The sequence below is a fragment of the Rutilus rutilus genome (genome assembly GCF_951802725.1).
Source record: "Rutilus rutilus genome assembly, chromosome: 24".
NCBI classification, from domain to species: Eukaryota; Metazoa; Chordata; class Actinopteri; order Cypriniformes; family Leuciscidae; genus Rutilus; species Rutilus rutilus.
This window is the reverse complement of record NC_140228.1, coordinates 24,288,592-24,415,544: the sequence shown is the minus strand read 5'-3', so window position 1 is coordinate 24,415,544 and position 126,953 is coordinate 24,288,592. Positions and strand designations below refer to the sequence as shown.

The 126,953-nt window shown below is 37.2% G+C and overlaps 1 protein-coding gene and 1 pseudogene across 3 annotated transcripts; one reads left to right on the top strand and one right to left on the bottom strand.

Annotated features, from left to right (window-relative positions):
- Positions 1 to 22,121: 22,121 nt before the first annotated feature.
- Positions 22,122 to 120,266, bottom strand: LOC311283898 (NACHT, LRR and PYD domains-containing protein 12-like). Of its 2 annotated transcripts, none has more exons than XM_084398659.1 (12): positions 65,396 to 65,592; positions 65,168 to 65,258; positions 64,853 to 64,966; positions 63,540 to 63,647; positions 61,565 to 63,358; positions 60,231 to 60,404; positions 50,025 to 50,195; positions 45,374 to 45,544; positions 38,997 to 39,167; positions 33,522 to 33,692; positions 26,493 to 26,668; positions 22,122 to 25,359 (listed from the first exon to the last, which is right to left on the bottom strand). In XM_084398659.1, the coding sequence occupies exons 2-12, from the start codon at positions 65,215 to 65,217 to the stop codon at positions 25,355 to 25,357; spliced, it is 3,105 nt and encodes a 1,034-aa protein (XP_084254785.1). In that variant the 5' UTR covers positions 65,218 to 65,258; positions 65,396 to 65,592; the 3' UTR covers positions 22,122 to 25,354. The 2 variants fall into 2 exon arrangements, with proteins under 2 accessions (XP_084254785.1, XP_084254784.1); XM_084398658.1 differs by lacking the exons at positions 22,122 to 25,359; positions 26,493 to 26,668; positions 33,522 to 33,692; ... (7 more) ...; positions 65,168 to 65,258; positions 65,396 to 65,592 and adding exons at positions 98,255 to 98,581; positions 99,432 to 99,607; positions 100,158 to 100,328; ... (7 more) ...; positions 119,780 to 119,893; positions 120,081 to 120,266.
- On the top strand, positions 73,410 to 89,783 carry LOC311283986 (macrophage mannose receptor 1-like; annotated as a pseudogene). The gene is made up of 10 exons: positions 73,410 to 73,728; positions 75,821 to 76,188; positions 76,307 to 76,681; positions 76,980 to 77,353; positions 77,502 to 77,783; positions 77,856 to 78,233; positions 79,075 to 79,212; positions 88,603 to 88,853; positions 89,367 to 89,543; positions 89,628 to 89,783. The product of its transcript is annotated as a macrophage mannose receptor 1-like (transcript).
- Positions 120,267 to 126,953: the final 6,687 nt, after the last annotated feature.

Here is a 126,953-nt window from a genome sequence, read left to right as displayed (position 1 = left end):
ATTATGACATTCCATTAGCAATGATGATATAGCATATTTGCAATACATATAATCTGATTAGGTGCATAGTACAAAGTATTTACATATTTTAGTCTGGTGTGAATGCAAGCATATTAAACAACAAAATAATTAAAGATGTGTGTCCTAATGTCACGCCAAGAACTTGTTTGGCGGTCAGTTCCTCAGTCCAACTACAAAAACCCGTCAATTAGCTCTATCTGTCTTCAAGATCATTGTTGACTGCGCTTTTTCAGCATTGCTGTCATCAGTTCTGACATGAGTTCGCCACCTGGGGGCGCTGTTTGTAGAGGTGTAGTTCTCTTTGGTGGAGCTGGAGGCATTTTTCTGACGGAGCCGGCGGATGGGTTGGCAGCCGGTGCAGGAGCTGGTGGTGGAGGCGGGGGTGGAGGTGGTGGTGGAGCTCCACCTGCAGATGCAAAGTTTTGGGGACCAGGAGGAGGAGGAGGTGGAAGGGAGGTAATGGGGTCTGGAGGTGGTGGGGGGAGCGAGTCTTTTAAGCTGGACTGTGATGTTGTTTTCTTCTGGAAACAAACTTTTTTGCATTATTTTCCAGTTATCTCTTTAAAGCTGCTTTGAAACAATCTGTATAAAAAGCGCTTTATAAATGAATGTGACTTGACTAATTGGTTAGGTGCGATAGTTCTAAATAATAATTATCCTACTGTAAACAACAACAATAAAAACTTTATATAGTATAAACATTATTACACTACATCATTGGCTATATATATAGCCAATGATGTAGTGTAATAATTTGTATATAAAGTTTTTATTGTTGTTGTTTATATATATATATATATATATATTGTTGTTGTTATATAGTAATTTGCCAATAGTTGTCACTACAGTTGTTATTCATTCTTCTTCGTTGTTTTTCCTGCTTTGTTGGATATAATAAAAAGCACGTGAATATTCAATAGGTTATGGGCCCAGATCTTTGCTAAAGCAAAGCACTGTTTATTGAAAAGCTGAGTGGGCCAGAGAACAGGGCAACGTGGAAATTTCAAATGGAACATTTGATGAAAGCTGAAGGACTATGGGGCATGGTGATGGAGACTGACAACATGGCAGAAGGAGCAAATGCACAGGCAAGAGCAGAATTTGAAAAACGGAAAGAAAAAGCGTTTTCTGTGTTGGTGCTGAATGTGAGTACGCCCCAGTTGTACCTGATAATAAGCTGTAAGACCCCTAAGGAAGCGTGGGACACGCTAAAAGGACATTTTGAGAGAGACACTCTTGCAAACAAGCTGTTTCTGAAGAAAAAATACTTCAGATGTGAAAGGAAGGAAGGAGGAAACATAACTGAACATTTTGAAACGAATGAAGCAGTTAACTGACCAGCTAGGGGCAATAGGTGCGGTGATTGAAGACAGACATCCCAAGTCTCCCGGAAGTTCCGGGAGTCTCCCGCATGTTGATAGCGGCTCCCTGATGCCCGCAAATTAGTTAAAATCTCTCTGAATCTAGAGTGAGCGAGCAAGAGCGCGCATATGTAGCGCGCGCACGGAAGAGAGCGAGAGACCTTGCGTGTGTGTGCTAGTGTGCGTGTGTGTGCTAGTGTGCATGTGTGCCTCACGAAGCGCATGTAAGGACCCAACCAATCAATTGTCAGTGCGGGCGGGCTTTAATCTATACTCCCGAACCGAATTAATCAGAACCGAACCGATGAATGGTGACCTTCCTGCAGAGAAAGAAGTTCCCTTCTGTGAAGCATGTGTGGAAGGCAAGCTGTCTAGGAAGCCACATACCTGTAAGCCAGTGGGAGAGATCCGTTCCAAATGTAAACTAGAGTTGGTTCATAGTGACGTCTGTGGTCCCATGCAGACTGAATCGGTAGATGGATCCAAGTACTTTGTGACTTTTATTGATGACTATTCTAGATTTTGCAAGGTATACTTTATGAAACAGAAGAGTGAAGTTCTTTGCAAATTCAAGGAATTTGAGAAAATATTATCCAATGAGTGTGGACAGAAAATAGCAAGACTAAGAGCGGATAATGGTGGGGAATACACATCCAAAGAATTTCAAGAGTACTTGAAGGCTCAAGGTATCCACCATGAGACAACTGTACCTCACACACCTCAGCAAAATGGTGTCGCAGAAAGAAAAAATAGGACATTAATTGAAGCAGTGAGAACCATGCTCTCTCACGCTAAATTACCAAAGTCGTACTGGGCAGAGGCTGTAGCGACCGCAGCTTACATACAGAACAGACTCCACACATCTGTACTGAAACAAGTGACGCCCTACCAGAGATGGTGCGACAAACAGCTAAATGTGAGTCACATGAAAGTGTTTGGTTGTGTAGCTTATGCACATGTCCCAGACACTGAAAGAGGCAATGAAGAGTCCTAATGCAAAGGAATGGCAGGAGGCAGCTGACTTGGAATATGAATCACTGCTGGAAAATAAGACGTGGGATTTAGTGAAATTACCAAAGGATCGGAAGGCCATAGGATCGAGATGGGTGTTTAAAGTCAAGCATCATAGTGACGGACGAGTGGAGAGATACAAGTGCAGACTTGTTGCTAAGGGTTACTCACAGAAGTATGGTGCCGACTACGATGAAACTTTTTCACCCGTGGTACGTTTTAGCTCAATTCGTACGTTGCTGTCCTTCGCCGTCCAGAATAACATGCATGTGCATTAGATGGATGTGGTTGCATTTCTAAATGGACACATGGATGAGGAAATATATATGGAGCAACCAGAGGGATACATCAGACCAGGGGAGGAAAGTTTGGTGTGCAAGCTGAAGAAGTCAATATATGGACTGAAGCAGTCCCCTCACTGCTGGAGTAAAACTTTCACAGAGTTCATGAAGAACATTGGCTTCAAACAGAGTACATCAGACCCGTGTGTGTTCGTGAGATCTCGACAGGAGCTGGAGATATTAGCTGTGTATGTTGATGATCTAATTCTGATCACAGAGTCGATGGAAAGCATGGAAGAGCTGAAACTCGCTCTTAAGAAGCGCTACAAGATGAAGGACATGAGAGAACTGTCCTATATCTTGGAGATCTCTGTCATCCAAGACAAAGAAAAAAACTATGTGTTCCTTCATCAGAAGCATTACATTGAAGCCATTCTTCAAAAATATGGAATGCATGAGGCAAATCCTGTTGCAACTCCAGCTGATGTAAATGTAAAGCTAAAAAGGAACGATGGTGTCAGCAAGCCTGTGAACCCAGTACTTACCAGTCTATGGTAGGTAGCCTACTGTATGCTGCGATGGCCATACGACCTGACATAGGACAAGCAGTGAGCGTTGTGTCAAAGTTCAATGCCAATCCAAGTGTTGCACATCTGACTGCGGGGAAGATAATTCTACAGTACTTGAAGGGAACACTGAAACTCACTCTCAAGTATGAGCGGTCAGAGTCTGGAACTTTGGTCGGTTTCTCAGATGCTGACTGGGCTGGAGACCAGGACGAACGTCGCTCTACAACCGGTAATGTGTTCTTACTGGGTGGAGGAGCGGTGAGTTGGCTCAGCAAGACACAGTCAACTGTTGCTCTTTCAACAGCAGAGGCTGAGTATGTTGCACTTAGCCAAGCAGCTCAGGAATGTGCTTGGCTAAGACGACTACTAAGTGATCTTGGAATGGATGCTACTCCTGTGGTAATCCTGGAGGACAACCAAGGACCTATTGCAATCGCAAAGAATCCCAAGCACATTGACATTTGCTATACCATTACATTCGTGAATGTGTGCAGAATGGACAAATACAACTGCAATACTGTCCCACAGCTGACATGAAGGCAGATATCTTGACCAAACCATTGGTGAGACAGAAGTTTGAGTATCTTAGTGAGACTGGACTCTGTTTCATTTAATTCTTAGTCTGATTTTAAATGGCTAAACTGTGTTTAGTGTTAAATATGTTATTGGTGTAAAACAATTAACATGGAAAAAAGACTAAGACATTTTTTTTTTGTGTGTTAATATAATTTACTAAGAAATGGCTTAGTCCTATTGTAAAATTAAGTGGGAGTGTTGTTATATAGTAATTTGCCAATAGGTGTCACTGTTGTATTGCCATCTAGTGTGTCACTACAGTTGTTATTCATTCTTCTTCGTTGTTTTTCCTGCTTTGTTGGATATAATAAAAAGCATGTGAATCATCAATATATATACATAAATGAAATGAGTACTTATACTTTTACTGGAGATTCCGTATTCTTATATATACATCAATAAAAAGGAGTAGGCCTACTTATACTTTTACTGGAGAAAACTACTGGATTCTGTCTTCTTTCTGAACCAGCAGACATCTCTCACAGCTAAAAACAGAAACCACCTCCAAAGTCCATTATCTGTTCATCGAACAGCAGTCCAGGTGAAAGCTACAGGACATTATGAGGTACATAGTCGTTCTTTTTTATTCAACTAAATACATTTAGCAATATATAGGCCAAAAAAAAAAGACTCACTATAGAATACACAGGAGGCCACAGAAGATCTAGCTGGATTAATGACAAGTATTCACAAGTAGGCGCTACAAAATTATTAATTAAACTCCCTTTTTTTTTTTACTTCTATACAACTATAGTTGTTTTTGCTTTTGTCAGAGATGTGTGGTGTTTTGCGTGTTATGTGCATGTTTTGTGGGTTTCTGTTTTAAAGGGCACCTATTATGACCCTTTTCACAAGATGTAAAATAAGTCTCTGATGTCCCCAGAGTATGTATGTGAAGTTTTAGCTCAAAATACCCAACAGATATTTTTTTTACAGCATGTTTAAATTGTCATTTTTGGGGCTCAGAAAAACGTGCTGTTTTAGTCTGTATCCCTTTACACTTATACTTTACACAAAGTATAAAGTTATACACAAAGTTATACTTTACAAGAATAACTCCATAATGTTAGGCCTGTCGCTCCAGAGAGTGTAGCAGCTAAGCTGGATCACGAACAGTTGGTGAGATCCATCCTCAAGTAACAACGAGAGTAAATGAAGACTGATTATGTTAATTCTTACATCCAAAAACAAAACACCTCAATCGCTTAGGAGACATTCTTGTCTACAGCTGCTCAAGCGTCGAAACAATGGAGGACTGTGTCCCACTCCCTCAGGGCAGGTCTATGCTCAAACTGCAGTGTCAATCAACAGTCGTGGGAGGGGCCTGTGCAATTCTACATCACATTGCATAGAATCTGAGAACAGCTAATTTTTTATCATTCTAGGGTGGTTTTGCTCACACACTGCCAACACACATTTATGTTCAAACACAATGTAAAAGTGAATTTTGCATAATAGGTGCCCTTTAAAGAAATGTAGCCGTAGTTTCAGAAATTGTGTTTAAACAATTTTGAAAAACTATAGTAAATACTAGTGATATATAATTTATATTATTATTATTACACACTTTAAAAGTACATAATGTCTCTTCACATATGTTTCAACTGCTTATGTTTACAGTCAGATAATGTAAGCCAAACATTTCAATAAATGTTAGCATGTTAGTTGCCAAAGATTGTTTTTTAAATATATATTATTAACATTTAGAAAATACAATTATTGTTTACACTGACAAACAAAATGTGTGATAACTGTAACAACAGGGGAATGTTTCTGAGATGAACATTAAAGATTTATTGACTGCTTATGATCTGTTAGTAATAAAGGTAAAGTAATAATGGGCACTGAACAAATCATAAAGAAGTACAACATGTAACCGTTGCTATGTTTATGCATATTGGAAAATAATTTATTCTTTTTCTTCAGTCTGAAAGTACAGCATGTATGCACATCTGATATGGCAACTATGTGGTCAGACAGGTTTTATAATGTCATGGGTGTTACAGACATGATCCCACCCATTCTGTAAATCACTATAAATATGAAGACGATAAACTACCACCAAAACAGCAAATCAAGAGAAAAGACAAGAGCAGACAACCAAAGGTAAACTGTTGAACAACTGCTGAAAATGGACATTCATTCTGGCATTTAAAACCTTACAGTAATAAATCATGCAAATAACAAAAAAAAAGTATATATTCATAATTTAAAATGTATTGCACATTTTAAAGTGCATAATGTTTCTGCATACAGTAAACATGTTTACCCTGCTTCTGTTATCAGGTAAGCCAAACATTTCCATTAAATATTTTATCATCACAGAAGTTGCAAAAAAATTTTTTTTGACTTTGTCAGGCTTCTGGTATTACAGTTATTTATTTTGATTATTTATAAAATTAAATTATTGATCTATACTTACTCATTTTGCGTATCAATTCCCAACTAATCTTATGTCTTTTATAGGTTTTATCACCTTCAGCTTCAGTGTTCCTCGTCATTATGTCTTTGTGAAAGAATCCAAGACTTGGGCAGAAGCTCAGAGATACTGTAGAGATAAATACACTGATTTGGCCACCATTGAAAATGATCAGCAAACAAACCAGTTAATCAACACATTCAAAGATGATTCCATTGATTTGGCCTGGATTGGACTCTATGATGATCTGAACAGTTGGAAATGGACTCTAGAGGACAGTGATTTCTTCAAAGTGGGAGAGAAAGACTTCAGGAACTGGTTTAAATTGGACCAAGTGAATTATGGAGGACAATACATGTAATGTGTTTATGAACAGTGGGACGTGGTATAAAACAGGCTGGTATATAGTGAATTACCATTTCTCTGCTATGACGGTGAGCAATTTCATTATATAGGACAATGTTATATATAGACCACGTTTAATCATTCTGAAATAACCAACCAGTCTCAACCACTGATGGTGAAAACTGCTGTTGGGCTTTTCAAGTAATTACAACAACATGCTTATGATACTAAAATATAATGTATTGTTACGGACCCTGGTCTAGGTCAGGGAAGTAACATAAACAACAACACAATGCTTCTCAGTTAGTCTTTTTATTTGACTTTTCTTGCTCTCTTGATTGTTTTTAGAATATGGTATCTCAGAGTTTACAAAGTGTCTTGAATAAATCAAACAAAGCAATATATGAAGCAAAATCTTCAGGGGTGAGCTGATGCCAAAATAACAAACAAACAGAAACTAACTTTACCACAAGAAAGCTAACTTCCCTATTGATCACAAATAAAAGAAACAAAATATACAAAAAAGTACCCGATCTCCTTAACTATCCAGTAAACAGGAGAAAAGTGAAGGCCTTTTGGCCTACAAAGAAAACGAGGCACTCACCCCCTACGGCTTCTCAAAGTCATGTACTGTAGCTGGTATGTAACAGATGTAATCAAAACCATTGAGGTTTCTAAAAACATATCACCAAGAATTAGGTGGCTAACAGCACTCTGTTAACTCTACACAGGAAGAGCACAGCAGACATTGTGTTACACTTTCACAGGTCAAACACACAGTACAACAAAGTGCAAGCAAAAAAAAACAGAGCTCCCTCCAGAGGAATTCCAGGGGATTTTATAGTCCAGGCCTCTTTCTCTGGTCCAACCACCAACGGCTTCTCAAGTCCAGGACCAATCCTAAAGGAGGAGAAGGAGACAGCAGGAACAACAACAACAACAAAAGCATCACAACCGTAACACCCCCACACTTAAAATTACAAATCATTATTTGTAATCACAAAACAATTCTTAATCCTCATGGTTACATGGTGCACGTGACAAGGCATCAGCAAGCACATTCTCACATGCCTTGTGCCGAATTTCCAAATTAAAACCTTGTATCAAAAGAGACCAGCGCATCAGTCTTTGATTTGAATTCGACATTCGAAACAGAAAAACCAGGGGATTATGATCCGTATACACCAGGATGGGTATTACAAGCATCAAGATAAATTTCGAAATGCTGGAGTGCAAGCAACAGCGCAAGAGCCTCTTTTTCGATTGTGCTATAATGTTGCTGCGATTTTGTAAATTTCCTTGAAAAATAAGATACTGGGTGATCAATTCCTGTATCATCCTCCTGAATAAGGACTGCTCCTGCTCCCACCTCACTCGCATCCACTTCCAATTTAAATGGTCGCGAGAAATCCGGAGCTGATAGAACTGGGGCACTACACAACAACGTTTTAACAGCATCAAATGCTGACTGACACTCTGAAGTCCACACGAAAACCTTAGATTGACTAAGTATGTTAGTAAGGGGTGATGCAACTTCAGCAAAGTTCTTGCAAAAAGCACGGTAATATCCCGTCATTCCCAAGAAACGACGCAACTCTCGTTTTGTTTTGGGAGCTGGAAAATCAATTATGCATTCAATTTTGACATTAACAGGACGCACCTGTCCTTGACCCACACTTTTCCCGAGATGTCACCACAGCTTTACCGAACTCTCATTTTGCAAGGTTCAATGTAAGAGATGCATCACTTAATCGATGAAAAACTGCATGTAGACTTGTTAGATGCTGTTCCCAGTCAGATGAATAAACGACAATGTCATCCAGGTATGCCTCACAATTTTCTACCCCAGCCACCACTATTCTCATTAGGCGTTGGAAAGTGGCGGGTGCATTTCGCATCCCGAAAGCCATCCTCTTGTACTGCAGGAAATGTGTCAGGCGTAACAAAGGCAGAGATTTCTGAAGCCCTGGCCATCAAAGGAACCTGCCAGTAACCTTTTAACAGGTCAAGCTTAGTTACAAACTTTGCAGCGCCAACCCGGTCAATACAATCATCCATCCTTGGTAAAGGACAGGAATCAGGTTTCGTGATGGAATTTACCTTGCGGTAATCTGTGCAGAATCGAAATTTCCCACCTGATTTAGGCACCAACAGACAGGGTGAGCTCCATGGACTGGAACTTGGCACAGCAAAACCATGTTCTAACAAGTATGCAGACTCTTCTTGCATAATTTCTCTCTTGATGAGGTTTACACGATAGGAATTTTGCTTGATAGGCGAGCTATCACCCACATCAATATCATGCTCCAATACTGTGGTTTGACTAGGCACATCGGAAAAAAGAGCAGGGAACTTTTCAATAAGCGTAACAACATCACTTTGACACGCTTCACTCAAGTAACACAAATGGGACTTTAAGTCTACTAAAAGCTTTGAATTGTCCAACAGAGCACATGATACCTCTCGCATTCTAAGCCCATCCTCCTCAGGACAATACACAGCTGCCATAGCAGCAGAGATGGAATCAGTGGCTTTTGGCACACTCTGAGCTACATCCTTCTGAATTACATCTCTCATAACATAGGCTTTAAGCATATTAATGTGACACACTCTGGTCTTTTGCTTTCTGTCAGGAGTATTAATGACATAATCTGTGTCACTTAATTTCTGCTTGATAGTATAGGGACCCGAGAACTTTGCCTGCAATGGGGACCCTGGAAGAGGAAGGAAGACAAGCACCAAATCACCTTCCTGAAAACTTCGATCAACACTCTTTTTATCAAAGCGGGTCTTCATTTTAATTTGAGTACGGCCCAACTCTGAAAGTGCCACTTCACGAGCTCGATGTAGGCGTTCTCTGAAGGAATTCACAAACTTGAGTACGCTCGTTTGGGGGGTGGTCTCTGCCAGCAACTGTTCACGAAACAGTTTTAACGGGCCCCGCACAGTGTGCCCGAACACTAATTCGGCAGGACTAAAACCTAAGGATTCCTGAACGGTCTCTCGTACAGCAAACATGACCAAGGGAACGCCCTCATCCCAATCTTTCCCAATTTCAAAACAGTACGTACGCAACATGCTTTTCAAGGTCTGATGAAAGCGTTCTAGTGCTCCCTGTGACTCTGGGTGATAGGCACTAGAAAGTTTAGAACCTGAGAAAACAGTTTGGAGGTAAAATTTGTACCTTGATCTGACTGTATAACTCTGGGAATACCAAATGTGGAAAAAAGATTTGACCAGTTCTTTAGTCACATTCTTAGCTCTAATGGTACGCATAGGAATCGCCTCGGGGTACCGAGTAGCAGCACACATTAGAGTCAGCAAATACTGATAACCAGACTTAGTCTTGTGTAATGGACCGACACAATCAATAATAATTCTCTCAAATGGATCCAACACAATTGGAATAGGATGAAGAGGAGCACTAGGAATTCCCTGATTAGGTTTACCAACTAGCTGGCACACATGACACGATCGACAGTACTCTGAAACCGCTTTTTTCAAGCCCGGCCAAAAAAAAAATAGCGAAGGATGCGACTGAAAGTCTTGTTTACTCCGAGATGACCAGAGAGAGCATGATCATGAGCTAAACACAAAATCTGTCCACGATAATTATGAGGGACCACTACTTGAAACACAGTCTTCCAGCTCAGATCCTTCTCTGATGGGGACCACTTAATCCTCCACATAAGCACTCCATCCTCCCAAACATAAGGCACATCTTTATCTACTACTTCATCTTTTTGTACAGCCTCAGCAAGACACTTGACTAGAGACGGGTCAGCTTTCTGTGCAGCTGCCAGCTGTTCTTTTCCAACCCCAAGCATAGACTCCAACTGGACTGCAACATCCTGGTCAGAAACACACATTAGGAGAAACATCCTGCATACATTCATTTCTATCAACTTTATCAGTCATAAATGTTTCAGACACATCTAAAACATCAAACTTTTTAGTCTGAGCACGGGTTACCGCACAGGCAGTAAAAACAGAAGGAAACTGTTGTTGACCCACATCAACCTCTTCACAAAGGCCAGATTTGTCTGGGTTTATCCACAACAATGGGCTGAGGAAACACCTTACCACCAGCAATATCATTGCCTAATATCAGACCGACTCCTATCGGAAGCTGAGCACGTACTCCCAAACTTACAACTCCTGTGAACAAATCAGATTGGAGGTAAACGGAGTGCAAAAGGGAACTTTAACACAGCCAAGCTCAATGCAACGGATTAACACGCTTGATCCGCAGTACAACTGTTCTGAGAAATCTAGTGCGCTTTCCACAATAAAAGATTGAACCGAACCAGTATCTCGCAAGATCGTAATCGGCTTCAAATTTCCCTGCTTTCCTGAGAGAGATACTGAACCATCCATAATAAATGGGCAGTATAAGTTTGTATGCAGATTACTAGAATTAAACACAGAGGGAGCAGTATGAACCAGAGCAACTCCCTTTGGTTTCTCAGGAGGTTTACTCTGATTCCAGCTAGAGCCCTGCACGGGCCTCAAATCTAGGCCCGAGCCCGGCCCTGGCCTGAGACGCTCAGGCCCTAGCCCGACCCGTGTCCGACAGCTCATCAGAATTATCAGCCCGAGTCCGAGCCCGGGGTTTTTTTAATTTTTTAATTTGTATTTTTTTTACACAGCGGCAGCCTGCCCTATTTGCAGCCATTAATATAGGTCCGTTTTGTTAGTTATGTTTCTTTTCATTTCTTTATTAATTTAATTTAGACAAATGTTTGGAGCCTTTTTTTTTTTTTTAATGACGACCAAGCAGCCGAGCCGACAGCGAGTAAAACGTGATCAGTTTAGCCTCTCAAATCAACGCTAATACTTTACTTGGCTACAATAAAATCCATAGATATAGCCTAAAACACTTAAAGCATATCACACAGACAGTAAGTTTAATAAACCACAGTGAGTAAAACAACATTTTTGAAATACTGAGGCAGGCTCAGGCTGCTCGCAAACGAAATGAGCAACAGCCTACAATCTAAACAAATTAAATTAAATTAAATTAATTAAAAACAAACTTGCCGGTTATCTTACCTCAAAAATGCACCACAGAACATATGGCCATTATTTTTTTCCAGTAGTTTCCAACAGTTAAACGAAAATAAAGTCCAATCAAACGAAAAACATCAGTAGCCTAGTTTCCAACAGTTAAACGAAAATAAAGCCCAATCAAGCGAAAAGTTAGAACCGTCTCTTAGAGAGCATCGTGGAAAAAGAATAGCATCCACAGGAGATTTTAACCCAGTCCTCCTCTCTTCTATCACTCTTCCCGCTGCGTTTTAAGTTGGCCATATCTGCGATTTTTCTCTTAATATTCTCCATTATTTGCACATGAGGTGAATCGTGGGTCGCGCTGATGGGAAACCTTCTGTGTGCGTGTGCGTGCGTGCGACTTCGATGTCAGTCATATGTCAGTGTAAGATTATGAAAGTTATGAGGTTATGAAATGTCTTTCTATGTTTGTTTTTCTATCGTCGACGTCAACTTCTCATATTTTTTTTAAATGTCTAAAAATATAAAAAGAAGGATAACCCAAAAAAAGCCCGAGGCCCGGCCCGCATGTGAACTATGACGTGAAAATTGGCCCGAAGCCCGGCCCTAGGAGCGTAAATAAGTCGGGGCCCGTCGGGCTCGGGCTGAAATGCAGGGCTCTAATTCCAGCGCTTACAATCCGCAATCAAATCTCCTGGCTCACGACAGAAAAAACACACACGCCTCTCTCCCTCACGAGCCACATTGGTATTACGAAACGCATTCGAAGCTGCTTCTCTATTCTCTTCTTTTCCTTTACCCTTAAAAAAAAACCTTGAGCTGTTTCTCACAGGAAACTCAACAGATGAACCGTGTTTCTCTCTACACACAGACGGAGTAAAAACAGTTTTGTGCGTGAGCACAAATTCATCTGCCAAAATGACAAGACCTTCTGCCATTAGTCACAGACAAGACCTTCTGTTCGTTCAGATATACAACAATGTTCTCTGAAACACAACTTTTAAAATCCTCTAACAACAAGAGTTCACGTAATTGCTCAAATGTTGTAACTCTGCTAGCTGCACACCATTTATCAAACAACACCGTTTTCTCACGAGCAAACTCGCCGAATGTTTGACTGGTAATTTTCTGATGGTTCCTGAATTTCTGGCGATAAGCTTCAGGTACTAATTCGTACGCTCTCAAAACAGCAGCTTTAACTGTATCGTAATTCAAACTTTGCTCAATAGGTAAAGCTGTACACACTTCCTGAGCTTTACCCACTAATTTACACTGCAATAGCAGCGACCACAACTCTTTTGGCCAATGTAATGTAGCTGCTATGCGTTCGAAAGCGACGAAATAGGAGTCTACCTCCGTCTCGAGGAGGTACCGAGGAGATGGTGGTCTAGACCTGGGCACAGGCACAGGCACATTAGGTGACAATCTAGCTTGCAATTCCAAACTGCATAATTTAAATTTATTATCAGCCTCTAACTCAAGAGTCAGAAAATGAAGAAGCTGCGCGTCATAATCCTGTTTCTTTAACTGCAGGTCCAACTCCTTCAGTTTAATAGCTAGCATAGGATCAAATCGAGAATGACTAGGATCTATGCTAGAAAAAGAAAAGGTATCTCCATCTACTGCTACTTCAGCACCCTTCCCAGTTACTCCTTCCACAGATTCATCTGGCAAAATTCTAGCCTCCACCAGTTTGCTATGCAATTCTTCTTTAACCAATCATTTTGGCCCCTCCCTATGAACAACAATATTAAAGAAATCTGCAATTTGTAACAAATCAGCCTTGTGACACTTATTAAATTCCTTCGTGGTAGGAGACAATGTAAACGACGTTAAATCAAATTCCATGCTTATACTCCTCAAATTCATCAAGCAACAAAGAAAAATTACCAGGCAACAAATGCTTGTATAACTAATATCAACTACCCTCATTGATATCCCAGATGAGCCCCCAATTTATGTTACGGACCCTGGTCTAGGTCAGGGAAGTAACAAACAACAACACAATGCTTCTCAGTTAGTCTTTTTATTTGACTTTTCTTGCTCTCTTGATTGTTTTCAGAATATGGTATCTCAGAGTTTACAAAGTGTCTTGAATAAATCAAATAAATCAAACAAAGCAATATATGAAGCAAAATCTTCAGGGGTGAGCTAATGCCAAAATAACAAACAAACAGAAACTAAAAGTGAAGGCCTTTTGGCCTACAAAGAAAACGAGGCACTCACCCCCTACGGCTTCTCAAAGTCATGTAGCTGGTATGTAACAGATGTAATCAAAAGCATTGAGGTTTCTAAAAACATATCACCAAGAATTAGGTGGCTAACAGCACTCTGTTAACTCTACACAGGAAGAGCACAGCAGACATTGTGTTACACTTTCACAGGTCAAACACACAGTACAACAAAGTGCAAGCAAAAAAAAAAACAGAGCTCTCTCCAGAGGAATTCCAGGGGATTTTATAGTCCAGGCCTCTTTCTCTGGTCCAACCACCAACGGCTTCTCATTAAGTCCAGGACCAATCCTAAAGGAGGAGAAGGAGACAGCAGGAACAACAACAAAAGCATCACAACCGTAACAGTATAATAAAAATGTTTTAGATATATATTTTTTTTACAGGAAGAATGAATGCTAGTGCAAAGTTATGTGCCTAGTTTTTATACAAAAACTGGCCTGAAGCTCAGAGTTACTGCAGAGAACATCACACAGACCTCGTCAGTATCAGGAATGAGACTGAAAACTACAGGGTTCAGTCATTAGTTCCATATGATTATTATTACTCTGTTTGGATTGGACTGTACAGAACCAGATCTTGGTCAGATCAGAGCAACTCTTCATTCAGTAACTGGAGGACAGGACAGCCAGATAGTCCTGGATCCTGCACTGTAGTCTCATTTAGTAACTCTGGAAAATGGACTGATGAATTCTGCTTTTCTAGATTTCCTTTCATCTGCTACAGTGGTATGTATACTTCTCTCAGCCTGGACTGTAATCAATTAAATTGCATTCATTACAATGATACAAGTCTTAGCTTATCCTTAGCTTCAGCAGTGAAAAGATGCCATGTAAATAAACTAAAATGTCATTTTTTTTACCAGCAACCATATCACCATATAGCCCAAAGCCCTATTTGGACACAATTAGTTTTACAAGGGTAGATGGAGTAACGTAATTTTACCACAGGATGTCTGTAATAATAATGGCCAATTTGCAAGGAATAAAAATTCTCAGTAAAAAGTGGGAGGGATATCCAATCCATCGACTTGGATTTACCGTCATGTTTAACTTTTACACAACTGACTGTTGTGTAAAACTTAACTGTTGACACAATTCCCTGAGGTCTTTATAAGACAGCTGTGACATTTTTTGGTGAAATATTGTTCTGTGCTCGAACTTTTGGCATTGCGTTAGAACTGGTTAAACTGCTGTCGTGGGTGTTCAGCGGCGCCGTGGGTGGAAACGTGCAAATTAAGGGGCCGTAATCAAATTCCCTTCTTACGTCAGAAGGGGAGTGAAATCTGATCTGCTTATTTTTTACATGCTTGCAGAGAAATTCTTACCAAAACAAAGTTACTGGGTTATTACTTTTCATATTCTCTGGGTTGGTGGATGCACCGGGGACTAGATTATAGCACTTAAACACGAAAAAAGACAGATTTTCATGATATGTCCCCTTTAAACTAATCCCTTCCGAATAGGGCTCAAGACTGGTTGCCCACTGAAGCTAATCAGGGTTGAGCCTGGTCAGTACCTGGATTAGAGACCTCCTGAGAAAACTAGGTTTCGGCTGGAGGAGATGTTAGTGAGGCCAGCAGGGGGCGCTCACCCTGTGGTCTGTGTGGGTCTGATGGGGACACTATACTGTCACAGAGCACCGTCCTTCAGATGAGGCGTTAAACCGAGGTCCTGACCCTCTGTGGTCACAAAAAAGTCTTTCAAAAGAGTATATATATAAAAAAAATGCTATTATTATTATTATTATTATTATTAATAAAGCACATTTAACCTTGGATGGCCAAAGTGCTGGACATAAAATAGAGTACTCAGATTTTAACATAACATTTTAATGTTCATGGTTTTCTGACGTTGGGAACGGTCACATGAGGAATGCAGGTAACCAGATTAAATAATTATTTTTATTTATTTATTATTGTTTAATTTTATTTGGTTTTATTTTAATATAGGGCTGCGAGTATAGAGTATTTGCTAGGCCTAATTATCAGCAAAATAATTATTTGATTTTACGCTACAAGTTACAATACTAATATTCATGTCTAAAATTCTTCACTTTCAAACGTTCAGATGTTCGAGCTTATTCTTTGGAGAATTCTGGGGAAAGCTGCAAACTTCTTTCCACAGAAATGCAGGAATAAATTGTGCGAAATAAAGTAAACCCATAGTGCATTTTGCGTTCCCTAAATACTTGTTAAACTCACTGCGCTTACAGAGATGGAGTTGATGAGAAGCAGAGTTTTCTGTGAACCGAGGTGCTCTGAGACACTGAAAACACCTGAACGCGTGTAACTCAGTGTTGCTCTTCACTCTGAAACATGCAGCGCAACAGACTTTTAAATCACAGATAGCCTGTCAGAATTAGATTTTTATTATGATTACTTCTGCAGCCACATTTATTTTCATTTTACATTCCGTTTAATTTTTAGCTTTTCAGCGACTCACAAACTACTATAGGTTACTATACTATAATAGAATGGGTTTTAATACTGTATAGTATCTACTTTTTTATATCATTCATCATTTGGAGGTAGCTTTGTATAAAAGAATCTGGTAGATGAATATATTTAAAAGTACATTGTCACATGTCAAGTCAACATGTCAAGTCAAGTCACCTTTATTTATAGTGCTTTAAAAAAAAGTCACATTTGAGCTGTTTGAAGGTCTCCAGAGACCCCAGGCAACAAAATGTAATTTTGTAACAAAATATATTTAATTTTTTTTAATTTTAATCCGTTTATTTATGTTTTTACTCCACATTTGTGCAGTTTTTGGAGGATTTATTATATATTTTTTATAAATAAATAAAAAAATAGCTTTTTATGTAAAATTCACTTTATAAAGACCCACATTTCTAACTTTTTTTCATGGGGATAACATGAATAATTTATTATGGTTTAAAGGGATACTCCACTTTTTTCGGAAATATGCTCATTTTACATCTCCCCCAGAGTTAAACAGTTGAGTTTTACCGTTTTAGAATCCATTCAGCCGAACTCCGGGTCTGACGGTACCACTTTTAGCATAGCTTAGCACAGATCATTGATTCTGATTAGTCCAGTAGCATTTCTTTCAAAATGACCAAAGAGTTTCAATATTTTTCCTATTTAAAACTTGACTCTTCTGTAGTTAAACCGTGTACTAAGATCGACGGAAAATGAAAAGTTGCGATTTTCTAAGCCTATATGACTAGGAACTACTCTCATTCCGGCGTAATAATCAAGGAACTGTGCGGCTGTACCATGAGTGCAGCAGGCGTAATGATATGACGCAGCGCCTGAAAATAGGTCTAATAGGTTAGACAAACTTAGTCCCGGTCACGTTGGAAGAAGTTACCGAGCTGGGGACTATTTTCAGGCGCTGCGTCATATCATTACGCCTGCTGCACCCATGGTACAGCCGCACAGTTCCTTGATTATTACGCTGGAATGAGAGTATAGTTCCTAGCCATATAGGCTTAGAAAATCGCAACTTTTCATTTTCCGTCGATCTTAGTACACGGTTTAACTACAGAAGAGTCAAGTTTTAAATAGGAAAAATATTGAAACTCTTTGGTCATTTTGAAAGAAATGCTACTGGACTAATCAGAATCAATGATCTGTGCTAAGCTATGCTAAAAGTGGTACCGTCAGACCCGGAGTTCGGCTGAATGGATTCTAAAACGGTAAAACTCAACTGTTTAACTCTGGGGGAGATGTAAAATGAGCTTATTTCCGAAAAAAGTGGAGTATCCCTTTAAATTGGTGTACATTTTTTGCCTCTTTAATAAATATATAAATAAATAAATAAATAAATTTACACAGTTTAAATTTGTAGAATTATATGAAAAACAGATGTTTGAAATAAATGATAAACTCTAAGGGCCCTATTTTAACGATCTGAAACGCAAGTATCAAGCGTGAAACACAAGTAACTTTGTGGGCGGGTCTTGGGCGCTGTTGCTCAGCTGGATAAATGACTCTTGCGCCCGATGCAAATCTAAAATGGGTTGGTCTGAAGTAGCTTCGTAGCAACTAAAATTTTAGTTGATGGACCCCATTGACTTCCATAGTAGGAAAAAAAAAAATACTATGGAAGTCAATGGGGTCCATCAACTGTTTGGTTACCGACATTTTTCAAAATATCTTCTTTTGTGTTCAGCAGAAAAAAGAAATTCATACAGGTTTGAAACAACTTGAGGGTGAGTAAATGATGACAGAATTTTCATTTTTGGGCGAACTATCCCTTTAAGTGCGTATCATATGCACGCGAAAACTGCGTTTCATAAGAACTACAAATAGCCTACAATTCGTGGTATTCGCACTTTCATGACACATTTACGTTGTGGCAACGTCTGCGCGAAATTCAACAACTGAGAGACGACATTCTGACAATACATTTTTTATGCTAGATATCCCCCGCATGTTATGTTTTGAGGTTAATTTTTAATTAGTCAGATGTTCGATAATTATAGCCTACTTTTTAAATATTGTTTATCCTTATTATTATTTAATGGGCCTAACCATAAATTAGAAACAAAACACCTAAGTGTACACTTAGAAGAGTAAAAATGACAGAAGGTTACGTTAATTCAACTTTATTAAAACTGCATGGCAATCAGTTTGCACTTCCAAAAGTCATACATTTGTGAAAAGAAAAACGAAATAAACGAATATACAAATTTATTTTAAGTATAATAAAATAAAACATAAAAAGCAAAGGCAGATCAGAACATTTAATGAACAAAACCGGGTTCAGTAGGCTACATGGCAGACAGGGGAGCGTAGTCGAAAGCCGGGCGATAAAGGTCGGTAAACGGATTAACGGAATCAGTCAGGAGGATCCATCCACAAATCCAGAGTAGGCAAACTAAATAGCAGACAAATCAAAGGAAAAACTAAACGTGTGCAAGCGGTTACCAAACATTTTTTTATCTGTGAGTTTTCAAAAAAAGGAAAAAAACATTAACGTGCACCAAAGCTGCGTCCGAAGTCTATAACCATTGGAAGAGTGATTCATACAAGTGTGCCAATTTTAATAATTATACAATGTCCAGTCCATAGGGCTGCCATAGACCCCCATAAATAAGAATAATAAGAAGAAGAAAAACTTAAAATTACAATAGGTGCTTGGCTCCTAATAAACATTCTTTAATATTGTTTTTATTTTAAATAAAAAAATAAAAATTTAAATATTGCAATGCAGGATGGGTTTAAAAAGGAGGTCAATAGTTTAAATGTGATTTCCTTGGCTGTCATTTTCCGATTATGTGACTGTCTTAATATTTACAATGGTTTGCAAGTATAGGGGTGGAACACATACAGCAATGAAAAGGATTTCTATTTTTATCTATGCAGTTGCCTACGTCAAACTATGCGACTTACACACATAAATGTATTGTGATCATTAGCGTTTGTGGTTGCGCAATAAAGACGATATATGCGGTACAAAGAAATCTCTCACAATAGGCCAATGTCTGGGTATCTGAGAGAAAAACCTGGGCTGCGTTTAAAGGGATAGTTCACTTTGAAATTAATTTTTGATATGTTTTAGCTTACCTCAAGGGCATCCAAGATGGTGTCTTTGTTTCCGCAGTAGTTTCAATTTTGATATTTTTAGGTCAAACCGTTCTTGTCTGTCATATAATGCAGGTCTATGGTCACTGTCTCAAAACACAAGCACAGAGTCCAAATTAAAACAATTCCCCACGTCCAAATGAAACAATTCCCCATCATAAGTACACATTGATGGCCTAAGACACGAAACGAGCGGTTTGTGTGAGAAAACGAACAGTATTTATATCGTTGTTATCTCTTGAAAACAGCACACGTCCAAATGATCTGACGGCGTGGGCGGGTATAGATATATACATAGATGTCGCCTTGGCTACGGTTTCGTTCCAATGAACTGCAGTAGCCAAGGCGACATCTATGTATATATCTATACCCGCCCGCGCCGTCGGATCATTTGGACGTGTGCTGTTTTCAAGAGATAACAACGATATAAATACTGTTCGTTTTCTCACACAAACCGCTCGCTTCGTGTCTTAGGCCATCAATGTGTACTTATGATGGGGAATTGTTTCATTTGGACGATGGGGAATTGTTTTAATTTGGACTCTGTGCTTGTGTTTTGAGCCAGTGACCATCGACATGCATTATATGACTGACAGACAAGAACGGTTTGACCTAAAAATATCAAAATTGAAACTACTGCGGAAACAAAGACACCTACATCTTGGATGCCCTTGAGGTAAGCTAAAACATATCAAAAATTAATTTCAAAGTGAACTATCCCTTTAAGTTGATCGTAGAGGACATTGGTGGCAAATGGTCTTCACGATCAACTTCACAATGCTTTTGGGAAACGCAGCCCTGGACTGGAGCTCAGAGCCACTGCAGAGAGAAGTACACAGAGCTGGCCAGTGAAATGAGACAACAGATACTTACTGTCACACATGCCTGGTATTATTATGGTTACAGTTATAATGCATGGATTGATTTGCACAGAAACAGAGTTTGATCAGATCAGAGCAACTCTTCCTTCACATATTCAAGGTAATGTTCCACAATGGTTTAAGTGTCCCAGGACAGCAGTGAGCTCAACACTGCACAGCTGTGTCTTTAAAACACTTTGGCCAGTGGACAAATGAGAGCTACTTTTGACAGTTTGCATTTCTTCTATTACAGTGGTGAGCTATTATACCTTCTATAATAAAAATAAGTGAATAAACATCATGTTACACACAAAAACAAGCAAACTGTAAATTCAATAATCTTTTATGCTCTGTCTTCTGTTTGCTTTCTTGTGAACATGATGATCATCATTTTGACCCATCATTTCAGATGAATATGATCATTTTGTGTAGGCTATAAGTCTTCATCCAAAATGAACGTTATCTTATTACATTCAAATTATGTGAATACACTGTACAAAAAACATTTTCACAGTTTTGTTTTGTTTTTTACTGATTGGTGATGGGACCGAGAGTGAAACTTACAAGCGTAGAATAGGTTAAAGAAAAACAATGTCACAATGTGAAACCATCATGAAGTTTAAGTAATTAAGATACAAAACAAATTTTCAGTTCAGGAAGAATTTCTTAGATGACTTCCGAGCAACTTCACCATGCATTTGAGAAATGTAAAACCAGTTCTACCAGAAAGACTCGGGAGAATAAATACTGCAACAATTATACATTTATTAACAGCCCAGCAAGCAATATTATGATATAATGAGAGAACTGTGAGTGTATATGCAATTAAGTGTAAATTGTGAGTGTAAATTAAATTACAATTTTGCTACAGCTTTTGGCTTGAACATGTTAAACATGTCTAATCATTTCTGTAATACATTTTAATTTTGCAACTTATAAAGCGTTAAAATATGTATTCAATTTACATATTAAAACTAGTGTATGAAATGGCAAATGTAAATTATATAATTTAATTTTCATTTTCATTTTGCACCAAACGTTGCACAAATGTATGGGAAAATTTAATTTTAAATACAGAAATGCATTGCCATTTTACATATTGCATTGTGATTTTGCATATTACATTTCAATTTGAAAATTGCTACCCATAAGCTTCCATAGTCTATGACCATTCAAACGCCATATGACACTAAAAAGAACTCAATTCAGTGCTGTAAAGTGTTTTAATTCTACAATATATGGTGTAAAAACGTCTGAGTGCTGCCCTCTTCAGGTTGAGCGGTGGCTACTGCAGTTGAATTTTCCTATTGGATGTTTGCGTTACTGCATGACGTAAGCAGGCTCCAGCCCTTGGCAGTATAAAAACCATCATGTTTCGTCAAAACCACTGTAGTGAGTCACGAGTTGGAATTGCGAGTTAGGATAGCTTCAAGTTAGTGTAGATTTATCTTTATAGTACAGTGGTCAGGTTGGTACGTAGGTGTAGTGTTGCTGGTTGCAACAGCACTGCTGGACTGCATAGCTTTCCTTTCCTTTAACGATGTGAAATTTCTTCTGTCCCTCACAACAAGATATGAAATGGCTTTATACCACTTCAATCATTATATTAGAATTTGTGAAGGATTGAGTAACACAGATATATATTTCTGATTATTTAATTATCGCTACAGGCTTAATCTGACAGAGGAGAGCAGGATTGGGGCACGACATTTGACGGAGGTGGTCGCCTCGTAATTCTCGATGCAGGAAAAACCAAAATAAATAATGTAATTAAAAGTCCACAAATTATCTATTACTGAAGTATTTATTAATGGCTATCCATTGTTTACTTAGGCCTATAGCTACACTTGAAATATTAGATGACTCTGACCAAAATAAAACAAATATTCAACAAAACACATGCATGAATGCATTGAATTCTACTTTATTATACAAGTGTATATCAACGGCGATAAAACTTAATGAAAACGTATTTTAGGATTATGCTCACCAATACTGTGGAAATTGCGTTATCTGCAACGCAGTCTTCATACAGCAAAACAAGATGGCGGCCGAACAGAACATTTTCGACCAGCGATGACGCCAGTAGTCACGTGGTTTGGACGTGGACGTAAAATTGTAATTTGATTTAAAGCAATTAATTTAAATTACACCCCAAAAAACTGTTTTACTTCAAGACAACTAAACTCAATTACATTAGACCAATGACAAGCCAGAAAAGTGAATTTATTGAGTCAGATCAAGTATAAAACGTTCTATAAACTAATGACAAGCCATATGCACTTTTTTGTTTCTAAATCCCATAGAATGGACTGTATGTCTGTCTCTCAGCCATATTTTCAATCTTGTAAATATGGCTTCTATAGCCTAAGATCGATATTGTTTAATCATTTTAAAATTATATGTTGAGTCTGAACATTAACACTTCTTATAGGCCTGTGCTAAAAATGACAACCTTGTTGTATGACCTGATTGACTGCATTGAAGGTTTCCACATATAACATCTAAATGATATCAGACTTTGAATGACCTTTAAATCATTAAGTGACAAACCTTTTCAGTTTTCTTTTTCCTATGAGGGTCAAAAGTCCTGAGATACTCCCTCGACTCCCTCTGAGCAGACTAGACCATTTTACTCATTAAAATATAATCAGGTAAAACTTAAAAATAACAGATTAAATGAATTGCAAGTCACATTTCAAATTGCCTTGGTAGCAATTACTGATAAACCGAGACATGAGGGAAAACTGAGATTTAAGGATAAAATTTAATAGGTCATGATATTTAAAAAACAAAAGAAAAAAAAAAACCCAGAAATGAATGTTTGATGAAATCCTCTTCGTCACTATTTGCCGGTAACATATTCATTTAAAATACTTCTATTACTCTTCTATTCTATTAATCACATTCTTGTAAATCTATAAACTCTCTAAACTCTCTCACCTTTTCCTAATAAATTACTAATATACACCGTCTATATCTTGTTGATTAAAATAATCTAATTGTCATTGAATATTGGAAGTTACACCATCAACATTGTAATCAAGCAGTGCAATATCTAATCAATAACAAAGTCATTTTCAGCACGTTTACAAAGTTACATTTACATGATCATTTAGCAGAAACTTTTATGCAAAGCAACATACAAATGAGGAGAGCAATAGAAGCAATAAAACCATCAATAGGGCAACAATATGCAAGTTATGTGACCATTCCCAGTTTAGTCTACAAAAAGATGCGTCTTCAGCAGTTTTCATGGGTCATCACAAATAGAAGAATCTTACATTATTATGACCGCCGCTAGCATAGCTAGCGAAAAGGGTTTTTTTTTTTTTTTGTCATCTACTGAATTTTTCGTCAACGATACCAGGGACACCGAAACACCGGGGAACATGAAATTTGGTGGGCATGTAGCCCCACTAGACTTTTACGGAAAAATTTCGTTTGGTCCCCGGGGGCCACTCCCCCCCCGCGCTGGGCCCCCCCAAACCCCAAAAATTCAGTTTTTCCTAAATAACTACCTGAACCGTGGCACCGAGGATGAAGAAATTTTTATGGTATGTTGGTCTTAAGGGCCCACATCAACCTAGCCCATAATCACTCATTAGTGATTTGCGCCCCTTCCCATAAAAAATGAAAATGCAATATTATTCTGCTTTAATCACCCCTATCTTCAGTGGAGATGTTCAGAACTGCACCATATTTCATGTGTATGATTAACTTGACATCCTCTGGGGGTATCCTCTGCTAAGTTTCGTAGAATTTCATCCATGGGGGGGTATAAAATAAATTAATTTATGTGCACATTTAGTGACTGTACACTCATCGGCCTGTAGATGGTGCTGTTGAGCGAAGGGTTGCTGGTTTAGGATGATACTGTCACACACACACATGCAGGAATACAAACAAACGCAAGCATGCACACACACTGACATCCACACGCACAGACACACACACACAAACACACACGCGCACACACATGTACGCACGCATACATACACGCACAGACACACACACACACACACACAGACACACACATACACAAACACACACACATACACACACACAGACAGACATGCACATACTACTACTTTTTTTAGGTATCAGCCATATACCCGATTTACCAATACCCAATGTGTTATGCTTGGGCAGTATACTAATGAGGTGGGTGGGACATGTTTCATGCCATGTTAGATCACATCCTGAGAGTCTACGCTTTCAGAAAATATATAGTTTATATTATTATTTATTTGTTCTTCCCTTTTATTACACAACAGTTTCAACATTATGCATGTGACAGTTAGACTTATATTGGTAGATACAATGCCTTAAACATAGATAAAATTAGTATCAGTGAATTATTTTACATAACTTTTAATGTAACCTCTGTCCTCTGATTCTTGCAAAATCCTCACATTTCATATAATATTTTACATCCTATGAATACATTTTAGCAGCGTTATGGACATAACATGAAATACACACACTTTACAAGTGTCCTACAAACTCTGTAAATTATTAAACAAACTACCAATGTAGCATGAAAAAGACTTGCTTGAACACAATAAGTGTGTTTTTGAAACTCATTTTTATAATACATTATGTAGGGAAAACCACTGTTATGAATGTGACATTTTCACATTACGGATGTTAAGTGTCTAAACTAATGACTTTTGATATAAAACTTAAATAGTAATAGCAAATAATTACAAAACTCTAAATTATCCATGATCCACAGGAATACTCCAGACAGTCTTTTAAAATATACAACTTATATACATAAACATGCAATACAGCCAAATTGCTCCACGTCATTTATTTTTGTGGAAAGCCATGCAGGCCTGAGCGGCGGTCATATTTTGTACTGCCATGCGGTACATCTAGTTTATTAGTGAGTTCAAGTCCTCGATTAGATCATTGTGGAAATCTGATGTCATCTGTAATTTAAAAAAAATCAGACCCACAAAAAGATCCAAACAAGAAACTGCTTTGAAGTCAGTCACACACACACACACACACACACACACACACACACACACACACACACACACGAGTGAGATCGCTGTGACTGTGATGTCGTCTCTGTAGCGGCTCCTTATTCACCATCAGCTGATCCTTAAACTACAATTAAACACACAGAGTCACATATGGAGTATGAGACATTACTGCGGTCACATCACATCAGTAGATTCATTTCAGAACAAACACAGGCAGAGATACATACAGAGTATATTAATATTACAGCCAGAGATATAAAGGTGAGGAGAACATCAGAGCTGTTGTTCTGCACGCGGGTGAACGACAAGATGAGGAAGATCCTGATCAAGACCATTGTGAACAGATCATCGTGTCAGGACCACTTCCCACTTACCGTCGTGGAAACGAAAGGTTCAGCAGATTATTCGCATTATATGAATGATGTGATGAACAGAAACTATTCTCTCAATTAATTGTAATCTTTTCTGGGAGTGATCTAGATTCTTCTGTGACAATGTCCTGCAGCCGAGAGTCAGAGCGGACCTCCTGTCGGACAACCTCTGTGTACTAACTGATTAAATGATAATACGGCATATGTAGTCCATTCCATAGAGACTGTGTGTTCTTATAATAATGAGAACTAATAATGTTTATTACAGGATCTAAATAACTGAGCAGTTAAACTGCCCGCTGTTCTCCAGAAAGATCCTCCAGGTTTTGCACATTTTTAGGTTTTCCAGAATATTTGACACCTTTCCAACAATGACTGTATGATTTTGAGATCCATATTTTTACATTAAGGACAATTGAGTGACTCGTACACAACTATTACAAAAGGTGAACACATTTACTGATGCTCAAGAAGGAAACGATGCATTAAGAGCAGGGGGTGTAAACTTTAAACAGGATTATGATGATGTGTAAATGTTGTTTAAAGATCATCTTTTTTTCATTTAGTTCATGCAATTTAAAAAGTTTACACACCCCAGCCTTTAATGCATTGTGTTGCATCAGTAAAAAAAAAAAAAAAAAAAAAAAAAATTAAGGTTATAATTTTTTTCTAAAATCCTTCAAGAAATACTGTGTAAAACTGATGTTGTGAAAATAATATGCAGGGGAAACCAAGTCCTGTGTTTGGTGGACCCTTTGTGTTACAAACCTTATTAGTATTCCAAAGTATTCTAAATGATTTAGATTCGGTTACAAAGCTTGTGTAATCTAATGAAATATGTTACAAATTACTGTATTTTGTAATCTGTAGTAAATAATCTACTTACAAGATAGTGTCTCCAGTTTATAATGTGGATCATTCTTCAGATCAGAGAGAAGCTTCACGTCTGATTCTCCAAGATTATTCCCAGACAGATACAGATGTCTCAGGTGTGAGGGGTTTGATCTCAGAGCTGAAGCCAGAGCAGAACAACCTTCATCTGTGACTCCACAATTCATCAACCTGTAGAGAACAATGACACACTCTTCACTCTCTCAGTTCAGATCAGATCAGTTTAACACAAGGGTCCGCAGCCGTACTGCAGGGGGCCGTCAATTAATGCTTGATCACAAATCATTTTTTGTTAAAAAATTAAAACATGGGTAAAAAACATCACAAAGTCAAATTTAAATATAAGCACTGTCACATGAATGCAAGATCACCCTCAAACAACCTTCATCTGAGACTCCACAATATTTCAACCTGTAGAGAACAATGACGCTGTGTAAACTGTGTGTAAAATGACCAATTTATTAAAGATTGCAGTGTGTGATGTGATTTGAGTGTAGTGACAAGCAAAGCCACTATATTCTACACTGCTTTATAAAGGATGCCGGTTTTCCATGTGCTTGAGGAGAAACTGAGGGACAAATACCATGCAGTGCTGTAACTATGGAGTGATAAAGAGAGAACATTAATAACACCTGAAGTGTAACTTTATCAATTAAATGTACTATATTTTAGTGTAATAATATTAATTGCATATTTTGAAGATATTTTTGTTTCTAAATATTTGTCCAATAATTATGATCCATTAATGGCCATTTAAAATAATATTTTTTCTAATATGTTTATTACTTATATTACAATTAGATTTCATGCTTAGCATTTAGCATGCTAATATATGCTATTGCTAATTAATCGTTTCGTAGCAATCTAATACAATCTTACAATTCAGTCATGTGACACAAATATAAGAAATTGAATGAATTAATCCAGTTAGGGAACCATATTTAAATCACTTTAAAACTTCTTAATTGGGTTACTTGGAAATGACTTGATTCCATAATGTTGACAATTTTGTGAACAAATGATCTTTGTTGAACGTAATTGGTTCATGTGGAACTGATGTGCATGATTAAATCATTTAAATCCAACACACTTTTTCAGTGCATTGTTTTCTGTGTAAGGCTGTAAGGACTGATTCTCCTGATAAAACAAAGCTCACCCTGCAATAAAGCCATAAAATGCACCCTGGACAGGAGATAGCAAAGACAGAGCACAGGACATAGCCCTGACCAAACTTATCTCCTTGTCTCCTTGTTTGACTTCAACTCATCCCCCCTCTCCCTCCTCAAGTCACTGAAAGTTCATTAAGAATGTCTATATATCACATATGGTGTATCTTGTGAATATGTTGTTTTTTCCTTTTCATGTTTGGTATCATTTTAAGTGTCTCAGTGCGATTGGTAAAATGGTCTTAATTTCAGTGCAGTCATTGGTTTAATGATAAAGGTTGAGAACTTAGGAGAATCCTGTTTCTCCTCTCTGGGGGATATCTCTTTAAGATATCTCAAGAAACCAGGTGCTCCCCCCTGGGGTAAATGGATTGGCCCAAACTAAACCATATTTGTATAACCCCTTTTGTTCTGGTCTGGGTATTTAAGGCGAGAGGACAGAGCAGTCTTAGGACCCTTTACCAGGATCCCCCATACAGCACTGTTTCAGTGTTTTCCCATTGGTAAACACACACACACACACACACACACACACACACACACACACACACACACACACACACACACACACACACACACACACACACACACACACACACCACTGTGTGTCTTTGTCAGGAAAACACTACTTACTTTTAGAGTCATCTTTGAGTAAATGATGTCATGTATTTTTCTGAATTGGATTTTAATCATTTACTTGTGTAATTGGCATGATACATTTATACCTGACAAATAAATGTTACATCTTGATTTATTCTGAAGTTTCAGAAATCATTCATTTTAGTAGATTAAAAGTGTAGTCTGGTGTTTCCGCAAATCTTTGTCCAGGATAGATCAAACTGAAGGCACTTTGAATGGAGCATGGGGCACATCTTAGGAAGACCTTCTGATTTCTGACTATTCTCTGACTTAGCATGTTGTACGCTGCAAATATTATAATAAATCACACCTATGGGTCTGCAGTGAGCGGCTGCATAGGGTAAAATAATTGCACTGCACCCTCTGACTATTTCAGGACTGGCTAGTTTGTGATCGTGAGCGCACATTCGCGACGTGACGTCTCAACGTGACACTAGGTCCGTAATGAACGAATATTTGAAATTATGAGATGCCCAGAATAATCAAAGATCTAAATTAATTCATAATCAATATTTATGATTATTTTCTAATCAGAAACACAATCTAATTTTTTTCTGTATTTTAAATTTTTTTTTGGATTTACTGTAAATCCCTCTGGTCCTCTTCGTTTAGGGGCCACACTTGGCTCCTCCGTGGTCAAAAGTGACCGAAGCCTTAAAATGTAACTTTTTTTTTTTTTTTTTTTCAGGAAAACCAATGTAATATATTTTTGTTCAATAATATTTTTGGATTATTATTTAGAATTTTGAAAGGTTTCTATGCAATAATTATAAAAATTTTATGAGCATTTTTTTTCCATTAGAATGTATGACTTGATATATATATGGAATATAGAGTATATATTGATATACTATATATATATATATATATATATTTATTTTTTTTATAAATGCAACATTTCACATTAAAGGGTTAGTTCACCCAAAAATTAAAATTCTGTCAGTAATTACTCACCCTCATGTTGTTCCAACCGCGTAAGACCTTCGTTCATCTTCGGAACACAAATTAAGATATTTTTGATGAAATCTGAGCCATGTTTCACTCCTCCATAGGCTTCTATGTGACCGAAACTTGCTGGCCCAGAAAAGTTATTAAAGAGATCGTTAATATAGTCCAAGTGACTACAGTGGCTCAATCTTAAGTATATCAAGCGACGAGAATACTTTTTGTGCGCAAAAACAAACAAAAATAACGACTTTATTCCACTATTCATTTCCTTCTCTCTGGACCTCTAGTTGGTTCGCGTAGTGTTTTTGCGCAGCGCGTCTGTGTTACACGTCACCACGTAGGCTCACTATTGGTCGACGCCGGTCATGTGTGTGTTGCGTGATGACGTGCAACACAGACGCGCAGCGCAAAAACACTACGAGGCCCAGAGAGAAGGAAATGAAAAGTGGAATAAAGTCGTTATTTTTGTTTGTTTTTGCGCACAAAAAGTATTCTCGTCGCATGATAAACTTAATGTAGTGCCACTGTAGTTACTTGGACTATTTTAACAATGTTTTAATAACTATTCTGGGCCGGTGAGTTTCGGTCACACTGGAAGCCTATGGAGGAGTCAAAATTCTGTCAGATTTCATCAAAAATATCTTAATTTGTGTTCCGAAGATGAACGAAAGACTTACATGGTTGGAACAACATGAGGGTGAGTAATTACTGACAGAATTTTCATTTTTGGGTGAACTAACCCTTTAAAATAGAGTGCAGGCCTTTAAAATCCATTTTTTGAAGTGAGAAAAGCGTCATCCAGTGCCGTTAAAAATAAAAACGTGTGTAATGTCGTGTAACCGCCTGTAGGCTGTACTGTAACTCCCTATATAAATACATAGAGAGGCTTTTTGATTCGTATTGTTATTTTTAGACATGATTTCTCCATTTTATTATTTTTAGGGGTTCAAGCACGAAGTGCTAAACACCTATTGTAATTGCCCTGATTTTTATTATTATTCTTCCGCCGTAAAACGCATCGTGCAGCCCAAACCGTAAGTGCTTGGAGACTTGAAACTTTGCCAGATGGTAGTACAAAAATCGAGGAGAGGTTATCAAATTATGACCCCGATTGGCCAATAGGTGGCGCTATAGTAAGCAAAAGTATAAAATCGCTAATAACTCCTAGACGGTTTGTCGTAGACTCAAGTGTCTTATATCACTGTAATCATTGGCTCAAGACGGACAAAACGTATATCTCCGATTTCATTTCCGGTATGCAAATTTTTCCGCCATTTTGAATTTTGTCAAAAACCTACTTTTGCAAAGTAGTCTATGGTTTTTCGCCCGATCGGAACCAAACCAGTGCAGAAATGTTCTTTAGAGTCTGACAATCAATAACTATCAAAAAAAAAGTGGAAATTTCCATTCACGGTTGCTAGGAGATGCAAAATTAACGTTGTGGGAGGAGCCTATTTGACTAAAATAGCTATAACTCGAGAAGTAAATGAGCTGCCTTCACCAATCTAGACACACATGTGTAGGAAGTCAGTCTGGGGTCACACTAAAAAAATTGCGTCGATTGGCCACATGGTGGCGCTATAACACAAAAAAACATATAAACACCTGACCGTTAGTCCGATTGACTTGAAAATTGGTATGCAGTGTCTTGGACAAAGGCTTCATGTATGTCTATGAGGACATTGGCGTATCTCAAAAAACATGGCCGCCATCGGCAAATGAAGTTTGAGCACCTATTAGACAAGGTTAACGGAGGCCGATCGGAACGAAACTCGATGGGCATGTTTGACTCATGGCCCTAGAGGTCTGTAAGAATTTTGAAAGAAATCGGCCACTAGTTGGCACTAACAAGTTTTTTACGGCTCTGTAATCACGTGGTGTTACACTTATCGTCACAAAATGCATATCATTTGATAGATCTGCTCATGCTGAACAACTTTGCCTCAAGAACCAATGCTGTCAATCAAACCGTTCATTAAATATTCGCAAATATGTTCAAAACCTACTTTTGCAAACTAGTCCTAGGTTTTTCGCCCGATCGTAACCAGACCAGTGTAGGACAATTCTCTGGACTCTCTAGATCAATAATTATAAAAAAAAAAAGTTGAACTTTTGCATTTGGATGGCTGTAATAGGGTCATTTATAAAATGGGTGTTTCAAAATACACTAAAAAGCCTATAAATCCTGAATAAAAACTCATAACTTCACAAAAATTGGTGAGCATATGTGACATAACATCATTAATGCCTAATTTCATGGAGATCGGACGATAGGTGGTGCTATAACTGTTAAAAAGCTTTAAAACCATATAATTCCTATGGTAAGGAATTTATGCCTGTATTGGCTGTAAATGGTCTTTTCCATCTATTATGTCAGTCGTTACATGCTTGCTAAATACAACTTAATAACTTTTGATGCTTTTGTGCTTAAAGGCCTTAAAGGCCTTAACTGCTTGAACCCCGATAAATGCTGCTTGCAGCTTTAATTTTTAATTATTATTATTTTTTTATTTAGATATACATTTAGACATTCTAAAAGACTACTTTTTGTCAAGGTTTAGATATTTTTGTTAGATAAGTATCAGGTTTTGCATTATGATTACAATCAAACAATAACATTTGGTTCGAAAAGGAACACAATGCAAGCATTTTTGTTACTCAGTATTTGATAATTAAATTTTTTTAACAAAATAAGGGATGGATAGTGATAATTCAAACCAGTTTATACAGACATTTTGCAATTAATTGGTATTTTATTCAGTTTAATTCTATAAATGGTAATAAAACTTCAGAAGGGAACAACAATTATGATCTAAGCAAAAACATAAAATAACATAACAGCAAACAATCATTATCAAACTGTAGGTTAAAAAACAGGAATACAAATTTAATAATAATAATAAATATTATTTGAACTATATACATACAAACTGTAATTATTTTATGTATTGTTGCATATGCAACAGGTATCAGGAACACCTATTAGGCTAAAAGAAGAGCAAACACAATCATTGTGTGTGTGTGTGTGTGTGTGTGTGTGTGTGTGTGTGTGTGTGTGTGTGTGTGTATGTGTGTGTGTGTGTGTGTGTGTGTGTGTGTGTGTGTGTGTGTGTGTGTGTGTGTGTGTGTGTGTGTGTATTTGAGCGAGAGAGAGTCTCTTTTGTATTTTTTTCATTTATTGATTTTATTTAGCATATTCTCAAAATTTGCGGTTGCAGTCTTACCAGTTCATTTCTGTGTGTGTGTGTGTGTGTGTGTTTGTGTGTGTGTGTGTGTGAGTGTGTGTGTGTGTGTGTGTGTGTGTCTTATTTGCACTCTTGATGTTTTAGAGTGTCACTCTTTCATTGCTGTGCACTTTTTTCTGCACAGTGGCTGATTTGTAGTTTGTACCACCAAAAGTTTCTCTGAGTTTTCGTATTTTTTCGTATTTCCTTTCATTTCCTGTCGGTCATTTTTGACTGTGAAGGAGCCAAGTGTGACACTTTTTTTACAACCCTTAAACATATCCAAATCATGTCCATGATTTTTGTGTGTGTTCACATAGCTAATACATCAAACGTCACCAAGTGTCATCCCATTCAGATGAAGCAAAAAAAAATCTTCATTTTTGACCGAAGAGGATCAGAGAATGTCAACATTGAAAAGTGGAAGATGAATCAATTTATTAAAGAAATGTAAATTATTAGAAACCTTTTTGTCCCTGACATTATTATTTTTTTCTATTTCTTTTTCCTTTTTTATATTGTGCTCTGTTCATTTATTATAGTTTTGTTTTGCCTTATTGTAATGATATTTACTGCAATACAAAACTTTACTTCCGCATTCCTCGATTCCTATGGAAGTCTATGACTGTTCAAAAACCCTGTTGTTTTAATTTAACATTTATACTTTGTGTATTTGTGTAATGTTTTGCCTGTTTGTGATGTGGAGTAATTTATATACAAATATGTAATATATATATATATATATATGCTGGGGAGGACATTTATGTTTTAGGATTAGCATGTTTAATCAAGCATCGGCTCACCTGTGATGTTCACTGATTTAACTGAATATTTATTTAATGTGCATTTGGACTGAAGTAAGTATCACTTGTAATTTATTGTTTAACTGAGTGTCTATGATTCACACATAAAAAAACAAGCTAGGGTTTAATGAGCAAAGTTGGTGATCATTGAGTAAAAAAGTTAAAACTATTACATAGGCTAACTAATGAAGAATATATTTACCAAGGACAAATATATATGTGTTTATCAGAGAGTTCATCTTACCCCAGTGTCTTCAGTTTACAGTGAGGATCCTCCAGTACAGCAGAGAGCAGATGAACTGAATCTCCTAGTTTATTCCCAGTCAGATACAGTTCTCTCAGGTGTGAGGGGTTTGATCTCAGAGCTGAAGCCAGAGCAGAACAACCTTCATCTGTGACTCCACAATCCCACAACCTGTAGAGAACAATGACACACTCTTCACTCTCTCAGTTCAGATCAGATCAGTTTAACACAAGGGTCCGCAGCCGTACTGCAGGGGGCCGTCAATTAATGCTTGATCACAAATCATTTTTTGTTAAAAAATTAAAACATGGGTAAAAAACATCACAAAGTCAAATTTAAATATAAGCACTGTCACATGAATGCAAGATCACCCTCAAACAACCTTCATCTGTGACTCCACAATATTTCAACCTGTAGAGAACAATGACGCTGTGTAAACTGTGTGTAAAATGACCAATTTATTAAAGATTGCAGTGTGTGATGTGATTTGAGTGTAGTGACAAGCAAAGCCACTATATTCTACACTGCTTTATAAAGGATGCCGGTTTTCCATGTGCTTGAGGAGAAACTGAGGGACAAATACCATGCAGTGCTGTAACTATGGAGTGATAAAGAGAGAACATTAATAACACCTGAAGTGTAACTTTATCAATTAAATGTACTATATTTTAGTTTAATAATATAAATTTCATAATTTGAAGATATTTTTGTTTCTAAATATTTGTCCAATAATTATGATCCATTAATGGCCATTTAAAATAATATTTTTTCTAATATGTTTATTACTTATATTACAATTAGATTTCATGCTTAGCATTTAGCATGCTAATATATGCTATTGCTAATTAATAGTTTCGTAGCAATCTAATACAATCTTACAATTCAGTCATGTGACACAAATATAAGAAATTGAATTAATTAATCCAGTTAGGGAACCATATTTAAATCACTTTAAAACTTCTTAATTGGGTTACTTGGAAATGACTTGATTCCATAATGTTGACAATTTTGTGAACAAATGATCTTTGTTGAACGTAATTGGTTCATGTGGAACTGATGTGCATGATTAAATCATTTAAATCCAACACACTTTTTCAGTGCATTGTTTTCTGTGTAAGGCTGTAAGGACTGATTCTCCTGATAAAACAAAGCTCACCCTGCAATAAAGCCATAAAATGCACCCTGGACAGGAGATAGCAAAGACAGAGCACAGGACATAGCCCTGACCAAACTTATCTCCTTGTCTCCTTGTTTGACTTCAACTCATCCCCCCTCTCCCTCCTCAAGTCACTGAAAGTTCATTAAGAATGTCTATATATCACATATGGTGTATCTTGTGAATATGTTGTTTTTTCCTTTTCATGTTTGGTATCATTTTAAGTGTCTCAGTGCGATTGGTAAAATGGTCTTAATTTCAGTGCAGTCATTGGTTTAATGAGAAAGGTTGAGAACTTAGGAGAACTCCTCTCTGGGGGATATCTCTTTAAGATATCTCAAGAAACCAGGTGCTCCCCCCTGGGGTAAATGGATTGGCCCAAACTAAACCATATTTGTATAACCCCTTTTGTTCTGGTCTGGGTATTTAAAGGGGTCATATAATGGTACATGCACTTTTACAAGTTGATTGCACTGAAATGTCTGTTGGCAGTGCCTGTACACAACCATCCTATCATGATTAAAATCCATCCAGTGGTTTTGTTTTAATCTCCTTATATGTTTGACCATCTATGAAATCAAGCCGTTCGATATTGTGACGTCATAAGATCGTATGCCCCTCCCGCTATTGTGATTGACAGCCGTGCTTCAACACAAGACCCGCCCTGAGCAAGCTGTGACAGCCGTCGTCATAGTAGTCCGCCATTGTTGATATGCTGGAGTAGAATGGCGTCTACGCGATTGTGGTGTTCTGTTCTTAGATGTAATAAGGAACACAGCAGTCATTTGGATGTTCCTAAATCTGAGCCGTTATAGATGCAGTGGCTGAGTTTTGTTTTTGAAGTGATATGCCCAAAGGATTGACACGGGGATTCCCTCACGAGGATTCCCCACGATCGTCCATGCTTTCATGTTTACGCGAATCATTTCACACCAGACAGCTTTACAAACGAGAAAAAACGGATCGGTACCAACGTGTTACTGCTGAACCTCCAGAAGATGTGAGTGTAATGTTTTATTAACCTTTATATTAGTATTTATATTAATCTTTGCGAAATTTGCAAACCTTGCTGCAGGCTTCACAATGAATGCGTCTAAGGTTTACACTCAGGGTACATTACGGCATGTTTTCTATGTACGACGTTCTCAATATAATTCATAATCCCACGTTTATAATGAACAACGCGTGGTTATTGTGTTACAAACGGTGTACGCACAGAACAGAGGGGCGGGGTGAGCAAAGCTCATTATCATTTAAAGACACATGCACTGAAACGGCGTGCTGAAAACAGAGCTGTTTTTGACCAGGTAAAATTAGTGTTTTCTTACAATACTAATGAGAATTTTTAATTAAAGTATATTACAAACTTTTAATTTAGACCCTAAAGAATCATATTAGCTTGTACAAAAATGGCATTATATGACCCCTTTAAGGCGAGGGGACAGAGCAGTCTTAGGACCCTTTACCAGGATCCCCCATACAGCGCTATTTCAGTGTTTTCCCATTGGAAAACACACACACACACACACACCACTGTGTGTCTTTGTCAGGAAAACATTACTTACTTTTAGAGTCATCTTTGAGTAAATGATATCATGTATTTTTCTGAATTGGATTTTAATCATTTACTTGTGTAATTGGCATGATACATTTATACCTGACAAATAAATGTTACATCTTGATTTATTCTGAAGTTTCAGAAATCATTCATTTTAGTAGATTAAAAGTGTAGTCTGGTGTTTCCGCAAATCTTTGTCCAGGATAGATCAAACTGAAGGCACTTTGAATGGAGCATGGGGCACATCTTAGGAAGACCTTCTGATTTCTGACTATTCCCTGACTTAGCATGTTGTACGCTGAAAATATTATAATAAATTACACCTATGGGTCTGCAGTGAGCGGCTGCATAGGGTAAAATAATTGCACTGCACCCTCTGACTATTTCAGGACTGGCTAGTTTGTGATCGTGAGCGCACATTCGCGACGTGACGTCTCAACGTGACACTAGGTCCGTAATGAACGAATATTTAAAATTATGAGATGCCCAGAATAATCAAAGATCTAAATTAATTCATAATCAATATTTATGATTATTTTCTAATCAGAAACACAATCAAAAAATTTTCTGTATTTTAAAAAGAATTTTGGATTTACTGTAAATCCCTCTGGTCCTCTTCGTTTAGGGGTCACACTTGGCTCCTTTGTGGTCAAAAGTGACCGAAGCCTTAAAATGTAACTTTTTTTTTTTTTTTTTCAGGAAAACCAATGTAATATATTTTTGTTCAATAATATTTTTTGATTATTATTTAGAATTTTGAAAGGTTTCTATGCAATAATTATTAATTTTTTATGAGCATTTTTTCCATTAGAATACTTGATATATATATGGAATATAGAATATATATTGATATACTTGAGATATATATATATATATATTTTTTTTTTATAAATGCAACATTTCACATTAAAATAGAGTGCAGGTCTTTAAAATCCATTTTTTGAAGTGAGCGTCATCCAGTGCCGTTAAAAATAAAAACGTGTGTAATGTCGTGTAACCGCCTGTAGGCTGTACTGTAGCTCCCTATATAAATACATAGAGAGGCTTTTTGATTCGTATTGTTATTTTTAGACATGATTTCTCCATTTTATTATTATTTTTTAATTATTATTATTTTTTATTTAGATATACATTTAGACATTCTAAAAGACTACTTTCTGTCAAGGTTTAGATATTTTTGTTAGATAAGTATCAGGTTTTGCATTATGATTACAATCAAACAATAACATTTGGTTAGAAAAGGAACACAATGCAAGCATTTTTGTTAATCAGTATTTGATAATTAAAAAATTTAACAAAATAAGGGATGGATAGTGATAATTCAAAACAGTTTATACAGACATTTTGCAATTAATTGGTATTTTATTCAGTTTAATTCTATAAATGGTAATAAAACTTCAGAAGGGAACAACAATTATGATCTAAGCAAAAACATAAAATAACAACAGCAAACAATCATTATCAAACTGTAGGTTAAAAAACAGGAATACAAATTTAATAATAATATTAAATATTATTTTAACTATGTACATACAAACTAATTATTTTATGTATTGTTGCATAATGCAACAGATATCAGGAACACCTATTAGGCTAAAAGAAGAGCAAACACAATCATTGTGTGTGTGTGTGTGTGTGTGTGTGTGTGTGTGTGTGTGTGTGTGTGTGTGTGTGTGTGTATTTGAGCGAGAGAGAGTCTCTTTTGTATTTTTTTCATTTATTGATTTTATTTAGCATATTCTCAAAATTTGCGGTTGCAGTCTTACCAGTTCATTTCTGTGTGTGTGTGTGTGTGTGTGTGTCTTATTTGCACTCTTGATGTTTTAGAGTGTCACTCTTTCATTGCTGTGCACTTTTTTCTGCACAGTGGCTGATTTGTAGTTTGTACCACCAAAAGTTTCTCTGAGTTTTCGTATTTTTTCGTATTTCCTTTCATTTCCTGTCGGTCATTTTTGACTGTGAAGGAGCCAAGTGTGACACTTTTTTTACAACCCTTAAACATATCCAAATCATGTCCATGATTTTTGTGTGTGTTCACATAGCTAATACATCAAACGTCACCAAGTGTCATCCCATTCAGATGAAGCAAAAAAAAATCTTCATTTTTGACCGAAGAGGATCAGAGAATGTCAACATTGAAAAGTGGAAGATGAATCAATTTATTAAAGAAATGTAAATTATTAGAAACCTTTTTGTCCCTGACATTATTATTTTTTCTATTTCTTTTTCCTTTTTTCTATTGTGCTCTGTTCATTTATTATAGTTTTGTTTTGCCTTATTGTAATGATATTTACTGCAATACAAAACTTTACTTCCGCATTCCTCGATTCCTATGGAAGTCTATGGCTGTTCAAAAACCCTGTTGTTTTAATTTAACATTTATACTTTGTGTATTTGTGTAATGTTTTGCCTTGTTTGTGATGTGGAGTAATTTATATACAAATATGTAATATATATATATGCTGGGGAGGACATTTATGTTTTAGGATTAGCATGTTTAATCAAGCATCGGCTCACCTGTGATGTTCACTGATTTAACTGAATATTTATTTAATGTGCATTTGGACTGAAGTAAGTATCACTTGTAATTTATTGTTTAACTGAGTGTCTATGATTCACACATAAAAAAACAAGCTAGGGTTTAATGAGCAAAGTTGGTGATCATTGAGTAAAAAAGTTAAAACTATTACATAGGCTAACTAATGAAGAATATATTTACCAAGGACAAATATATATGTGTTTATCAGAGAGTTCATCTTACCCCAGTGTCTCCAGTTTACAGTGAGGATCCTCCAGTACAGCAGAGAGCAGATGAACTGAATCTCCTAGTTTATTCACAGTCAGATTCAGATCTCTCAGGTGTGAGGGGTTTGATCTCAGAGCTGAAGCCAGAGCAGAACAACCTTCATCTGTGACTCCACAATCCCACAACCTGTAGAGAACAATGACACACTCTTCACTCTCTCAGTTCAGATCAGATCAGTTTAACACAAGGGTCCGCAGCCGTACTGCAGGGGGCCGTCAATTAATGCTTGATCACAAATCATTTTTTGTTAAAAAATTAAAACATGGGTAAAAAACATCACAAAGTCAAATTTAAATATAAGCACTGTCACATGAATGCAAGATCACCCTCAAACAACCTTCATCTGTGACTCCACAATATTTCAACCTGTAGAGAACAATGGCGCTGTGTAAACTGTGTGTAAAATGACCAATTTATTAAAGATTGCAGTGTGTGATGTGATTTGAGTGTAGTGACAAGCAAAGCCACTATATTCTACACTGCTTTATAAAGGATGCCGGTTTTCCATGTGCTTGAGGAGAAACTGAGGGACAAATACCATGCAGTGCTGTAACTATGGAGTGATAAAGAGAGAACATTAATAACACCTGAAGTGTAACTTTATCAATTAAATGTACTATATTTTAGTTTAATAATATAAATTTCATAATTTGAAGATATTTTTGTTTCTAAATATTTGTCCAATAATTATGATCCATTAATGGCCATTTAAAATAATATTTTTTCTAATATGTTTATTACTTATATTACAATTAGATTTCATGCTTAGCATTTAGCATGCTAATATATATTGCTAATTAATAGTTTCCAATGTAATATATTTTTGTTCAATAATATTTTTGGATTATTATTTAGAATTTTGAAAGGTTTCTATGCAATAATTACACATTTTTTATGAGCATTTTTTCCATTAGAATATATGACTTGATATATATATGGAATATAGAATATATATTGATATATTTTCTGAAGTGAGAAAAGCGCCATCCAGTGCCGTTAAAAATAAAAACGTGTGTAATGTCGTGTAACCGCCTGTAGGCTGTACTGTAGCTCCCTATATAAATACATAGAGAGGCTTTTTGATTCTTATTGTTATTTTTAGACATGATTTCTCCATTTTATTATTTCTTTTAATTATTATTATTTTTTTTTTTTAGATATACATTTAGACATTCTAAAAGACTACTTTCTGTCAAGGTTTAGATATTTTTGTTAGATAAGTATCAGGTTTTGCATTATGATTACAATGTTGTTTCTTGTTTAGTTGTTGTTTCTTGTTTATTTCCACAATTTCACACATTGCATTTGTTGCTACATCAGAAAGTTGTTGAGCGTAGCAATCACAAAAAACAAGTTACAAAATATATTACTTTTCCAGCAGCCAAGGACTACACACTTTACCCACACAAACTATGATAATATATCAGTCATCACAATACAAATAACTTGAGTTTCAAACAATTATGATGCAGCATGCCAACTCAAGCTGGATACTGTTGTACAAGATCTGCAAGAGCTTATAGCCAACGTCAAAACAAAAACACAGAGAATGGGTAAATTAAAATCTTTATCTGCACCCCGGCTCGGTGGTATCACTACCATTTCAGTCCATATCTTGCCAATGGTGTCAAGTAATTGAAATAGTTACTCAGTTACACAGCTACATTTTTTTTTCTTTTTTTTCTTTTCTTTTTGAAGCAGTGTAAATTTTACGTTACAAAACACATTACATTTCAACTGCAGCTACAACTAGTACACACCACAATTCAAGATAACTTGACCAACAGCTGTTCTGAAAAAAAAACAAAAAAACAATTGTGTTCTATTGTGAAAAAATGAACTCCCAAAAAGCAATAGCTTATAAATAGGGGTCCATCCCACCACCAACACCACCCCACCCGGCAAAGATTATATAACTGGTCCAACTTTAGATGCCAGGACAACCATTCTTTAAATTATGGGTGTTTAGAATTCAGTTACCTTAAGCAGACAAACAAAAAAAAAAAAAAAAAAAAAAAAAAAAAACAGAAAGAAGAGAAATGACAGTCACTGTACTTTTGTACCTCAATTTGAATTGATCCTTGTACCAAGAGAAAGGGGTTTAGCTCTCAGCCGTAAATCCCTCAGGTTTATATCTCTCCAGTAGTTGTTGCTTTAATTTCTTTTTAAATATAAATAATGAAACAGATTGTTTTAAATTAGTATCCAGCTCATTCCATAATTGTGGACCACTATAACATAAACTAAACCTAGCACTTGTTCGGTTCCTACATTTTTAAGAGCAACTTTTGTCTAGTGTGGTATGTGTGAGAAGGTGTATATAGTGGAATGAGCTCACACAATCTGATGTTTAACCTGTTGACAACATTGTACATTGTACATGCATTATGATAAAAGTTACTTTCAGGAAGCTTTAATAGGCCATGTCTATGGAAGAGAGCATTTGTATGAGAGTTACGTGTGGACCATGTAATAGCTCTTATAGCTTTCTTTTGTAATATCAAGAGTTTCTCAGTATAAGTAGGGTAAGTATTATTCCAAATAATATTACAATAAGTCAAATGAGGCTCAAACAGAGTCCTATACAGAGACAAGAGCACGTCTAATGGGAGCACATGTCTCACTTTAAAGAACAAGCCCACAATTTTAGACAGTTTTTTAACTAACTCATTAATATGTTCCTTAAAATTTATGAACTGATCTATATGTATTCCAAGAAATTTTATTGCATCCACTCTTTGAATAGCTCTACCATCTATGTTTAAATTAATGTCACAATCACTGTACTTATGACTACTTGATCGAAAAACAATATAAAAGGTTTTACTAATATTTAGCGATAGTTTGTTACATTTAAACCAGGTGTCTATTTCTGCTAGTCTATCATTTAAGAGTTTTTCAAGATGATTCAAGTATTTGTGGGATACAAACAGATTTGTGTCATCAGCAAAGAGTATTTTATGAACATCACTGGAACAATGTACAAAATCGTTAATGTAAACAATGAACAAGAGAGGCCCCAGAATAGATCCCTGGGGAACCCCAAATACTATATTTTGCAATCCAGAGTCAATACCATTTAAGTTTACATATTGCCGTCTTCCATAAACATAATCCCTGAACCACTGGAGAGCCACACCCCTGACCCCGTAGTGCGACAGTTTTCCAAGCAAAATCTGAAAATCAATCGTGTCAAATGCTTTTGAAAGGTCGAGAAAGATCCCAATACCAGCCTCTTTCCTTTCAAAAGCATCATTTATTTTCTCAACAAGATCTAAAATAGCCATACTTGTGCTGCTGTTCTTCCTAAAGCCATATTGAGAAGATTCTAGTATGTTATGTTTATTTAAGTAATCTACAAGTCGTGAATAAACCACCCTTTCAAATACTTTAGACAACGTTGGGAGGATTGATATGGGTCTATAGTTTTGAAAATCACTTTTGTCACCAGATTTGTATATTGGTATTATCTTTGCCACCTTAATTTGTTTAGGAACTATGCCATGCTGTAATGATAAATTAATTATATAGGCGAGTGGCTCAGCTATTTCATTCACTATGGCTATAAGGATCATGCTACAGATTCCATCAGCACCAGCTGTGTGAGAGCATTTAAGTTTATTAATAATGTTAGTAACTTCCAGTTTACAGCTAGGTCTAAAATAGCAAGAACTGGGATAATTATTCCTCAAGAATGTTTTATAATTGGCACCCCCAAATGGACCAAATTGTTGAGATAAATTCTTTCCAACAGAGGCAAAATATCTATTAAACAAGTCTGGTAGTGAATCTTGTATTGTATAATTATTAGATTGGGTTGGCACAACGGTGTCAGGGATGACTGTGGATTTATTACTGCGGCCAAGTAACTCATTCAACACCTTCCAAGATTTCTTCTGATCCCCCGAGGCAGTTTTGAGACAATCAGTGAAGTAACTCGCTTTGCTGTGTCGTATTAAGCTAGTTAATTTATTTTTATACCGTGTATATAAGGTTTTGTTATTGTTATTCGGATTCTTCCTATATTGTTTGTAAAGTTTATCCTTCTTTTGAATAGACTTTAGGATTCCTTTGGTGATCCATGGATGAGTTTCCTTTTTATGTTTGATTATCTTTTCAGGAATAGTCACATTAATAGCATCGGTTATTCCATCAATTAAAAAATAAGCAAAATTGGGGTCTATGGCATTGTATATTTCATCCCAGCTTTTACTTTGGAGGTGTTGAATTAGATTTGCAAGTGTTTTGTTATTAAGAACTTTTACCTTCCTATGGATCGGATACTCTTTTTATCCAGTTAGTAAAGAACACAACAGGGTAATGATCAGAGATGTCAGAAAATATTACACCCGATTTACAACCCGTATTTTGTAAATTTGTTATAATATTGTCAATTGTAGACATACTTCTCTCTGTAACACGTGTGTGTTTATCAATAGTAGGATAGAATGAGGAGGAGTGAAGGGTATTTAAAAAATCAGTTCCCTTGATATCTTCTTTAGAAATGTCAATATTAAAGTCACCCATAATAATACTGTTTTTGTTCACAATCAAACAATAACATTTGGTTAGAAAAGGAACACAATGCAAGCATTTTTGTTAATCAGTATTTGATAATTAAAATATTTAACAAAATAAGGGATGGATAGTGATAATTCAAAACAGTTTATACAGACATTTTGCAATTAATTGGTATTTTATTCAGTTTAATTCTATAAATGGTAATAAAACTTCAGAAGGGAACAACAATTATGATCTAAGCAAAAACATAAAATAACATAACAGCAAACAATCATTATCAAACTGTAGGTTAAAAAACAGGAATACAAATTTAATAATAATAATAAATATTTTTTTAACTATGTACATACAAACTGTTATTATTTTATGTATCATATGCAACAGATATCAGGAACACCTATTAGGCTAAAAGAAGAGCAAACACAATCATTGTGTGTGTGTGTGTGTGTGTGTGTGTGTGTGTGTGTGTGTGTGTGTGTGTGTGTGTGTGTGTGTGTATTTGAGCGAGAGAGAGTCTCTTTTGTATTTTTTTCATTTATTGATTTTATTTAGCATATTCTCAGAATTTGCGGTTGCAGTCTTACCAGTTCATTTCTCTGTGTGTGTGTGTGTGTGTGTGTGTGTGTGTGTGTGTGTGTGTGTGTCTTATTTGCACTCTTGATGTTTTAGAGTGTCACTCTTTCATTGCTGTGCACTTTTTTCTGCACAGTGGCTGATTTGTAGTTTGTACCACCAAAAGTTTCTCTGAGTTTTCGTATTTTTTCGTATTTCCTTTCATTTCCTGTCGGTCATTTTTGACTGTGAAGGAGCCAAGTGTGACACTTTTTTTACAACCCTTAAACATATCCAAATCATGTCTATGATTTTTGTGTGTGTTCACATAGCTAATACATCAAACGTCACCAAGTGTCATCCCATTCAGATGAAGAAGAAAAAAATCTTCATTTTTGACCGAAGAGGATCAGAGAATGTCAACATTGAAAAGTGGAAGATGAATCAATTTATTAAAGAAATGTAAATTATTAGAAACCTTTTTGTCCCTGACATTATTATTTTTTCTATTTATTTTTCCTTTTTTATATTGTGCTCTGTTCATTTATTATAGTTTTGTTTTGCCTTATTGTAATGATATTTACTGCAATAATACAATCTATCTGTAAATTTTTGTTTATAATAGTATTCAACTCTATATTTATTCAGTACATATCCATGTTCTGCACTTATGAACCACTGTATATCCTGCACTTGCTGCTATTGCACTTCTGGTTAGACCTAAACTGCATTTCGTTGCCTTGTACCTGTACTTGTGTAATGACAATAAAGTTGAATCTAATCTAATCTAATCTAATACAAAACTTTACTTCCGCATTCCTCGATTCCTATGGAAGTCTATGGCTGTTCAAAAACCCTGTTGTTTTAATTTAACATTTATACTTTGTGTATTTGTGTAATGTTTTGCCTTGTTTGTGATGTGGAGTAATTTATATACAAATATGTAATATATATATATGCTGGGGAGGACATTTATGTTTTAGGATTAGCATGTTTAATCAAGCATCGGCTCACCTGTGATGTTCACTGATTTAACTGAATATTTATTTAATGTGCATTTGGACTGAAGTAAGTATCACTTGTAATTTATCGTTTAACTGAGTGTCTATGATTCACACATAAAAAAACAAGCTAGGGTTTAACGAGCAAAGTTGGTGATCATTGAGTAAAAAAGTTAAAAACTATTACATAGGCTAACTAATAAAGAATATATTTACCAAGGACAAATATATATGTGTTTATCAGAGAGTTCATCTTACCACAGTGTCTCCAGTTTACAGTGAGGATCCTCCAGTACAGCAGAGAGCAGATGAACTGAATCTCCTAGTTTATTCACAGTCAGATCCAGTTCTCTCAGGTGTGAGGGGTTTGATCTCAGAGCTGAAGCCAGAGCAGAACAACCTTCATCTGTGACTCCACAATCCCTCAACCTGTAGAGAACAATGACACACTCTTCACTCTCTCAGTTCAGATCAGATCAGTTTAACACAAGGGTCCGCAGCCGTACTGCAGGGGGCCGTCAATTATTTCAAGCATTAATTTTTTGTTAAATTAAAACATGGGTAAAAAACATCACAAAGTCAAATTTAAATATAAGCACTCTCAAATGAATGCAAGATCATCCTCAGTTGATCCTGTAATAATATCATACTGGCAAACTCTCAAGTGTGTTTTTGTGTTTGAGCTCTGGAGAACGTCAAATGTTTTTACAGCGGTGAGAAATGTAGCCAATCACAGTCATGTTTTCATTTACGCAGTCACACATTCATTTAGTCAGAATCCACTCACCGAGATATAAAGGCCCTGTCCTAAATGGCACACTTCACTTTCAGTCTTGTAGACTTACAATGGCTTCTGCGTGCCTGTTAAGTCCATGAGACCGTGTGGTGTCCCATTTAGTAATGTTAGGTTTCAGAAGGGTACTCACGAGCGCCCCTCTGTGGTCGATATGCGCCCTAAATGCGCACTGAAGCGAGCTCCGCAGCAGACTTGTTCCCGACAGTCAAAGCGGCGTTACGTTATGAAAGTGCGGACTCAGAGGAAGACCGCGAGTGTTTAGGGTGCCGTTTGTGACAGGGCCAAACTCACAATTGCGTGACATAAATAACAATTGAAAAGAAAAAGTCAGAATTGCGAGTTTATACCTTGCAATTCTTGTGAGATAAAAAGTCACAATTGTCTTTTAAACTGTTTTATTTCGTGGCGGAAACAAGCTTCCATAAATTGGAGGCAACCAGTGGCGAATTAGTCTTCCAGGTTTTGATGTCATCCCTGAAGCTCTATTCACAGTCAGCTTTCCTTTCGCATGAAATCCTGGAAGCTTATGGGTAACATTATTCAATTTGAAATGTAATATGCACAATGCAATATGTAAAATGGCAATGCATTTCTGTATTTAAATTTACATTTTCTATTACATTTGTGCAACATTTGGTGCAAAATGAAAATAAATTCAATTATATAATTTTAAATTATAAAATAAAATGGCTGTAATTCAAGAATGCTTTGGAATATAGACATATGGTTGGTCTTGTTTTAAAGAAGACATTTGCCAGATTATTGTAGAAGTAAATTATGAAAGTGAAACAGAAAAAAAAGTTATATAAGTTTGAGTTTATGAAAATGTACAATGTAAAAATATAATTATTAATATTTTATATAATATATATATATATATTAAAAAATATATTTTACTCTAAAACTGCAAGAAAATTAAAGCCAAAAATCTAAACAAGTTGTGTTCCAAATTTTAGGTTGATATCTCAAAAAATTTGCTTTCAGTAAGATTTTATTTGGGCGCAGTACCAAACTCTTTCACTAGATGGACAGCCAAGCTTCCTTACTGACCATATAAGGGCGCCTCCATTTTCATATATGTTTTGAGTGATCTGAACCATGTACATCCATAATTTCATACAATTTATGAAGTATACATCCTATTCAGAAATAGTATGGGTGGTTTGGCAGTATTTGATTTGATTTCAACCTCTAATAAACATAAAAAGAGCACATGTGCGTTATAGCTCGCAGCCGCATCACAAATCGATAATCCATAATATTTTTCTTTATATTAAAAAAAATTTCAGACCTTTTTTTCTCATAAAATTGAATTGGTGTTATCTTTTGAACTCTTGGCATAAAAACAAACTGAGGTTTCTACCAATCTTTCATGATTTTTCATGTTTATTTCTATTTCAAAATAAAGGCCTAAACACGCCTAATGAATATGAAATATTCTTGTTGCAAATTGATAAATTACTGCTCCTCTGCAATTTATTTTTAAAAAACAGCCACCAAATATGAAAACTAGAGATTGTAAGCTTTCAAATGATATATAGTTTGTCAATATTACTTTAGGTTTTTACTAAGATATTATTGTTCTAAATACAGTGGTGGTCAAAATTGATGGCACCCCTGATAAATATGATCAAAAATGGCTGTAAAAAATAAATCTGCATTGTTTATCCTTTTGATCTTTCCTTAAAAAAATTCGCAAAAGTCTAACCTTTCATTGAAGTAAAATAATTGAAATTGGGGGTAAATCACATTATGAAATAAATGTTTTTCTCCAAATGAAAGGTTAGATTTTTGTGAATTTTTTGAATGAAAGATCAAAAGGATAAACAATGCAGATTTATTTTTTACAGCCATTTTTTATCATATTTATCAGGGGTGCCATCAATTTTGACCACTGTATATATATGGGCAAGTGACAGTTCTAGAAAATGAAGAACAAAGAAATGTGCATCAGGTGTACTTTGGTTTTTTATGTTTTTAATTAATTTATGAAGCCACTGCAAACTTAAAATATGTTAAAATATGTATTCAATTTAAAACTAGTGTATGAAATGGCAAATGTAAATTATATAATTGAATTTTAATTTTGCACCAAACGTTGCACAAATGTAATGGAAAACATAAATTTAAATACAGAAATGCATTGCCATTTTACATATTACATTTCTAATTGAATATTGCTACTCATATGCTTCCATAGAACTCGGAACAATGATGATGATGCATAATAACAGAACGTAGGCGCCAATGTTGCGGATGCAATTACCCAAAACCCTCCATAACTTTTCCATTAATTTCACATTTATTTGTGTAGCGCTTTTCACAATACATATTGTTTCAAAGCAGCTTTACAGAAAATGCACATCTATATTACAATTTACAGTGATCTGTTATCAGAGGTGACTGTCCAAGTTATGCATTTCAGAAATGTACATATACAAATCACACAGTTAGCTAATAATGTATTAATTAAAAATATATATATTAATTTTATTTATAACTGGTACTTATTTGAAAAAAATGAGTTGATTGGCAAATAAATGACGGACAGTTACGCATGTACAGTATTACCATAATTTTCTTATGTAAGCTTTATTTTACACCTCAAACGACAAGGAAATTTATAGTCATATTTATAGTGTTAATATTAATTTGCGAGTCCACAAACTCATTCTCTTAAATGGCTTGGGTCTGCTATCATTCACAGCGTACAGTATACGGACTGAATGCCCCTGACCTGAAGCTTTTATCTTAAGACCATTTTCATGTTTATCATTTATTTCTATTATTTGCGTTGCCTTATAACTTCATGCTTGCAGTTTAACACATAAGTGTTTATTACCACAACAGTAAATACGTGTCTTTAGAAATGTTATTATATATTATAATGAAAAAGACTAATAAAATTGTCTCTTCATATTAAATGGATAACAATATATGTCTGGACACTTGAAAAATGTGTAATAATGGGGTCTATAAAACTTAAACATTTAATGATTTATAAGCATTTCACATATTTCTACACTAATTATACAAAACTATTCTGCCAGAACACCATACTGTACAAATGATCTAGATCAATGTTCATTCTTGTCTGAAACTTTAGAGGAGACAAATATGAGATCTCCAGTATGAAGGGCCGTATAGGCAACAATTATTGAAAAGCCTCAACACTAGTGAAACGAAAAACATTGATCAACCTTGGTGAAACTCATTCATACGCATTACTGAAATAAGAAAAGATTTCGGTAGTTGATGATGGCTAATTTCCCTTGAAAAGGAAGTTGTGTGTCCGCACTTCTGTTTAATTTGGCGCGTCTCACAAACTCTTTTAAGCAATGTCGGTTAGTTGTAATGAGTTGTATGGGAAGCCAAACACACCAACAGTGGGACGAAACGGAGCGGTGTTACAGAGCTCGTGCCGTGCTGACGTCATCGGTGCGGCTCAATGGACCGAGCTGTGTGACCGACTCGACATCGCAGGGAGGACGTGTTTGCTAGCGAAACCGAATGGACAGCGCAAACTAATCTCACCAGCGCGGCACTGACCATGTGACTTTATTCATTACTGCTCCGCACAAGTTCAGGTGTTTTCCCTGCATATAAGATAATGAAGATCAGCATGAAGTTATTATATTTCTTTTGCTTATTATCTTTCATATTAGTACTTTAGTAGTGTTTGAAAAGCTACTTTGAAGAATTGTATTTTAGTAGCCACGGAAAGAGCCGTTCAAAGCAGAAACGATTAAGGACTGTGCAGTGCCGGGGAACTATAGGATCAGGGTTGGGAACCACTATTATTACACAGAAACATCATTAGGGAAAACACTGTTGAGTAAACGAGGGGAAAAGAGTTGTCATTGTAGTCAGAGTGAAACAGACTAAAATTATTGAACATAATGAATATAATGAAATACTGACTAAATTTAAAGGATATATTTTTAAAAGAATGTAAAAATGACCACTAATACCAGACCATGAGATTAGACATTTGTGTACACCTGTGATTTCTGTGCTGAGATTTAGTGTTTACTGAACATTTTACAAGCTAATTTTAGTCCTAAAATTTTTACTGAGGACAAAGACATGTGACTATCAGAGAGTTCATCTTACCCCAGTTTCTTCAGTTTACAGTGAGGATCCTCCAGTACAGCAGAGAGCAGATGAACTGAATCTCCTAGTTTATTCCCAGACAGATTCAGATCTCTCAGGTGTGAGGGGTTTGATCTCAGAGCTGAAGCCAGAGCAGAACAACCTTCATCTGTGACTCCACAATCCCTCAACCTGTAGAGAACAATGACACACTCTTCACTCTCTCAGTTCAGATCAACACGTACAAGTCACAATTCTACACAGACTATTAAATATGTCTAAATTTCAATTGGAGATTTATCAGTCATAAAAAAATAATAGACATTCAAAAAGCTTTCAACATGTGCTTCATAAATCCAACCGTTCTAAATGAGCTCAAACACAACTACACCTCTTCTCTGTGACAGACTCATCGTGAAGATGAAAGCACACAAGAGTATGGTAGGTTACCTACTGACTATAAGTAACTTTGCAACTATATGCCAACATCTATTAACACTCCAATGGGAGTTAGTAGACATGTGCAACTGTACATATAGTCAACAGAATGTGTTAAAGGGACCATTAAAATAAAGTGAAACCAATATGGTCTAACCTAAATTGAGAATTATGACAACACTGTTGCTGACAGTGAACATACCATGAGGTTTTACTGGATATGTAGTGAGTGTTTCTGTCTTCCCAATGCTACCTTCTGCCTCTCTGTTTTACTCTTGCACACAATCTACTTCATGCCTTCTGTCCTCTGATTGATAGTTTATAAAAAAAAATGTATTATCAAATAAAGTATTTTTTGCTGAGAAATGATTTATTAATGATTCATGATTTTTATAAATTAATGTAAGAAACATTTACTGGACTGAAGCAACTGGGGTTTATTGATTATTCATACACCATTTGTTAATGTTAAAAATTAAATTCGTTTGACAATTTTTGCATGTTAATATATATGTCAAATATGACGCAACAGGCTATTGGGGAACATTCTCCATCTCTTAATTATCATTGATGTGCATTGAATTGCATATGAGCCATAAAAGCAATGTATAAATATGATACTCAAAAAAAAAAAAAAAAACACACATGTATGTATGCATATACAAGTTTGCATCTGTTTTTTGTTGAGTATCATATTACACACACACAAATGGCTTTTATGGATCATATACGCAATTTTTAACATAAAAAATGGTGTATTAATAAATCAATAAACCCCAGTTGCTTCAGTCTAATAAATGTTTCTTACATTTACTTTATAAAAATGCAAAAGGACTTTACTTGTAAAAAAAACCCTGATAATTTATAGGCCCTAAAAATGTGCATATTAAATATGATACAGTAGGCTAATATATTCATAAATGGGCATTATACTTATTGTTCGACCGAATTTAACAAAGAATGTTTAGTTTAAGTTATGAGATAATAAATGTTTTAAAATTGTTATTAAAATGCTGTAACACGCATTGCCAAACCAGCATTCTTTTTTCCAATTAATTTATACTCCCAAAGGGGCAACGTATCCTGGGAGATACAAACATTTACAGGCAGATTATGGAAAATGGAAAAATTAAATCCATACAATTTCAACATAAACATAATAAGCTAACATTTAACAACTTTTCGACAAGTCCCCTCAAATACTGTAAATATGTGAAATGTATCACTGAAGGCGAGTAGATTTCCCACTACAGGTCATGTTGTTTTTAAATGCTGCCCATGAGCTAAACAGAGAATATATGAATGAAGTCACCAGAGGGTTGTTCCATAAAAGATGCTTAGAAAAGCAGGGATTAAACTCCAAAACCGGACTTGAATAAACCTAACAAATAAGTTGGGGCTAAAGTGGTTCCATAAAAGGTAATTGAAGTTCACGCAATCTCACTAATTTGATCCAGGTTTATCTAGTCTAGATAATTGCGTGTGCACGCGTTTCTGAAGCAGCCCTAGAGGTCGATCGTGGATCAAATCAATCCACCATCAAACAGCGTTTTGTGCTGTTTTATGCGTTTGTGACATGTTTTTTTTCTCAGTGCAAAACTTACATTTTACAGTTATATTCTCCACCTGTAAATGTTAGAAAGTCATGCAAATATATCCATTTTGCTGCTAATCTTCATATTGAACAAGCGCTGCTGCGCGCATGCGCGCCATATAGGAGCGCAATAATTCTGACTAAAATATACATTTTGCTTGGAAAATTAATATGCGATATTTTATAACACCATAAATATCTTATAATTATAATAATTTATCTTTAGGATGTTGGATAAGTTGCAGTGAACTTCTAGCTCATTACACTCATATATTTTATACTTCTAATAAAAAAAAAATTAACAGAAGTAGCCTAATTCAGGGAAGATTTTTTTTAAAGAAACTAAATATATAAAGATACAAAATATAGTTTTGGGTTTAGGACCTATGCTACTTAATAAAGATGATATATACTTATTTAGAATGCTGAGAATTACAGCTTTTAATGCAATAATTTTTTGGAGAAAGCAAGAATCCCCAGTTTTAAATGAGTAGATTTAGTTTCTAAAGTACATTATGGAGAGGATAATATGAAATTAAGAGGAAATGTATACATTTTGAAAAGATATGTGCAACTCTAAAATCAAAGAATATTCCATAAAATAAAGGAATATAGCCTACATTAACTACATTTTCATATAACCCTCCCTCCCTTTTATTTCTAGTTATTTGTTATTTTATTTATTGACTTATTTAATATTGAATATTTGATATTTAAATAATATTACTTATGTGTCATTATAAGAGTTTCATATAAATATGTGAATGTTAAATTTAATATTTATTTATTGTTTTTTGTCTTTTTCCCCTTAAATCATATGTAAAAGTGTCTAAAAGTAACTATGTACTCTTTGGTTATTGTTCTAATCATGTGTTTTTTAGGCTATGTGTTGGTGGGTATTATCACAAAAGAAAAAAAAAGTAGAAGGAAAAAGAAGGAAAATTTATTGGGGGAAAATATGATGTCTTTAAAGGAACTGCCCATTTGTATAATTGTGTTAAATGTGTTTGAATTGAAAGACATAATAAAGTACATAATATATATATATATATATATATATATATATATATATATATATATATATATGCTAAAATATTTGTTAGTTGGACATTAGATGTGCCTTATTTAGAATTTTAAACCTACAAGTGTATGTTTATGATAGCAATAACTGTAAAGGGACTATTGTAATGGGGTAAATCAAATGTAGGCTAATATACTGTCAATCACTAAGCTCAGATTCATCTTACCAGTTAAAATGTAGTCTGTGCTTTTGTAATTATTTATTTTTAATTTTGTGATTTTAACTTCTGCTTTAAAAAGCTTTTTTTAGATTGTGTTCTAATGTTCTTCTAATAATCATAAACATGTACTACAGCTGCCAAACAAAACCAGAGAGAAATGTATTCATAAATCTTTAAAACAATCTAATTAAATCTTGGGCACAAAACATTCAGCCAGTAAAAAAAGAAAACCTGTAGTATATATCTATCTATCTATCTGTAAACAATCAGTGAAAAAGGCTCACTCTATGAACACAATACGTTAAAAAAGTGGCACAATGAGATGACATTAATCTATCTAGGTCTATATTGTCTAATTTATCATTGTAGCCATAAAGTTGATTTTCTGTATACTGTGTATTTATTTTTGGACTAATAGTGGTTAATAAAGTCCAATAATGGTATGAGAGTGTCAGTGGAAATATCATTGTGTTCTTGTCGGTCAGTGTTAGAGGATCTGTGTAACAGCTGAGGCTTAGCCTGACAGTTAGCCTGCCCTGGACCAGGCTAGTTTCCCAGCATAAGTTGCCAGGGTAACTGAGTTTGAACTATTTTAAGTTTGCTTTATGAAACAGAATCCACCGACAATAAGTCTGACTAACCAAAATAAGCCTGGCTTGTATTCTAATCTTGTTTTATGGAACAACCCTCAGATCTAAATATTCACAACAAACACTCTTTCAACATGAAAACTGAGAAATTAAACCAACACTTTCCCTGCTTCTCCTCACAGACTCTTGAATGTTTGTATCTCCCAGGATACATTGCCTCTTTTAGGGTTAATTTTAAATGAAGAGAATAATTATATGAACACTATATGAATTACAAATAATTACAATTCATATAATATAAATATAAAATTCTTTCACTCTAAACTGCTTTAATTTGTAGTGAGAGATACAGGGGGAGTGGCTTTATAGACCCCTTTTGCGCCGACGTCACAGTTACGTCACGGCGCTAGCTGGAGGCAAAACAAACGGAAAACTGGAGGCGGCCAATACAAACCAGCACAGATTTGGCTACATAATAAGGAGCTTAAATTATTATTTTTATTATTAAAAGTCATCTTGTTGTGTTCTTGGGTGCAAGAATCAATGAAAAATGAGTATGCTGTATCTGGAATTTTTATTTCTAGAAAATATTCATATCATTAAAATTGCACCGTAGTGTCACTCTTTACATTGTTGTCTTCTTGGCGCTGGCTAGGCAGAACTGCGGATCGCACCACACAAGTATTTACATGACCATTCAGCACATAGTTATATTATAGGCATCTAAATATATTTATATGTCCTCAGTTTCTCTTTACCATCGGTTTCTCTATCGGGTAGGTGTAGAAGTCAGGCCACTCAACCGGAGGTAACGTTAGCGTTAACGTTAATCCTGTCAGTTCGTCCATTGACTGAGCGTGTACGGTCATCTGGTTCCGTCCGTTAAAATTAACTTTTGCAAATAACAATCGGCGTCCTGGACAGTGAGTGACCTTGCACATTAAGACAAAATCGGATTTTCTCCAGTCATTGATAAAAAACAAGCTAACAAAACTTGCAAACTAACGTTAGTGAAGCGGCCAGAGAGATCTTTCTGCCTCTAGCTAAGCTCCGCCCACACAAATACGTCACCGTGTTTACCAACTGTAAAAGGGTCTATTGCATCAGATACATGTCACTTTACTCACAGCTGATTGGTCCAGATTTGGTTTGTGATCTCTAACACAGAATACATTTATTTTATTCAAGGTCATCCTGCAGCGCAAGTTACCATGGCGATCGAACCCGCTAGAAACCAATCCACCTTCTTGAGGCCGAAAAAACAGAGTTTGCTCAAAATAATCTCAAACTTCCAAGGGGAGCAACTGAAACTGGCTTCATGCAACAGGACACAGAACCAGTGGGAAACACTGCTGTAACAAACACCACTCACTGTCATTCTGAAGTGCTCCTGAAGAGCTTAATGAGCTGGGTCAGTGTGTTGGATCTGAACTCTGCAGATAGGTAGATCTCCAGGAACAGTTTTGGGCGCTCCAGATTTAGATTAACGAGATAGACACATGATTTACGTTTCCTGCTTCTGTGCATCAAAACAATACATAATATTGAACTATTCATTCGGGCACGTACATTCTTTCATTCTTTCTCCACAAGAACACAAGTCCATTCTTAGATCTGAGAAACCACCCAGGAGAACCCCAACACTGCACACACCTGAGATCTTGGAGTCTTTACTAACGAGCTGATGAGTTGAATCAGCTGTGTTTGATTAGAGAGACATCTAAACTGTGCAGTGCTGGGGCACGTTCAAGTTCAAAACGGTGCGCAACGTTTTGCTACGGTTTCCGGGTTGAACGTCATGTTTCCTGGAAACGGCGTGCACCGGTGTGCAACGGGGTTTGAGATACGTTTTCTCTTGTTTGGTGGGTGTGTCAGAACTGCAGTCCAATCAGCAGCAACATGTATATAAAGCACTCGCATTAAAGTGAACTCGCACAATGGGTTCAAGGAAAGTAATTTACAAATGTGTTCGATGCAGCTCGGTATACGCAACAACTGAGGATATTAGAAGACATGTTTGTCGTAAGTTTTAAAATATAGGATATCAACATAATGATGTAGATGTTTATATTTTTAGCTTCATTGCAAGTGTATGGCATTTGGTATAGAAATAAACAATGGTAATTAAGTGCTTTTCCTAAAAATGAGAAAGAAAATACAGGGTATTAAAACAGTATGAACTACAAATCAGTATGTGAGGCTAAATAGATGTGTTTTAGTCTGAATTAGGTAAGATGTGTGCTTCCATTTCAGTTTCCACTAATCCCTTCACTCGATTGGGATGTTCTCTTTTGTTCTGGGCGGCAAGTGCAGTAACTGTAACATCGGGCATATTTTGTAGTATTAAACACATATTTATACCGACTTCATCAGCAAGAATGGCCTTCTCAGCTGCCATAGTTGCAACTCTTGCGTCATCAGAACAGTGTGTTCAACGCATCACCGTTTCTGTTTAAAAAATGTTGTGCAACGTTTTGTCGGGGCTGAACGCAGCCCTGGTGAAACTCCAGGTTTATATTGGCAGTTTAATAATAGGAGAAACACAGAGGAAAGATAATCTTCTTTTGATTCCCAGTGAAATGCTCTCAGACAGCAAGTGCAGTGAGTTTGCCTCTTTCTTCTCTGAGAAAATCAACAATATCAGAAAGGTGATCAGCACATCCTTGAGTTGCACTGGGGTCAGACAGATCAAACCACCTGAGAAAGTAGCTACTATGTCTGACTTCAAAGAAATTGATGGCACAATTTTGGAAGAAACCGTACAGCACCTTAAAACATCAACATGTGCTCTTGACACACTTCCCACATCATTTTTCAAAAGTGTGTTTAACAGTTTAGAAGCAGATCTTCTAGACGTGGTAAATACCTCACTTCTCTCTGGGAGTTTTCCAAACTCCCTGAAAACTGCAGTTGTCAAGCCCCTCCTGAAAAAGAGCAATCTGGATAAGACCATATTAAGCAACTATAGACCGATCTCAAATCTTCCTTTCATAGGCAAGATCATTGAAAAAGTTGTCTTCAATCAGCTGAATAAATTCTTATGCTCGAATGGATACTTTGACAATTTTCAATCTGGTTTCCGACCACATCACAGCACAGAGACAGCGCTCATAAAGATAATAAATGATATTCGCTTAAATACTGATTCAGGCAAATTATCGGTGCTGGTACTACTCAACCTCAGTGCTGCATTTGACACTGTTGATCATAACATACTTCTGGACAGGCTGGAAAACTGGGTGGGGCTTTCTGGGATAGTCCTAAAATGGTTCAGGTCATACTTAGATGGGAGAGGTTATTATGTGAGTATAGGAGACCATAGGTCTGAGTGGACATCCATGACATGCGGAGTCCCTCAAGGCTCAATTCTTGCGCCACTCCTGTTCAACCTGTACATGCTTCCAATGAGCCAAATAATGAGAAAGAACCAAATTGCTTACCACAGCTATGCAGACGACACACAGATTTACTTAGCCCTATCGCCTAACGACTACAGCCCCATTGACTCCCTGTACCAGTGCATTGATGAAGTCAACAGTTGGATGTGTGAAAACTTTCTTCAATTAAACAAAGACAAATAATAATAATAATAATAATTCATTACATTTTATATAGCGCTTTTCTCAGCACTCAAAGCGCTTTACATAGAGGGGGGAATCTCCTCAAAGATTCTGAAGTCATTGCGTTTGGAAACAAAGATGAAGTTCTCAAGGTGAACGCATACCTTCACTCTAGGGGTCAAACAACTAAAAATCAAGTCAGGAATCTTGGTGTGACACTAGAGTCAGACCTTAGTTTCAGTAGTCATATCAAAGCGATAACAAAATCAGCATACTATCATCTAAAAAATATTGCAAGAATTAGATGCTTTGTTTCCAGACAAGACTTAGAGAAACTTGTTCATGCTTTCATCACCAGCAGGGTGGATTACTGTAATGGACTCCTCACTGGCCTTCCCAAAAAGACCATAAGACAGTTGCAGCTCATACAGAACGCTGCCGCTAGGATTCTGAGCAGAACCAGAAAATATGAACACATCACACCAGTCCTCAGGTCTTTACACTGGCTCCCAGTTAGATTTAGGATTGATTTTAAAGTATTATTACTGGTATATAAATCATTCAATGGCCTAGGACCTCAATACATTGCAGATATGCTCACTGAATATAAACCCAACAGATCACTCAGATCATTAGGATCATATCAGCTAGAAATACCAAGGGTTCACTCTAAGCATGGCGAGTCCGCTTTTAGCTATTATGCCAGCCGCAGCTGGAACCAGCTTCCAGAAGAGATCAGATGTGCTCCTACTGTAGTCACATTCAAATCCAGACTCAAAACACATCTGTTTAGCTATGCATTTAATGAATGAGCACTGTGCCAATGTTCGTCCGACTGTTTGTACTGTACTGTATTTTCTGTATAAACTGTTTTAATTATTCTTATTCTTTTTATTATTTTAATTTCTTCTGTGTAAAGCACTTTGAATTGCCACTGTGTATGAAATGTGCTATATAAATAAACTTGCCTTGCCTTGCCTTGCCTTGCCTTTTGTTGTTTGTTAATTATTGATCCACTGATGTTGTGAAGGCTCAAACAAAACCAACTTTTTCAATGATTTCAGACAGCAAGACAGCAACGTAATGACATCATATTAAAAAATAACATCACACACCTGACGAAAACATTTCTGGACCTTTATAAGGAAACAGCCATGCAACTAAAATGACATAAAATTTATAATAGATCAATTAAATGTACTGTTTGTTACATGATTCCCAATTATTTCCATTATTTCACTATTTCTAGTATTTGTACTTTACATTTTCATTTAAATGTTATAATTAGCAATTCATTTAATTTTACCTGTAAAGCAGATTTGTTAAATGACAGCATTGATTAAAGTTTCTTATGGGGCAAGAACATTTTTCTAATGGCACAGCATTTTTTTTATAAGTTAACTGCATCTCCTGCAACAAACCACTCCGATAATATCTGCAAATTAATGTACGGCTCAGACTAACTGTTGGCCTACATCATGTAAGACTCCAATACAATTATTAGGTAATTATTACTCTCAGTGAGTAAACTGTGTCTATTATGATAGACTACACAGCATTGTAATATTATTTTCAAATGAGTTTTTAAATTATTATTATTATTATTTTAAGTCATTATTGTACCTGGTTCATTAGGCTACTCTTGTAAGAAAGTAGCAGTGGCTGGAACAGACTTTAAGTATCACCTGCGCTTGAAAAGATGCAATCTAATCCAGTTTACATGAAATAAGATGCTCCCGTTTGAGCTTACGGACCTGTTGCTATGACAGCAACTCCAGGATTAGCTTCAAAGAACCTAACAATCCTGGATCATGTAAAATCATCAACAGTAAAATCCAGATAACAGTAATCCACGTATGAAGAACGGGCCCCTGTTCTCCAGTGCATTGTTATATTGAGTTTGATATGTTTTTGTAGATTGTAAATTATTTTTGTTGTTTTCACAGTGATATTACTGTATTCTCAACAGTTCTCTACTGTATAAGCCGTGTGTAGTGATGATGTGCCTCCAGTGATCGAAGTGGGCCGGTACGCACCAGCACTTCTATATTTTAAGCTGTAGTGTAGCCTCACTTTTTCTTGTGTACCTTCAGAAAACTTTAACTTGATTTTTCTCAAAATTTACTTTGACTATTAAATTCAAACAGGTGTAGCTCAGTCATGAACATTTGCTCATTGCGACTCATTTTGCCAGAACGGGTCACGTATGTAAGCAGACGCATATGTAAAATCAAAACTGGCTAATGTTACTTAATTAAATGTCAACGCAGGACGAGGTATAGGACTGTGAAGCTTTGGGGGTGTTGTTGGACTTGATCTACTCCATCTGTGTTTTGATCATTATTCTGAATCCGATCCAGACGTCGTCTAAATATCCAATATCTAAAAATTCTTAAATCAAGATACATAAGCAATTTTTCAGTATACAAGACTTAACTTATTTTGCTTCTCAAGTAAATATATCTTCAATTAAGAAGACAAAAAAGAAAAGAAGACAAAAATACTGAGAAAGAAATGTATTTTCTGCAGTGTAGTCCTAAAATTAACATCAAAGCATTTAGTCCAGGGTTCCTCAAATCCGGTTTTGAAGTGCCGCTGTCCTGCAGAGTTTATCTCCAACTCTAATTAAAGACGCCTGAACAAGCTAATCCATGTCTTCAGAGTTACAGGAAGGAGAGTTTTATCAGGGTTTGAGCTAAACTCAGTAAGGCAGCGGCCCTCCAGTGCCAGATTTGAGGAACCCTGATTTAGTCTTACAGAAGACGATAACATGTCTGACTATGATATACCGTAGATGATCTTACCGGAGTGTCTCCAGTTTACAGTCAGGATCCTTCAGTACAACAGAGAGAAGCTTCATACCCGGATCTCGCAGTTTTCTCTTATTCAGATCCAGTTCTCTCAGTTGTGAGGGGTTTGATATCAGAGCTGAAGTCAGAGCAGCACAATCTTTCTCTGTGACACCACAATCACTCAAACTGTAGAGAGATGAAAATCATACTTGGTAAACACTATGAACTGAAAACAAAAAGCAATAGAAAATAGAGAAAAAATAGACAATTTGTAGATGGAGTAAAGAAAACACTGCACTTGGTCACCAATGGATGGCACTGTCTCAAAATTACTCAGGAACCTTGAGGTCATGGTGTCACAGATTACAATGGGAGAGAGAGTTAAGTGTGAATAAAAGACAAATGGGACATGGTATGGACTCAGGATAACAAACTCTCAGTGTGCAAAAGAACAAGATTCTGAACAGACACGACATAAACAACATCAAATTAAACCAACTAACTCCACGCTTTGCTCTAAATGTAAGACCGCATTCTTGGGCTAGAATTCTTGGGCTCCGTTGCAAGTGAATAACCAATAAACATGCTATATGAATTTTGTTTTTTTTTATCTGTTGTTGCCAGGACTTTATAGTACTGGATCAGTGATAAATCACTCTCTTTGTCTAGCGTATAATTAAGACAAATTATTCCCATGACATAAATTTTACAACCATCAACTGATATCTAAACCATGATAGCCTTTTTTTTTTATATTGTGTGCTTTATTATGTCATATTATACATGCTTTATTATATATATTATGAAGTCATATTTATAGATTTTGACCTTTGCCTTTTTAGTCCAGTCTCTGGCTCTATCCAGTTGATGTTGTTTACCTCTATTGTAAGAGTTGGGCTTTATTTGTCTGTTTAAAATGTAATACTTAAAATGTTGATGAAAACCTTATCTAAGTAGTCAAGTTTCATTGTCAAATTTGCAACAATAAAGAATTAACTTTTAATGTGGATCAAATCCATATTAATTACTAAGTACTAAATTAAGTTTAAGTACTAAATCATTTGTAACATTAAACTTGTTTGTTTTAAATTAATCCTCTTGTTGAAGACATTGGCTGTCAGGTGCTTTAACACAAGTTTGAGTCAGCTTGTACTGTTTCCCAATCACATCTCCCCGTCATTATTCCCATCAATAAAATAGATTCATTCAAATTTAAAAAAAATCTGAAAAACAATAAAAACAAGTATGCTGCCATGTACAATAAATGTTCGTATGTTTCTTAGATTTATGAGCTTTTGATTTTCTTTTGTTTTAACAGTAAAGTGATAGTTTTCACTGATACTTACTGAACTTTAATCACGGGCAGCAGCTTCTGAAGAACCTTCAGTTTTTCAGCTTTTTTGTTTTCTCCAACAAATGTATTAATATCAAACTTCTCCAGACTCTTCTCTGATGTCAACAACACAAAAACTACAGCTGACCACTGAGATGAAGAGAGTCTGGCTTCACTTATTGTTCCAGATTTCAGATACTGTTGTATTTCCTCCACTAGTGACTGGTCACCCAGTTCATTCAGACAGTGGAACAGATTGATGGATTTCTCTGGAGAGTCAATGGTCCTGATCTTCTCCTTGATGTACTCAACTGTTTTCTCATTGCTGTCAAACCTTCTTCTTCTCAGTGTCATTAGTCCCTGAAGGAGAATATGATGAGACTCCACTGACAAACCCAGAAGGAACCGCAGGAAAAGGTCTAGATGACCATTATTACTCTGTAGAGCCTCATTCACAGCTCTCTCATGGAGCTCAGAAAATGAAACATGTTTAAACTTAAGTTGAAACCAGTCATTAAATACAAACAACAAATCTGGTTTGGAGACTGGGTCAAATACATTCCTGTTGTTGTTTGTGAAGCAGAGGTGCACATATAAAGCTGCTAGATGTTCCTGAACACTCAGATGAACAAAGCAGAAGACTTTCGCCTGATACAGGCCTGACTCCTCTCTGAAGATCTGAGTGCACAATCCTGAGTACACTGATGCTTCTGTCACATTAATGCCACACTCTCTCAGGTCTTCTTCATAGAAGATCACATTGCCTTTCACAAGCTGCTGAAAAGCCACTTTCCCCAGTTTGAGGATCATGTCTTCATCTGTCAGGTTCTTCTTATAGTCCTTCTCATGTTTGATGTTGGACTGAAGGATCAGGAAGTGTGTGTACATTTGAGTGAGAGTCTTGGGAATCTCTCCAATCTCTGCTTCACTCAACATCTTCTCTAGAACAGTGGCTGAGATCCAGCAGAACACTGGGATGTGGCACATGATGTAGAGGCTCCTTGATGACTTCAGGTGTGAGATGATTGTATTGGCCAGACTCTGATCACTGATTCTCTTCCTGAAGTATTCCTCCTTCTGTGGCTCATTGAAGCCTCGTACCTCTGTCACTCGATGGACACACTTAGAGGGGACGAGATCGGCTGCTGCTGGTCTAGAGGTGATCCAGATCAGAGCAGAGGGAAGCAGATTCCCCGCAATGAGGTTCGTCAGCAGTACGTCCACTGAGGCTGATTCACTTACATCACAAAACCTCACATCACTCTGAAAATCCAGAGAAAGACGACACTCATCCAGACCATCAAAGATGAACAACACTTTATATTTGTCACTGGATATTTCCATTTCTTTTGTTTCAGGGAAAAACACATGAAGAAGATCTGAAAGACTGGACGTTTTGCCCTTCATCAAATTGATCTCTCTGAAAGGTAGTGGAAATATGAGCTGGACGTCCTGATTCACTTTGCCTTCAGCCCAGTCTAGGATGAACTTCTGCACAGAGACTGTTTTTCCAATCCCAGCGACTCCCTTTGTCAGCACAGTTGTGATGGGTTTGTTTTGTCCAGGTAAAGGTTTAAAGATGTCATTGCATTTGATGGGTTTGTCCTCTGTTGCTGCTCTCCTGGATTGTGTCTCAATCTGTCTCACCTCATGTTCAATACTGATCTCTCCACTGTCACCCTCTGTGATGTAGAGCTCTGTGTAGATCTCATTCAGGAGTGTTGGGTTTCCCTGCTTTGCTGTTCCCTCATTCAGACACTTAAACTTCTTCATCAGATTTGATCTAAATGTGTTGAGGACTTCATGGCTGCAAAATTAAAATTCCATGGTACATGTATTACATAAGTTAAATATAGAGATACATATATAGAGTAAAATGTCTTATTTATTCTCTGTATCATGACCAAGAAAATATCATAATATTTATGAAATGTGTTCATTATTAATGTGTTTTCATTTTGATCTCAATAAAAAATTCCACACTTTACCTGACACCAGCATCCCTGCTTTCATTAAAGTCCTGTAGTTGATTCATAGATTGGTCATTCTTCTTACAGACGGGTTTTGTTACTGTTGATCTTTGTGATGGGATTGACCTTAAACATCATGAAGAGAATCAAGAATCAGACACTCTGATATTGATGGATTTGTTTTACATCCCCTGAATAATTCTATCAACAGTTAATAAGTTAATGCACATTAATAAATCAACTGCTCAAGGGCACAACTGTAATAACACTAAAAACAAAAACGATAAAAAAAAGGTTTGACAATATATTGTATTATATATTGTACATATTAAATTAAAATAATACATTGTTTATTGATTGCTTATAATTTAACTTCATGCCAGTTGTCAGAGCTATTTTAATGGTGCGAATAAAAGTAGCAAAATATGAAAAGAGAAATAAACAAAAAACTACAATTACAAAAGTTTTTTAACTAAATCTGCCTCACTATTATTTTCATAAGAATCAACAGAATAAAAACAGAGTCCTAGAGGAGTTAAAACCAGCGCATTTTCTTTAAAGATAGTGGACTCTGTCATAAGAGGCATAAAGGAGGATCTTCAACTGATAACAAAACCTTGTGCCTATTTGGCAATATGTGCAGATGATATAGTCCCAGTGATTATCTGAGCAGAAACAATGTTTTCTACCAACAACATGATTAATTTCATAAAGTTTAATTTGATTACATTGATACCAGGTCATTTTTGGAGGATTCATTTTGGAGGAGGTTATGATGGGGTTGGGGTCAGAATATATAGGGCATTATTTGAGCTCTGAACACTGTAAAAAATTTCTAACCTCCCTAACTCAAAATTTTCTAGTGACTGATAACATCTTCATTTTTCAATTGGCCCAAGTGAAATTCTGTAAATTATAAAATTAAATTTACAGAATTTCACTTGGGCCAATTGAAAAATTTAGATGTTATCAGTCACTAGAAAATTTTGAGTTAGGGAGGTTAGAATTTTTTTTACAGTGAATATAAGGCCTCCACAGCAGCACTGCTGCACATTACCTGGAGTTCCACAACGCCCTGATCCCAACAAAAAGGACTACAGTCCATTTAAAATGTCCAGACACAAAAGCTGGGTGTTTAAAATAATATAAGCATCTCATTCAATAAAATGCTATATCTGAGTCTATGCCAAAATTTTTTAACACTTTGTAGATATGTCTCTCTCACATCAGGTGAAGACAACAATGTCTAGTATGAATATCATAAACGCAAAATACAAAAACACCATAATATAAAAATGCCAATCATGTATTTAAAGAAATGTTATAGCTACCTGAGATCAGTCTGTTTATTGTCATTCTTAAAATTTATTGGCTTATCCAGAGACCAGTCACTCCTCAAAGACACACAGCTGGGCGCTGGTCCTGATCTCTCCTGCTGAACTGAACTATAACAGAACAACGAAACGAAAAAACAAGACGTTTTAATGAAAAGCACTTGAGGAGGGTTTAGACATTGTTTTCAAGAAATTTCATTTAAAACAATGTATTTAAAAAAAAATAATAATAATAATAATAATGTCACCGTTTTTTTCTTCAGGAGACGAGAGATTATATAAAAGGTTATTTGGTGTGTTTATTCATAGTACCTGCATCCTTTAGAAAAATCTGCATCTCTGGATGTTTGTGTGTCATCCATGATAAAGCTGAACTGTTGAAACAGTCTGATCTCCACTGACTCTGGGTGGTAATGACGAACAAACACAAAACTAATGTAATTAAATAGATAGAGATCTTTTGATAAATCATCATATACACGATACCCAAAAGAAACCTCGTTAATTTCCTTTCAGAGAAAATATTAATGTGGAAGTCACCTCGAGTAGCCTACGCGAACAGTAACCTTTATCAAAATGTATCTACATAGCCAACCGATTCACAAACTCCTCCATCTGTTCCATCGAGTAGGCTAGCTACACATAAGGAAGGAATCGACTATTTTATTAAAATGGAAAACATCCGCTTTCTTTTACTTTCGCTATTATCTGTGACGAAAGGGGCACGTGATTAAACTGCTGAAGTCGCTATAATGTTGGTTAGTAGTGTTTTAATGGTTGCCCTTATTGGCAGATGACGTGAGTTTAATCATCAGCAAGGTTTACAGTTAATCACTCCAGTCAGTTTTGTGTGCTGATAAACTCAAAACAAACATATTTATTACACGGATTAATGCATTTGTAGCCACAGCAGATTATTCATACCTGTGTTCGCCAGTAGAGGGCGGTGTGCGCTGTGTAGTGAAAGCGGGTGTTTGGCAGATCAGGTCATCTGTCTATATCAGTCAGTAATAAAACATGTAAGCGTTCATAAGCCTATTATTCCACATCTCACCTAAATAGAATCTATGTAGCACTACTTTCTTCTTATTTAATAGGCTACTCTAAACCACTTCTACATTCCTCCTCCTCTTCACATTCACTAAATAAACTTAATTATAATATGGACCTCAGATTGACCATGAGATTCCTTACTTGTTGAGCTCCAGTCTTCTTCTATACACAATTTTTTTTGTGTGTGTATAGTTTCAAATAGGACCTACATGTTACCCCAAACTCTGTTAGCAATACATTTAAAGACCTTTTTATATAATCTTGACAAACTATATATCATTTGAAAGCTTACAATCTCTAGTTTTCATATTTGGTGACTGATTTTCAAAATAAATTACAGAGGAGCCGTAATTTATCAATTTGCAACAAGAATATTTCCATATTCCTAAGGTGTGTTCAGACCTTTATTTTGAAATAGAAATGAACATGAAAAATCATGAAAGAATAAGAACTTCCCATATTACTTCTGAATAGAATGTCTACTTCATAAATTGTATGAAAATTGTGGAAATAATGGTTCAGATCACTCAAACCACATATGGAAATGGAGGCACCCTTATATGGGCAGTAATGGAGTCTGGTTGTCACCTAGTGAAAAAGTTTGGTACTGCGCCCAAACAAAATCTTACTGAAAGCTAATTTTTTTAGATATCAACCTACATTTTGAAACACAACTTGTTCAGATTTTTGACTGATTTTTTTGCAGTTTTAGAGTCGCCCATTTAAAAAAAAAATAGTTTTTTATATAAAATATGAATAATTACATTTTTTACATTGTACATTTCCATAAACTCAAACTTCTATAACTATTTTCTGTTTCACTTTCTTAATTTATTTCACTTCTTTCACATGTCTTCTTTAAAACAAGACCAATTGTACGTCTATACTGCAAAGCATTCTTTAATCACAACCATTTAAGTTCAAAATGTGCATTTTCATGTCTACTCAAAAAAAGGGGGGTGACAGTTAAAGGTGAACTAAGTAACTTTTTTTACCTTAACTGAACAGCTTCTGAGTCATTGGAATGGTTATATTACTTATTTCGGGTTGAATGGTGGTCGTTTCGCACCCCCCTGGTGCCCGTGAGCGGAAAATACGCACTTGCAACTTTGGGGCGGCGGGCCACCGGCCGCTGCGTCAGGTCTCGCGATGTAAACAATTGCTTTATGGCCAAAAGAAATCTGCTAAAATGCCGTCATTATTGTCATCGTTGATCTGCTAGCCTCTGGTGGTGTCTGAGAATAGCTAACGAGTTTTTACAACAGTGTTGTCAAATATCTATTCCGAAGCTGTGGGGGGAGCTCTAGAGAGAAACCTGCGAGCAAAAAGCGAGAATACAGCGAAGAAACCCCGAAGTTACTGAACGCAGCTTTAACAGGTTAAAGCAGCGGTCCCCAACCTTTTTTGCGCCACGGACCGGTTTAATATCAGACAATATTTCCACGGACCGGCCTTTAAGGTGCGGCGGATAAATACAACAAAATATAAAAAATATATAAAAAACAATTAAATATAGGATAAACGTGAATCCAATGTGTAGGCTTACTTGCAATTTTATTAGCAGGGTACTCGTAATATCGCGTCTAAAGACAACTGAGAAAGTCTGAACACAAACAAAAAGCCCCCCAAAAGAAAAAAATCTCCATGTTTACGGTGCTGATGCGATGTAAGGTGGCGCTGCCAATAAAGCACCTAAAAGCTGTCACAAAGAACCGATTTTAAGAACCAAAATGAATGATTATGAATATGTAAAATATAGCAGGAGACATTTTAATTGTTTAAACAAGTGTTTTCTGTGCAAAGATGAAGTTGACAATGCTGACTCGATCTTCGCAGTATGCCTGAACGCGCCCGAGAGAAATGCACATATACGAATTATAAGCAGAGAACAGTCAGTTTTCTTTTGTTTTGAATTGTTCTGTTTAAAATTAGACATTTCAAGCTTTCTATGTCTCAGGTCTGTGAGGCAAGTAGGCTACCTTATACGCTGAATTTCGGTTAATTTATGAGATCAGCTCCAGTTCACGCGCCCGCGCCTCCGTGTCCTGATTAAATATTTTCTATTATATTTAGGCCTACTTCTTATTAAATCCTGGCAATTGGGTGATGAAACATTGATTAAAATTAAGATACAATTAATACAAAACGAAATACAATTTAAAGACAGGCTTTTTGCTTTCTGTCTGACTCTGAGGTCTCTGTGAAAGTTTTAAAGCAGTCTTTTTGTGCCGCTTTGAGAGCGCTGCACGTCCGTAAGGGTGAACAGTCCCATCCGAACAATTATTATTATTCTTTTTTTTATATATATATATATTTTTGTGAAATAGGCTACATTTCTAAATTAATGCGACTTATAGTCCAGTGCGACTTAGGCTATATTATGTTTTTTCTTCTTCATGACGCATTTTTTTACTGATGCGACATATACTCCGGAACGATTTATAGTCCGGAAAATACGTTAAGTTATATAGCCTATTCTTTCTGTGAGGCCCGGTACCAAATGTCCCACGGACCGGTACCGGTCCGCGGCCCGGGGGTTGGGGACCTCTGGGTTAAAGCACATAATTTAACACAGAAGCTTGTGCATGCATCGCACACTAGAACAAACCCCATTGGTTCTCGTTCCTCACGCATGTTTTCCGTGTTTACCATACGTGATGTGCTCTATGAATGTGTGTCGTTTATTTTTTCTTTAGATATATAAGTATAAATTAAATCTGTTCATCATATAAAGTGATTTGGATTAAACAGCTCGATTCATTTTACAACGCCTTTAAGACCGTTTTGGATCTTTAAAGTTTTGGTTAAATTGACTTTCTCAATGGAGAGACAGAAACTTATCAGGTTCCATTATAAATGGAAAAAGGGATAGTTCACCTAAAAATGAACATTTGCTGTTAATTTACTTAAAAGTTCGTTAGGTTATTACTATAAATGGAACAAATAAACATTAAGAAACAAAATTATGAATGTTTACAAAAAAACATATCAGTGACAAACTAGCGTTCACTAAAAGCAACATGCTACTGTTAAAGGGATGGTTCGGAGTAAAGTCAACCTAGGGTCCTTTGCACCATGACCTCGAGCCAAACACCCCCCCAGAAGGGGTCATGCTACAGCTAACCCGGACGTCGACGTCACTTCAGTGGTTTGGGAAAAGCAGGTAAAAGTCCTGGCAGAAAGGATGCATAAGGATGCCTTAAACCATTTAAGTTTTTACACAAGGTGAAACTAAAGAGATCAAGCATAACACATTAAGTGGATGCAGTAGACAAATCAAGTTTACATTAGTAAATTTATTAAGTCTTTATTTAAAATCATTAGTTCACATATTTATTTTTATTTGGAGTGTATGTTGTATAAGTTTATAACTACTGTATAAGTTTGGTACAATTCTGAGCATTATTAGTGGGGTAATTTACGAGATACATCATAGGATCCATTAGCGCTTGCACTACGCCATCCGGCTGATTTCTCTAAATAAGCTCTAACTTCAATAATATTCAACCAAGGGAAAAAAAAGGGGGGGGGGGGGGTGTTTGATTCGAGGTCATGACTAAGGACCCTAGGTTGATTTTACTCCGAACCATCCCTTTAAAGCGATAGTTCACTTTGAAATTAATTTTTGATATGTTTTAGCTTACCTCAAGGGCATCCAAGATCTAGGTGTCTTTGTTTCCGCAGTAGTTTCAATTTTGATATTTTTAGGTCAAACCGTTTGTAGCAAATTAGCTCTATGAAATATTAATAATCAATAATAACTGGTTATAATTGATTATGAATATTTGGATTAGTTAATATAATTAATTAATCTGTCGTAAATTAATATTACAATCAATTAACCTATTTGTCCCGTGAACACTCAGGATTAATTGTTTATTAACTCTAAGAAATGTACATTTCCGGGGCATGGGAAATGTCTTTCTTAATTTACAGTACTACTAAGAGCAGTAGCAAAATTCTAAATGATTAGTGACTCCAGTTATGAGCTTGAGACAAGGACAACTTTACGTGTGACATGAACAAGATTTTATTGACTAGTCTAAACACTTAAACTACTCTAACATACACACACATACATGCATACAGTTTACCAAGGGAAAGAGGGCTGAAGCAGAATACAGGAAAGCAAGAAGTTATAGCATTGTTTGAAATCATTGTTTGTCAGCAGATCTACAGCCTTGAGGCAAACCATCAGTTTAGTTCTAAAACGCCCTTCTTTAAAGGGGTAAGGATACTTAATGTATCAAATAATGAGACTAAGTTTGATACTTGCATGTCTCGCCCATTTGAATTAAAATGTCCTGATGCAATTTGTTGAGGCTCCAGTTGATCTTTGCTGATGTGGTCTTGATGAGAGAGAACCAGTGGTTTTCAGAGTATCTTTGGTGAATGGAAAGACAAGGCCGCAGCCTGGCACAAGCTTGGTGGGTCCTTAGAGGCTTCTTCTTCACGTCATCATTTCAGAAAGGGACTAAGAGAGAGCTAAAAGCTGATCAGTGACTTTAAAGCGTGAAGATGGCACATCCTCTGGAGGTCCAAGAGCCAATGAGAAGATTTCCCTTTGGAGGGAAATTTTACGACCCTTTGTGTTCTAGCAGGGCATTTGAATATGTACTTTCATTGGGTGTTTAAGAAAAGAATCTTTAAGATTCTTATAATACTAATGCATCACAAAGTTAGCAACATGTAATGTAAATTAACAAATCGGAGACGAAGATTGGATTTTTTAGAGACCAAACATGACGCACATATAATGTTGGTTAACCATAATATGCAAAGTCTGAAACATTAACCCAATTGAGTTTACAAGAATACAAACGCCACATAAAAGGGAAAATCATGAGATGGGAAAATTAGATACATGTTTACACATTTATCAAGTGGTTATATATAGAATATATATATAGGATTAACAGGGTTTTTATTTCTCTTCCTCTGCAAGAATTTAAATGAGAGTCACAGCTCTTAGGACATTCTTTTCGGTTGTAAACCCAGTCTCAGTGTGTGTCCTGTAACAAGACACTGCGTCCTGCCAGTGTGTTAGCTTCATTTGGGGAACGTTTCACAGGCCTTATTTGGGAGAGTGAGTTTGCTGGATTATTCATTAAATAAATGAATAATTTGCGTGTGTCTGATTGGTCCAGACGCTACACGTTCTTGTCTGTCAGTCATATAATGCAGGTCGATGGTCATTGTCTCAAAACACAAGCACAGAGTCCAAATTAAAACAATTCCCCATCGTCCAAATGAAACAATTCCCCATCATAAGTACACATTGATGGCCTAAGACACGAAACGAGCGGTTTGTGTGAGAAAACGAACAGTATTTATATCGTTGTTATCTCTTGAAAACAGCACACGTCCAAATGATCTGACGGCGCGGGCGGGTATAGATATAAACATAGATGTCGCCTTGGCTACTGCAGTTCATTGGAACGAAACCGTAGCCAAGCGACATCTAGTGTATATATCTATACCCACCCGCGGGCGGGTATACTGTAGATGTATAGTATACACTAGATGTCGCCTTCGCTACTGCAGTTCATTGGAACGAAACCGTAGCCAAGGCGACATCTATGTATATATCTATATCTGATTATTGTATAATCATGTAACTGTTATATTCAGGAAATTAATAAGAGCTTTATAAGAACTATTTAGCACATTCTCTAATGTCAGAGAGCCAGAAACACTAATGAAATGCTAACGTTATAGCTAAACTGTGAACATACAGAAACACACTTGCTAAAGTTATCGTAACTGTGAACTGACAGAAACACCTATTTAAATATTAACATTACAGTTAAAGCTGCAGTCCGTAGTGTTTCCTCATCTCTGTTCAAAATCTGCAATTGCAGTTATTCGCAGAATTACCAACTTTACGTGGGTTGTGCCTCGGCTCGGCACAGCGCGGATGAATCCAATGTTTTGAGGAGAATGTGTGGCTGTCAGTCGCCGCCGGTGTGGATACTGGCATTCGCAATCACAGATTCTACTTTTTGGAAGTATGACCAACATAAGAATTTTCACCGGAAAATGTCATCAGAACAAGTGAGTAACATCCAGTTTTGTTCTGACCAACTAAGGGGAAAAAAAGCATAGCAGTAAATCACGCTGATTAAATCTAATGATCGCTTATTATTTATAATAGTAAAATTATACTTTGTTCTCAAATTGTTAATGTTAACAACATCAGCATTGCGCAACTACATTTAATTCCCTTCCGATATTTATCCTTGTTTTCGCATGGGCCGGTTGCAGTCTCTCTTTCTGTAGTCACTCCGAAGTCCGAAGTCCATTTTACAACGGGTGAATCTCCAGTTGTCACTGGTGATTGTCGTTTGAACCTTTCTGGATCCGCCATCAAATTGATAAGTTTAATAATATCAAGTGCTGTGAGAAAAGGCTATAAATCTCCACCTCCGACATCCTCACACACAACATAGCCTACTAGCCGAGACTCTTCTTTATGTGTACAGATGTGACGTAATGAAGAAAAGACATGCTCGAATTTCCCGCAGAAATCCACCAGTACCACTGGAATTAAAAACATTACTACAAGCTTACCGTTTTGAATCGAGCTAAGGCAAGCAGAGAGTTTTGATCACTGGCTGGTTATGTACTTTAATTTTTAACCCAAAAAAGTTACGGACTGCAGCTTTAAACTGTGAACCGACATGGAAAAATAACTAACGTCGACTGGTGTTATGAGATTTTTACTTCAGAAATTTTTCTAATAAGATCAAATATCTTTGATATTCATATTATTAGATATTTGAGTAAGTTGAAACCCAGTACTTGCGTTTAAAAGTGTAATTCAGCAATTTCTCTCAAAGAAATCCTGTCGTCACTCGCGCGCAATGAATTCTGGGGAAGGTAAGGCCGTGAAGGATCCATTACTGCTTCCCAATTCAGAGGCTGCATCTGATTGAGTCACTGGGGCACGACAAAGGCTGATCCAATAACTAAACTTATGTCTTTTATAGGTTTTATCACCTTCAGCTTCAGTGTTCCTCGTCATTATGTCTTTGTGAAAGAATCCAAGACTTGGGCAGAAGCTCAGAGATACTGTAGAGATAAATACACTGATTTGGCCACCATTGAAAATGATCAGCAAACAAACCAGTTAATCAACACATTCAAAGATGATTCCATTGATTTGGCCTGGATTGGACTCTATGATGATCTGAACAGTTGGAAATGGACTCTAGAGGACAGTGATTTCTTCAAAGTGGGAGAGAAAGACTTCAGGAACTGGTTTAAATGGGACCAAGTGAATTATGAAGGACAAAACATGTCTGTGTATATGTACCATGGGATGTGGTACAACAGACTGGTATAGTGAATTTCCATTCATTTGCTATGACGGTAAGCAATTTCATCATATAGGACAATGTTATAGACCAAGTTTAATCATTCTGAAATAACCAATATATATATAGACTATATATATATATATATATATATATATATATATATTTTTTTTTTTACCGGAAGAATGAATGCTAGTGCAAGTTATGTGTCTGTTTCCCAGTACAAAAACTGGCCTGAAGCTCAGAGTTACTGCAGAGAACATCACACAGACCTCGTCAGTATCAGGAATGAGACTGAAAACTACAGGCTTCAGTCATTAGTTCCATATGATGATTATTACTCTGTTTGGATTGGACTGTACAGAACCAGATCTTGGTCAGATCAGAGCAACTCTTCATTCAGTAACTGGAGGACAGGACAGCCAGATAGTCCTGGATCCTGCACTGTAGTCTCATTTAGTAACTCTGGAAAATGGACTGATGAATTCTGCTTTTCTACAATTAGTTTTACAAGGGTAGATGGAGTAATGTCATTTTACCACAGGACGTCTGTAATGATAATGGGCAATTCGCACGGGATAAAAATTCTCAGTAAAAAGTGGGAGGGGCAACTCGATTTACGTACCACCATCACCTTCCTGTCGACATGTGCGTATTACATTACTTCCTGATATCATGTGCGCAAACATATAACCTTTATTTTATCTATACAAAATAGTTAGGTCCGGTTGAACCATGTATTAATTAAATTCAGATTGGATTATGTTGGTAATAGGCACTTACCTAACGCTAAAAGAAGTTTCATGCCTCTAACAAGAGCTTTCAACCTTCTTTTTGATTTTAATGGTATGTGGAAAACTCTTGAGTTTTGCCACAGACTTGTCCCACCGTCTAGAAAGCAACTGAATACTTTTTCAAGCGCCTCCATACTCAAAAAAACGCAGAAAACTACTTTTAAACGGGAAATGATGGAATATTTACGTATATTTATAGCGGGTCTATTCGCACGGGATTAGTATTACCTGAGGTCATTTTTCCGAACCTTTTTACAGAAGGTAAAAGTCGCCGTAATCTTTACTGACACTGTCCGTAATGATGATTGAGATGGGACTAAAATCACTGAGAAGCTCTGGTAATAATTACTTTACCCCATCTCTCCACGTTAAAGGTGACATATTATGGCCCTTTTCACAAGATATAGTATAAATCTATGCTGTCCCCAGAATGTATCTGTGAAATTTCAGCCCAAAATACCGCCCAGATAATTTATTATAGCTTGTCAAATTTGCCCCTTTTTGAGTGTGATTAAAAACGCACAGTTTTTGTGTGTGTCCCTTTAAAAGCAAATGAGCAGGTGCTCCCTGTCCCCATTCAGAAGACGTCCTTTTCATGAGCTTCAGATACTCAGTCAATAACAAAACACTCTCAAATCCAAAATCTCAGAAATAACAGTAGCGGAGTGCAGCCTTACGGAGAGACTCAGGAAGAGGTTGCAACATTTAGACGCACCTGGACGTTTCTGAATGGTTAGTGGATACATTTATGTAGTTGTTGTGGAGTTACATTGATTTGTCTCATCGACTTGCATTTACCGTGACCGTCATGTTTAACTTTTACACAAGTTGACACAGTTCCCTGAGGTCTTTATAAGACAGCTGTGAATTTTTTTTGGTGAAATAGTGTTCTGTGCTCGTCTGTGCAGCAAAGCAGAACTGTTTGCATGCTTTGCTCGAACTTTTGGCATTGCGTTAGAACTGGTTAAACTGCTGTCGTGGGTGTTCAGCGGCGCCATGGGTGGAAACGTGCAAATTAAGGAGCGGTAATATTATAATAAAATTCCCTTCTTACGTCAGAAGGGGAGTGAAATATAATCTGCTTATTTTTTTAAATGCTTGCAGAAAATTCTTACCAAAACAAAGTTACTGGGTTGTCACTTTTCACATTTTCTGGGTTGGTGGATGCACCGGGGACTAGATTATAGCACTTAAACACGGAAAAAGACAGATTTTCATGATGTGTCCCCTTTAAACTAATCCCGTCCAAACAGGGCTCAAGACTGGTTGCCCACTGAAGCTAATCAGGGTTGAGCCTGGTCAGTACCTGGATGAGAGACCTCCTGAGAAAACTAGGTTGCTACTGGAGGAGATGTTAGTGAGGCCAGCAGGGGGCGCTCACCCTGTGGTCTGTGTGGGTCTGATGGGGACACTATACTGTCACAGAGCACCGTCCTTCAGATGAGGCGATAAACCGAGGTCCTGACTCTCTGTGGTCATTAAAAATCCCAGGACGACGACGTCCTTCGTAAAATGAGTAGGGGTGTAACCCCGGTGTCCTGGCCAAATTTGCCTGTTGCCCTCTGTCCATCATGGCCTCCTAATCAACCCCATATATATATGTCTCCTCTCCACCAATAAGCTGGTGTGTGGTGGGCGTTCTGGTGCAATATGGCTGCCGTCGCATCATCCAGTGTGGATGCTGCACATTGGTGGTGTTTGAGGAGATTCCCCCTTGTATGTGTAAAGCACTTCAAGTACCAAGAAAAGCACTATATAAATGTAACAAATTAAATGTAATGAATTATTCCTTTTAAAACTACAATTTTACACTTTCTCCACAGTGTCATCTTTGACATCATCCCACCAGTATCACTTTGTGTCTGAGAATAAGACCTGGACTGAAGCTCAGAGATACTGCAGACAGAATTACACTGATCTGGCCACCATTGATAACATGGAGGAAATGAACAGGCTGATAACACAGTTAATGGGAGTTACAGTGGTTCAGCCTGGATTGGACTGTATGATGATGTACTAGGGAACAGCTGGAGATGGTCACTGGAAGACAATGATTTATATCAGGAAGGAGAGAGAGATTTCAGGATCTGGTATCATGAACCGGACAACAGTGGTGGGAAAGAACTGTGTGTTTACATGGATTATAATGGCAAATGGTTTGATCAGTCATGTAACTATTCTTACACATTTGTTTGCTATGATGGTAAGGACTTTTCATTCGTTAGATGTGTTTAACATTTTCTGTGAGAATTTCTGTGTATATATATTTGTTATATTTTATACCCCAGGTAGAGCGAATACTACACAGAATTACATCATAATCAATGACAGGAAAACCTGGTCAGAGGCTCGTAGATACTGCAGAGAACATTACACAGATCTCACCAATGTGAGAAATCAGACTGAGAACCAGAGGATCCTCGAGAGAGCACCTGGAGGAGTCTGGATTGGCCTGTACAGAAACAGAACTTGGTCTGACCATCAGATTACCAATTATGAAAACTGGAAACCAGGAATTCCTTATTCAGCAGAGCAACCAGATAATGGTCTAAGTAATTATGTGCAGATGGGTTCGCAGCACTGTACTGCTGTATCACTCAAGGATTCTGGCCGATGGACCGATGAGAACTGCTTTTCCAGCATCCCTTTCTTCTGCTACAACAGTGAGTTCATTTAGATATTTGTTTTTTAATGAAACCAAAGAACTGTATTTGAAGAAACCTATAGAGTGATTTATTTCATGATACATTTAGTGAACATGGAAAAGTTATGAATGTGTAGAATGTCAACTATGAAGCAAGACATAATATATATTAAAGTATACAAGAGGTTTCTTGAAAAAAAAAAATCCACTAATAAACTTGATTCCCAACAACATTTTGCACATTTGATGGTTTGTTTGTGCTGGTTTTAAGATAATAGTTCGATTTCTTTTTTTGTATTTTCTAAAATGACTTAAAGGAACCTGCACACAATCTTCATGCATCCACCAGTATCACTTTGTGTCTGAGAATAAGACCTGGACTGAAGCTCAGAGATACTGCAGACAGAATTACACTGATCTGGCCACCATTGATAACATGGAGGAAATGAACAGGCTGATAACACAGTTAATGGGAGTTACAGTGGTTCAGCCTGCATTGGACTGTATGATGATGTGAACAGCTGGAGATGGTCACTGGATAATGCAGCTTTAGAGGGAGGTTTTAAAGGCTGGTATGTCCAGCAACCAGTGAACTGGGGTGGACAGAGCCTGTGTGTGTCAATGTCAACATCCTATGGTTTATGGGAAGATGTTCCATGCTCCAACTTGTATCACTTTGTCTGCTATGATGGTAAGATGGTGGTCTTACACAGCATTATATATAATTTTTCAGTAAAATGGCAATTATTCATATTATATATAAATATAAATACTTACAGGAAGACAGAATGCCACTACACAATATGTGTATGTTAACCAATTCAAAACCTGGACTGAAGCTCAGAGTTACTGCAGAGAAAATCACTCAGACCTCGCGAGCATCAGGAATGAGATGGAAATCCATAAGATCCAGTATTTGCTCAAGAATGAGTCTTTTTACACTGTTTGGATTGGACTGTATAGAAACAGATCTTGGTCAGATCAGAGCAACTCTTCATTCAGTAACTGGATGACAGATCAGCCATATCATGAAGGATCCTGCACTGTAGTCTCATTTAGAGACACTGGGAAATGGACAAATGAAAACTGCATTACTGCATTACCTTTCATTTGCTACAGTGGTGAGTAGATGTCAGTCTGAATGGCCAATATTGTCTAATAAATAATGCTAAAATTTGACACTTTCTCCACAGTGTCATCTTTGACATCATCCCACCAGTATCACTTTGTGTCTGAGAATAAGACCTGGACTGAAGCTCAGAGATACTGCAGACAGAATTACACTGATCTGGCCACCATTGATAACATGGAGGAAATGAACAGCCTGATTAACACAGTTAATGGGAGTTACAGTGGTTCAGCCTGGATTGGACTGTATGATGATGTGAACAACTGGACATGGTCACTGGAAGACAATGATTTCTATCAGGAAGGAGAGAAAGATTTCAGGGACTGGTATCATGAACCAAACAACTTTGGTGGAAAAGAAATGTGTGTTTACATGCATATGTGTCATGGAACCTGGTTTGATTCATCATGTGACTATCAACATTCATTTTTTTGCTATGACGGTAAGACATTTCACTTAAATCCTAAAACTTGTTTTGATCAGCCCCTCAAGGCTTCAGCATGCTTCCTCTGAATGTGGGAGAGACAAATCTTGAACAATGTAAGGCACAACCAGCAAATAAGTGTCAGGAAAAATGTGAGAGGCACTGTAAGTCGAGTCACATCCTTGAAATTCTTAAGATTGTTTGTGAAATTTGACTTCCTTTGCAATACTGTACAAACAACAATTCATACTGTCGGTACAAGAACTTCCTGTATTTTCGATTTGATGTCATAATATCAGCCCTGAAGACTAATTCAGAAATGTTAAATGGGTTTCAGAAAAGCAATTTTCAGTTTGAGTAAAATAAGGTCTTTTACATTATTCTGAAGAGACCTTCCATCAAATGTGAAATGTAAGTTGTTAGCATGTTTCTGCTTGAGGACTACAATGACTGTCTGATTCATTAAGCTTGAATACTCAATTGTAGTCCCTAATATAGTAACGTGTTAACATTTACTTTATGGCAAACAGTGGTTTCAAAATTCATGTTTGACTGTATCAGTTTTTGTTGAAAAAAACAAAAAAGGTTATGTTAACAGACCTTATTTTACTCAAAAATTGAATTCTGCTACTCAGAAATGCATAAGAGAGATTGCTTCCATATGAAATAACCCATGCCTCGAAAATGCAGAAAACGAATTATTATTATTATTTTTTAGAATTTTTAGAACTTAGGTTAAACATAGACTAAGAGGAACACAAATATTCCTCTAGTTGTGTACATGTTCTTGTCCAGCTCCTGGTATTGAATCTGGTATCGACTGAAAATGGACATAAATCTAATGAAAGTTTTATGTTAGGTAGAGAAAACACCTCTCAGAAGTATATCTGGGTATCTGAGGGAAGAACCTGGACTGGAGCTCAGAGCTACTGCAGAGAGAAATACACAGACCTGGCCAGTGTGAGAAATGAGACAGAGCGTCAACAGATACTGAATGGTACTTATAATGGTTATATAATTGCATGGATTGGTCTGCACAGAAACAGACTGTGGTCAGATCAGAGCAACTCTTCTTTCACATATTGGAGACAAATGGTCAGGGGTGAAAATACACAGCCAGATAATGGTTTGAACACACCATGGGCTGGTACTCAACACTGCACAGCTGTGTCTTTACAACACTTTGGCCAGTGGACAGATGAACGATGCTTGGACAGTTTGCCTTTTTTCTGCTACAATGGTGAGCAATACCTTCTATTACAATCATTCAAAGATACGATTACAAGGAGAAACAAGCAACAACACTAATTCAACAACAGGTTCATCAAATAAGGAATGGATTGTATTATCAGACAACTAGCATTTTTTTATTCACAGTGCGTAAAATAGTTTGGAAGGATTTTTGGTTTGACACTGATTTTTTTCACATTTGCACAGGTGATACGGTGGGGTTGAGAGTGAAATTCACAAGTCTGGAAAGTTGATCAAAGTCTCAGATTGAAGACTTGGTGATTATACAAGTACCTCTATGTTAATACTCAAAAATACTCATACTACATAAATACTCAATTATATTTACATATATTTCATTTTTATTTAAATTTATTTGCATTTTATTTCATGACCATGCCATTTTGAAGGTACACTATGTAACTTTGACCCTCTAACAGTTAAAAAGCAAAATTGTTTTTAAAAGTGAATTTGACATAAAACGCTGTTTTTTATATAAAAACTATTTTTTTAATTTTTTTTTATAAACTTAAAAAATATAATAAATCCTCCAAAAACTGCACTAACGTGGAGTAAACAAAATGATGGAAAATGACAAATGAGGTACCGTCTGAATTGGCATAAACCAAGAAACTTAATGACACCAAGAAAACAAATTTTTGACAATGTTTTCAAAAGTTGTAAGCCTTTTTGCAAAAATCCTTATATCTCTGGAACACTATGTGATGGTGTGTTCAAACTTCTCATGTACCTTCAGGACATGCTGTTGATGATCCCTATGTCATTTTGTGTCAATATGTCAAGATTATGATTTTCTGACAAGCATTTCAAAAGTTATTAGCAAAAAAATATATATATAAAAAAAATAATAATCACATCTCAGGACCTGTAGGTGGCGCTGTTCCCAGCTTTCACATGTACCCCTCAGATCATGGTGTTGATGAAGCGTACTGAGTTTTGTTTCGCATATCAATATTTGGCCAACATGTAGCATCTAATCTAATTTTAAGTCGACATTGTTAGTTTCACATCATCAACTGTTGAACAAAAGGAAATATTAAAATTCTGTTCAGTCTTTTCTGTGCGGCTTGGTCCAGAGATCATCTAATCCATGTTGGTAAGAACTGGGCAAAACTTGAGGGAGTCGAGGGGAACTTGAGGGAACATGATGAGAGGAATCAAGTGTCAATTTTAATTGTTCTAGAACAAAGGGTGCAAACGTAATATCCATTGGAAGAATTGGAAGTGTGCCAATTTTAATAATTATACAATGTCCAGTCCATAGGGCTGCCATAGAGCCCCATATATAAGAATAATAATAAGAAGAAAAACTTAAAATTACAATAGGTGCTTGGCTCCTAATAAACATTCTTTAATATTGTTTTTATTTTAAATAAAAATTTAAATATTGCAATGCATTATGGGTTTAAAAAGGAGGTCAATAGTTTACATGTGATTTCCTTGGCTGTCATTTTCCGATTATGTGACTGTCTTAATATTTACAATGGTTTGCAAGTATAGGGGTGGAACACATACAGCAATGAAAAGGATTTCTATTTTTATCTATGCAGTTGCCTACGTCAAACTATGCGACTTACACACATAAATGTATTGTGATCATTAGCGTTTGTGGTTGCGCAATAAAGATGATATATGCGGTACAAAGAAATCTCTCACAATAGGCCAATGTCTGGGTATCTGAGAGAAAAACCTGGGCTACGTTTCCCAAAGCATTGTGAGATAAGTTGATCGCAGAGGACATTGGTGGCAAATGGTCTTCACAATCAACTTCACAATGCTTTTGGGAAACGCAGCCCTGGACTGGAGCTCAGAGCCACTGCAGAGAGAAGTACACAGAGCTGGCCAGTGAAATGAGACAACAGATACTCACTGTCACACATGCCTGGTATTATTATGGTTACAGTTATAATGCATGGATTGATTTGCACAGAAACAGAGTTTGATCAGATCAGAGCAACTCTTCCTTCACATATTCAAGGTAATGTTCCACAATGGTTTAAGTGTCCCAGGACAGCAGTGAGCTCAACACTGCACAGCTGTGTCTTTAAAACACTTTGGCCAGTGGACAAATGAGAGCTACTTTTGACAGTTTGCATTTCCTCTATTACAGTGGTGAGCTATTATACCTTCTATAATAAAAATAAATGAATAAACATCATGTTACACACAAAAACAAGCAAATGTAAATTCAATAATCTTTTATGCTCTGTCTTCGGTTTGCTTTCTTGTGAACTTGATCATCATTTCAGATGAATATGATCATTTTGTGTAGGCTAAATAAGTCTTCATCCAAAATGAACGTTATCTTATTACATTCAAATTATGTTAATACACTGTACAAAAACCATTTTCACAGTACAGACCAGTTTGGTTTTGTTTTTTACTGATCAGTGATGGGACCGAGAGTGAAACTTACAAGCGTAGAATAGGTTAAAGAAAAACAATGTCACAATGTGAAACCATCATGAAGTTTAAGTAATTAAGATACAAAACAAATTTTCAGTTCAGGAATAATTTCTTAGATGACTTCCGAGCAACTTCACCATGCATTTGAGAAATGTAAAACCAGTTCTACCAGAAAGACTCGGGAGAATAAATACAGCAACAATTATACATTTATTAACAGCCCAGCAAGCAATATTATGATATAAAGCTCTTTGGAGTACTCTAACTGTGAGTGTATGCAATTAAGTGTAAATTGTGAGTGTAAATTAAATTACAATTTTGCTACAGCTTTTGGCTTGAACATGTTAAACATGTCTATTGTCTAATCATTTCTGTAATACATTTTAATTTTAATTTTGCAACTTATAAAGCGTTAAAATATGTATTCAATTTACATATTAAAACTAGTGTATGAAATGGCAAATGTAAATTATAATTTGTATAATATAAATAATATAAATATAATATAATATAATATAATATTATAATATAAATATATTTAATTTTCATTTTCATTTTGCACCAAACGTTGCACAAATGTATGGGAAAATTTAAATTTAAATACAGAAATGCATTGCCATTTTACATATTGCATTGTGATTTTGCATTTCAAATTGAAAATTGCTACCCATAAGCTTCCATAGTCTATGACCATTCAAACGCGATATGACACTAAAAAGTACTCAATTCAGTGCTGTAAAGTGTTTTAATTCTACAATATGTGGTGTAAAAACGTCTGAGTGCTGCCCTCTTCAGGTTGAGCGGTGGCTACTGCAGTTGAATTTTCCTATTGGATGTTTGCGTTACTGCATGACGTAAGCAGGCTCCAGCCCTTGGCAGTATAAAAACCATCATGTTTCGTCAAAACCACTGTAGCGAGTCACGAGTTAGGAATCCTAACTCGTGACTCGCTACAGTGGTTTCGACGAAACATGATGGTTAGGATAGCTTCAAGTTAGTAGATTTATCTGGTCAGGATGGTAGCCTACGTAGGTGTAGTGTTGCTGGTTGCAACAGCAGTGCTGGACTGCATAGCTTTCCAGTAGACTTGGAAATTAGGCGCCAGTGGTTGCATGCACTTGGCCTGGAAGACCGTGAGTTACCGCCTGGAGCTCAAGTGTGCAACCTGCATTTTACGCGGGATTGGTTCTCCAACGCAATAGAGGGTTCTCTTACGAGAGATACTCTCGTACTGCGTAGAATACGCTAGGGGAAAATCCTTTTCCACGAGAATACTGAAGCCAAAAAAATTATCCTTTAATTTTGTATTAATGTAAAACGCGTTGCGGCAGCATACAGACATAGGCGAGGCAGATAATTTTTCTGATATTGTGAAAAAATATAATTACAGTTACAATACAAGTCAACTCCTATTTTCACTGTAGGAACATTTTAATGTAAAGCGATGTCAGACACCCCTATTGTGGACCGTACCATTTTTAACCACCGTGGCTAGAAGCAACGGAGTTAGAGAACAGGCTTGTTTGAGATGAGCAAAATCTGCGCAGAATCGATCACCGGTGATCAGCGCGAGATGCATGCCGGTTAGAAATGTGTCCGAGTGCGGTCCGCCTTGCTCTGATGTCATGCTGACGTATGTCAAAAATCTCTCGCGAGCGCAAGGCACACCTGTCGGATTCTGCAGTCGAGCGCAGTTGCTCTCCACCGACTGCGCTGATCAAAAGCATGATGGGAAACGACTTGCTGACGACACAGCTTAATGTTCATTGGTTTAAACAACCGTGATGTATTGTTCTCTTTTAAAATGTTTGATTTTAAAACTCTGATATCATGTTTTATGTGTAGGCTATACGTTATGTGTGAATATTCCCAACGTATCTAACAGTGTGATTTCTATCGGTTATGCAATTTAATTTTTATAAAAAATAAATAAATAAAAACACATATGTCTGTATTAAAGAAAAAAAATATTGATAAACATGTATTTGGAATGGAATTAAATAACAAGTACTTTGGGTGTCTTGTTCATTTTATTTATTTTCATATAAAAGCAACATAAATTGAATTACATCCAGTTTATTAGCAACACTGTGCACGAGCGTGAATCCCGCGATATCCATCTTTGATCTCGCAGGTGTCAGATCCACTACGAGAAGAGAGAACTGTCCGGCTTGCCTGCGCTTTTTTCACTCCTCCTCTCACTGCAGCCGCCTACTCTCGACTACATTTCAGGCGAGGCAAGGCGCATCTCAAACAAGCCTAACGACTTCAACTTTGACGTGAACTTTCAAGTGTCAACGTTGAATGACAAAACGCTAGTTTCATAAAGTATCATTCTTTCCAACGTTCCTTATTTGTATATTCAAAAATATTTTAAATAATCTAATTTAATACAGTTATAATTTTTTCAATGTAAATTATTTAATTTTATTGGTAACAGCCTAGTGTCTTATTATTTTAATTGAATATATTTATCAAATTTAAGAATTTGAAATGAAAGATGGAGCATACATTTAATAAAATTAGGGGAAAATGCCCTTTATAAAGGTACAACAAATTATTCTGAGTGTTTTCAAACAGTGATGTAATGAAACATTGACAATTTAAGTTTGAAGGGAGTAAAGCCTCTGTTTAGGCTATTAAGGAAATGTAATTTTGCCAAAAGAACTTTTATTTTAAATAAATGTTCATTTTAAATCAGCCTACTTCAGTGTGATGTTACCATATTATCATGCTTAACACTAAGAATTTGAATAATTGTAATTTGATGATCAGATGCAAATATCTAAATCAAATAGGCGGTTTGCGGGTGGATTATTTATTTTTAATAGATAGTGGATTCGGGTGACTCAAAGTGCACCAGATTAATGAATTTATCTTTAAAATGTACAACATTTTCTTACGGGGGGCATGACCCCGGACCCCCCTAGAGATACCAAGCTCCACCAAAAAAAAAATGTGGGATACAAATTAAGCGATATGATGCTCTACAAAAAAATACACATTTTATTATCTTATTATTAAAATACATTATTATGATTTTACCACCTCCGCCTTGTTTTGAGCAAGGAAAAACCATGAAATAGGCAATAGGCTTCTTGTAAAGATATTAGGCTACTTTTACTAGTAATTAGAAAGGTATTTCAGTGCACTTAACTTCTAACTTTTGAGAGTTGATCAAAACAGTTCTCTTTTGGATATATAATAACAATGAGATATTCTGTAGCCTACTGATTATCAGTTTGTCGCATGTTTAGACCTTGTATGTGTGTTGCACGACACATGTTGCACTTGGCGATCACGGTGGGGATTGATATGGTAGTGGACCATAATGGTCATAGAAGAAGTGAAGGAGCAGTACCCCCCAATTATGGTGGGGTAATTCGCACTCTGGATATATACACTAGATTTCGCCTTGTCTACGGCAGGTCATTGGAACGAATGTCTTTAAGGCGACATCTAGTGTATATGTCTATGCACCAGTCAGCGTACACGTCACACACCAGGATGCGCGCGCGCCCTCAGATCACTTGGACGTGGCTGTGTATGTATAAGAGCTAAAAACGATATAAATACTGTTTGTTTTCTCACACAAACCGCTCGTTTCGTGTCTTAGGCCATCAATGTGTACTTACGATGGGGAATTGTTTAATTTGGACGATGGGGAATTGATTTAATTTGGACTCTGTGCCTGTGCATCCTCTTTGAGACCGTGACCATCATTATATGACTGACAGACAAGAACGGTTTGACCTAAAAATATCAAAATTTAAACTACTGCGGAAAAAAAGACACCTACATCTTGGATGCCCTTGAGGTAAGCTAAAACATACCAAAATTTAATTTCAAAGTGAACTATCACTAGTTGACGCCTAATTTGCATACAGAACGTCCCCAGTTAATGACTTACATCATCTTTCCCCCTGAAATTTAGAAATCTAAATTGGTGAATTTAGAAGAAATCTACAGATGCAAACAGATGGAGGATACACTCTAAAAAATGTAGTAAATCTGAGTAACTGCATCTGGTACATTAATACATAAAACTGAGTAGAAATAAGTTAACATTAAACATTAAAAATAATATTTATAAATTAACTTTTTATTTATGAGCAATTTAACTTTTTTTATTTCTTCTAAACCTTTATAAAATAGTATTCCATACAACCACATACATGACATTGGCTTTTATTGAATTTTTACTCAATTATTTTGGTAAGTTTAATTCAAACAATCAAGTAAGATTTTCTGAGATTTTAATAAAGTTAAATATTTCTGTAATATTTACTAAGCCACAGAATATTTTTTAGAGTGTAGTAGGTTTAAAACAAACTCCATCTAAATGTGGATTTTGAAGGTTTTATTTGATGATGATGATACAGTCCTCCCTCAAATGTGAAACTAAGTCCATGTCAGTCACCATCAGTTATTGTGTATGTGTGTGTGTGTGTGTGTGTGTACATGCATAAACATCTACAGGGACATGGCCCCAGAAGGTTGCCGCTGTAAGGGAGGAAGGAGAGACAACCAGGGAATGGAAGTAACAGATTTTATTTTGAAGTAGAAGACCTTTTTTTTGTAATAATTTTATTAAATTGCTGTATTTTTGTATTTTGTCAATCATTTTTGCAGTGATTTTTTTTCAGTAAAGTTAACAAAATAGCAGCAACAGCCCTCTTCAGTTTAGAGTGAATATTTGTGTTGATTTTAAAGTGTTATGTATTCTGATAACACCAAAATAATTAAAATGATGTAATGCCTTGTGCAAAAATAAACAAATTATTAGTAAAACACGCCCCTCTGCTTGATGCAGTTATTTAGGTTATTCTAAATATATACTTGAAACTAGTTGCATCTTTTGAAAATGAAACAATTGCGTGAGTTTGAGGTAGACTTGTAGTCAAGACCACCTAAACCGAGACCAAGACACTACCAAGACCAGAGGGTATCGAGACCAAGACAAGACCAAGACCAAGACCAAGACAGACCAAGTCGAGACCAAGACCAAGTCGAGACCAAGACCGAGACCAAGTCGAGACCGGATAGTGATTTTTTTACTAATCTGCTGCACTAGGAGGGGGAAAAAACAGACTAGTTGAAGCTAAGCAATAACTTGTGAATTCAAGAACAGCAGCATAGGGTTCAGCCACAGTTTACATTCAATACTAGATGGTATTACTTCAACTACACAGGCAGAACAATACAGAGACAAACCATGTCATGTGTGTGACTGTGAGCTCATTGTAAATGTTTTTTGCAGACTGGGTGAGATCAACTATGTGTAGCAATTGCATGACGGCTGTTACTGCACAATTAGAGGATTGAGACTCCCTTAACTTTTGTGTACTGTTGAGGACTGACATGACTGGTACTGACTGGTTCATCTGACAAAACATCAAACACCTCCAACACCATCTTGCTCCTCCAACAACTGTCTAAAGAATGAGAAATATGTAACCAATTGAAATTATACTTAATGTCTAGATTAAATTGTATAACATCAAATTAAAGATACACAATTATAAACTTGGATTAGGCCTAATGTTTAGTCAACACAACGGAGATATGCAGATGATATTTAAAAGACCATTTATTTAGTCTAACACCATCTTAAATCCAATACTGTAATCAAACAACAACAACACAACACACACACACACACACACACACACACACACACACAGAGAGAGAGATATCAAAGACACAAATTCATCCAAGCAAATGCCTGCCTATCTCTGCCGATTTCGGAGTCTCAGACTCCAAATTAACCCATTCTGCAACTTTTAAATACATAATTACATTTTTAAAAACGAAATTATAGGCGGGATCCGAAAGTTGGTCGTTTTGTCGCTATGGTTACACACACAACACACACACCGTTGGCGGTGCGCTCAAAGTCATCTGTCAGTTGTGTAACGTTAGTTGTGCAGTTAGCAGTTACCCAAAATGAATGACTCCTGAATGAAGTTAAAACCCATCATGTCACTGATATGTGTTTTTTAAACCAAGTGATCAAAGTGCTCGTTGCCGCTGCGATCAGTGGCGCGGATAAAATGTTTTCTCGTGTGGCTCGCGCACACTCCGCAATGTCAGCACTCGGACGCGCGCTTCAATCCGTTCCGTTGCGGATAATAATTGCATTATCGAACGTTGTGTCGTCATGGATATTGTAGTATTGTATTGCTAAATCCCCCGACCACTATGTCGGTCTGAGACAGCGAGACCTAGACAAGACCGAGAGGTCCGAGACCAAGACCAAGAGGTCCGAGACCAAGACCAAAGACCGTCAAGGCCGTGACAAGACCGAGACCACGTAAAAGTGGTCTCGAGACCGGTCTCGAGACCAAGACCGGTCTCGAGACATACATCACTAGTTTGAGGAAGATGAAATTAATTAACTTTTTAAATATTTTTTTTTAAAAAGGAAGTCAGAGTTGCGTTAATATATATACACTTTTTTGTAAAAAAAAAAAAAAAAAAAACAACCTTAATTATGAGAAGTGCCCTTTATTTCACTTGAGCCCCTGCCCCTCAAAATGTCTGTGCACGTCCCTGGCGACGGGGACCGCCATGTCATCTGCGCTTCCTGCCTGGGTCAAGAACATGCAGCTCTCGCGCTCGCTGATGGCGGCTGCCATCACTGCGAGCTGTTGCCATTAGCGACTCTGAGGACTCGCTTGGCACTGTTCAACGAGACTGCGCCCACACCTGCTGTTGTGCCCTCTCTCAGCCGTCAAAGCTCGCCGGTGCGCCCGCCTGCTTCTCCGGTTTCATCAGCTTCACTTCCGGACGGACAGCGGCCGCGGTCTGCCGCCGCTTCTGTCGATGACGCTGCTACGAGAGGGGGATTCCTGCTCTCTCATAGCATCAGGCAGTGAGGATTGGGCGAGCTCTGAGGATCCCGCCCCCCCTGCCCGTGCTTCTACGGGAAAGAGAGCGAGCATTGAGGCGGAGCTCATGCGCGTGCTCACTCAGGCCACGGCGAGCCTCGGCCTCGAGTGGATTACGCCTGAGCAGCCTGCTCACAACCGGCTGGACGGCTACTTCCTGCCTGGGGAGCGCGTTTCACCTGCATCCAAGCCAGCGCCCTTTCTTCCTGAGCTTCATGAAGAAGTCGCTAAGTCTTGGGGCTCCCCTTTTTCGGCCAGGACACGATCCTCTGTCTCTTTGGCGTTCTCCGCTGTCGACGACGCAAAGAACAGAGGCTACCACTCCCTACCGCCGGTCGAAGAGGCTATTGCAGCGCACTTATGCCCGCCCTCTGCTGGACGGCGTGCTAAGATGGCACTGCCCTCAAAAGCCTGCCGCACGACGTCAGCCCTGCTCCGCCGCGCTTTCTCCGCCGCCGGGCAGGCCGCGTCAGCGTTGCACACCATGGCCACGCTCCAGATATACCAGGCCGATCTCCTCCGCCAGCTGGACGAGAGAGGACCTGACGCAATCTGCGTGCCGGACTTGAGGAGCGCTACAGACTTCGCTCTTCGCGCCACCAAGTCAGCAGCACAGGCCATTGGACGGAGCATGGCCTCGCTCACCGTGTCTGAGAGACATCTGTGGCTTACGCTCTCTGACATGACTGAGTCAGAACGCACCGCGTTCCTCGACGCGCCGCTTTCCCCTGCCGGCCTCTTCGGAACCTCGGTCAAAGATTTCGCAGATAGGTTCGCTGAGGTGCAGAAAGCGACCCAGGCCATGAAGCACTTCCTCCCGAAGCGCTCCGGTTCTGCAGCAGGCCGTGCGAAACCGTCTGCTCAGAGCTCACAGCCTAAGCCTCCGCCCGCCGCCTCCTCTTCTCAACGCCGCCAAACTCAGAGCTCGAGACCGCGCTCTCGCTCATCCGGCCGCCGCCCCGCCCCGCGTGGCCCGCGGCAGAAGATTGCGTTGAAGCCAGAGGCCCCGAAATCGTCCTAGCACGCCTAGGAAAGCGACGGTGTCCAAGTCCCGCTGCGGCCGGACTTCCACCAAAGCTTGCCGCTCGTCCAGTTCCAGGAAATGTGACTGGTCCAGCGTATTTAGCAGCCAACAAGCCGGTTCCATTACCCGCTTGCCTGCACACAAAAGCCGTTTTTACGGCTACCCAGATAAATCCCTTAAAGAGTGTATTTTATGGTGTCCCGGCCACGGCCGACGGTGTTTCATGTGTAGAAAAAATGCCCACTACTCAGTGCCCATTCCTACACACAAGCACAGCCCTTCACACAGGGCCCGCGCACATAAAATCGACTCAGATCGATTGCGCTTCAAATGTAGCAAAAGTGCCCACTACCCAGTGCCCACAAACGCTACTTACCACATGTCTCACGGTCCCTGTAAATACAGGACCAGTATGCATATGCTCTGCTCACGCGAGCAATGCTGTAAAGGTGGTGTATGTGCCCGCTGCTCTGCGCCCACGCCCACACACAGACATGAAACTAGCCCAGCCCTCCTCCTCTCAGCTAAACACTGCGGAGGAGTCGAGCGCGGGCATTCTGCCCGCTGTTATCAGCGCGCCCCCTGCCTCAGATGTCATGAGCGCGACGCTTATGTCACAGCACATAAAAGCCGCTGTATCGCGAGCCGATCAGAGCGTGCTTCGCATCCAGCCCCTAGCTACTCGCGCACCTGCGTGGGAAAAGCTTCCCGGGGTTTCGAGATGGGTGCTGAACATCATAAAAGAAGGCTATTCGCTGCAGTTTCGCTGACGCCCTCGCCGCTTCATGGCGCGCGTCGAGACCACGGTAGAATCGAAAGTAGTTCATCTACTTCGAGCCGAGATTTTGAAACTGTTGAGCAAAGGGGCTATAGAACCCCTATCTCAAGCTCAAAGCGAAGGGGGGCTTTACAGCAGATACTTCCTGGTGCCCAAAAAAGACGGGGGTCTCAGACCCATAATAGATCTGCGGCAGCTGAACAGAGCGCTTATGAAGCGCCAGTTCAGGATGCTCACAACCAGAAAAATCCTCGCGCACGTCCGCCAGGGGGACTGGTTTGTGTCAATAGATCTAAAGGACGCGTATTTTCAAATACAGATAGCGTCACGTCACAGGCGATTTTTGAGATTCGCCTTCGAGGGCCAGGCATATCAGTACACAGTCCTGCCTTTCGGCTTGTCCCTGGCACCCCGTACATTTACGAAGTGCATGGACGCAGCGCTCGCACCCCTCAGATTACGGGGCATACGAGTGCTGAACTATCTGGACGACTGGCTGATTCTAGCCCAATCTCACTCAGCTCGTAGAGCACAGGACCATTTTACTCGATCACCTCGAGAATCTCGGTCTCGCAGTGAACTGGGAAAAGAGCTCGCTTTTCCCCAGACAGATTATATCTTTTCTGGGAATAGAGCTGAACTCGCTGCTAATGACAGCACGCCTGTCATCTCAGCGCACACTGGACATTCGGCGCGCAGCCGGCTCGTTCCGCTGCGGCGCGATAGTCCCTCTCAAAGCCTTTCAAAGGATGCTCGGTCTGATGGCCTCAGCATCTTCAGTTCTCCAGTTGGGCCTTCTGCGCATGCGCCCACTGCAGTTCTGGCTCAGAAAGAGAGTACCACGCACAGCGTGGGCCTCCGGTCGGCTTCGCGTCAAGGTCAATCAAGCATGCATTGCAGCTTTGAAACCTTGGGAGGCAAAAGACTGGTACCAATCAGGTGTAAGCCTGGGGACTTCCTCGAGAGTGATGGTGGTGTCCACGGACGCATCCACCTCGGGATGGGGGGCGCTGCTCGAGGGCAGACCGCTTTTTGGCCAATGGTCAAAGCAGGAGAAGCTCTTACATATCAACTGCCTCAAAATGTTGGCAGTGAGCAAAGCGCTCACGCGCTTTTGTCCCCTCATAAAGGGACACCACGTGCTAATACGTTCAGACAACGTCTCAGTGGTGTCCTACATAAATCGCCAGGGCGGCCTCAGGTCCCTGACTCTGTACAGGCTAACCAGGCGCCTCCTGATATGGGCCCGCAGCAACCTGCTCTCGCTGAGAGCAGCGCACGTGCCAGGGCTCCTAAATATAGGACCAGACAGACTGTCCAGGAACCAGGTTCCGACAGGAGAATGGTCTTTGCACCCACAGACAGTCCAGCTGCTGTGGAAGAAATTCGGCAGAGCGGAAGTAGACCTGTTCGCGTCTCAAGAAAACGCTCACTGTCCAGAATTTTTCTCGAAGAGCAAGGACGCGCTGACCCACGAGTGGCCTCGCCGTCCTCTCTACGCTTTTCCCCCCGTCTCCCTCCTGACTCAGGTGGTAGAACGGGTCAGGGAAGAAGGATGCTCAGTGCTGCTTGTAGCCCCACTTTGGATGAGCCAACCTTGGTTCCCAATTGTGATGCAGTTAGCGAGCACCGCCCCGTGGCCAGTGCCTCTGAGGAGGGATCTCCTCTCTCAAGCCAACGGCTCGATTTGGCATCCTCACCCAGAGCTGTGGTCCCTCCATGTGTGGGCCATCAACGGGTACCCGCTGACCTCCCACACGGAGTGTTAAACACTATCACACAGGCCAGAGCTCCGTCTACGCGACGTCTCTATGCCTCAAAATGGTCAGTGTTCTCTAGCTGGTGCACAGCTCGTGGTGTGTCACCCCTGCATTGCGGTGTGACGGAGGTTCTCTCCTTCCTACAGGAGCTGTTGGATAAGGGCAGGTCCCCTTCCACGCTCAAAGTCTATGTAGCGGCCATAGCAGTGTTCTCTTCGACCACGCTCGGCCAGTCTATTGGAAGGAACGATTTAGTCATTCGCTTCCTTCGAGGAGCTAAGAGACTGAATCCTCCCAGACCTCCCACAGTCCCTATATGGGACCTTTCTACGGTACTGGAAGCCATGAAAGGTCATCCATTTGAGCCCTTGCAGGAGATTGATCTTAAACACCTGTCTTTCAAGACGGCGTTTCTTCTGGCTCTCGCTTCAGTGAAGCGCATAGGGGACTTACACGCGCTCTCAGTAAGCGCGACGTGCATGGAATTTGGGCCGAATGACTCTAGAGTTATACTCAAACCTAAGCACGGTTATGTTCCTAAATCCCTCAATACACCGTTCAGAGCACAGGTCATTTCCCTGTCTGCCCTGCCGGTCACTGAAGGAAATATGGACGAAAGCTCCCTTTGCCCAGTCAGGGCGTTAAGAGCTTATGTGTCTCGCTCGTCTGTTTTCAGACAGACGGAGCAGCTCTTTGTTTCGTTCAGCGGGCGTTCTAAGGGACTAGCCGCTTCGAAACAGACCCTATCCAGATGGGTAGTGGACGCAATAGCGCTAGCTTACACAACCAAGGGCATGTAGTGCCCGCTGGGTGTCAAAGCGCACTCCACGAGAAGCATGGCTTCATCGTGGGCATGGTCAAGTGGGATTGCCTTGCAAGATATTTGTATGGCGGCAGGCTGGGCCTCTCCGTCTACATTTATAAGGTTTTACAACCTAGAGGTTCCCGCACTACAGGCCAGACTACTGTCGGTCTAGTATGGCCAAAATCTCATAACTGGCGCTGTCAGTTATGCAGCTATTGAGTATTGCAATCCTTGCTCTATGCTGCTATAAGGAAGATAGTGGCTAACCCCCCTCTCTTCCAGGATTCCCTGTGAGTCCCCTGGGTGATTATGTACTGTATGAACTCCGGGCTGTCGCCCTTGAGTCTATGGTATCAGATCCCAGCACGCACGGCGTTTTACAGTAGGTTCCCCTAGCGTATTCTACGCAGTACGAGAGTATCTCTCGTAAGAGAACGTACTCGGTTACTAACGTAACCTCGGTTCTCTCTAGAGAGAGGAACGAGTACTGCGTATCCTGCCGTGCCTGCACGCGCTCTGGTTGCTTCGACTATGAAAAACCAGAGAAATAATGCCTGCGAGCGGTATTTATAGACCTAAGCCACGCCCGTCTCGGCGGGACGTGACGCATTGGGTCTGACGTCACTCTAGGTCTCGCTCGATAGGCTTAAGCAGTTGCCAGCAGACCAGCCAATAGGCGCGCGAGCTGCCTCGCCTATGTCTGTATGCTGCCGCAACGCGTTTTACATTAATACAAAATTAAAGGATAATTTTTTTGGCTTCAGTATTCTCGTGGAAAAGGATTTTCCCCTAGCGTATTCTACGCAGTACTCGTTCCTCTCTCTAGAGAGAACCGAGGTTACGTTAGTAACCGAGTACGTTTTCACCTACGTCACGATTTGGTCAGTTACCCGGATGCGCGGCCATATTGGAGGTACTCGGATGTAAACAACGGCATGGATTGCACTGTTTATGTACTATTGAACACATTGTTACACTAATTTCTGATGTCTAAACCACGGGAAAAACACATGGAAGCTGCAAAATCATATAGAGAAGGACTTGGTAAGCAGGAAAGAGCTCAAAATTTTGACAAACTTAAGGTAATATGTGGTAAAGATCTGAACGAGCTAGCTTCTCTAGTCCTTACTTCTTTTTCGTATCCCGACATTGGTCAGATTGTCAGTCCAAAAAAAAAAGCACATGAAATCAGTTTCAAGCTACATCCATATGTGGTTTAATATCCTATTCAAATCACATATCAGGAAATCCACCAGTCTGAACGCTCTTTCTCTTGGTTTATGTGACTTTCTCACGCCACGTAAAATATAAACATCAGACGTTGTTATAGGCAACATCCTGAAAGTCGCTGCCGAAACAAGGCTGTGTTGATGCAAAGTGCCGGACGAGCAGAAAATTATTATTTTTTTAAAGTATTTTGAAACCGGCGCGGATGAAAAAGAGTTGTACATACAGTAACCTACCAGCCTCCTACAGTTCTGCAGCTCGAGACGCAGTAGTCCAGCGCGGCGGCTATACATTTCCATATTGTAAAATTTAAATAAGAAAACATTTATATTGCAAATGCAAACCTCTCCATCAACGCAACATCATTGCCGTATTGTCAAAGAGCTGCGTGGACACACAAATCGGTTCTGAACAGTTGCAATACAGTGTGGAGTGTGGACATCATTTTAGATCATATTCCAATCGGATACAAAGATAATCGGATTGACAGTGTGTATGTACCCATAGTTAACTATTATACGTCAAAATTTTAGCCATAGTTAACGCTTCATTTACACATGTGGCTGATGCTGTGCCTCTCTCAACCACAAACGCCATCTTTCATCAGTTTTTTGCACTCTTCTCTTTAACTTTCGGCAGTCTATAGAACTAGAAATGTTTTTTCTCGGTGCGACCGATGAGTACAGACCAAAACTTGACCATTTTTCAGAAGCAATAATCAGCCAAATTTGCGAGTCCGTTCAGTTCAATGGCACTGTTTACGTTCAGTACCTCCAAAATGGCCGACTTCCGGATTGATGACGCGTCGTGAAAACCCTCTATAGAGCTGGTAAGTCCCGCCCCCTTCGCTAACCCCGCTGGACCTCTAGGTTGAAAAATCGTCAATGCAAGTGAATGGGAGAAAACAATTATTTTCTGGTCCCGTTTGAATTGTGCCATGAATGTGAACATATGTTGTCTGTGAATTTTTTATATAATCTTTCGTGTGAAGAATGCTACAATTTAGCGGGTAGAAGTTTGATACGGTTAGACTTTGTGTGAGAGCACCTTGTGGACTACAACTCTTCGCTGCTTTCGACGCGTTTGAAACGTCACCACCATTCGCACACGGACACTAGCTCACGGATCCCGCTAAACATGACTGTGTCTTTGGTGCACTTCACCGCCTTCTTTCAGGGAGAGGACAAAATCGTTGAGGTTGGCGAAAACCACGGGTAAGTCAACTTTATGGGGTGACGTCACACAGGCGACATGTAGTCTTTCTCGTTTTGTCTTCTCCACAACTGCTAGCCGAAGAATCATACCATATACTGTCAAACTCGCAACATGAAAGATTATATAAAAAATTCACAGACAACATATGTTCACATTCATGGCACAATTCAAACGGGACCAGAAAATAATTATTTTCTCCCATTCACTTGCATTGACGATTTTTCAACCTAGAGGTCCAGCGGGGTTTTACGGAAGGGGCGGGACTTACCAGCTCTATAGAGGTGGAAATGGGCTTCTCCACACAGCTCGCGCTGAAAAGCGACGCAGTGCCAAACGCTGCTCCTCCTGCATGGACTCCACCACCGCAGCGGTGTCTTGATGTGAGTGATCATATATATTTTAATCACAATTTATGGTTAGGCTAAAGTTAATCCTCTGGGGTCGACAAACACGCCAGCGCATTTTGCTGGATTTTTTTCACATAGCGGCAAAATATGAATATGCCTAACGTTACAGAGAGTGCGCGCTATTGACATCAACTCGATAAAACTCATCAGATGCATGTACTTTAGGTCGTCTTGTGACCCGGTGAGGAATAATAATAATGTAAAAGTAATAATAATCCTGGAGAAAATTACCTCAGAAGTTTGTGAGTTAATTAACTAATAGTATAAATAAACATTTTAAAATCTCTAAAATCAGCTGCTTCGCTAGCATCGTCGGATGCCGATCGCGATGCGGGAGTTAAGACCGCAGTTTGAGCCAGCGGCTCGAATTGATATGGCTCTGGCCCTGTGTCCACAAACAATTCACCCTCCTCCACTTCAGGTGAAGGTGGGGGAGAAAAGTCCTCGACTTCAAATGACAACTCTGTTGCAAAGACTTGCGTCACTCCAGTCACTCTCCATTTTAGAGTGGGTCTCAGGTGCACGCCCCGCCCTCGGTTCGTCCCCTCTATCTCCGCTGGGGTCTGCCCACTTTTCCAGCATTTTTCAAATATTGCCAGTGGGCGGAGTCAGGCTCTGACCAGGGGTTTAGTTACCCTTTAACGATGTGAAATTTCTTCTGTCCCTCACAAGAAGATATGAAATGGCTTTATATCACTTAAATCATTATATTAGAATTTGAGAAGGATTGAGTAATACAGATATATATTTCTGATTATTTAATTATCGCGACAGGCTTGATCTGACAGAGGAGAGCAGGATTGGGGCACGACCTTTGACGGAGGTGGTCGCCTCGTAATTCTCGATGCAGGAAAAAACAAAATAAATTATGTAATTAAAAGTCCACAAATTATCTATTACTAAAGTATTTATTAATGGCTATCCATTGTTTACTTAGGCCTATAGCTACACTTGAAATATTAGATGACTCTGACCAAAATAAAACAAATATTCAACAAAACACATGCATGAATGCATTGAATTCTACTTTATTATACAAGTGTATATCAACGGCGATAAAACTTAATGAAAACGTATTTTAGGATTATACTCACCAATACTGTGGAAATTGCGTTATCTGCAACGCAGTCATCATACAGCAAAACAAGATGGCGGCCGAACAGAACATTTTTGACCAGCGATGACGCCAGTAGTCACGTGGTTTGGACGTGGATGTATAATTGTAATTGGATTTAAAGCAATTAATTTAAATTACACCCCAAAAAACTGTTTTACTTCAAGACAACTAAACTCAATTACATTAGACCAATGACAAGCCAGAAAAGTGAATTTATTGAGTCAGATCAAGTATAAAACGTTCTATAAACTAATGACAAGCCATATGCACTTTTTTGTTTCTAAATCACATAGAATGGACTGTATGTCTGTCTCTCAGCCATATTTTCAATCTTGTAAATATGGCATCTATAGCCTAAGATCGATATTGTTTAATCATTTTAAAATTATATGTTGAGTCTGAACATTAACACTTCTTATAGGTCTGTGCTAAAAATTACAACCTTGTTGTATGACCTGATTGACATTGAAGGTTTCCACATATAAAATCTAAATGATATCAGACTTTGAATGACCTTTAAGTCATTAAGTGACAAACCTTTTCAGTTTTCTTTTTCCTATGAGGGTCAAAAGTCCTGAGATACTCCCTCAACTCCCTCTGAGCAGACTAGACCATTTTGCTCATTAAAATATAATCAGGTAAAACTTAAAAATAACAGATTAAATGAATTACAAGTCACATTTCAAATTGCCTTGATAGCAATTACTGATAAACTGAGACATGAGGGAAAACTGAGATTTAAGGATAGAATTTAATAGGTCATGATATTTAAAAAACAAAAGAAAAAAAACCCAGAAATGAATGTTTGATGAAATCATCTTCGTCACTATTTGCCGGTAACATATTCATTTAAAATACTTCTATTACTCTTCTATTCTATTAATCACATTCTTGTAAATCTATAAACTCTCTCACCTTTTCCTAAATAATAAATTACTAATATACACCGTCTATATCTTGTTGATTAAAATAATCTAATTGTCATTGAATATTGGAAGTTACACCATCAACATTGTAATCAAGCAGTGCAATATCTAATCAATAACAAAGTCATTTTCAGCACGTTTTACATTTACATGATCATTTAGCAGAAACTTTTATCCAAAGCAACATACAAATGAGGAGAGCAATAGAAGCAATAAAACCAACAATATGCAAGTGATGTGACCATTCCCAGTTTAGTCTACAAAAAGATGCGTCTTCAGCAGTTTTCATGGGTCATCACAAATAGAAGAATCTTACATTATTTATTAGTGAGTTCAAGTCCTTGATTAGATCTCTGTGGAAATCTGATGTCATCTGTAATAAAAGAAAATCAGACCCACATAAAGATCCAAACAAGAAACTGCTGTGAAGTCTCACACACACACACACACACACACACACACACACACACACACACACACACACACACACGAGTGAGATCTCTGTGACTGTGACGTCGTCTCTGTAGCGGCTCCTTATTCACCATCAGCTGATCCTTAAACTACAATTAAACACACAGAGTCACATATGGAGTATGAGACATTACTGCGGTCACATCACATCAGTAGATTCATTTCAGAACAAACACAGGCAGAGATACATACAGAGTATATTAATATTACAGCCAGAGATATAAAGGTGAGGAGAACATCAGAGCTGTTGTTCTGCACGCGGATGAACGACAAGATGAAGAAGATCCTGATCAAGACCATTGTGAACAGATCATCGTGTCAGAACCACTTCCCACTTACCGTCGTGGAAACGAAAGGTTCAGTAGATTATTCGCATTATATGAATGATGTGATGAACAGAAACTACTCTCTCAAATGATAATACGGCATATGTAGTCCATTCCATAGAGACTGTGTGTTCTCAGAATAATGAGAACTAATAATGTTTATTACAGGATCTAAATAACTGAGCAGTTAAACTGCCCGCTGTTCTCCAGAAAAATCCTCCAGGTTTTGCATATTTTTAGGTTTTCCAGAATCTTCTGCATATTTGACACCTTTCCAACAATGACTGTATGATTTTGAGATCCATCTTTTTACATTAAGGACAATTGAGTGACTCGTACACAACGATTACAAAAGGTGAACACATTTACTGATGTGTTGCATCAGTAAAAAAAAATAAAATAATAAAGGTTATAATTTGTGTAAAACTGATGTTGTGAAAATAATATGCAGGGAAAACCAAGTCCTGTGTTTGGTGGACCCTTTGTGTTACAAACCTTATTAGTATTCTAAAGTATTCTAAATTATTTAGATTAGGTTACAAAATGTGTGTAATCTAATGAAATATGTTACAAATTACTGTATTTTGTAATCTGTAGTAAATAATCTACTTACAAGATAGTGTCTCCAGTTTATAATGTGGATAATTCTTCAGATCAGAGAGAAGCTTCACGTCTGATTCTCTTAGTTTATTCCCAGTCAGATCCAGATGTCTCAGGTGTGAGGAGTTTGATCTCAGAGCTGAAGCCAGAGCAGAACAACCTTCATCTGTGACTCCACAATCCCTCAACCTGTAGAGAACAATGACACACTCTTCACTCTCTCAGTTCAGATCAGTTTAGCAGTGAATCCATTATTAAAGAGGAAATACAAACTTAAAGCTCAAATAAAAAATGTGGATGGATCACTGGACTGAGATCTAAAATGTCACAGAGCTCAAAACATGATTATTAAACATCTAGTCTTTAGATCTGTACTAATACAGTATGTATGGAGTAATGATTTGTTTTAATTGTGTAAAGAATATTTGTGTAAAGAAAAAACAGTCCCTGCAGAAAGATGACCGTGATGAACTGCAAGAATAAATCCAGCATGTTCTTCATTTCTCAGTTCTGAATGTGTTGAGATCGAGTCGGTTTAAAATCAAGAGACTGAAGTGTTGATTGTGATGTGAGTGTGTATTTCAGTGACTCAGTCCTGCAGAATCATGTTCCTGAAGAGCAGCTCATGTGTTCAATCACTTACAGTTCAATAAGCGCAATAACAGCAGCAGAAAAAGGCTGAACATTTCAAATATAGACTTTACACTGTGTTTCATGTGTGAGTCATATGTGATCTTACCTCAGTGTCTCCAGTTTACAGTGAGGATCCTCCAGTACAGCAGAGAGCAGATGAACTGAATCTCCTAGTTTATTCCCAGTCAGATCCAGATGTCTCAGGTGTGAGGGGTTTGATCTCAGAGCTGAAGCCAGAGCAGAACAACCTTCATCTGTGACTCCACAATCACACAACCTGTAGAGAACAATGACACACTCTTCACTCTCTCAGTTCAGATCAGATCAGTTTAACACAAGGGTCCGCAGCCGTACTGCAGGGGGCCGTCAATTAATGCTTGATCACAAATCATTTTTTGTTAAAAAATTAAAACATGGGTAAAAAACATCAAAGTCAAATTTAAATATAAGCACTGTCACATGAATGCAAGATCACCCTCAAACAACCTTCATCTGTGACTCCACAATATTTCAACCTGTAGAGAACAATGACGCTGTGTAAACTGTAATTAACAATTCAATTAAATGTACTATATTTTAGTTCAATAATATTAATTTAATATTCATATATTGATATTTTTGTTTCTAAATATTTGTCCAATAATTATGATCCATTAATGGCCATTTAAAATAATATTTCTTCTAATATCTTTATTACTTTTATTACAATTAGATGTCATGCTTAGCATTTAGCATGCTAATATGTGATTGCTAATAAATGGTTTGGTAGCTAGCTAATACAATCTTATAATTCAGTCATGTGAGACAAAATGATAAGAAATTGAATGAATTAATCCAGTTAGGGAACCATATTTAAATCACTTCAAAACTTCTTAATTGGGTTACTTGGAAATGACTTGATTTCATGATGTAGTATGAAGTAACTTTTTTTTTTTTTTTTCAGGAAAACCAAAGTAATATATTTTTGTTCAATAATATTTTTTGATTATTATTTAGAATGTTGAAATGTTTCTATGGTACTATGCAATAATTATAAAGAAAATTATGAGCATTTTTTTCCATTAGAATTAATATATATTTTTTTTTTTATAATTTTTTTTTTCTATAAATGCAACATTTCACATTAAAATAGAGTGCAGGCCTTTAAAATCCATTTTCTGAAGTGAGAAGCATCATCCAGTGGTGTTAAAAAATAAAAACGTGTGTAATGTCGTGTAACCGCCTGTAGGCTGTACTGTAGCTCCCTATATAAATACATAGAGAGGCTTTTTGATTCCCATTGTTTTTTTAGACATGATTTCTCCATTTTTTTTTTTTTTTTTTTAGATATACATTTAGACATTCTAAAAGACTACTTTCTGTCAAGGTTTAGATATTTTTGTTAGATAAGTATCAGGTTTTGCATTATGATTACAATCAAACAATAACATTTGGTTAGAAAAGGAACACAATGCAAGCATTTTTGTTAATCAGTATTTGATCATTAAAAAATAAAATAAAATAAAATGAAAATCTAACAAAATCAGGGATGAATAGTGATAATTTAAACCAGTTTATACAGACATTTTGCAATTAATTGGTATTTTATTCAGTTTAACTCTATAAATGGTAATAAAACTTCAGAAGGGAACAACAATTATGATCTAAGCAAAAACATAAAATAACATAACAGCAAACAATCATTATCAAACTGTAGGTTAAAAAACAGGAATAAAAATGTAATAATAATAATAAATATTATTTTAACTATGTACATACAAACTGTAATTATTTTATGTATTGTTGCATATGCAACAGATATCAGGAACACCTATTAGGCTAAAAGAAGAGCAAACAATTATTAATTGTGTGTGTGTGTTGTGTGTGTGTGAGTAGGTGAGTGAGTGAGTGAGTGAGTGAGTGAATGAATGAGTGTGTGTGTGTGAGTAGGTGAGTGAGTGAGTGAATGAATGAGTGTGTGTGTGTGTGTGCGTGCGTATTTGAGCGAGAGAGTCTCTTTTGTATTTTCTTCATTTATTGATTTTATAATAAATCTCGACTAGTCGAGACTGTTTTCTAAGATGGCTCCTGCCTGTATACGCGTAACGTACTGTCTTTATAAAGTATCTTCTTATTAAACTGTCTGTACACCTACAAAGTTTTTAATGCTTCGGTTTGCATGTAGGGACCCTCATTATGCTACCGTGTTAGTTTGAGGCTAGTTTGAGTCTTGTTAGTGGTATTAACTAGCGATTTACTTTTACTTATTCTGTGCCCCATATACTAGCGTTATAAGCTAATCTGTTTTTAGAGATAAAACTCTTTACATTCGATTATCATGAAAACGCATCCCAGAGAACGATTGACTCGGTAACCATGTGTTAATTACCCCTAGGTTCATTTTTCACCGGAATTGTCCTTTAATGTGCATTTGGACTGAAGTAAGTTTCACTTGTAATTTATTGTTTAACTGAGTGTCTATGAATCACACATAAAAATACTGGTTTTGGTTTTCCTGGTCAAACTATAATTGTACAGAAAATGAGCTCTCAATAAAATGTATTCATTTGTCTCTCAATTGTGTTGTGTGGATGTGTAATTGTTTGGTTGGATTCCTTCTTCAGACCCGAAAACAAGCTAGGGTTTAACGAGCAAAGTTGGTGATCATTGAGTAAAAAAGTTAAAAACTATTACATAGGCTAACTAATAAAGAATATATTTACCAAGGACAAAATATATATGTTTATCAGAGAGTTCATCTTACCCCAGTGTCTCCAGTTTACAGTGAGGATCCTCCAGTACAGCAGAGAGCAGATGAACTGAATCTCCTAGATTATTCCAAGACAGATCCAGATATCTCAGGTGTGAGGGGTTTGATCTCAGAGCTGAAGCCAGAGCAGAACAACCTTCATCTGTGACTCCACAATCACACAACCTGTAGAGAACAATGACACACTCTTCACTCTCTCAGATCAGTTTAGCAGTGAATCCATTATTAAAGAGAAAATACAAACTTAAAGCACAAATAAAATCTTTTAATGGATCACTGGACTGAGATCTAAAATGTCAAAGAGCTCAAAACATGATTATTAAACATCTAGACTTTAGATCTGTAATAATACAGTACGTATGGAGTAATGATTTGTTTTAATTGTGTAAGCAATATTTTAAAAACAGTCCCTGCAGAAAGATGACCGTGATGAACTGCAAGAATAAATCCAGCATGTTCTTCATTTCTCAGTTCTGAATGTGTTGAGATCGAGTCGGTTTAAAATCAAGAGACTGAAGTGTTGATTGTGATGTGAGTGTGTATTTCAGTGACTCAGCCCTGCAGAATCATGTTCCTGAAGAGCAGCTCATGTGTTCAATCACTTACAGTTCAATAAGCGCAATAACAGCAGCAGAAAAAGGCTGAACATTTCAAATATAGACTTTACATTGTGTTTCATGCGTGAGTCATATATGATCTTACCACAGTTTCTCCAGTTTACAGTGAGGATCCTCCAGTACAGCAGAGAGCAGATGAACTGAATCTCCTAGTTTATTCTCAGACAGATTCAGTTCTCTCAGGTGTGAGGGGTTTGATCTCAGAGCTGAAGCCAGAGCAGAACAACCTTCATCTGTGACTCCACAATAACACAACCTGTAGAGAACAATGACACACTCTTCACTCTCTCAGCTCAGATCAGATCAGTTTAACACAAGGGTCCGCAGCCGTACTGCAGGGGGCCGTCAATTAATGCTTGATCACAATTTTTTGTTAAAAAAATTCAACCTGTAGAGAACAATGACGCTGTGTAAACTGTGTGTAAAATGACCAATTTATTAAAGATTGCAGTGTGTGATGTGATTTGAGTGTAGTGACAAGCAAAGCCACTATATTCTACACTGCTTTATAAAGGATGCCGGTTTTCCATGTGCTTGAGGAGAAACTGAGGGACAAATACCATGCAGTGCTGTAACTATGGAGTGATAAAGAGAGAACATTAATAACACCTGAAGTGTAACTTTATCAATTAAATGTACTATATTTTAGTTCAATAATATTAATTTAATATTCATATATTGATATTTTTGTTTCTAAATATTTGTCCAATAATTATGATCCATAAATGGCCATTTAAAATAATATTTTTTCTAATATGTTTATTACTTACAGTGAGGAAAATAAGTATTTGAACACCCTGCTATTTTGCAAGTTCTCCCACTTAGAAATCATGGAGGGGTCTGAAATTGACATCGTAGGTGCATGTCCACTGTGAGAGACATAATCGGAAAAAAAAAATCCAGAAATCACAATGTATGATTTTTTAACTATTTATTTGTATGATACAGCTGCAAATAAGTATTTGAACACCTGAGAAAATCAATGTTAATATTTGGTACAGTAGCCTTTGTTTGCAATTACAGAGGTCAAACGTTTCCTGTAGTTTTTCACCAGGTTTGCACACACTGCACACACAGATCTTCTCTAGATCAGTCAGGTTTCTGGGCTGTCGCTGAGAAACACGGAGTTTGAGCTCCCTCCAAAGATTCTCTATTGGGTTTAGGTCTGGAGACTGGCTAGGCCACGTTTAGTGGAATTATGACCAAAAAGTTATATTTTGGTCTCATCTGACCACATGACTTTCTCCCATGACTCCTCTGGATCATCCAAATGGTCATTGGCAAACTTAAGATGTTGAGAACTTAAACGTCATGATGTTGAGATTATGTGAACAAATTATCTTTGTTGAACTTAATTGGTTCATGTGGAACTGATGTGCATGATTAAATCATTTAAATCCAACACACTTTTTCAGTGCATTGTTTTCTGTATTTTAAATTGAATTTTGGATTTACTGTAAATCCCTCTGGTCCTCTTCGTTTAGGGGTCACACTTGGCTCCTTTGCGGTCAAAAGTGACCGAAGCCTTAAAATGTAATTTTCTTCTTTCTTTTTTTTTCAGGAAAACCAATGTAATATATTTTTGTTCAATAATATTTTTGGATTATTATTTCGAATTTTGAAATGTTTCTATGGTACTATGCAATAATTATACATTTTTTATGAGCATTTTTTCCCATTATAATTCATATTTTTTGGTATTATTATTATTATTTTTTTCTATAAATGCAACATTTCACATTAAAATAGAGTGCAGGCCTTTAAAATCCATTTTCTGGATTACTGAATAAATCCCTTAACATTTGGTTAGAAAAGGAACACAATGCAAGCATTTTTGTTAATCAGTATTTGATAATTAAAATCTTAACAAAATAAGGGATGGATAGTGATCATTCAAAACACTTTATACAGACATTTTGCAATTAATTGGTCTTTTATTCAGTTTAATTCTATAAATGGTAATAAAACTTCACAAGGGTCTACAGATATAAACAAGTTAAATTTAAGACTTTAAGACCTTTTTAATGCCACCTTGAATGAAATTTAAGACCAAACCTGTGATGGAAATACACATTATATTGCATACGTATATGTAATATTTAACCTAAGTAATTGAAATAATTTAATATTAACTACTTGTTTATTGAACTAAAATCAATGTAACATTTGCAATCGTGAGAATATTCAGCAAAATGCTCATGTTTTGATTTCTTACTATAAAATCTATCACAGAGACAAGCTGTGAGCCTCAACAGCGTTACCAGAAAAAGTCTTATTTGCACTCTTGATGTTTTAGAGTGTCACTCCTTCATTGCTGTGCACTTTTTTTCTGCACAGTGGCTGATTTGTAGTTTTTTGTACCACTAAAAGTTTTCGTATTTCCCATTCATTTCCTAAGTTTATTATGTTTATTTCCATTTTTTACACTTTTTTTTACGACCCTTTACCATATCCAAATCATGTCTATGATTATTTTGTGTGTGTTCACATAGCAAATACAACAAACGTCACCAAGTGTCATCCCATTCAGATGAAGCAAAAAAAATATTTTTAAACCGAAGAGGATCAGAGAATGTCAACATTGAAAAGTGGAAGATAAATCAATTTATTAAAGAAATGTAAATTATTAGAAGCCTTTTTGTCCCTTATATTATAATTTTTTCTATTTCTTTTTCCTTTTTTATATTGTGCTCTGTTCTTTAGGACATTTATTATAGTTTTGTTTTGCCTTATTGTAATGATATTTACTGCAATAAAAAACTTTGTTACTTCCGCATTCCTCGATTCCTATGGAAGTCTATGGGTGTTGTAACTCTGTCAGTTCAAAAACACTGTTGTTTTAATATAACATTTATACTTTGTGTATTTGTGTAATGTTTTGTCTTGTTTGTGATGTGGAGTAATTATATATGAGTAATATCGTAGGAAATATCAGTTTACATTTCCAAACATTATTTTTGCCATTAATTGAAATAATCCAGTGAGATTTGTGTATGCACAAGGAATCTGACAACAGCCGGTATGATCTGATCTCACCATCATCAAGTCCGTCTGTGATTACATGAAGAAACAGAAAAAACTGAGACAAACTAAATCCAGAAGAACTGCGGGAACGTCTCCGAGATGCTTGAAGAAACCTTCCTGCAAAGCTACAGTACTGTGAAAAGTGCTGGAACTTGTGTTAAAATGCTGTAAAGTGAGAATGCTTTAAAAAATAAAATGATCAATTGAATTTATTTATGATTTAACTTCTATTAACGAATTCAAATCAATATATGGTGTAACGACCCTTTGCGTTTAAAACGGCTTTTGTCCAGGTGCACTTGCGCATAGGTTTTCAGGAAGCTTTTTTATTTTTTCAGGTACCCAAATTCGCATCAGTTAAACAGGTGTATGATAATTTGGGTAAATGTGTAAGCTTGCTACATTGATTATGGCCAAGCATGCGCACTCAAAATAGCATTTGAATAACATGCCACTGACTTTAGACTAGGTTTTTCCTGGTCAGTGGCGGAATTGTTTTCTAAACCTGCAAAATAGCACCAGGGAACGTTTGCGCCGGAACACGCCTCCTCTTTTCGCTGAACCGCCCCCGGGAGCGCAAGTTCATTCCCTAATTTACCGACGTGCGTCTGTGGAGGGAAAAGTCCACTGTGCGTCGGGTGCAAAATAGGAATGATACATGCGTCGATGTACAAAGTCAATTGCGCTGGGTGCAAGATAGGGCCCATAGTGTTAATATTAATTTGCGAGTCCACAACCTCATTCTCTTAAATGGCTTGGGTCTGCTATCATTCACAGCGTACAGTATACGGACTGAATGCCCCTGACCTGAAGCTTTTATCTTAAGACCATTTTCATGTTTATCATTTATTTCTATTATTTGAGTTGCCTTATAACTTCATGCTTGCAGTTTAACACATAAGTGTTTATTACCACAATAGTAAATACGTGTCTTTAGAAATGTTATAATATATATTATAATGAAAAAGATTGATAAAACTGTCTCTTCATATTAAATGGATAACAATATATGTCTGGACACTTGAAAAATGTGTAATAATGGGGTCTATAAAACTTCACATATTTCTACACTAATTATACAAAACTATTCTGCCAGAACACCATACTGTACAAATGAACTAGATCAATGTTCATTCTTGTCTGAAACTTTAGAGGAGACAAATATGAGATCTCCAGTATGAAGGGCCGTATAGGCAACAATTATTGAAAAGCCTCAACACTAGTGAAACGAAAAACATTGATCAACCTTGGTGAAACTCATTCATACGCATTACTGACATAAGAAAAGATTTCGGTAGTTGATGATGGCTAATCTCCCTTGAAAAGGAAGTTGTGTGTCCGCACTTCTGTTTAATTTGGCGCGTCTCACAAACTCTTAAGCAATGTCGGTTAGTTGTAATGAGTTGTATGGGAAGCCAAACACACCAACAGTGGGACGAAACGGAGCGGTGTTACAGAGCTCGTGCCGTGCTGACGTCATCGGTGCGGCTCAATGGACCGAGCTGTGCGACCGACTCGACATCGCAGGGAGACGTCCTGAAGTTTGCTAGCGAAACCGAATGGACAGCGCAAACTAATCTCACCAGCGCGGCGCTGACCATGTGACTTTATTCATTACTGCTCCGCAGAAGTTCAGGTGTTTTCCCTGCATATAAGATAATGAAGATCAGCATGAAGTTATTACATTTCTTTTGCTTATTATCTTTCATATTAGTACATTAGTGTTTGAAAAGCTACTTTGAAGAAGTGTATTTTAGTAGCCACGGAAAGAGCCGTTCAAAGCAGAAACGATTAAGGACTGTGCAGTGCCGGGGGAACTATAGGATCAGGGTTGGGAACCACTATTATTGCACAGAAACATCATTAGGGAAAACACTGTTGAGTAAACGAGGGGAAAAGAGTTGTCATTGTAGTCAGAGTGAAACAGACTAAAATTATTGAACATAATGAATATAATGAAATACTGACTAAATTTAAAGGATATATTTAAAAAGAATGTAAAATTGACCACTAATACCAGATCATGAGATTAGACATTTGTGTACACCTGTGATTTCTGTGCTGAGATTTAGTGTTTACTGAACATTTTACAAGCTAATTTTAGTCCTAAAATTCTTACTGAGGACAAAGACATGTGTGACTATCAGAGAGTTCATCTTACCTCAGTGTCTTCAGTTTACAGTGAGGATCCTCCAGTACAGCAGAGAGCAGATGAACTGAATCTCCTAGTTTATTCCCAGTCAGATCCAGATGTCTCAGGTGTGAGGGGTTTGATCTCAGAGCTGAAGCCAGAGCAGAACAACCTTCATCTGTGACTCCACAATCCCACAACCTGTAGAGAACAATGACACACTCTTCACTCTCTCAGTTCAGATCAACACGTACAAGTCACAATTCTACACAGACTATTAAATATGTCTAAATTTCAACTGGAGATTTATCAGTCATAAAAAAATAATAAAGAAATTCAAAAAGCTTTCAACACCTGTGTTTCATAAATCCAACCGTTCTAAATGAGCTCAAACACAACTCCACCTCTTCTCTGTGACAGACTCATCGTGAAGATGAAAGCACACAAGAGTATGGTAGGTTACCTACTGACTATAAGTAACTTTCCAACTACATGCCAACTTATTCTAACCTTAACCCTACCAGTCTACTAATACATCTATTAACACTCCAATGGGAGTTAGTAGACATGTGCAACTGTACTTATAGTCAACAGAAAGTGTTAAAGGGACCATTAAAATAAAGTGAAACCAATATGGTCTAACCTAAATTGAGAATTATGACAACACTGTTGCTGACAGTGAACATACCATGAGGTTTTACTGGATATGTAGTGAGTGTTTCTGTCTTCCCAATGCTACCTTCTGCCTCTCTGTTTTACTCTTCTTCTTCATCATTTACTTTCTCCTTCCAGTATATCATTCTCTCCCTCCACTGTGCATTTCTCTATCTCCACTGCATAATAATGTCCTGCCTCTGCTCTTTGCTCCTGTTCTCCTGCTTCATCTGCATCTCGCTCTGATTTTTTTGTAAATAAATGAATAAATATCTGTCTCTGTATCCCTTCCTCTTCATTTGGGCCTTCTGTCTCATAGAAAACAGTCACATAAAAACACATAATGAGGACTATTGTATATACAGTACTTTATCAAAAAAAAATAAGATTCATAATGTGTACATCTTATCTAATTTCATGCTAGCATTTGGCCAACATGTGTAAGTTAGCCTCTTATGTAAAGTGTAATGAGCAAGCTAAACCTAATTTCTAGAGCCTATAAATCATCAATATGACCAAAACTTTGCTGAAAAACCTCTTGCACACGATCTTCTTCATGCCTTTTGTCCTCTGATTGATAGTTTATGCTTTTAAAAAAAAAATATATATATATTTTTTTAATCAAGTTAAGTAATTTTGCTCAGAAATGAGGGCTTTAATTATCTTTATAAAGTAAATGTAAGAAACATTTACTGGACTGAAGCAACTGGGGTTTATTTATTATTCATACACCATTTGTTAATGTTAAAAATTAAATTCTTTTGACATTTTTTCATGTTAATATAAATGTCAAATATGACACAATAGGCTTTTGGGGAACATTTTCCATCTCTTAATTATCATTGATTTGCATTGAATTGCATTTGAGCCATAAACAGATGCATAAATATGATACTCAACAACAACAAAAAACACACATGCATGGATATACAAGTTTGCATGTGTTTTTTGTTGAGTATCATATTACACACACGCACACACACACACACACACACACACACACACACACACACACACACACAGCTTTTATAGTTCATATATGCAATTTTAACATAAAAAAATGGTGTATTAATATCAATAAACCCCAGTTGCTTCAGTCTAGTAAATGTTTCTTACATTACTTAATAAAGATAATTAAAGCCCTCATTTCTGAGCAAAATGACTTTACTTGATAAAAAAAAAAAAAAAAAAAAAAAAGTATAACCTATCAATCAGAGGACAGAAGGCATGAAGTAGATTGTGTACAAGATGTTTTTCAGCAAAGTTTTGGTCATATTGATAACAGGCCCTAGAAATTTGCATATTAAATATGATACAGTAGGTTAATATATTCATAAATAGGCATTATACTTATTGTTCGACTGAATTTTACAAAGAATGTTTAGTTAAAGTTATGAGAGAATAAATGTTTTAAAATTGTTATTAAAATGCTGTAACACGCATTGCCAAACCAGCATTCTTTTTTCACAATTAATTTATTCTCCCAAAGGGGTATCCTGGGAGACACAAACATTTACAGGCAGATTATGGAAAATGGAAAAATTAAATCCATAAAATTTAAACTTAAACATAATATGCTAACACTTAACAACTCTTCAAACATGCAAGTCCCCTCAAATATTGTAAATATGTGAAATGTATCACTGAAGGCGAGTAGATTTCCCACTACAGGTCATGTTGTTTTTAAATGCTGCCCATGAGCTAAACAGAGAATATATGAATGAAGTCACCAGATCTAAATATTCACAACAAACACCCTTTCAACATGAAAACTGAGAAATTAAACCAACACTTTCCCTGCTTCTCCTCACAGACTCTTGAATGTTTGTGTGTCCCAGGATACATCGCCCCTTTTAGGGTTCATTTTAAATTAAGAGAATAATTATATGAATACTATATAAATTACAAATAATTACAATTCATATAATATAAATATAAAATTATTTCACTCTAAACTGCTTTAATTTGGAGTGAGAGATACAGGAGGAGTGGCTTTATTGCATCAGATACATGTCACTTTACTCACAGCTGATTGGTCCAGTTTTGGTTTGTGATCTCTAACACAGAATACATTCATTTTATTCAAGGTCATCCTGCAGCGCAAGTTACCATGGCGATCGAACCCGCTAGAAACGAATCCACCTTCTTGAGCCCGAAAAAACAGAGTTTGCTTAAAATAATCTCAAACTTCCAAGGGGAGCAACTGAAACTGGCTTCATGCAACAGGACACAGAAACAGTGGGAAACACTGCTGTAACAAACACCACTCACTGTCATTCTGAAGTGCTCCTGAGAGCTTAATGAGCTGGGTCAGTGTGTTGGATCTGAACTCTGCAGATAGGTAGATCTCCAGGAACAGTTACGAGATAAACACATGATTTACGTTTCCTGCTTCTGTGCATCAAAATGATACATAATATTGAACTATTCATTCGGGCACGTACATTCTTTCATTCTTTCTCCACAAGAACACAAGTCCGTTCTTAGATCTGAGAAACCACCCAGGAGAACCCCAACACTGCACATTTTGGATGTCTCTCTTCTCTGACAAACACACCTGAGATCTTGGAGTCTTTACTAACGAGCTGATGAGTTGAATCAGCTGTGTTTGATTAGAGAGACATCTAATCTGTGCAGTGCTGGTGAAACTCCAGGATCAGGGTTGAGAACCACTGAATTATTATACAGGAACATCATTGGGGAAAACACTGTTGAATAACATGGGGGAACAGGAATGTCATTGTAGTCAGAGTGAAACAGACTAAAATTATCGAATATAATGAAATATTGACCCAATTTAAAGGATTTTTTTTATTTTTTTATGTAAAAATTAACACTGGTACCAGATCATGAGATTAGAAGTGTGTACACCTGTGATTTATGTGCTGAGATTTAGTGTTTACAGAACATTTTACAAGCTAATTTTAGTCCTAAAATTGACATCAAATGATACATCTTACTGAGGACAAAGACATGTGTGACAATCAGAGAGTTCATCTTACCTCAGTGTCTCCAGTTTACAGTGAGGATCCTCCAGTACAGCAGAGAGCAGATGAACTGAATCTCCTAGTTTATTCCCAGTCAGATCCAGATGTCTCAGGTGTGAGGGGTTTGATCTCAGAGCTGAAGCCAGAGCAGAACAACCTTCATCTGTGACTCCACAATCCCTCAACCTGTAGAGAACAATGACACACTCTTCACTCTCTCAGTTCAGATCAACACGTACAAGCCACAATTCTACACACACTATTAAATATGTCTAAATTTTCATTGGAGATTTAAAATAATATAGAAATTCAAAAAGCTTTCAACACCTGTGCTCCAAAAATCCCAGTTTATATTGGCAGTTTAATAATAGGAGAAATCTTCATAATATAATCTTCTTTTGTTGTTTGTTAATTATTGATCCACTGATGTTGTGAAGGCTCAAACAAAACCAACTTTTTCAATGATTTCAGACAGCAAGACAGCAACGTAATGACATCATATTAAAAAAATAACATCACACACCTGACGAAAACATTTCTGGACCTTTATAAGGAAACAGCCAAGCAACCAAAATGACATTAAAGTTATAATAGATCAATTAAATGTACTGTTTGTTACATGATTCCCAATTATTTCCATTATTTCACTATTTCTAGTATTTGTACTTTACATTTTCATTTAAATGTTGTAATTAGCAATTTATTTAATTTTACCTGTAAAGCAGATTTGTTAAATGACAGCATTGATTAAAGTTTCTTATGGGGCAAGAACATTTTTCTAATGCTATGACAGCAACTCCAGGATGAGCTACGAAGAACCTAACAATCCTGGATCATGTAAAATCATCAACAGTAAAATCCAGATAACAGTAATCCACGTATGAAGAACGGGCCCCTGTTCTCCAGTGCATTGTTATATTGAGTTTGATATGTTTTTGTAGACTGTAAATTATTTTTGTTGTTTTCACAGTGATATTACTGTATTCTCAACAGTTCTCTACTGTATAAGCCGTGTGTAGTGATGATGTGCCTCCAGTGCTCGAAGTGGGCCAGTACGCACCAGCACTTCTATATTTTAAGCTGTAGTGTACCCTCACTTTTTCTTGTGTACCTTCAGAAAACTTTAACTCAAAATTGACTTTGACTATTAAATTCAAACAGGTGTAGATCAGTCATGAAAATTTGCTCATTGCGACTCATTTTGCTAGAACGGGTCACGTACTGTATGTAAGCAGACGCATGTAAAATCAAAACTGCCTAATGTTACTTAAAGGGGTGGTAAAACACAATTTCACTTTTCTAACTTTAGTTAGTGTGTAATGTTGCTGTTTGAGCATAAACAACATCTGCAAAGTTACAACGTTCAAAGTTTAAAGCAAAGGGAGATATTTGTTTTTAAAGAAATCAATTTCTAAGAACTACAGAAAACGGCCGGTAGGGACTACACGACATTCCTGCGGGCTTGCTGAAATCACTATGCCCAATATTTACATAAACCCCTCCTCCGATGAAGGATTCGCAAAACGGCTAGTCCTGAAAGATCGAGCAGTTCCAACTTTAAAAACAAAAGCTATTGTTTACGAGCCACAACCTGTAAGTATGATTTTTTCGTTGATGTGTTTTCCTGTAATAGTTTGTATTGTACGCTGTAGCAAGGAAGTAAACAATGGACAACGCTGTTTGGCTCCACAAACCAGTTTGTTAAATGCTAATTCATACTTATCCGACAAACACATACAAACTTCTGTTTAATATCACCAGCGCAGCAAACTTGGAATCTTCGTGGTTGTTGTCGTTTATGTGATCAGTGTAAATTATTCTTTGAGTATAGCTTTTATGTATTGTTTATCTAAATGCTTGTTTATCTACAGGCATGCTAAACATGGTTTTGTGTTTGATTTGGCTACCGTTGTAAAGCCCATGTTTAGTGTTCGTATTGTATTAATAGTTCTGGCGACAGATATTTAGCTACAGTCGTTCTAAATATACAAAAGTAACAGTGTCATATAGCGATCTGCAGTCTTAAAAACATACCTTTCTGAAACGTCCTTTAACAGCCGTTCTTGAACAGGTTCTGCTCGATCCTCTCCACTAACATTCTCTGGGTCTGATTCGGGCTCAAATTGGTATGGCAATATTGACGCTGGTTGTTTACTGAAGCACAAACTACCGGTAAGGGTAAGGGGCGTGACGTTTCCGAACAACGTGCACTTGGCGGTTAGTGAATCACAACACACTGGGCCAACTAACCAATCTGGGGGGGGCGGGGGGCTTCATAGAACCCGGAAATCATCCGACCGTTTTTACAAGGAGGAACAGAGCAGTGTAGAATAATGCGAATTTTTAAAAACGAAGCATGAACACATGTTACAGTGCACCCCACAAACACAATCAAGCCTTCGAAAAAAGGTGTTTTACCACCCCTTTAATGAAATGTCGACGCAGGACGAGGTATAGGACTGTGAAGCTTTGGGGGTGTTGTTGGACTTGATCTACTCCATCTGTGTTTTTTGATCATCATTCTGAATCCGATCCAGACGTAGTCTAAATATCTAATATCTAAAAATTCTTAAATCAAGATACATAAGCAATTTTTCAGTATACAAGACTTAACATTTTAAGTTATTTTGCTTCTCAAGTAAATGAATCTTCAATTAAGAATACAAAAAAGAAAAGACAAAAATACTGAGAAAGAAATTTATTTTCTGCAGTGTAGTCCTAAAATTAACATCAAAGCATTTAGTCCAGGGTTCCTCAAATCCGGTTTTGAAGTGCTGCTGTCCTGCAGAGTTTATCTCCAACCCTAATTAAAGACGCCTGAACAAGCTAATCCATGTCTTCAGAGTTACAGGAAGGAGAGTTTTATCAGGGTTTGAGCTAAACTCAGTAAGGCAGCGGCCCTCCAGTGCCAGATTTGAGGAACCCTGATTTAGTCTTACAGAAGACAATAACATGTCTGACTATGATATACCATAGATGCTCTTACCAGAGTGTCTCCAGTTTACAGTCAGGATCCTTCAGTACAACAGAGAGAAGCTTCATACCCGGATCTCGCAGTTTTCTCTTATTCAGATCCAGTTCTCTCAGTTGTGAGGGGTTTGATATCAGAGCTGAAGTCAGAGCAGCACAATCTTTCTCTGTGACTCCACAATCACTCAAACTGTAGAGAGATGAAAATCATACTTGGTAAACACTATGAACTGAAAACAAAAAGCAATAGAAAATAGAGAAAAAATAGACAATTTGTAGATGGAGTAAAGAAAACACTGCACTTGGTCACCCATGGATGGCACTGTCTCAAAATTACTCAGGAACCTTGAGGTCATGGTGTCACAGATTACAATGGGAGAGAGAGTTAAGTGTGAATAAAAGACAAATGGGATATGGTATGGACTCAGGATAACAAACTCTCAGTGTGCAAAAGAACAAGATTCTGAACAGACACGACATAAACAACATCAAATTAAACCAACTAACTCCACGCTTTGCTCTAAATGTAAGACCGCATTCTTGGGCTAGAATTCTTGGGCTCCCTTGCAAGTGAATAACCAATAAACATGCTATATGAATATTTATTTTTTTGTCTGTTGTTGCCAGGACTTTATAGTACCGGATCAGTGATAAATCACTCTTTGTATAGCGTATAATTAAGACAAATTATTCCCATGACATAAATTTTACAACCATCAACTGATATCTCAACCATGATAGCCTTTTTTTTTTATATTGTGTGCTTTATTATGTCATATTATGCATGCTTTATTATATATATTATGAAGTCATATTTATAGATTTTGACCTTTGCCTTTTTAGTCCAGTCTCTGGCTCTATCCAGTTGATGTTGTTTACCTCTATTGTAAGAATTGGGCTTTATTTGTCTGTTTAAAATGTAATACTTAAAATGTTGATAAAAAAAAAAAAATGCTACTCTGAATAATGCCTGAACCTCGTATTCTGAGCACTTCTTGCGTTGTTGTTGTTTTTGCCTCTTCATGATGACTCGCTTAATTTTAGTCCTAATTTGTAAGTCGCTTTGGATAAAAGCGTCTGCTAAATGACTAAATGTAAATGTAAATGTAAAACCTTATCTAAGTAGTCAAGTTTCATTGTCAAATTTGCAACAATAAAGAATGAACTTTTAACGTGGATCAAATCCATATTAATTACTAAGTACTAAATTAAGTTTAAGTACTAAATCATTTGTAACATTAAACTTGTTTGTTTTAAATTAATCCTCATGTTGAAGACATTGGCTGTCAGGTGCTTTAACACAAGTTTGAGTCAGCTTGTATTGTTTCCCAATCACATCTCCCCATCATTATTCCCATCAATAAAATAGATTAATTCAAATTAAAAAAAATCTGAAAAACAATAAAAACAAGTATGCTGCCATGTGCAATAAATGTTCGTATGTTTCTTAGATTTATGAGCTTTTGATTTTCTTTTGTTAGTAAAGTGATAGTTTTCACTGATACTTACTGAACTTTCATCACAGGCAGCAGCTTCTGGAGAACCTTCAGTTTTTCAGCTTTATTGTTTTCTCCAACAAATGTATTAATATCAAACTTCTCCAGACTCTTCTCTGATGTCAACAACACAAAAACTACAGCTGACCACTGAGATGAAGAGAGTCTGGCTTCACTTATTGTTCCAGATTTCAGATACTGTTGTATTTCCTCCACTAGTGACTGGTCACCCAGTTCATTCAGACAGTGGAACAGATTGATGGATTTCTCTGGAGAGTCAATGGTCCTGATCTTCTCCTTGATGTACTCAACTGTTTTCTCATTGCTGTCAAACCTTCTTCTTCTCAGTGTCATTAGTCCCTGAAGGAGAATCTGATGAGACTCCACTGACAAACCCAGAAGGAAGCGCAGGAAAAGGTCCAGATGCCCATTTTTACTCTGTAGAGCCTCATTCACAGCTCTCTCATGGAGCTCAGAATATGAAACAGATTTAAACATAAGTTGAAACCAGTCCTTAAATACAAACAACAAATCTGGTTCAGAAACTGGGTCAAATACATTCCTGTTGTTGTTTGTGAAGCAGAGGTGCACATATAAAGCTGCTAGATGTTCCTGAACACTCAGATGAACAAAGCAGAAGACTTTCGCCTGATACAGGCCTGACTCCTCTCTGAAGATCTGAGTGCACAATCCTGAGTACACTGATGCTTCTGTCACATCAATGCCACACTCTCTCAGGTCTTCCTCATAGAAGATCACATTGCCTTTCACAAGCTGCTGAAAAGCCACTTTCCCCAGTTTGAGGATCATGTCTTCATCTGTCAGGTTCTTCTTATAGTCCTTTTCATGTTTGATGTTGGACTGAAGGATCAGGAAGTGTGTGTACATTTGAGTGAGAGTCTTGGGAATCTCTCCTCTCTCTGCTTCACTCAACATCTTCTCTAGAACAGTGGCTGAGATCCAGCAGAACACTGGGATGTGGCACATGATGTAGAGGCTCCTTGATGACTTCAGGTGTGAGATGATTGTATTGGCCAGACTCTGATCACTGATTCTCTTCCTGAAGTATTCCTCCTTCTGTGGCTCATTGAAGCCTCGTACCTCTGTCACTCGATGGACGCACTCATAGGGGACGAGATCGGCTGCTGCTGGTCTAGAGGTGATCCAGATCAGAGCAGAGGGAAGCAGATTCCCCGCAATGAGGTTCGTCAGCAGTACGTCCACTGATTTCTTTTTGTTTACATCTCGTAGAGTCTCATTCCTTTGAAAATGTAAGGGAAGACGACACTCATCCAGACCATCAAAGATGAACAACACTTTATATTTGTCACTAGATATTCCCATTTCTATTGTTTCAGGGAAAAAGACATGAAGAAGATCTGAAAGACTGAATGTTTTGCCCTTCATCAAATTGATCTCTCTGAAAGGTAATGGAAATATGAGCTGGACGTCCTGATTCACTTTGCCTTCAGCCCAGTCTAGGATGAACTTCTGCACAGAGACTGTTTTTCCAATGCCAGCGACTCCCTTTGTCAGCACAGTTGTGATGTGTTTGTCTTGTCCAGGTAAAGGTTTAAAGATGTCATTGCATTTGATGAGTTTGTCCTCTGTTGCTGCTCTCCTGGATTGTGTCTCAATCTGTCTCACCTCATGTTCATTACAGATCTCTCCACTGTCACCCTCTGTGATGTAGAGCTCTGTGTAGATCTCATTCAGGAGTGTTGGGTTTCCCTGCTTTGCTGTTCCCTCATTCAGACACTTAAACTTCTTCATCAGATTTGATCTAAATGTGTTGAGGACTTCATGGCTGCAAAATTAAAATTCCATGGTACATGTATTACATAAGTTAAATATAGTGATACATAGAGTAAAATGTCTTATTTATTCTCTGTATCATGACCAAGAACATATCATAATATTTATGAAATGTGTTGATTATTAATGTGTTTTAATTTTGATCTCAATAAAAAATTGCACACTTTACCTGACACCAGCATCCCTGCTTTCATTAAAGTCCTGTAGTTGATTCATAGGCTGGTCATTCTTCTTACAGACGGGTTTTGTGACTGTTGATCTTTGTGTTGGGATTGAACTTAAACATCATGAAGAGAATCAAGAATCAGACACTCTGATATTGATGGATTTATTTTACATCACCTGAATAATTCTATCAACAGTTAATAAGTTAATGCACATTAATAAATCAACTGCTCAAGGGCACAACTGTAATAACACTAAAAACAAAAACTATAAGTTTGACAATATATTGTATTAAATATTGTACATATTAAATTAAAATAATACATTGTTTATTGATTGCTTATAATTTAACTTCATGCCAGTTGTCAGAGCTATTTTAATGGTGAGAATAAAAGTAGCAAAATATAAAAAGAGAAATAAACAAAAACCTACAATTACAAAAGTTTTTTAACTAAATCAGCCTCACTATTATTTCCATAAGAATCAACAGAATAAAATCAGAGTCCTAGAGGAGTTAAAACAATCGCATTTCCTTAAAATCTGCTTTAAAGATAGTGGACTCTGTCATAAGAGGCATAAAGGAGGATCTTCAACTGATAACAAAACCTTGTGCCTATTTGGCAATATGTGCAGATGATATAGTCCCAGTGATTATCTGAGCAGAAACAATGTTTTCTACCAACAACATGATTAATTTCATAAAGTTTAATTTGTTTACATTGATACCAGGTCATTTTTGGAGGACTCATTTTGGAGGACGTTATGATGGGTTTGAGGTCAGAATATATAGGGCATTATTTGAGCTCTGAATATAAGGCCTCCACAGCAGCACTGCTGCACATTACCTGGAGTTCCACAACACCCTGATCCCAACAAAAAGGACTACAGTCCATTTAAAATGTCCAGACACAAAAGCTGGGTGTTTAAAAATAATATAAGCATCTCATTCAATAAAATGCTATATTTGAGTCCATGCCAAAAAATTTGAACACTTTGTAGATATGTCTCTCTCACATCAGGTGAAGACAACAATGTCTAGTATGAATATCATAAACGCAAAATACAAAAACACCATAATATAAAAATGCCAATCATGTATTTAAAGAAATGTTACAGCTACCTGAGATCAGTCTGTTTATTGTCATTCTTAAAATTGATTGGATGACCCATAGACCAGTCACTCCTCAAAGACACACAGCTGGGCGCTGGATCTGATCTCTCCTGCTGAACTGAACTATAACAGAACAACGAAACGAAAAAAACAAGACGTTTTAATGAAAAGCACTTGAGGAGGGTTTAGTTTAAATTTAATTTAAAACAATGTATTTAAAAAAATATATAATAATAATGTCACCGTTTTTTCTTCAGGAGACATCTTTTTTATTATATAAAAGGTTATTTAATGTGTTTATTCATAGTACCTGCATCCTTTAGAAAAAGCTTCATCTCTGGATGTTTGTGTGTCATCCATGATAAAGCTGAACAGTTGAAACAGTCTGATCTCCACTGACTCTGGGTGGAAATGACAAACAAACACAAAACTAATGTAATTAAACATTGTTAAACATCTTTATAATCGATCTGACCAGATCGTGAGAGTTGGAGAAATAAATATATAGAGATGTTTTGATAAATCGTCATATACACGATACACAAAAGAAACGTCGTTCATTTCAGAGAAAATATTAATGTGGAAGTCACCTCGAGTCCGCGAATAGTAGGCCTAACCTTTATCAAAATGTATCTACATAGCCAACCGATTCACAAACTCCTCCATCTCCATCGAGTAGGCTAGCTACACATGGAAGGCATCGACTATTTTATTAAAATGGCGAAATATCAGCTTTCTTTTACTTTCGCTATTATCTGTGACTAAAGGGGCACGTGCATTTGTAGCAGATTGTTCATACCTGTGTTCGCCAGTAGAGGGCGGTGTGCGCTGTGTAGTGAAAGCGGGTGTTTGGCAGATCAGGTCATCTGTCTATATCAGTCAGTAATAAAACATGTAAGCGTTCATAAGCCTATTATTCCACATCTCACTTAAATAGAATCTATGTAGCACTACTTTCTTCTTATTTAATAGGCTACTCTAAACCACTTCTACATTCCTCCTCCTCTTCACATTCACTAAATAAACTCAGATTGACCATGAGGTTCCTTACTTGTTTAGCTCCAGTCTTCTTCTATACACACTTTTGTGTGTGTGTGTATAGTTTCAAATAGGACCTACATGTTACCCCAAACTCTGTTAGCAATACACTTAAAGACCTTTTTATATTTCTTTAACAAAAAACTGGCACTGGTGTTTGTTCCATGACTAAAAACAAATTGCCTTTAGCCAAAATAATTTTTTGTTTGTTTGTTTGTTTGTTTAAAAAAGCATTGTGTGCCGTGTTTGGTTTCTTCCTATTTCTGATTACTACAGTGGACTGTATCCCACTCTTAACACGAATTACTTGACTTTACTAGAAAATTGCTCGGAAACCTGTTGCCTTAAACCATTAAGTTTTTACACAAGGTGAAACTAAAGAGATCAAGCATAACACATTAAGTGGATGCAGTATATAAATCAAGTTTACATTAGTAGTCTTTAATTAAAATCATTAGATAATTTATTTTTGTTATTGTTCATTGTATAAAATAACTATTTTATGTTACGCAAATGTTATATTTATGTAATGTCTTATTATTTATATTTTGAGATTTATTGCAATAAATGCATTCTGTCACAATTGGAAGGGAAGACAATTAAACCATTCATTTCAATGTTCCAATGTTTTTTCATTCATTTTTGATGACAAAAACAAAACAAAAAAACATTTAACACTTCAATGTAATAAACTTGTCAACCAAAAGACAAGTAAAAATAAGCATTGAAACTGCTTGCAAACAGAATGCACATAGCTTTTATCACGGTTTCAATGTTGTCCATCATAACTTCTTCCTCAATGATGATGTTCAATGACGCTTGATTGAGACGGAGAGAAGACGAGAGCACAACACCTTCATGCTCAATGAGAGGATTCTAATGTCCAGATGGCAGAATGAGTCATCGTCATTAGAGTCCTAACATAAGAGCACAATCATGACATTTCTCATTAAATAACCATCAATAATGTTAAGCAATAGAGTCTAGTCATGAGACAATCAAACACACGAGGGAATGTGTGAACTGGTTATGACTGCTGGAGTACTGTATATTAAAGAGATAGTCTACCCAAAAATAACAATTCCGTCATCACAATGATCATGGGCCCAAAGCCATTACATATTCAAAACAGTATCCTATACTAAACCTAAACTAATCTTGACAAACTATATATCATTTAAAAGCTTACAATCTCTAGTTTTCATATTTGGTGACTGATTTTCAAAATACTGATTTGAAATAGCAATGAACATGAAAAATCATGAAAGAATGTAAACTTCCCATATTCTGAATAGAATGTCTACTTCATAAATTGTATGAAAATTGTGGAAATAATGGTTCAGATCACTCAAACTATGGAAAACCACAAAACCCTTATATGGGCAGTAATGGAGTCTGGTTGTCACCTAGTGAAAAAGTTTGGTACTGCGCCCAAACAAAATCTTACTGAAAGCTCATTTTTTGAGATATCAACCTACATTTTGAAACACAACTTGTTCAGATTTTTTACTTTGATTTTTATGCAGTTCTAGAGTCGCACAGGTTTTAAAAATATATATATTTTATATAAAATATGAATAATTACATTTTTTACATTGTACATTTCCATAAACTCAAACTTCTATAACTTTTTTTCTGTTTCACTTTCTTAATTTATTTCACTTCTACAATACCTGCATGTACAACTTCACAATGGGAAGATTGTTGCTAATGCACTGCAAGTGAATACAGTTACTAGTGCTTAGGCATTATTTATACAACATTAGCTGTGAATCTGAATAAAATGTGTCTTTACACAAAACATTATCATAATTAAACCTGTATGTATTAAAAGCCGTATCCACCTTTCACTTATTTATGAAAAAAAGCTATAAAAATGATGACTGAGATTATCTTAAATTTATACTATTTTTGAGAGGATATATAGATGAATTTACTCACTTTTTCAATTTGTCCTTTCAGGGAGATATATACTCTACTATACTCCATTCTGCTGGTTTTGCCATTTTTGCTTTCTACCTCCTCTGGACACTCAAAGGGAGCAGTTTTGCAGTTTTTGGATGCAGGACCAAGAAAAGTACACGCATGTCCAAATTTCATGGACAATATGTAATTTTTAATAATATAAGCCACACCCGTTTCAAACAGTTGGGTGTTGCCGTCCACTGAGCCATAAAGGTTCTCTCACCATTAGAGAGGGCACTGATGGTGGTTGTTTAGAAAGACCCAATCTTAACTGTATTTGTGGACACCTCATATGTTTTTGTGCACCGGGTTGTGTGGTTGTCCACTCAGATGAGCCGGCTGAAAGCAGGTCGGCTGTAGGTGAGCTTGCAGCTGACATTCTGGAGGGAAACATAAAATACACATTGACTCAATAAGCTTTGGACTTGAAAAAGCAAGACAGAAGATCAATGGCAATTCAGTATGCAAATAATACAACTACATCATCAGTGTCCAATAGGTTCACCATTCAGTCTTCAGTCACCAAACTCATTTTAGGTAAAGGGCCGGATGGGAAAAAAAATTAACCATGTGCCGGCCGAATTACCCTTTTTAAACCTTAGTGCGCTGACAATAAGCCTACATTAATATTAAAAATACAAACTACAAATTAATAAAACTAGAAAAAAAAAAACTGTGAAAACAGTGAAAAGACTGTTAATAATGTTTTATTTAATATTTTTTATAAGGGTGGCCCGATTATGATTTTCTATTGCTGATTTCAATTTTTTTCAAGCAAATTGGCCAATTCCGATAGCCAATTTTTTTCCTTTAAGCAAATTTATTTGTTGTTTATTTACTCTATAACATCTGTCGCCAGCCATTTGAAATGTAATCATGATGCAAACAAAGAGGCTACACACATGTAGCATGATTATTTATTTTTTATTTAAATTAGATTGTATAATTTCAAGATTTAAAGCAAAAACAAAATGGTCTGACTTTTGTTTTGTGAAATTATGCTAGAAGACACCTGCACAAAACAAAAACAGCAGACGGACTGAATGAAAACGCAAATTCACTTTCTGTCAGTAGGTGGCGCTTGGAAAAAAAAATGTCTAGGCTATTATAGGCCTAAAGCTATGCCACTTTATTATTTATTGTGCATTTCCCCTTTAAGAGCCACTATCCAAATTTACATTAGGCGTGATTTCAGAAAACATTGGTTCCACACATCTTGTTGGCTTTTTGGTGAGCAGTAATGGTTTGTTTTAGTTGAACGCAGTTGATATGGACACTTAATTGGACGATTTAATTGAATTGAATGTTTATTGTTTTTCAAATGCACTTTTTATAGTAAAAATATTACATTGAATCATAACTCGTCAGCGGCAGATGAGTAAATCCCTGGCAGCTGGAGATGCCACCGGAAGTGCCGGTGCCACATTTTGCGCCAGACCTGCTGTTTATAAAGCATGGCAAGGTACAAAGGAAAAGCACAACGAAATGAAATTAATGTAGGCTATATCAGGGGCGTAGCCAGAATTTTATTTTTGGGGGGGAGGGGGCAACTAATATATATATATATATATATATATATATATATATATATATATATATAGCCTAGGCTATAGCAGCCTACGACATAGCTCGGCGATTACTATCTTTTACATGAGTCTACAAGGGCGATTATAAAAAGTGTCAATGATGTCATCTTACTCAGCAAATATATGAAGAGTTTGGTTCCAAAACGCGACAAATGTTATATATTTAGGTCCCGCAAAAATCTGTATTGTAGGCCTATCTGGTCGGTGTTGAAAAGTCAATTTTTAATTTTACGTAAAATGCGATATCCGCCGTGTTATTCTGTCATGTTTTCTCCCTTTCCTTTTCCTTTTCTCTGCAGAATGCGATACGCTCAAGCTCAACTAATCACAGCGCAGTGAGCGCACCGGTGCATTCCACGCTTTGTAAACCGTAACGGCGGCGCTTTGAATAAACCCGGCATCCTATTTTTACTTCTACTTTGTGATCCACACTTTTTTTTTATTTTATTTTTTATATATAATAATTTTGACGGCATTGGTGACCCTGTGGTGGTTTCTGCGGTGGGGAAGAAACGTAAACCATCGAAATCTAATCATTTTTGGCTGCTTGAGGAGATTAAAAAGATGAGGCTCGCGGGAGGAGGAAAAATGCAGACTGTTGCTTGTTCTCACACGACAGCATCAAACTTCTGTTACGCTGACACTTTGACCCCAGGGGATCTCTTGAAAAACGTTCAATTGTTTTACTCAAAGTCTACGAAAACCGAGCAGGACCAAGCCATTTTACAGCTGATCGCCGTAAAAAAAGTTCAGGAGGTATTTCTTAGCGATGGTGATTTAATGTCGGCTATTTTTAGTCCAGTGCCTGTAAGTTATATAAGATTAGTATTGACCAAGTTCAGAGGCTGTCATATGTTCAGCATTTTTGAAAAAAAAAAAAACCTGTCATGAATTTATTGCATTTTGGGGGGAAACTAATCCTTTTTTATAATAAATATTTGAAAATCAAAATCTGGATTTGAAAGTTTTATGTTATTATAACCTAAATATGCTATGTGAAAGTTTGAAACAAAAAATAGTGGTTTTCATCTTTCCACTCTATTGGTAAAGAAAACACATTATTACTCAAATTAATCATAATGGATTTATCGTGTTTTGAAACCAAACTCTTCATACAACAGATATAGGCTATACAGGAAATGTGGTCATCACTGGTTGTGAAGGCGGTTCATCAATTGCAAACAAGTCATTGCGCATTGTGCCGATCTGAGTCGAAGTCTCACCGCTATTGATGAAATATGTGCGTTTCTGTCTCCTAGCCGCTTCACTCGCTGTCGTCTTGTAGTAAGCTGAAGCAAACTCAGATGTAGATGGCTTATTTTCTCCTTCTCGCTCATCTGTTCGTGCCTAATATTGTACTTTGCACAACGCTGCCATTGTCACCGCATGAACTCTCACGCGAAGATGACAGCGTAGGTTATGCAAATTTTATTATTTTATTTTAAGCAATCAGAAATCTGAGGGGGCCGGACATGTAAATGAGGGGGCCTAGGCCCACCCAGGTCCCCTCCTGGCTACGCCACTGGGCTATATGACTAGTTGAAGTTTTCTGTGCTTTATCCTAACATTACACAAAGTGCAAACGAATAAAAACATTATAAACTGAAACTGGCATATGTACCTTTTTTAAAATAATCCATTACACCTGCTGAAAAACAAGCAGCATGAACTAAAATGATCAGTTCCACGTGTAGGCTATGCCCCGGAAACTCATGAATATGTAGGCTATGTTCTCCACCCTCTGAAACCAAAATATACCGTAAGATACGGTCACGTGATGTGCTGCTGTGAACATTGCCCTCTAATGAGATCGGCCTCTAATGAGCCCAGTTTGTGTCTCCCCAATAATTGTGGATAAAGTTTCAAGCGATTATTATATATGTGGGTTAGTAATTTCATTGTTTAGTAAAGTTATAGGTCGTAAATTGTCCAACAATCTGAGTCTTTTCCCGGTTTGGGAATAAACGTGATTAGGCCTTGTCTCATTGAATTAGGCAAAACCAAGGTTTTAGTCATTTCCTGAAAAGTTGCAAAAAGAAATTCCCTTAATAAGTCCCAAAAATGGAGATAAAAATTAGACATAATACCGTCTGGGCCAGGTGATTTATCCAGTGACAGACACATAACAGCAGAACCAAGCTCAATTGTTAATTCTGCATCACATATCATTTTGAACTGTTCATCTATGAGGAACAAATTCTCAAATTTTTTTTTCAAAGAGGGAATTAGAGTCTAATATTGAAGAGGACAAAGAATATAAATCCTGATAAAAGTTGGCGATTTCTTTAGCTATTACTTGTGAATTAGAACACTCTGCACTCTTAATAATGAAAGTTTTAACAGAGTTAAAGGTAGGGTAGGTAGGATTTGTCTAAAAAACTTATTTTCCAAATTTATTTAAACTTTATTTATACATCAATACATAATTAAAATGTAAGTACTCTGAAAAAGAAAGTATAAAAATCGAGTGTCTGTAGACCTCTCACGACTGTTTTAAAGACAGCTCATTATTTCCATTCACTCCACCCTCTCCCTTCTGGGCTCCTTCCAAAGACACGCCCCCAAAACACATGAACGCGCGACTCCGACAGCTG

Coding starts and splice junctions, on each gene's coding strand:
- LOC311283898 (XM_084398658.1), bottom strand. CDS start 120,217: ATGTTTAATTACATTAGTTTTGTGTTTGTTTGTCATTTCCACCCAGAG. Junction 118,772..119,779: donor AATAAACAGACTGATCTCAG/GTAGCTGTAACA, acceptor ATGATGTTTAAG/TTCAATCCCAACACAAAGAT. Junction 108,774..112,228: donor TGTAAACTGGAGACACTGAG/GTAAGATGAACT, acceptor TGTTCTCTACAG/GTTGTGGGATTGTGGAGTCA.